Source organism: Simochromis diagramma, unplaced genomic scaffold (assembly GCF_900408965.1).
Source record: "Simochromis diagramma unplaced genomic scaffold, fSimDia1.1 OVJJ01000344.1, whole genome shotgun sequence".
Classification (NCBI taxonomy): domain Eukaryota; kingdom Metazoa; phylum Chordata; class Actinopteri; order Cichliformes; family Cichlidae; genus Simochromis; species Simochromis diagramma.
In genome coordinates this window covers 5,879,535-6,023,713 of record NW_024387375.1, presented here as the reverse complement: position 1 = coordinate 6,023,713, position 144,179 = coordinate 5,879,535, and the positions used below count along the sequence as shown (strand labels likewise).

Below are 144,179 nucleotides of genomic sequence, written 5' to 3'. Positions count from 1 at the left end.
GACGACTATTTACTTTACTTTACAAAAAGAGAACTTATGGCTGCTATTTAAGCTTAGGTCACAAACAATGGGAAGAAAACCTGTGGCGGTTTTATGTTAAAGACAGATGAGATTTATAACGTGTCCCCTGACCTAACACACCCTACTTTCTGTTTCCGTAGAAAGTAAACACAGCGAAACTGGCAGCAAAAACACACTGCGTCTGTGCGCTGAATGAAAATGAAGCTGTTCTGCTGAAAACTTCCAAAAATAAACCAAGCATATAAACAATGAATTTCAACATACAATATCTAAATGCGCAGACAATGACTAATTGTGTGATATTTAATGATTAATCAACAAAATGCACCAAATAAATAATCTTTGATTTTTTGGATAATAGTCACCTTCTGCTACTGATCATAATTGTTAAAGCAAAATTATAACATAATGTGTATGTGTTAGTCCCCATAGGGAAATAGTTCCTCTGCATTTAACCCATTCACCCAGTGAAGCAGTGGGCAGCCACCAATGCAGCGCCCGGGGAGCAGTGTGTAGGGACGGTACCTTGCTCAGGGGTACCTCAGGGTAGCCGTTCAGTGGAGTCGAACCCCCGACCTTCCGATCATGGGGCCACCACTCTACCTACTGAGCTATCCCTGCTTAGTCTTGTTCTAAGTAATTAAGAGGTAGTTTCTTCATGACATTCAAGTAGCAACTGTTAAAGTGGAAGTCCTACAATTGAGCACATAAACAACAGTTTACTGGTGTTTATTAGACCAAAATGACACCATTAGGTTGCATTTTTCCCCTTCCCTATACAGCAGCGCATAAAAGGCATAAAAGGGTGTTTGAAGATAACTGCCACAGAGTAGATAATATTCCAAATCTATCAGACAATAATTCTTTGAGGGCATGTGGCCATTAAGGAGCCATTTCTCCTTTTTGTTGAATATGCTCCTCCATATTTCATTGAGATGCATATCTGCCTCTCACACTGTCTGCCTGCATCGCTATTCTCTATTCAACAGTGACCCATTGCTCCCTGCCATACAATCCTTCACCTTTCTGGGCTTAAAAGTAATTACCACTTTAATTTGCTGTCCGCTTTTGTGCATGCCTGAGTGTATCTGTAACTGACTGGAGTGCCTGCTGTGTGTATTAATGTGTGCGTGAGGGGGGTACATGTATGCATACAAGAGATAATAAAGGGCGCGTATTCACATAAATGTGAGTAGAGGTGAAAGAATTAGTCAATAATTGATTAAACGAACTGACAACACTCGATAATTAATTGTTTGTTTCTCAACCATAAATAAAGCCACTGTCTTCCATTTTTGCATCTTAATTGTGATGATTTGCTGCTTCGGTATTTCACAAACAAGCGTAAGACATTGCGACTGATTCAAACAATTAAATGAAGCCCCCAAAAGGTGTGCACATCTTTATGTTTTCTGAGTAAAAGCATTAATGTTTTGCATGCATACGTGTATAAGTGGTTTGCACAGATCCGTGATTGGTGAGTACCTCTGCAGCTATTATTTGCCTTGACAAAATCAAAATATGTATTCACATGCATGACTGTGAATAGCTGTGATTTTCTTAAATATAGAAATGTAACAAAGTGCTATTGATGTGTGTGTGTGTGTGTGTTTTTTTAAATATATGAGTGCTGGTGCGTGTGCGTGTTTATGGTTAGCCTCCCATTGGCCCAATTACTCCACAAGCAAAACCCCAAAGCTTCCAATCTCTCCTCTAAAATCCCTCACCCCTCTCACCTCACGGTCCCAGTGGTAGAGCCTCCAAACACCCCAACCTTCCAACCCCGCCCCACAGCCCCGCACGGCCAGATTGTCCATCACAATACACCCAACCCTTTGCAGGACCTCCACCACCTCCACTGTACTTTCTGCTTCCCTTCCCTCCTAAGTCACATGCAGTCATCACCGCTGCTTCACCTTTCTCCTCTTCGACAATCATCTTGTATTTCTCCTCCTTGATTTACCCCGTAAACTCCTCTTTTTGCCCCCTCTTCCCATCTGCCCCTTCCTCACGCCTCCATTCTTCCTCCTCTGCCCTCCCCAGTCCCAGGTGAGCTGACGACACAAGGAGAGCAGAAACACTCTGCGAATATTAATGGTTTGATCTGAATATTAATAAAGCTTGCATCTTAATGATCTATAGAAAAAAAAAACAAAGAGCCACAGTCAGGGCTATACTGCCTGTATTCACGCACACACACACACACACACACACACACACACACACACACACACACACACACACACACACACACACACACACACACATATTCATAGGCTTGCGCATACATGCAGACACACTGGGCTGAACTATCTGTCCTGCACTGTGTAGATTAGTTAAAACAGGGCCTTATCCTCCAACCTGCTGTTTAAATGCTGAGCATCACGTTCAAGACAAATGTGTTGTCTTTTTTTCTCCTCTCAGTAAATGAAGACACCTCTTCTTTCCCACGTCCTTCTCCTCTATCTCCTCCTGTTGCTTTCTTCATTTTCTTTTTATCTGCTTCTACTCGTTTAGTTCAGGCAGCCCCCACTCCTCCCTCTACCTCTCACGGTTGCCCCATTTCACCCCTCCTCCCTTCCTCTTTACCAGCAGACCCCCCCCCCCCCCCAACTATCTCACCCTCTCACGCTCTATCACTTTCTCACTAGATTACCCCATCTCTCCCTCTCTCCCACTCCCAGCCTCACCTACTCGATATTCCAGCCTTGTTCTCCTGCAGTCTCCAGCACAACTTTCTGACCCACTTCCTCTCTCCTCCCTGGCCCCCTGATCAAAGCCTGCAGGACGGCATCGCCTTGGGCAGAGGAGAGGGAGTGAGCGAGATGGGGGGATGAAGGGATCCGAGCTGGGGGAAGAGAGAAAGAGACAGATAGAGAAAGGATAGAGCGGCACGAGAGAGAAGGAACAGAGAGATCACAAGGACAGGAAGAGGAGCCAGGTGCCCTCTCAGCCCAAGGACAAAAGCTCTTCCTGGCTGATCACACACACACGCGCACACACACACACACACACAGCAAGCCTGTCAGCGCCGTCACATCTGGTCGTGTACGTTATGTCTGACGATGGCATTGACATTAATGTGGTGTGATAAAAAAATACTGTGGTTTTTTTTGTGGGCCATTTTTGTGTGTTTTTTGGGGGGGGTTTTGCGGTTCGAATCCCCAAAACAAGTCAACTTTACAAGTGATGGCCATTAAAATTCAACAGGATGTTTAATAAATTACACTTTCAGATTACATGTTGTCCAATCTTGTTATTCTGTTTTGCATTCAGGTGCGGCACAGGTGAGTGCACTGACAATGTGTATCTGTATCTCAGCAGGTGTCAGTCACCCTGCAAACTCTCCCTCCTATTAAGTCATTTTTATCTCAGAACAATTGAAAAAAGTCCTGCACAGATAAGAATTTCAAATATGTTGCACAATCAAGTCATATTTTTCTTGATTGCGGTGCAGCAGCCAGCCCTCTCTCCTTTGTTGATTTTAAGAAACGTGCACTCACTTCTTAAAAGTGAGTACAAAAATTTAGTGCAAACTGAATTTCACTGACATGTTCTAACACATTTTTAAAGCCCAATTTTAAAATAGCCCTTTTTTTTTTCCCTGCAGCGCACAGCTTCCTCCTCTGTGGAGTCGTTATAATTTTAAGAACCTGTGTCTGGCTTTGAGATGTAAGATCTGTCCATCCCAGTGGCCGTGTCGGTGGGGCAGCTGGGGCGGGCAGAAAGGATGGAGGAACATCAGCCCATTTGTATCCAGAGCGAGGTGGCGTGTACTTTAACATTCCCGGCGCATCCCGACAAAGAGCACTAATTATAAATAAATTAGGGACACGACACGGTGTGCCACAGGGGGACCAGCAAGAGCAGTCACAGAATAGAGAGACTGATAGAGAGAGAAGAGGCTGCGTAAAAGAAATGGAGAGAGTTAGGAAAGAGGGAGAGGAGAAGACAGAGAAGAGCAGACAGGAGAGATTTGGCAATGACATAGAGGAGCAAGTAGGAGAAGAAAGTAGATAAGAAAATAGAGGAATGGAGCACGGGGAGGCCTGGGGATAGAGAGGAGCGCAGAGAAGAGGAGTGAATGCAGGAGGGTATACAAGGCCTGAATCCTCAAAATATAGCTTGAACATACATCTGCTGCCAAAAAACTGACAAGATTCTCTCTAGATGACGGAGGCAGTGCAATATGTTTGAACTGAGATAGAAAAAGGTGGCAGGGAAATTAACAACCAAAATGAAACCGAGGGGGAAAAAAGAAATAAACCCAATACCACATGAACTGAACAGTAAGCGCGAGATGAGGAAAAAAAAATACTATCCTCCATATCTGTTAAGAAATGAGTTCCTGTTATTTTAGAAGTAAATAATATAAATCTGATGAAATAAATACTACACAATAATCATAAGCTTGTGATATCGAGCAGAGTGTTCTACACACACTGGTAGTCAACACTCCCTACCTGCCACTCAAGCTTATCTGAGATGACTTGTCAACCAAGCAAGTGCATGTCAAGAGACTGCTGCATATAGTGTGTGTGTGTGTGTGTGTGTGTGAGTGTGTGTGTGAGTGTGTGTGGGTATATGGAGCAGGGAGATCTGTTTCTGTTTCTTTGTGCCCATGTGCACGTCGTTTTGTGTGTTTGGAAGCGCACGCATGCTCTGTGTCTGGGTGTCTTGCGTGTGTTTAGCTAAGTGTGTGCATGTGCACAGGGAGAGAACCTCGCTGCTATCTAAATGGATCACACTTCAGAGCGTGCCACCATTTCTCAGAACCTGCCATCTCCACGCAGACAGACAAACACAGACCGCGAGTGTGGTTTTTCGTGTCGGGGCGTAGAGTAAGGGGTGGGGGGTGGGGTGCATGCTCAACCCACTTGCTCCACTCAAGGTTATGTCCTGCCTGAAAGTTGAGAACTGATGACCGTCGCCGCAGCAGGGAAATGCGCTGGAGTTCCGGAGGACAAATAGCCGCTGTCTTTTACTTGCGGCCATTTCTCTGTGTAATGTGAACGTCTTAAATGATGGAAGAACAAAGTGGCTGGAAGATAATGCCAGGAGACATTTATCGTCGCGAGAAAAAAAACCTGCTTTGTGTCTCTCCGGCTGGACCGAGTCTTAGAGCTGGGGGTCAAAGGTCAGCTAGCAGTGACACAGACAGAGAGAGGTTGACAGACTGACCTGCGACTGCCCCACCGATATGCTGACCTCCCACCCACCTACCCCCCCCCCCCACACACACACACAAAAGTGACACCACAGTAGCCATAGTTACTGAGCTGCAGACAAACATGATGTCAGTGTATGACACAGGGGTGGCGAGAAGACGACGAGAGATGAAAAAAACAACTCATCTTAGATTCTCCTCAACACGCTCACGTTCACGTACGACTAACTAGCCCCCAAAAATTAATCTTTCCAGAGAGAATAGGAATCGGCGTGGTTGTTCAAATCAGGCGCGACATAAAGTGCAAATAATATGAAATGGTCAGGGTCTCCATTATCAAAGTCTATGCTTTTGTCTTATAGGCTCTAAACTTTCTGCACAGAGGAGAGTTAAAGAAGAAGAAAGGTAAAGAAGGGCGGGAAGACAAGAGAGCAGCAGCTTGTTGCATTAGCATTCCACCAGCAGAGAGGCTGTCTGTTTGCCTCTGGCAGCAGCCGAGAGAGGGGGACACTCTCTGCATCCTCACGCAGCTCGTCTATCTCTCCCTCTGTCTGTCTCTGCCTGTCTCCCTCTCCCTCGCTCACCCTGAGTCTGTCTGTTACATTTCTCCCACCACTCTGCCACTGCCTGTCACTGTTTTTCTCCACTCTGGATGATTTTCTCTGCAGTCTTCTTGTATATTCCTATCACTCTATCTCAAACTGTCATCTTACTGTTTATCTTTCTCTCTACTAATTTCTATTTTGTCATCTTTTCTCTTTAGCTTTTCTCAGGACCTCGTGGCCCCAATCTCGCACAGAAATGATGCTGTTCACAAACTAGAGAGCCCTACAGATCAAGCCACGAGGGATGATAGTGAGTATTGAAACAACGTGCTGTATCGCGATCTGGGTGGGTTCAACAAGTTCCTATAATGAGTTAAAGTACTCAGATTGTGTTTTTGTTGTAACGACTAAGGTGACGTGTTCATTTTGCTACTCAAGTAATCAAAACACGCCTGTTGAAGAGGAGAGGAGTCACAGCTTAGGAGCAAGACTGCAGAGAATTCACAGGCTTGTTGCTTTTTAAGCGGTGGCAGAAATATCAACTTGCTATGCAATGAGGCAAAAGCAAAACACTCACAAAATAAATGGACTACAAATCCTCTGGATGTATACCCAACAATCATCCATTTTCTTTCACTTATCCAATTCAGGGTTACGACAGGGCTGAAGCCACTCCCAGTTGTCATAGGGCGAGAGGCGGGGAACACCCTGGATAGACTGCCAATCTGTCACAGGGCTAACGTGGGGAGACAGACATCCATTCATGCTCACATTCATACCTACAGCCAGACTGACAATCAGTCTAACACGCAAGTCTTTGGACTGTGGAGGAAAGCCGGAGCATCCATTGAGAGCACGCACTCCGCACAGAAAGGATGCTGCCCAGATTCAGACCACCTCACCATTGTTCCACCCAAACTAAACTCAAGGGGATGTAATTTTTTTGTATGTCATAGAGATTAGGAAATGCTTTAACAGGTTTCTTTTTAATGGCACTAATGTAAAAATTGTACCATATGATGATGCATGTGGACTTGAATTTACTTACAGTGATGGCCAAAAGAACCTCTTATTTCGAAGTTTTTACATTTCAGGATATTTTTTTTTAAATCATCTGGTCTTTAGCAGATCTTATCAATAACACATAACACATTACTCTGAGTTATTATTTATCTGCCCAAAAACTGAAGCCAGAAGCAGTGTTTAAATGTAGCATACTCTTCTGTATATCCTCTTCTGAAGTAAGACTGTACAGTAGCAGGGTTGTTTTGCAGCCAGATCACCTGGGTCCCTTGCAGTCATTGAGTCAACCATGAACTCCTCTGTATACCAGAGTATATGTGGCCATCTGTGTGACAGCTAAAGCTTGGCCCAAAATGATGTCATGCAACAGGACCGTGATCGCAAGCACAGCAGCAAATTCACAGTAGAAAGGCTGAAAAAGAAAAGAATCGAGGTGTTGCATTGGCCTAGTCAAAGTCCAGACCTCAACCTTACTGAAATGCTGAGTAGAAACCTTAAGAGAGCTGTGCATGGGTGCTGGTTTAGCACACAGGCTGAGCAGGCAACTATTTGCTGTAAGGCTAAATGAAACAGACTGGTTAAATTCTGACCTCAGGCCCTTTTGGTGCTCGTCCTCTCCTCACTTTCCAGTCCTGTCGCCGTGTTATCTAATGAAAAAGTTGTGTGTAAACCTGCAAACCTCAAGAAGAGTGGTCCAAAATGACTTCACAAAGTCACACAGATCAATTACTGCAAGCTAGTACTGCTAAAGGTGGTTCAGCAAGCTACTGGATCGTAGGGTGAAGCTAATGTTTAACACAGCTTCTGCATTTTGGTTTAGTTTTTGTTAAATAAATAATGATGTAACATGGCATGTGTTGTTGTTCGTGTGAGGTTTTATTTTTTTTTAAAAGCCCTTAAAAGCACTGGATGACTTTCTATTACACCCTGATATGTAAAACTTTAGCACTGACAGAGTGAACTTTCTTTTTACCATAACTCTATGTGTGAAATTACTTGTTAGACTTTCTGAAATGACAGTTCGTTTTATCTACCAGTAAAATAGAAAATGTATAAAACACAGCAAATAAATGGATTTTTATTCACACACGAGTTTCAGTCTCTTTGCTGTTATCAACGTCTGAAACATGTCTGCGCGTACACATCGTGCACATTCATTCCAATAATCATTAGATTATTGCATTAAAATGGTAATTTATTTATAGAACTATCGTGAGGGTTAATAAAAGCTTTCTACAACACTGAGTCGCGAATGTGTAAACTTTGTCATACAAGTCAGTGTCGCAGTCAAGTGCAAAGCTAAGCTGAGTCCCTTTTTGCTGCCATGGTGATTGTAACAATTCTTGGCCACTCCAAGCATGCAGATAAATAAAAAGCAATCCACTAAATAGTATCATATTCATTTTCAATAATTCATTGAATGTATTAAAGCCAGAATTTTGCATTAATTATTAAATGTCATTCGTCCTGTAAATGAATACAGGACAGAAAATGGAGAGCACAGCCCAATCAAAACATCCTATTTAATCTTATTTTATATTGTGCAGTGCTCTGGAGGGAAAAAGTGTTCATTTATTACCTTATCTTTACTGGATGGTGGCAGCAATTGGACAAATGTACTGTGCAGTCTGTAAGTCTGCAACGATCACATTGTTTAAGTTCTGTAGTTAAAATTAGAATTTTAATGCGATTTGAGTTCTGGCCTTCAGCTATTGTGGCATTATTTTATGTCTTTAGTATGTAACCAAACAGAATGGTTTTGCAGTAAAATCAAGATTTGAGATCAAAGCTGTAGTCGCTCTACTGTAAAATGTTTTATTGCAAGTAAAATAAATGGAATCAAATGTTTATCTAAAGCTTTAAACTGATGTATACCTGGATTGATTTTGTACAGTATCTGTGAAGGTGTAAAGACCGGGAAAGACATATTTCTTTTTTATCTCTCGAGCCCTTGCCAAGTTGTCACTGGCCAACAGAGGCCCATCTTACTTCTGCCAGCCTAAAAGATTCTGCTCAACAGCAAACAAAAGCTGTGAATTTGCAAACATAACACTTTATACATGTTTGTGTTTGCAATCTTACTTGCAAAAAGGACTTTTATTGGAAAGAATAACACAAATAACCACTCGTTAAAATCAAGGGATACAGAAGAGCATCTCTGAATGCACAGCATGTCAAACCTGGAAGAAGAGGAGCCCACCCCGTAACACTCCTGTCAGGCAAGAACAGGAAACTGAGGCTATGATTTGCACAGGGTTACCATAACTGGGCAACTGATGATTGGATAAAAATTGCCTGGTCTAATGAGCTTTGATTTCTGTTGTGCCATTTGGATGGTATGAGGGATATTTTCTTGGCTGTGGGTCCCTTAGTTCTGACTCAGCATTGTTTAAATGCCACAGCCTACCTGAGCATTTTTGCTGACTGTGTCCATCTCTTTATGACCACAGTCTACCCATCTTATGATGGCTGCTTCACACAAAGATAATGTGCCGTGTCACAAAGCTTAAATAATCTCAAAGTGGTTTAGCTGACAAATCTGCAGCAACTTGTCTGATGCTATCAGATAAACATGGAAACCAGGACCTGGTAATTTTAAGTAAAATAATTCTGAATTCAGCGACTGTATCTATATCTGATTTTAACTGATGAACAAAAAATACTATTAAATTATTAATGACTATTAAATGGAAGCATTCTGACTTCTACATCGATTACATGGTTCTGCAGAGATCTTCACTGTGCACACGTCACACATAGAACATCATTTTGAGACATGTTGAGAAGTCAGTTTTGGTCCCAAACACAAAACCTTCAGTGCACAAGTGCAGAGATGCATTACTACAAGTTCTGAATGTTTTAGTGAGTGACGAGTAATTCCAGTTCATTCAAATGTTGTTGAAAAATGAGTCTTAAATGGGTATTTAACTTGCTATTTTGCACTTCCCCAAAAGTCCCCAAATTATGCAATGGTTACATTTTTCATTAATTATAAACATAGCAATTAAGTCAAAGCTGAAAGTAGGGAGAATCAGAGCAGTTGTTTCATTTAAATTCAATTTGTTATATTAAGCAAGTTTAATACAAGACTTTTCTAGTCCAGCCATCACAGCATACTTTTTATAAAAATATGGGGGGGAAACAAACCCCCATATTTAACATAAAAAACACAATTTCAAACAAAAGTAGTAGACATAAATCACTGTCTTCCTAACTACAGACTATTCCGTTTTCCACATGTACACACATTTGAAGTGAGCTGTCAAGAGGGGAAAAGGGGCCTTTGACTCAGCCCATCTTCTCTGCCATGAAAGAAGTCAAACATTTTGAGGATCCAACTTTTGTCAGCAATTTCTACCAGCCTGCGCATGAACTGACGCCTTGTGAAAATCCATCACAGTTTACCATCACGGTCTTTGTGAAAACAACAAACATTTGCTTTTCTATAACCCACACGGGCTTCTGCAACAAAGTGTATGCAGTCTGAAACATATTCCAACAGCAATGCAAAAAAAAAAAAAAAACCCTTAATAAATATATTTAATAACAATAGAACTAAATCACCTTATCAGTATGATGAGTACTCACCATAATATTCTAATGATTGCTCAGCTTTATCAAATTTAATTAGATTATAAAGGCTTAGCCTCCAAATAGCTCTGGGTAAGTAAATCACGTGCCGCTCAAGAGCTGAGCTTAAGCCAAGACAACTCTGTACTGTAGCCACAGAGACAAAATGCATTCAAACAAATTAATAGTCCATTAAATAAAAGCAAACCTCTGCCAGCTAATAGTACCTTAAAAGCATATTAGCATTAGAACAGGATACACCCATTTATCTCGTAGGAAAGTGTTTCAGCAGCGAGAAAGTCGGAGTTAAGTGAGCATGAAGCCTCGTGCTTCTTCCTTTACATACATGTGACTTCTGGTGGTGGAGGTCTTTATCCCCCACGGCGCTGTGAGTGATGGTCGACCTAGCCCGCACATGATCAATCCCCCCCCCCTTTTTTTTTTCTTTACTTTTATTTTTTTTACATTGTCACTGAAACTCATCCTTCTCATTTAAAAGGTACTGTATCTCCCGTGTCTCGATTAATCTCACTCTCTCTCTCTGTTTGCCCTTCCGCTTTTCCTCTCCCTGCATCCCCGCATCCATCTTGTTCCGGCCCTCCCCCTTCCCTCAGGCCCAGCCACCACTCTGGTATTCCCAAAGTCATCTGCAATCAGACATCTTCAATGGATTAATTACACTGTCCTCACACAACTTGATTGAGCATCTAACATCTACACCCACCTCCTCAGACCCCAATGCTCCCTTCTCACCCCCACCCACTTACAGACGTTGAATCCTTTCTTCTCACCATCTTTTAAGCGCTCTTTCATGCTGCCCCCATTCCCTCCTTTTTCCACCTTCTCCTCTGAACCTCTGCCTTCACCCTAACCCTGTCTTTTCTAAAACTGCTTGAGCGGTCATCCCCCGTCTTCTCTGAGAGCCTGGCTAATTGGACATTGATTGGAAGAGCCCCTCTCCATGATCTCTCCGGAATATTGGGATCGCACTAATTGAAGAATTAACTTGGGTGAGACTTGGACCTGGAAAAAGAAGCAGGAGAAAGGAAAAGACAGACAAGATGCTTCAGCTTAAAGAAATAAAACATCTTTTTTTGTTTGTTTGTTTTTCTTTTTTTTTCTTCCCCCCTTTCTCAACATCTCTTCTTTGCTCTATTTTTCTTTCTCTCCCTCTCTTTCTTTCATTCTTTCTTTCTCCCTGTCCTATCCCCCAGTCATGTCTGTCCCGTCTGTAACAACCGAAAATAAAATTAAAATAAATACATAATTAAAATAAATGTCAATCCAATGGACCAGTATGGCAAGGCCATGATGATGCACTTGGTAAAGTAAATCTGCCAGGCATCTTTCTTAGCCTCAGACAACAATTCTGATGGCTAAAGATCCAAACGGGACAGGCATAAAAAAAAAAAGAAAGAAATACAACAGCGGACAGACGCATGCACAGGAAAAGGCACGCGATGAACTGCGTTTAACAATGAGTAGGTATAGACAATTTGCCACATTGTGAGAGTCGTTATCATTTGATTTTGAGTGACTTCAATCCATCAGCTTCTTTAACAAAATAAAACAAACAAAAAGAGAAGAAATTAAACTTCTCCAGAAGAAGTCTTTAACTACAGAGCAATCTTAACTTATTTCAGCAAATAAATACACACAGTCTCTTTTTCACTCCTCTCTCCAACACACAACAAACACACACATTTCACATCAATCACTGATCCCAGACCATAACCCCAAAAAGCCGAGTGCAGCTTTGAGTCATTCTAAAATCATGATGGATGACAACTTCCCAAAGCAATCCCTCTGCGTGCCACCATCATTTAACTAAAGGCATCAACCTGCCCCAGCTCCTCTGTTTCCTCGGCCCGGGCGCTCCGGACACCTCCTTTCAAACCCCTGACATGATTCTGAAAAAATATAGTCCTGAGCAGACATATGAAGGCTGCCACTGAAGAATGGGCTTCACCCAAGTTTCTGATCCTGAATCCCCCTCCCCTATCCCCTTCGCAAACTGTAAAGGCAGCGGGAGACGGGACTGTGAGGAGGTTAAACTGACCTCGGGCTCATGCTTTGGAGCAGCTTACCCTGGAGTGTGAGATGACAAAACATTTAGCCCGATCTCACTTGCAGCTCACTGACAGGCTGAAACAAAAGAACAGCCTCGGAGGAATTTCAAATCATTGAATGAATGTCAATTAATTTCACAGGACAGAGTTGAATTGATTAGAATATAAAACAATCTTTCTTGAAAGCAAAAGGGAATTGATGTCCAAGGCCTTCAAACAGCGAAAGGGAGGAAGACAGAGAAACGACAAAATGAAAGGAAAAGACGGATGATTTTGTGCGTATCGGTGTGCGCGCTTAATTGTGTATGTACTCAGGTGCGTGTGCCAGTGCGTTTGTGTGTACATGTCCGTGTGTGTGTGAGCTCAGCACTTGTGTTGCACGCTTGGCTGGCAGGGTGTGTGTAAAGTAATTAACATGATAGCCTCCATCTCAGCCTGATAGCCTGTTCCCTGCAGCGAGGTCGTTCAACAGACACCAACAGACACCTGAGCTGCATCTCAGACACAACCCTGCAACGCATCTCAAATGCAAACACACACACACAGACACACACAAACATGTTTAACCCACATACGCCTGCTACCAACAAACACCGAGAGCATACGGTTATCGGCGCAAATGACAGGATGCATCTATGCCTGTCAGCAGCACATGGCATGATAGCTGACAAACAGTTTCTTCAAAATAAGCATTTGTTAATTCACCCTGAATATATCTGAGATATATGTATATATATATATATTTTTTTTTTTTTTTTTTGCAGAGCGAAAGAGAGTGCAGAAACCAAGCAGCAACCTTCTTGGGTCAATGCAGAGGAGCCACAAACTGCAGAACCCCAAATGCTCACACAGACTATTACCACAAATGTTCAAATACCTCTGAGCAGAAATAAGCAGGTTAACAGCAAATTACAAAAAACATGTTTTCATTCCCATGGCTACACTTATAAAGGAGGGTAATTTATTTTATGTTTTAAATTTGACAAATAATTATTTGCCCCTTTAAGTGGCAGGTGGATGCCAAAACAGGCTAGCTGCCTTCTTTTTTCACTGAACTTAAAAGTGGATCAAGTTTATAGTTTATATGTCTTGTGAATTATTTTAAATGGAATTACCTCAATAAATAATATGGCTTGCTGTGCCACTCGTGTGTGAGTGTGTGCAGTGGCCACATATAGTTTGCAAAATGCATTTTGCTGTGCAAACTGTGACAGTGCTAGTGAATTAAAGTTGAGGCTGCAACGTGCACCCACAAACCAACAGGTGACAGGCGATGTCAAGATGAAAAATGTGAAGTTGTTTTTAACAGATCCAATCTCCACTGAATATAATTTAACAAAAACTAATTAATGCCAAACTTATGGTCTATGAGTTATGGGAAGTTAGCTGAGATATGCCAGAGATGCGTTTGCATTACGGTGAAGAGTTAATTTTTTTAATTAATTTTGGCCTAAACATGATCACATTTTCATGATGCATACTAGCAGCAGTTCACACAAGCATGATTACAAGAACAATATGGCAGTCAATGACATGAAATAATGTAATAATACTGTAATAATAAGGAATGATGCTTTTTTTAGTGTACAAAATGTTCTAGTCAAGCAAAAATAGGGTTAAGCTCATATGGAAATATATGAATCGTGCTAGGAATGTTGACTATAAGTGAACAGGTGAAAGTTGTTGAAAAGTGGCCCCATATTGGAGCTCTCTATACCAGAAAAAAGAGTATTCTTAATGATGCTGTAACTTTTTAAAAATTTGACTGAAAGGAATTAAGCACATTTTGATTCTGCTAACTGACACATAAACAAAAATGAGGGAGTCAGAAACACAGCTTTGTTGTGTGAGATATAAAAACGTTAGTGACGGGCACAGTGCTGATAATATCCTTCCTCCTCCTCCAATACAATCTATTGTTTCCCTCTACTTCTATCCTAATAACCCCCAAGACCTTCACTCTGCTCCTCTAATCCTAAAACAGTGTCCTGATGCAGACCCTCAAACCCCCTCTTTAGCCCTAAACAGTCCTCATTTGCTAAAGGATTAGAGTAAGGGCAACAAGGTCAAAGGTAGGCCACCACCAGAGACCCAAAAAAGAAGAAATATACACAGCGAAGTGAACAGAGAGCCACACAAACACACACTCATTAGCATTGTGTCAACTCTAAATGCGTGATGCTGCTTTAGAGCACACAATCTGAGGAGCAGAATTGCATTATGTATTCACTTACTGTAGGTGTGTAGGCAGGACCCTAACCCCAAGACATGTACTGAAACAGAGACACAAATTTGCATGAGCATGTACAGAACTAAATAAAATTGACCTTAACTCTCTGAGTCGAAAAATACGAACACCCATTTGGGTGAATTAAAAACAGCCTTTACAATAATATCGCCACTAAGGTATCGCTGAGTGAAGAAGTCTGGGAGAAAGACGAGTGGAAGAGTTGGGGTGAGAAAAGTGATTGTCAGGGAGAGAAGAAACATCACTCTGAAAACTTCTAAAGAAGGCCCTGCTCTGGGTTTTAAATGCTCTCCTCCCTCCATCACTCCCTCTCTCTTCCCACTTTCCTCTCATCCCTTTCATGAATTAAAAGCACGGCCGGTCTGTGGGGAGAAGCATAGTTAATTCCGATCAGATCTCCTCCTCCCCCCTTCTCCTTCTCCCACAACCCTCCTCCTCTCCTCCCTGGGCGACGGTTGCCGTGCAGTCTGACAGACGGAGATGGGATCTGACAGTAAACAGGCGTGTGGATGCCCGGCGCGTGATTGACACGTAGGCAGGTCGGTGGGGGCCCGCCCCCCTCCTAATCCTGCCCTGTCAGCTCTAATTGGGGAGGTGGGGCTCTATGTCACCAAGGTGACTGATTGACAGGACCCCAGCTTTGCATAGATATGAGGGAAAGGTGGGGAGGTTCACGCATGGCAGAACACTGTTAACACTACTATACTGCTAATAGAGATATGTGTGTGTGTGTGTCCGTGTTTTGGGTGTGTGCGTGTGTTTGTGATAGCTGTACACTCATGCACATTCACAGGAGCCCAGATGCAGGTGAACACACTCAAGAACATGGCTGAGCACACAAATAAACCCACAACAATAACAATGAACAACACTGACATGCATACAAGATGTCTGAACACAGAGTGCTTCTACAAACACACATACGCACAGCCTCCTGACATGGTGTGATGAAGAGCAGGGGTTGTAAATGCTTCGGAGTGCTCAGATATGGAATTTCGTGGAGCAGCAGTCCAAAGGTCTTCACAATGTCAAGGCCAATGAACAGCAGGGCGAGGATTAGGCACTTTAACAGGGGTGTAACACGTCAACCTGTGGAGGCAAAGATGTATGAGCTGTGTTAAGTGAAAGATCATGAGAGTATCTTTGCATGATCAAAAACCACAAAGTGAATAAAATTAATAATCTTAATATAACACAATATTCTCCTGGGATGACTTGGGTATTCATGGCATTCATGAATGTTACTTTGACATGAACTAAACACTTAAACACAGATGCACACCACATGTAAATCCCCAATAGCAACACCACCGCCACAAAATAGCATCCCATTGCAGGACAACACAACCTGTATGACTGCCCAGGTTTTCGCAGTGATGCATGGTCTTTGTCATGGCATTGGGTCAGCGCCTTGGCAAAGACCTAAAGGTAGTGATCCAGCCCATAAATTCTCTTGAGCCAGAGCAGCCCCATTCCATGAATGCCCCGCCTAAAAAGCCCACAGAATCCCAGTGCCAGACAAACAAAACCCAAAGAAAGAAACAAAAAAGCAACATTTTACAACTTCAACCTAAAGCGCTCTATCTATGCAAGATAGCATGGGTGCTGTAGGAGTAAAGTCAGTTTCAGTCCACTTCCCACAACACACCCAAAGAGATTCCTTGTTCATTACCTAACAGCCACACCTATTTTTCTGCCACATAAAGAACTTTATATTTACATTTATATCTGCATCTATACATATTTATATTTAAATGTATATCTTTAAGATATATTTGAATGTCATTCAATGAATTTGATTGGAATAAAGACGTTTTACCAAAAACCTCCTTGAAATTGGGTTGGTTGCTAGCAGATTGCAGTGGTCACCTGTACATGCATGGAAGATGCCAACTTGTCTGTAAACATTCATTTACTCTCTAAGCTATAGTGACATTTTAAATTAAGGTTAATTAATTAACAAATTCGCATTAAAAGCAAAAGTTGTGCCTTGCTGCTACAGCTGATAAATTTCAAAAGTCACAACATGCGGGTGAATAATTGGACTCTGTTTCTGGTTTGGGTTGTAATTTTTAAAATTTGAATACAGCTAAAAGAGCAGTTTGCAGACTTCTTCCATATAAACCAAAGGCATTTGAAGTGACCAGTCAGCAACTAAAGCAATCGCAATGAGGTTTTCCGTGTAGTACTGTTTACATCTTTGCAATCAGCTTCACACCAGGGCACCCAAACAACATCCCACAACCACCAAACCGGCTAGCAAACAGTGGTTACCATGAGGTTGCTGACCAGTTTCTAAGCCTGCATAACTGAGGCTGAAGCAAGTCATTTCATAGTAACTGCCAGCAGTCTCCAGCAACCCCTCACAATCAGCAAGGAAATACACATTTCACTCTAGTGAGCGGTGGTTCCCAGATGTGTTGCCAGTGTGTAGGCCTGAGTGGCTAGGTTCAGCATTTTTGCGCTACATTAGCATGTTAGCAGGCTAACATTCAGTTGCTATTTTTTTTTCTCAAACTTTATTGAAATTACAAAGTGAACAGCCAGTCATTCCAGTTCAGCCTGAACAGTAGACATTCAAGGCAAATAAAAGTAACAATATACAGTACAATGAAATAAGAAGGATAAATAAAGGGAAAAAAAAGAAGAAAAAAAAGAAAAGAAAAGAAAGGGGGGGGGGGGTGTGACAGACTTCATAATTTAGTACTTGAAAGTCGTGACAGCTCATTTGTTAAACATTTCAGAATGAATTTCAATCAATGATAAACCTTTTTTATTGGAAGTTAATTTAAGAGAGTTTAAATAATATTCAATTTCAATCAAAAACAAATTAAATGATGGGGTTGAGTTTTGAAATTTACATTTATGTGTATGGAATTTCCCTAATAAGATATAAAGATTGACAATGGCACATATTTTTTTTTCTTTAGTTTCAAAATAAGTGATAATGTTCTTCCCTTCAATTTTGATTTCGTATGTTGTCTTGCACAGTATATAATTTTCAAGCTCTCTCCAAAATGTAGCACTATATGAACAGCCATAAAACAAATGAGTAACACTTTCAAGTTTAGTTTTACAAAAGGTACATTTTCTATCAATGTCACAAACATTCAGTTGCTAGCATTAAGCACAAGGTACACCTAAGACAAAGGTGAAATACTGAACCAGTGAAATTCGGAAAATTAAAAAAGTGGATACATGTTATTCTCCGAGAAACATGAATATCTGAGACAACAGACCAGATCATGTATTATTTTTCCTTCTGTGCAGAAACAGCTGACATGTAGCTGGTGTTTCATTTCAGCAAACATAGATAAAAGTTTGAAGAATAGTGAGAATTTCAGTGAGAAATCTTCTGATCTTTCGGAGTCCAAAGGTTTGGCTAGTTTGTGGAGTGGTTTGAGTACATCCCACTTTTCACTAATAAGTTTTGCGAGTGATATTCTATGTTTTAAAGGCCTGAAACATATTAAAATTTAAGTCTGAGACCACAAACAAATCACCTGAAAAAAAGATACTGTTTCATAAGAATGTGTCAAAGACCACTGCTGTAAAATTACCTTCTAATGGTATCTGATTTTGGAGGGGTAATTATAAATTGTTAACTGTCATACAACATAGCTGTTATCTTTATGTGTGAATTTATTTTAGTGGTAGTGCGTGTGAGTGCTTGTGTGCACGTGAATGGGTGCACGCATGCGTGCATTTTGATTGACAGCTGCCACTGACCTGTGCCAGTCAGAGTGCCATGCTGCAGGGCGGTGGGGTCGATCGCTGCGGAGATGACCTTCGCCCTCATCTGCATCCTGCCTTCATTAGCAGAGCCAGGCAAGGAGAATAACAACCCAATAAATTAATAAAGAGAAAGAGGGAGAGTGGAGAGAAGGCAGGGTGGGAGGGAGCGGACAAGAGGAGAGCAAGAAGAGCAAGGGTAAAATGGGAAGAGAGTACAGGAGGGAAGGAAGCAGATGCCAGGAAAGGGCAGGAAAGGAACCATATGAGAGGAAAGAGCGGAGCGCTAAAGTATAGACGGGTGTAAAGAGATAGAGAGAAATACTAGCAAAATAGGGTGTGTGAACATGAGTGTGAAGGCTAAGGGTCTTCGGTTCAGTTCAGGCAGAAAAACAGGCTAGTGAATAAGAAAAAAAAGCAGGAGAAGACAACGAGCAGAGAGGGTAAAGGTAACTGTTAAATACTTTATAACCCTATCAATAAAATCCAAATGCAGATTAAAGATGACTCTGCAGTATATTGTGAGAATGTACCAAACCCCAACTGAACAGAAATTATTTACCCAAGAAGGGCTGCAAACTGATATTGCCAGATATATTTCTCGGGCTGATTCACCAATGTGGCTCTGAGCCCCGTTAAAAAGAGTATTGATACATTACCATCTGTACTTGGTGTTAAATGCCAGTATAGAAAGTGATTCTCTAACTGGCCCAGGGAGTCAAATTTTGACGAGGGCCAAATGTTCCAGATTTTCCCTCTCATTCATGATCGGGATGAAGTTAGCATGCCAACCACACAGCAAATGTGTTAATAAAGCATGAGGTCTAATCATCTACTATTTCACTGGATACATAGCCTTGCCGGTCTTGTTCACAAGAGCACAGAAATACAGGAAAATACCTCTCGAAAACCTCCACACTTGCAGTAAAAAGACACACAGCAGAGTCCAGGGGAAGCTTTCCGCGTAAATAAATTATGAACAAGTATGTTACGCAGGATAGACTGTTGGTTGGGAGCTTTCCCAGGAGGCCTCTAGCAATGATACTTTCTCATCTTCCAGCAGAGTTGTATAGCATGCACCACCTTCCATTACTCCATCTTTGCGCATGAAAATACGGTCTATCCTTATGCCAGGAGATCTATGTTTTAAATTCCTCAAAGTGTAGCTGTTTCCAGCAATGAACTGCACCGTTCAAACTTATCTGGTGTTGCTAACACAGTGCTCCCCAACATTCAAGTCAGATCTAACCCCACTGCCCTTACAGATGACAGCAGTGACACCACAGTTGATTATGTATAAGTTTTCTACTCATATAGTCTACAGTGTTTTTGTTCAGTGGTCTGTCAAACCTGTACACATCATTAGGCAAGCTAATTTATAGTCTTTCCAACTGCCTCCATTAAAATGCAGTTTCATTTGCAAATAGTGGGAGTCTTGAACATATTTGGACAGATTTGACCCACGCCTAAAAATGACATGCAAGTACACTAGTGGTCAGAAGTCACTTTTTGAAGGTATTTTTCCCACCAGTCTCTGGCACTGATTTTTTTTAACCACTCCTTAATACAAATCCATTTAGTTGCGAGATATCTAAAGGGTTTCTTGCCTATACTTCCTTTTTACCAGTCCCTGAGGCAGTGAAGCAACCCTAAAGCACAGCATTTCCACTACCATGATTCATAGCTGTTATTGGGTTCTTCTCCTGAAATGCTGTTCTTTGATCTGTACCAAACATGTTTACTGCTACTATGACTGAACAACTCTATCTTTGATTCATCTCTCTAGCACGCATTCCTCCAAGTATTCTGGTTTGCCTACATGGTCAACGGACAAACACTAGTTCAGGTGCAATGCTCCTACTTGAACAAAGGATTCTTTTCTTGGTACACAGCCTTTCCAGTTGAATTGTGCATAATCTCATTCATGTAGCTACATGCTGATCCTGAGATGAAATTTAGGGGTTCTTTTTGTGTTAAGAAGCCTGTTCTTGGAATGAATTTCTTTGGAGAAAGCAAATTTCGATAAATTAGACAGGTCACTTAGAGATAGATGATACATGTAGATTTCCAACATTGAACTTATAATCTTTTTTTTTTTATCTAAAGATCTTAAAGGTCTGTTTAGCTGTTAATGTGATGATACCACAAACCCCAGTATCAAAAAGAACAGCACCGAGACCTCAGTTTTAAGGAGGGCCCCTGAAACTCTCTGAGTTTCAAATCTTTGTCATCTAAATGTTGAGGTATACTTTATCTCTCATTGTGACTGATCTTTATTATTTGTCTATTGTTATTCATCTTTATCATTTGCTGAAATTACGAAAATACTGCACAACGAAAAAAGTTATGCCTCATTTGTGTTTACTACATTTATCAGTAGACAGTGGATCTATGAGGATGTGGCTCCACAGTGGATCTATGAGGATGTGGCTCCACAGTGTAGTGGTTTACACATTTGCCTAACCAATGAAAGAGCCTCGGTTCGTGGCTGGGAGGAGACACAAATTTCTTTAGAGTTGCCTCAGGAAGTGCATCCAGCATAAAAATCTGTCAAATTAATATGCAGAGCTACCTGTCTTGGCAACCCTTTGTGAATAAGGAACCATAATATGTGTTTGTCCAAACAAATGAAATTGGATGTCTTTTACTTTCATGCTACACTTCCTCCGGGTGTATTTGTAGTTGGAAATCCCTTCTGACTCACTTTTGAATCATTTCTGACTGGAACACAACTTGCAGTCAGAAAACAGTATAGATGTTTCAGTTTGAGATACTGAGAGTTCATCAAGCCAGTCACAGACAAGTCTAACTGAATTTGGAGAGGCAGCAGCATCAGTTCTCCCAGGAGCAAAGCACAGCCTGCCATAACCGCCTAATAACACACATAACATCAACAAGACCCATCTGCTGAGAAGACAAAGGCAGTGCGCCTTTTCCATGTGTCTACCCATAAAGTGCTGCCTGTTCAGGGTCGAGGAGTGTGAGTGCCGGTGAGCGGGCCCTGCTGTGCTGGGGAGGAAATTCTCAGGACGATCGATGCAGAGGATTAGGACCGGCTTTGGGGCTCAGAGGCCTGGATCTGAGCAGTATTCTCAGTGGGGCCCCTGGGAGAGCTGGAGAGGAAAGCTGGAGGGAAGAGAAGAGGAGGGGCAAGGAAGAGAGGAAAAAGGGCTAACCTGGAACTGTCAAGAGGCTGAAAGAAGGTTGGCCGGGCTGGGAATAGAAGAGCATTCGGCTCACCAGGTGACATTATGAATGGCACTGAAACCCCACCACCCACTCTAATAAACACATACTGGTCAGCCTGATTGGATAAGCTGGGAAGTACAGAGGGAGGAGGAGTTGAATTAATGTAACAAAATAGAGAAAACAGATCGACGAACTTGGATGAAGTCGGCTATTTGGTCTCCTTACACTCCATCTTTTAATTTTCTTCCGGCCAAATCCGTAGTTGTCTTCTAACTCAATGAGCGCGGCGCACAACAAAAGGCTCCGTGCGTCTGTGTGTCTGCCTCTGATGCTCATGATTGGTCAGCCCGTTCGCCAGCTCGCCGCTCTCCCCCGGGTACAGACGGTTGGATCCATGATTCATTTTGCAATGAAGAAAAAAGGAGAGAGCGCATGTGAGAGAAGAAACAGCCAAGACCACTGGGAAATTATACGGTGGAGCAGCGTGGTGGATCTGGAATTAAACGGCATAATTAATCAAGTAAAAAAACAAGCACGTTGCTCATACATTTATTATTTGCATTTTTTCCACTTCAGGAGATGTAATCAGCAGATATACATTGGGGCCCCTGATCCTTGTCACAAGGACCTGAAGGCTGAGCGCCTGTTTCGACCACTGACCCTCAAAGTATAAAGTAGGATCAGTTCTGCCCAATGCTTTTTTTTAAATTCCTCACTGACTATCATCTTCACACAATGCCCTCTGCCTCCAAAGTAATCTCTACAACAAGCAGAACAAGCCTCACAGAATCACGTTGTTGTCTCCCTATGCTTTAAATTAGGGCGTCTGCAAAATTGGGTTCACAACTCCGGGCCCTCGGCGGAGTTGTTCTGTATTATGAGGTGCGCGCTCTTGGCACGATGGAGAAAAAAAACAAAAAAATAGCCACTTTTGGAAAAACATGGTGGAATCGCAGGAATATGATCACACAGCTGCAAGGGCAAAGCCGTGTAAACATGGGGCGAAGGAAATTCAGAATGGCAAAATGTGGCAACAAAACTCGCACCGGGCTTCATGACATTTTGTAGCACTGTAACCGCGTGACAGCTGTTGCTTCTTCTTTCAGTGTTCCCTGGTTTCCCTCTAAGTGATCCCCGCCTCTCTTAAAGATGCACTTACAAATTGGGCACAGATGATTTAGCTTATTTGAAGCTCGGTTAGCTGTCTCATCTAGCTGTAATAAGCCATTTATCAAATTACTGATTGGCACGTGTTTTTCTCACCGCCTTCTTCTTTTGTAGCAGACAAATGCTGCTGATTGGAGTTAAACCTAACTTAAGCCAACATTTGGAGTTATAAAAATTTAATGTCACCCCTTATAAGCCGTGTTTTTTTTTTTTTTTTTTTTTTTTGAAGGGCCCCTTTGTGTGACCCTGGCCTCCCTGGCCTGTGGTCACTTTGACTGTGATATGATATGCAAAAAGTTGTTAAGTGCATGAATGCATATTAAATCCCTCTCAGGAAGCCCAGAGTTGTCTTAGCAGACATTTACATTATGTAGATCCTCATCTCATAAAAAGCTAATTAAATGTATGCTAGCATGCACACAGAACTTTGACTTACTTTCAGACATTTGAATGTTTTTTAATCAACATATCCCATGTATCCTAATATGTTTTCCTCATTGTTCTGTGATCAGTGAAAAAGTAAGGCGTATTTATAGGATCTGATCTCTTAGCTCATCTCATACACACTACATTTTACTCACTTATCAATCCTTTATAAGTACTGGCAGTAACAGGCTGTTTTTTATTGTGGGAATATTGATTTCCCCCCTCCATGCGCCACACATACACACAGGATAATCAGCATGAATGGGTCATATATACACATTTGCACATCATGGATATCCTCCGCTTCCACCCACGTTATACCCATTACACATAAATACCTCCGCCAAACAGTTTGAAACGTATCACTCTTCAGCTGGTCAATATGGCTTGTTCCTGAAGCGCCATCATCAATCGAGATATCAATATGGAAATACCACTGTGACCCAGACATTAATCAATTGGGCTCCTCGGGGAGGAGAGGCAGGGCAGGGGCACCTAAAATCATCAATGAGACGGATCGGGCCGCAGTCAGGCTCGGACAGTCTGTATTGATAAGAGCATTTCCACCTGTAGCGGCCCGAGCGGAGAGACAGGTCGCATCTGAATTCAATACCCGCCGCCGCAGCTGCGCGCTCCGAGCCCAGAAAGACACGGTTGAGCGGAGATACGTGCCTCGACTTATCATAAGACCAGTCTCTTTTCTCCATATATGTCGCCTTCCTCCTCCTCCTCATCCCCATCCACAATCTTTTCCTTCTGCCTCAGAACTTTTAGGCCAATGCGCCGCGCGGAAAAAACATCACGTCTCTAACGCAGACTAACAATGACTTTAAATTAAGTTCTTTTGTCTTTATTCCGAGGCTTACTTTGCTGAGCACCCCCCTCCCGCCACCGCCTCCCTCTCCTCTCACAATCTCTGGAGTTTAGTCAAACCTGTTTCCTCCCCCAACTTCAGACTGTGAGAGAGGAAGTCAGTGAGAAAAGTCTTCAGATGCTCGTTTCTCGCATCCATCTCGCTGCGAGCGCGGGATTAAAGTGCCTTCTCACCGCTGACACCCAAATCTTGACACAATCAATTAGATCCGCGCTCACTGCTTTTGCTTCGTTTACCCAGATACAGTAAGCAGAGAGGTGGATGGTTGGTAGCGTGAGACAAGTCAGCCTCCTAGTGGTGCGCTTGCGTATGCGCAAGGAAGAGGAGGAGGATCGCTTTACTAAAACAAAGTGGAACATTAGATCAGTGCAGCCGAGTAAAGAAAAGGCAAAGGTTGGGTTCGAAACCGTGCAAATCTCCGTGAACGCAACATTGGCTTGTCAAGCAATGTTGACAGTCCCCATATTTGACTTCCAATCACATCCCAGAGCACTCTCTCCCTCATGGTGCTTCTTAAAGGTTAGAGTTCATGGGTCGTGTGTCCTGTGTGCACACAGGCCTGCCCTTTTCATTCCTAATCAGCTGCTCTTTTTTTTTCTTACTGTGCCAGAATGGAGCGATGCACCACAAAGGTCATGGACATGGATTTCCTTTGGTTTGACTCAATGAAAAGGTCAGATGAGGGCACCATGAAATGGCAGTGAGGCCTTCACATCGGCCACACAGGGACCAGAGTTCTTACATCACCCTGAAATGGCACAGACTGAGCCTCTCTTGGGCCACTCTCACAGGATCCAGGAAGGTCCTGTGGGCTGCTGTGACCTTGTCCCCGTCCCCCTGTGACTTAAGTGTCCCTCAGCAGTGTGCAGAAAGAGCAGCGCATCAAACTGTGGTACAGAGATTTGTGTGAAACTAAACTTTTTTTTTTTTTTTAGCCCATGGTATAAGTATACTTCTGCTAAACTGCATTATAATATACCAAAAAGCTGTCTTCTATAAAAGACTCTGTACTTTTCTCCATCCTGACATTTCTTGTATAAACATTTGCTGGTGTTTTTATATGTTTATAACAGCACTGTCTTTATAAAGGTGCACTAGATTCATATTTAGCTTCAGTTCACGAGACCACTTTTCTGTGGTGATCATAGCTCTCTTTGGCATCAAATCACAACGCTTGCAGACATAGACAGGTAAACTACCAGCTCACTTAATATCCACTGGTTTAGTCGTCAGCTTCCTTCCTTCCTCCTTTAACTACAGCTTTGTTCAAATACCCCATTTAAATAAAGCAGCATTTTTGTTGAGCCCCACCATAATTATCCAACAGCCTACAAAAATAGATGAAACGTGAGCATTACCTCTGTTTCAAACTGAATGACATTATTTTTAGATTGGGATAAATCATAAGAATTCCTATGGTGTTATGTGAATAAACTAATAGTCAGTTTTACCACTTTAAGGCTTTAAAATGTTGACAGAAATAACCCAAACACCATCTGGACACAAGTACACCCATAACTGCATTTGACCAATCACACACCTTCTTGGTCACTGAGAGACCACAGTCTGTAGTTAATAGAATTAATTTCTATGACACAGTTTTTATTTTTTTCCATTTCTTACGACAAAGCTTTATTAAGAGAGGATTCACCAGTTGAAATATCTGGGCTGTTATGGTAGCTTGGGGTTTCCTAACACATGACGTAACTAAACCGATAAAGAGACACAGGAGACGAGAGTTTTACAAGATTTGATTTATTAACTATGATACAGATCACATAAGGCCTTGCTGTATACACCATTCCCATTGAGACAAATTACCATACTCAGTAAATAATGAGTTTTTTTTGTTTGATGTTATCATTTCAGTTTACAGTACTTCATTTATTTATTTTTGTATCATTTCCACCCCACCCCCCATCATTTCTTAATATTTTTTTTTATTATCTCTTAAATAGTGAGAGTGGTGGAGCCCACTTCCTTGGTCCGGAAGAAATCATGCACTATACTGGGCTGGTCTCTCAATCGTTCATCAAGAAATTGTTAAAAATGCTTCTTTTTTTTTTAATTAATAAAATAAACCATAAAAAGAAACTTTCTCTATCACCACTGACTAAAGGGAAAAGTGTTAGACCCCCTAACATACCAATAAACAACCATTTGAATATAGCTTTGCTTGTTTCTGAATTTAACTTAACAGACATCTGTCACCATTGTTGCAAAAAAGAAAAAGAAAAACTAAGAAAAAGGAAAGCAATGCAGCCACAAATTATCGCTCAACCAAAGTCACATTTTCAATTTTTTTTAATTATCCAATGTTCTCCTAAACTGTCACTTTTGCTTCCCATCTCTCACTCAACCCTTTTTTTCCCCTCCAGTCTTTGGCTGCCTCACAGTCAGTTCAGTATTAACACATTGATATACACAGGGAACGCCACTGGCCGGCGTTCACACACAAGTACCAGTGGTCACCCCTCCTTCTTCCCTCCATCTCCCAAATAAAGATCCCATTCACCAGTTTGCTGTCTGTCTTCCCTCCCTCTCGCTCCCCCCTCCCCATTCTCTCTCACATTTTCACTGAGGATCAGTGTGTGTAATCTGGACGAGCTAACAGGGTTACACAGTGGGGTAATGACCGCGAGAGGAGCTGCATTCCTCTCCTTCACGTTTGGTGGGATCACACTGGTGTCTGGCCATTTGCCAAGCAACGCTTGCTAGCATGTTAGCTCCGACCTGCTCAAACACACACTCTTACACACAAACTGTACATACACTCACACACACGCAGTAAATAGGTAGTGTGGACTGATAAAAGCTCCTTTAAGAGTTCAGTGACTGGCTGAATGTTTTTTTCTTATATCTTTGGGCAGAGAGAGAGAGACGCGCAAAGATGCAATTTAGTGTCAAACAGAGCAGGTGACCTCAGTGAGCATCTGCTTAACATTAACACGCATAACTTCACATTCTTACTCAAACTCAAAGCACGTGCATGAATGCACACGCACTGCAAAACCTGCTTCGATCGGGGCTCAGCAATTCTCCTCGAGCCCCATCTTGCTGGTTTCTACGGTAACAGCAGGCTGTGAGCAGAGGAATTCATTCGAGTCATGCAGACGGATGAATGGACTGTCTGTTCTGTCTGCTGTCTCTCCCGGACCCAACTGTCTCTCTTGGACAGCGAATGACGAGGGGAAGCGGCGGCGTAACAGTCACGATGGAGGGAGTTTGGCGTAGCGGTTGCACTCTTGCAAATTACATTTTGCGTCCACCAAGAGCAGGTTTTAATCTTTGTTTTAGAGACATGTCTCTAAACACTGTCTCATGAGAGGACAACACGCTGGGGCCTAGAGCAACGGTTACCAATAATTTCCAAGGATAAAAAGCCTCCCACCTCTCAAGGCTTGAGCCTTACTTCCAGCTCTTATTTTTTGCCTGTAATGCTACATTGTGCCTCAGTCTCTAAGGCTTCATATTCTTTCTCTAAAATAACTTCTGGGTAGTGGAATGAACTCCTTTACAAAGGGCTGAATGTTGAGTCGGTGCCCACAGGGGACTAACAACTAAAGACACAAAGGCAATTTCATTCACTGCATGCTTAACCAACTGCAATGTGGCCACATGCTTTGCGGTTCCACTGTCAGGATCTATGTAATCTCAACTGATTTTTACCAGATTTAAAACTGCCACAGTTGCTTAATTTATAATTTTACACTTAAGTTTAACCTACTTGACAGATTATTCTTGACAATTGCACCTAAGAGAGAATCTGAAGCAACACAAACCACAGTAGGAGAAGGATGCTACGCCCATGCAGCAGTGGAAGCAACTGCAATACCCATTTCTTCCTCTAGATGTCAGTGGTGTGCTCTCAGAAAGAGACAGTAGGGTGGACTGACAATAAAGTGAACAGTGGCTGTCATGTCATGGCAGCTCCAATTTAAAATGTGCCTTAAAAGTGCTCAGAAAAGTGCTTTATGAACAAGGTCCTTGGTATGAAAACTGCAGCACCAGCTCGCTCGTGAATCCACCACAGCGTGAAAGAAGAAACATGACAGGCGGGGATCCAAACCTGGAATTATTTCCACTCTCTGTCTAATGCAGGGAATTTCAACAAAACGTCAGGGATACAGGTGTGCTCAGGGAAGCAGCCAGCCAGCCAGCCACATATTACACTAGTTGCCAGTTCGGCTGGGATTTTTCATAAATGAACAAGATAATAAAAACAAATGGGGACAGTGGTAATGGGAACGTTGACTGAAGGCTTTCACCAAATAAAATAAAATAATCACATTTTAAGCTGTTTGCTTATGTGTTTACAAGAACAGAGCAAGAGGATGAAGTTCAAAGTGACAGAGAGTGGGAGGAGCCTTCCCAAAAATGCATAGACAGCACAGTGCCCACAATCCTTTGCTCTAATTTGCTGCCCAGTAGATCCAGTCGGGTGAGATTTTTTTTTTTTTTTTTTTTTTTTTTTTAAATGTGCTTGGCGTACGGCCTCAACTAAAACTGATTTTGTCTGTGTGTGTGTGTGTGTGTGTGTGTGTGTGTGTGTGTGTGTGTGTGTGTGCGCGGCCGAGTAAAGGGTTGACAGATAGGAATTTGTGATCGAGGAGAACATCCTGTTGGGTGAGCAGCAACTCGTGTCTCTTGCTCAAGTCCTCTGTACAGTGGTGAAAGAAACAAATGTGTGTTCAGGCTCTCTTATCCACTTTGTCTCAGATGCAGCCTCCAATTACATACAGCAGGTGGATTGATTTGCAGAAAAAATAAAATAAAATGAAAAAACAAACGTGTGCAGGCCACCAAATTTCCCAGCACAATCAGAAGCTAAGGGACTGAGGAGAATGGCTGTTGGAGGCACACTGGCCACTGGGTGTTTGCATTAAGTGCATGGTTGTGTGTACGCTGAAGCAATCCCAACATAAAGGACTACACATTCACCCTTGTAATTTACTTCTTAGTCCCTCCCTGAGTCCCTTTAACAATTACTGATACATCTGACTCTTCATTCGCCTGTTTGTCTGTAGATTTGCTATAAGGCAAGGAGGGCAGATCTAGATGAAGTGAGACTGAGAGACAGAAAGGGATAAAGTGGCAGGGAGGGAGAAAGATCATACTGTCAGTTCAAAGGCTCCTCAGTGTTTCTCCTTCCTGGCTTCTGTGTGTCCGTTTTTCTGAAAGCACTGAAGGCTGAAATAAATGCCCCCCTTCTTCTCCCTGTACATACTGCATCTCACTCGCTCTCTCCCAACTTCCTACTTCAATTCATCTCCTTCACATCGTTCCCAAAACTTCAAAATCTCTCATTCTGAAACCTTTAAACTGAATCTTGTTATCCTTCTGCTTTTTTCCCCCTCCGCTTTCCCTTGATCCCTGATTCACAGTGTGTGTTGCTCTGTCGGGGGGTGATGCGGGTGCAGGGAGGGCGGCAGCAGGGCCGGGAGCGGCGACTGGGGAGTAGGAGGCGGGGAATGGGATGGGGACTGATGCTGATGGGAATGATGGTGGATAGGAGGCCCATAGTGAGGAATAACAGGTGGAGTGGCAGGGAGGACGTAGGGAGTTGGGGACGGAGCTGGTGAGGATGAGTAGCCTCCAGCCATGCAGGAGTAGGCAGAGGTTCCTCCTCCGGAGAGCGTAGCTGTGGGGGAGCCAGGGAGGCCGTCAGCCAGTGGCTGATTGTAGAAGAAGTATGCACACTGTTGGATGAAGCTCTCGATGATTGTCTGGTAGGTGCGGGTAGCAGTCAGAGCATCCATGGTGGTGAAGTCTGGTCTCATGAGCGTGGGCCAGAAACAGATGGACAAGTTCTCACTGGTCATCAAGTTCATCTTGTTGTTCTGGCTCACCCTGGAAAACAGAAAGAAAGAAGTGAAATTATATGATCATTGCCGGCAGGCTATTCCCCCCCCCCAAAATATCTGTAGGAAACATTTTTGATAAAACTCAAAGTTTCTAGAAAAAAACTCTCATTATTTTGAAAACAAACATAAATCATACATAAAAACAAACCAACACAGTTCCAGTGAACAGATTGCACACATTATTATTTGTTTATGTAAAGGAATGACATTGCTTCACTTTGCTAGGTTGCATCGACAACATCACACCACTGTCAACAGGAACATGGTGACATTGGTTATGCACATGCACCTAATCAAAATCAGTGTTTTATTTTATGTCTTAAATCTTGAATTGGCCCAGGGTCTGATAAGGTCCTTCAGAGCATGAGCGTGTTTCACAAATTTTGAGTTTAGAATCTCACAGAATATAATTACATTTTTTTCTTATGATTTATGATTTTTCTCTCAATTTACAACCTTGTAGAGGTGAAACTGTCTCTTGATAAGATAAAGAAAGCCCAAACTGTAAAATAACCTTATTTTTTTTAATAACTGATATGCCCCTTCTTTTTTATTTAATCATCCTGTCACCTTTAGAGGGGGTTAGGCCCTCAGGTCAATGGCCACTATTTTATATACACTTTTGAATTCAGGTTTCAGTTTTCCTGACACATGCTGATAACAGAATTATTCATTTATTACATAAATTAAAATGTAACATCCACTACCATCCATTTCAAAATAGAGATAACGTGACCACGGCATTAATGACGATCATTTCTCAGACTGAGTAAGACCTCTGTTCATCAGTAAGCTCATCACACTGACATCACCCTTGGGTCACTTGACTGTCTGACCAGTGGTGTAGTCAGCACAGTCGCCAGAAGCCATCTCTGACCCCCACCGTTCACTCACTTGTTCAAGTGGCTGATGACATATTTGAAGACCTCATAATTCTCCTTAGGGAAGCGGCGCAGAACATCCTTCATCGTCTGGAAGCGCTGCTCCCTGTCGTTGATCTCTGAATGGTGGCAAAGAGAGACGGGAGGTTAGCAGAAGGGAGAAAAGTGGCTGAAAGACAAGATTAGAAGAATCTGAGGAGAAGATGTCAGGGGAGAGCGAGTGGAGAGTAAAGAAAGATTAGGAAGGGATGGGGAGAGCACAACTGAATAGCAGAGAGCTTGAAGAGCATAGGGGAGGCAATTTCAGCTCTAAAAGCAGAGGTCTGTGCAGGACACATTGATTTAATCCTAATATAAAATTTTCTGCCTGACAAAATCAAAAATATTTGAACGGACTCCAGACTAGATTCATAAAAATAATATAAAAAAATAAAAACATTGGACAAGGACCGCACACACTGCAGCAGAAATACACCATGCATACACCCATTACAGTGTCCTGCAGCTTACAGCAACACACACACCCTCGCACACTGACACACACTCAGGGTGTGTTAAGCCTGATGGCAGTGAGGAGTGAGTCAGACAAACTGACGTCACCGGCTAACACAGTCCATTGAGAGTGCGGGAGTTTGTGTGTGTGTGTGTGTGTGTGTGTGTGTGTGTGTGTGTGTGTGTGTGTGTGTGTGTGAGTGAGTGAGGCAGAGAGCAGCAGCGAGAAACAGCAGATGTTCTCCTGCACATCACAAACATGATTTACAGTCGCACAATCCGAGTTTGTATTCCCACAATGAGGTCAGTGTGGATCAAAAACAGATCTGGGACCGAACGACTTTACACAGTCACAGTTTCTTCCCGCTCTACATCCATCACGAGCGATCAAAACTTAACTCAAGTTCCTTACAGCTTATTTAAAGTAATGTCACCATGACAATATCCACCAAAAATCCACCCACCAGCTTTTCTCTCCGTCGCCTTTTTCTCCACCTCTCTGCTAACCCCAATTTGCTATTTTCCACAAATGACGCCTTTCTCATCTCCAACTCTACCATAATTTTTCTTCTTCTTTCACCCTCACTTCTTTTCCTCTATTGTGGTACAGACTGCAGGAGCTTTATCAGGTCTCTGTCACGGCTGAAAGGTCACGCTGGGGGCGTTAGAAAACAAACACACACACACTCAAAGACATGGGATGCAGAGCTCGGTGAGTGACAGCAGCCTCACGGCCCAGGGTTAAATCTCTCTGGCGTGATGCAAGACTAAGCTATGCTTTAAATCGCCATTCTGACAGATTACAGGACACAAAGAGAAAAAGCGAGGCTGTGGAGAGGGCAGGGGCACTCTCGTTTATCTAACATATTCTCTCATGACTTCATCCAGACCCTAGTGCTCCTGCATCCCTCATCACGCTGCGCAATCAGCCCCGCATCCTCCTTCTCAAAGCCTTAAATATTCTCCCCTCCATCCATTTCTCCTCCTCCCGTTTCCAGCCCTTTACCAAGTGACAAATCCAATTCTCCCCATGGGTGGATTTGGATTGCAGGAGTATTGCTTGTTAGGTTAAAGAAAAGTTACAATGAAGGGGAAAGGATTTCAGGCAAAATCCAATCCATCCTCGGGTTTTAGTGCAGAATTCCCCACACATGCCTCAACCTCACCGTCCCCACAGCCCCAGGACTTACTGAAGGCCTCCACCAGCTCTGTCTGCATGCTGTAGGGCACCAGAGGGTCAGGTAGCTCAGAGAAGAAGGCCTTCATGGCACCTGCCACTGTGTTGATGGTGAAGTCTTTCTCCACCAGATCGAGGCTGTGGTCTAAGGGGAAAAAAAATGAAAGGGAAATTCGACATTTTAAATGCAAGACAGATGTATGCCAAATATATACATCCCAACTGTGCATGCATAGAATGTATAAGAAAAAATAACTCTTCTAATTTCATCTAGTCATCACGCCGGTATCATGAGATCAATGCTTTATCCCTGGACCACACAAGTAAAAGAAGACAATTTAATACATTTGAGGACAGTGAACAAAATGGTACCACGTAGGGATGCATACATATTTATCGTTTTCCTTATTATTTAGTCCCCCTCTGCTGCAGGGAAAGAGAGTAATCTCTATTATGAAAAATAGCTGAACTGTCTTTCGGCTCTTTGTGCCGTCTTTGAAGATATAGCCTAGCCAGTGCAAAATTCATTCACCGAACTGATGCCACTGTTGTGTGATTATCAGTGTTATCCTTTTGGCCAATCAGTCAATACGTTTGATCAATACTTCTTTGCATCCATGGAACCGATTAACTTTTCATTCTGTGCAACTATTTTTTTTTTTTCTTTGCTCATTGTACTCACCTTTGAATAGAAAACTACACAAATTCAATACAGCAGCATTTGACATAATGCAATCTTGAATGGCAGCTTATTCTTTTTTTTTTTTGGCTGCTCCTTTTAGGGGTCCATCTTCGTCTCACCCATTCGCTAGCATCCCCTTCTGTCACACCAATCCTCTTCATATCACGATATCACTACATTCATAAACCTTCTCTGTGGTATTTCCATTTTCTTCCTGCCTGGCAGCTCCATCTTTAACATCCTTTGTCCAATATATTCACCATCCCTCCTCTGCACTTGTCTAAACCAGGTCATTCTTGCTGAGATGATTCTCTGATGTACTCATTACTAATCTTGTTCTTCCTGGTCACTCCCAGTGAAAATCTTAGCCTGTTTAACCGAGCCACCTGCAGTTCCACCTCCTGTCCAAACCATAGATCATAGCAGGTTTCAGTATCATCTTGTAAACCTTACCCATTATTTCAAACTTTCCGAGATCTATTCCCATTAACAGCAGTGCCTTGTAGAAATAATGGGAGATGATATAAATAATTTTTGTTTAATATGATGATGCACTTCAATTTGCTAGGTCTTCATAATGCCAATTTTCCTAGATGCTTCCAGTGTGCACACATCTTAGAGACAAGGCTGGCCAAACAGACTTCTCACTTCATAGTTTACTTGATATAAATATCAAAGTAAACTATATCAAATAGCATCTCTGTTGATGTACCACAAATCATTTTAGTTAATAAACGTAGTTAAATAGAACAATCAACGACAGATAATTTGTTAATTTGAGCAAAGAAAAAGCCCAGAGAGCAGAACCAATAGAGCACCACTCTCCCAGAGAGTGTGTGTGTGGGAGACTTAATTAAAAAAGCCATTTTCTGATAACTTGTTACTTTACAAAGGTAGTATGTGCAGAAAAAAAGAGGCAAAACAGACAAGTCTCACAGCTTCAGTTTAACAAGTTCTTGAAAGTCTGATTTGAGCTCCCACTTTTAGAGTTTCCAAGCATAGAGCTTCTGATGCTGCTTCACCTGTAATGAGTTATCTGAATCTTCGTGGAAGTGACGAAGTGTCATCTTCAGCACTGCTATGAGACACCTGCGCTGTAGCTTCACCTGTAATTGTCTTGTCCCATCAGCCTGAGGCTCAGAATGATTCAACACTGGGTTTCAACTCTGATTACCAGAGTAGGATTTAACCTCAACCAGCCGTGGATGCATGAATACACACACACACACGAGCCATCTTTCTGCGCCATCTATCTCGGCAGCTGCAAGCTTCATTAACCAAACCAATCTGCAGGCAATTAACTGCCCACACCAGACAGCCACATGCATGGAGACACACATCGAGGGCTCTTGTACCAAGTGAAGCTGCAAGCGCGCAGAGAAGCAGGTAGACGATGGAGGAGGCAGTAATCTAAGAGGAAGTGAAGGCCAATTCCCTCAGAAGAATTAATGCTCCAAGGTTAATTAAGGTGATACAAGATTGTAACAGATAGAAGCAGACATACACACCTGTAGGTGTGCATCTGAGGCATATGTGCACATGTACGTGTGAGTACAGTAGGCACAAAGTAACACACCTTGCTCAAATTGCCGCTGCATGCTCTCCATATCTGCCTTGTTCCCACAGACCCTGTAGATGCCCTCTGTGTTCAGGCCTGGTGGAAAGAGAAAGAAAGAGAGAAATGGTATTAGCTCACAGTTATTTTCATATGTTTAATTTGCAACAAGTGTCAACTATACGTGGGAGCTGCTGAAATAACATAGAATTGTGGAGAGCATAAATGCACTCAGAAGTGAGAAAAAGTACAGCTACTGAAGGCTGTGCTTATTGTCTATGTCCCCTTCAATCTAAACACACTATTAGCACAATTTATTAACCCCATAAAGCACTCCTGCAGGTCTGCTAATAGCCCATTGGTCCATTGTGAGAAATTCAGGCCATCTTAGTGCCACAATGCTATAAAATAACATGAGAAAGTGTAATTTGTTTTTCACAAGCTTTTTCTCTCTAAGTTAAAGTCAATTTGCAGCCTAAACTCAACCACAATAATATGTACTTTATAAGAAAAGCAATGAAATCAAGCTAAAATTCCAAGTCATGATTTGACATTCTGAACAGACCGATAAAGAATTGTAGCAAATATGAATCCCTCAAACATGAGATCTCAAACCACGAACACAAGACAAAAGAGTAGCAATGAGTGCTACTTTTCCTACAAGCCTTACTGCTCCTATTGCTTACTGTTTAAATTTGTGTTTTTCCAGACTTTTAATGGCTCACAGCAGGTGCGCACTAATGCAACATGATTGAGGTAGCCAATTAAATGCTTATTATGTCAGGCTGTTGGATTTTATAATCTGTTTACTGCAATAATCTATTTTAATATAACCTACTATAATTTTTGACAAATGCACTGATTTTTCATACCAACTATGGCAAACACTTTCTTTACATATTAGAAAGTTTGCTAGTAGTCCAGAACACACACACCTAATGAACAAATTAGAAAAACTGCAAACAAGCCAAAGTGGGACAGAAAGCCACATGGAGTGCCAGCATAAATGAAAGTGCACTTCATTTTGGTTAATTAATATATTTTCCCCCCCCAAATCTACATCCTTAAAATCCTGTATTCGCTGACACATTGGTGGCAATCTAAGAAGACAAAGAGCAATCCAGAGGGAGTAAAGGAGATGGGGAGTGGCAGAAAAAAAATGGGGCCTGAAAGGAACAGGCAGGGAGGAAATGAGAGAGCTCTCAGTCAAGGCATACAACATTGATCTCCTCCCCTCCTACCAATCAATTACCCACAAAAGCTTTTCGAGCCAGACACTAGGAAAACAGGGATGGGAGGACAGATACGGAGAGGGAGCAGTGTAGTAGTGGTGTGGTGAGGGAGAGATAGGTGCAAAATAGAAAAAGCACCCGAGGATGGGATGGCCACTGGGGGAGTGTGAGGATGCATAGTCAAGACTGATGAAAGAGAGAATGAGAAAAAATAAAGGGATTAAGATAAGGAGGGCTAACCAGAGGGATGGAAAACTCCAAAACACACTACTGAGGGAGGTTAGGGGACAATGAGAAGAAGCTAGTGGCTATAGAAGGTGGAAAAAAAAAATTCCTTGTCCTCCTGATAAAATCACTTCCGGGGGGGCGGCAAAAATAAAAATCTCCCTATGACAAACACGTTTTTTTTCTGCCCCCTCAGACATTTTCTTATATAGTAATAACCTTTTTAAGGCTTTTCCAATTCATAAAACAGTGTATATTCAACAAATGAATTATTGTCAGCTTTGGTGCATATACCTTTAAGCACTGCACACACATTTTAAACCAGAACAAAAACCTAAACTACACTAATCTGTGGTGACTTGTTAGCTTCCAGGAGCAATCAAATGGTCAAAAATGCCTCTGGGCCTGCAATCACACAAACCAAGAGTGCGATAAATGTTCCCGCCGCGTTAGAGGCTGCGATTCTGCAGAGTGTTACTATCTGACACCACTCCAGCTGATCCCACATCAGCCCAGATCCCAGTCTCTCTCAGGGTTCAGCAGCCCAGAGGCTGATTTCATAGTTCACCATGGAGACGAGCGGTCGCTGGGTGCTGCCCTTTTCGTCGCTATGGAGGCTTGTACGGCCGGCAGATATGCCTGCACACGTTAAGACACATTCATCACCTCAGTACCCATGAGCAGAGCACACTGCGACTACCACGCTGAGAAAGCCGGAGCTGAGAAGAGATAACAGCAGTCGCTGTGGATTGATTTTATATAGCTGCTTTTCTACAAGCTCAGAATGCATGAAAATAACACAAAATACCACATCCACTCCTATTATTCTCAAGGACAAAGAGAGTGAGCAATGAAGCACGAATAAAAGAAGCAACAGAAGACTTTAGGATTGAAACTACAAGAAGAGAAAAAAAGTGTTTTATTCACAACCAGAAAAAAATATGATTATGAACATTTGTGGGGCTTTTTATGTATATATTAAGGACTGGAGGATTACCTTTCATATTTACACAGCTGCATATAAGCAGGGACAGGGTTTGAAGCGAGACTATAAAACAAAATATTGATCATCTCTTTCACTGAAGTTCTAGTTTTTGAGATATTGACTGTAGAAATATTTGGCTTATGTTGGAATATAATGGCACGAGAAGGGTGAAATAAGCCATCCAACCATCCCTCTACCTGAGCTGAAAGCTAACTGCAAGCGTAATTTGGCTGGTGGATATAGTTTGGTATAAAGTAGTTTAAGTAACTGGGTCATGACGTCAGGAAAGAGACACTTTCACAGAGTTTCTCAGATGTATTTTTCTTTTTAAGCAGTGCAAGATGAGCTAAGGCAATTTCCATCATATTCAAGAGAAGGCATACATCTCTGCATCCAGTATCTCCAAACCTGGGTAACTCACACCAAATCGAATTTGATGGACAAATTGGTGGAAAAACATGTTTATTTGATTTCGGGCTGAACTCTTCCTTCAAGTTAGCGCTAAGTGTTTTTGTTCGAGGTAAAAGGAAAAGGGAAGGATGTAGGTTAAAGCAGCAGGTCCAAGGTCAGCTTGACAACGTCACTCATTACCAGCTCGCACTGTAGTGACAAACATAGTGTCAGTGCTGTAAAGTAATTTCCTGAGAGTGTGATTATACCCAGAGATTACGGACGCAGATAGGAGGATAAGTAAAGTCTGACTTTACAGCAGCTGCAATCAAAACTAAATAGCACATTGTAGCTCATTTCCCCTTCCAGTCCCAGAATTGTGCCCCATATATATATATATATATATATATATATATATATATATATATATATATATATATATATATATATATATATATATATATATATATATATATATATATATATATATATATATATATATATATATATATATACACACACACACGCTGTTGGTTAATAAGATGTGTGAAGTTATACTGCTTACACATGCCTATACTCATAGGTAAAACCCGAACAAGCCAAACACACAAAAGAAACTTCATAACCATGGTGTAACTAAAACACACCCAACCGCATGCAAACAAAAGGTGTGGGGGAAGGACCGAAAGCAATGAAAGAGGAAACACAGGATTTGAGAACAGTAGGGAAAAAATATGATGACTAGACAAGGGTGACAACAGGACAGGGAAAGAAAAAGAAATGTGTGCTAGGAAGAAGATGAAGGAAATCAAATGTGACAAGTGTAGGTACTCGGAGAGATGGAGGGAGGAGGAGGAGCGGATCAGGAGAAAGAAGTTGAGAAACAAGGACACAGAAAGAGACGAGGGGAAAGGAAACGGCGCATTAGGACAAATACTACAAAGCAGCGAGTGAGGATAATAGGTGGAAAATACCTCCCGAGGAGCTTGGAATTCACTCTTGTGCGTACTTGAATGCATATGCAACCAGTTTTTCTACTTTAACCAGGTGCAACTGCTGTAGCCACTTCCAGTGAACATCTGAACAGGGCGAGGTGAAACCTATCATGACGCTTTGTTATCGAGAGCTTTGCCCCTACGCTCCTGCACAGAGGAAGGCGGATGTTTTGTAAGGCCGCAGTAATCCACAAATACTGAGTCTTTAATCAGGACAGAGATTACAGTGGAATGCACTGGCATGTCAGTAAGCTTGGCCAAATGCAACTCCCATTGTGAAGTTAATGTGTGCACATTTTTTTTATTAACTGACGCCTTGAGTAGCTAAAATCCTTTTTATGGATCCAGCCGAGAAGAGGGAGAGGCGTGCGATGTCTTCACATGCGCACTGACCCCGCAAGACTTTGCTTCTGGTTTAATGTAACAGCTGGTAACAGAGTGAGAAGCAAGCTGGCAATCCTAGGGCAGTGGGGCAGCTGAGGAGCATGGCAACAGGGTAGCAAGGTTAGAGGAAGCTATCGGAGCGCGTGTGTCTGCGCTTGCAGAGAGGAGACAAGAGGCCAGGCAACAGACTAAAGACCTGTCAGCGAAACACAGCTGCAAAATTCACATAACACAGAGCAGATGAGAATATTTCAGTCATACTAATATTCTAACATACTTCATATAAAAGAAAAATTATGCTGCTTAAAATCAATGATTCTGTCTCTAAGGCAACACAAAATACTGTCACTATAACCACGGCCAAGTTTTCTTTGATGCTTTTGCATGAACCACTTGCAACATGCCACATGAACCCTTTAATATTTATGTGAATGATTTTAAATTCAATTCATTTTCTTTTCCTTATTAAAAAGTGGGTTGTAGATGTTCTCCTGTATAGCCCACCTATAGGCTTAGGCACAATCATCAAATAAACCTGAGCAAAGAACAACAGAGACAAAGAAAATGCGTGAATGTAAATGTGAACAGACCAAGAAGAGAGGACGGATAAGGAAATATCCACCAGAAAAGAAACGATTCACACTAATGGAAGCAGCTGTAGTACATGCAGGGCCACAACAGCTCACACAAAGTCATTTTATAAGAGTTATTAGCTAAACGACTGAAACACAAGAACCTGCGATGCATTGCACTGGATGCCATTAAGCGTCCGTACAGATCCTTACCCGTTGTTTCAATGAAATGGATGCACTTCTCGATGAAGACTGGGATTGGTCTCTCAGGAGTGACCACAGCGGATAGTGGCATGCCAAAGTAGCCAGGTTTTGAGATGGAATGCCTGGGTTTGGAACGTAGTTTCTAGGAAAAATAAAAGGAGAAAAAAAAAAAAGATAAATCAGAATGTTGGTAGCAAACAAAAGAAGAACATCAACATTTCCTGGTGGCACTGGTCTTGAAATGGCCATGACCTTATTTAAATGTGACTGTGTTGTTATGTTAGCAACTGTGAGACGAGACGTGTATGCACCTATCCCGCACATTCCTTAAAAGGTTAAACTTATATGGCTGCCTTAAGCCCTGATCTGTGCATATATCTGAGAGATATGCATCACTTATTTCATCACTTTATCTCTTCGTTCTTTTGTATGGCATTCTGTTTCTGTTTCTCTCTCTGCTACCGCACGCGCACTGCTGTTAACAGATAATCAAACTCCCCTATTCATTGTTTAAATACTTTCTTACTACTGTTATGGGAGTTGTGATACACTCTTGCAACATTTTTGCCTGCTACTCCGTATGGCTGAGGCGTCAGCAGTAATTGTGCTGTGCCTTAATGGTGTTCAGCAGGGATATTTGAAGGCCTCTGAGCCCTGGATCTCTAGTATGTCTGTCAGCCCCCTGAGGCTCTGGCCTGGCAGGCTGGGTGTCGAGCCAGAGATGCATGGTTGGCTGGACACACAGGCTGCTGGTGCAGTGCAGGCCTGACAGACACAAGAAAAGGAGCAGAGGAGTGCTCATTAGAGGGAAGAAGCACGGCGTGCCCTCTACTCCAGATACTGGCCTCGCTGCACTCTGCCAAACATTTTCGATTGCACATATATTCACACTCACTCTCAGTGGTACTCGAGGGAACAAGTGGTGATAGATTCATTAAGACCGGGCAGATTAACAAAGGCTCACCTGGAGTTTTTTGCCATCGCCATGGCAAGATATTTTTCATTAGCCTTCTATGAATAAGGCCATTATTAGCACATAACTGTAGGCTAGAGTTATGTCTGTATGCGTCTTACCTTTAACTGTAGTTTCATTTTATCACATTCTTTTAAGAGCTTCAATTTTACATAGGCCAATGAGTTTCACTCTTCAAAAGTCATTAGCGCACTCACTGTGATTTTCCCTTCTTAAATCTTATTAACTGCTAAAATATTAGGCGATGCTTAGTTAGCAAACAAATACATAAGAATACATTTTGCATCCAAGTATTTGCATTGGCCTCAAGACGCTCCTCTATGACAGCCTTTACAAAAAAGAACATTGTCAGCGCTTCGGTTGACAAAAAAAGTTCAAGTGAAAAAAATCCCTAAATGTCAAAAGATAAGAGTATAACAATGTATTCCAAGAAGAGTCTGCACCTCCTTCAAGAATCCCGTTAAGGTCTGGACTTGCAATAAGTGATACATGTTAAATACCTGCAGATTCTCAGCCAGTCAGTTACAGCTTCCCAGTTATCGTTCCATCATAACCCCACATGAGCAGATTCCTAAGTCAAATTCCTTCACTTATCACTCCCCAGCTACCTCCTCCACTGCCTCTCTGTCACTCCCTGGGACGTCCATGGGACCAGGGGTAGATTTGAACCCTGTAGTTCATGCGTTCACAAAACACTAACGTAAAGCTTCAATTGAATTTTAGGAACAGCAGAGAACTATTGTTGTTATAACTCGCTGCCAGTTTGGTTTCGAGCTCCATGTTGCAGCTCATAATTTATTTGTGTCCTGTCATACTGAGCGTGTTGTATATCTGTGCCCTATCTCAGTTTAGCAGACTGTCTCTATACGCCCACCCCCTCCTCCTGCATCCACTCTCCTCTCTTACTGTCTTCTCTCCCTGCAGTTTTGCCTTCTGGCCACTCCTTTCAGTTGCTGACTGAGACAGGATATGCTGCCAGCGCTGAGGAGACAAAACAGACCTCTACCACAAAATCAAAACACAACAGATCCTCAACAATAACACGCAGACACCACAGTGAGCATTTACACACACTGTAGGACGCTGAAACACAAAGCCACTCAAAAGTTTTATCATAACTCTTATTCCTCTCATCTCCATTTTCTTTCCATGGCTGTTTCTGAGCCTTTTGTTTGACTGTCTCCCTGCCTTTTATTTCCTGCATGAAGTCAGTAGACAAACTGGGTGACTGAGGAATTTCAAACACTTTTCTTTCTGGCTGAGTAAGTTAGGGGGGGAAAAAAAAAGGTGCAGACGAAAGAGAGAGGAAACGTTTCCGGCCTCTCGCTGAGGGAGGGTGATCAGGACAAACACAGTTGGTCAGCGCCTGAGGTAAAGAGGGCTTTAAAATGGGCTAAGAGTGTAGCTTCCATTATTTGTTCCTAGACGTCATGATTCAGATTGGTAGACAGCGCCCTAAGGCTCTCTCCAAGAAAATGTTTACACTGCATAACGCCAAACGGTCACGTAAAAGACAACTGAAAAACAGGCTGAGTTAACCCCGACCAGCCAACAACAGGAATGGCTGGTTGTTTGCCAATGGAGAGGCACTGCCACAATATATCTCCCTGAAATGACCAAATAACTCAATAAAATGTCTTCCTGAAGGGATTTCAGGCTGCAGCAGACTGAAAATGGACACTTATCTTTCAGACAGCTGCTTAGAAAATAGGTGATGGAACTTGATCACTTTGTTACAACCACAATTAAGCCATAATGGCTTGTAATGTGGATATCCAGATCCCAAGACATGCCGTAGGGCACAAATCATGGGCACTGATATAACTAATGATGCTGACACTGGCCTACCTTCTGTTGGCTTTTTTTTTTTCTTTGGAAATGTGTGGGTTTAAAATGTGTCATGTAGTACTGGGCGGTATGACTGGAAATTTAAATCACAGGGTTTTTATGGATCCACTTTTGCTCTGCCCCTTTGCATAGAGAGGGTCAAAGCATATGGTTGTGTAAAAATCACAGCTATTACATCTTGTGTACTTGCTAACATACAGTCACCGGCCACCTTGTTGGGTACATGCTCAACTGCTTTTTAATGCAAGCCAATCACGTGGGAATTTAATGCATTTAGGCATGTATACATCGTTAATATGATCTGCAGAAGTTTTAAGTGAAAATTTAAGTGACTCTGAATGTGGCATGGCTGCTGTCAGCATCAACGTTTAGAATTTGGGATGAACATGAAAGCATGCATCCATCCTGCCTTGTTCAGGTTTCTGGCGATGGAATAACATTGTGGAGGACATTTTCTTGGCACACTTTGGGGCTCTTTAAAGGCCACAGTTTACCTGAATACTGTTGCTGACCATGCGACCACAGCGTACCCATCTTCTGATGGCTGCTTCCAGCAGAATAACAGCATGCCACAAAGCTCACGGCATCTCAAACTGACTTCTTGAACATAAGAGCGAGCTCGCTGTACTCAAACAGCCTCCACAGTCACCTGATCTTGATCCAATAAAGCACTTTTGGGATTTGGTGGAACAGGAGATTCACATTATTGCTGTGCAGGTGACAACTGTGCAGCGACTGTGTGATGCTGTCATGTTAATATAGCCCCAAAGCTCTGAGGAACATTTGCAGCACCCTGTTGAATCCATGCCACAAAGAATTAAGACCGTTCTGAAGGCAAAAGGATCTAACTCAATACTAGCAAGTACATAATAAAGTGGCCACTGAGTGTACTACTTGAACTAGTCTGCTCACAAATCCTGCTACCTTGTGTTTTAAAGGTTCTCACTTTTTTCCCCCCAGTGGGATGAATGGCAACAAGTGCTACAGAATGCGATCTTAGCAGTTGAATTATCCGGGAGGACAGCTTCTATTCAGGTACTTGGACATCAAATCTGAGTGTGTGAAAACATTAATCATCCCCCTCCTGTTCCTCTCTGCTGACAGCCATGGTAATTATCACAGACACAGAAGCACAACATACACAGATGTAACTGCTGTTCAGTTGGCACTTCTATACTGCACCATGTGTGTGAATGAACAGCATACCAGGCTGATAAGCCGAACACTGTAAGGTCACTGCATGTGGGTGAGAGACAAGCACAGGAAGGAAAAGAAATGGGGAGACAGAAATCAAGTAAAGTAGGAGATACGTGTGTCCAAAAGACAAGAATATAATGGGGGGAGAGGAAAAAGTGACAGGAATGTGAGAAGCAGTATGAATCAGCAAGAACAGGAGACCAAACTGAGAATATGAGAAAAGTAACGGAAGGAAGCAAATTAAGATAATCAGTCCAGTCTTAGTCAAAACTTCACTGCAGTACGACAGTAAAAGCAACAAAAACACGGCCCTAAGTTACACATTACACTACATATAGTGACTCTGCTGTTACATACAGACTTCACATACCGTAGTTAAATCTAAAAAGGAAGGTTTTAATTTGAAACAAAGATTACTTTCCTTATATTCTTATTCTGTTTTTTTGCTTGTTAGTGCTATTAGCAGGGATGTTCGCACCTAGTTTTCTAAAAGTCTGCAGTGATTTAGTATCTGTTTTAATCTGTTTTAAGTGCCAGTATAGAAAGACGTTTAAGAACCTTGCAAAAGATCAATGTCTAACATTATTCCTCTAGGGAAACCTGAAGATACCAGATAGAGATGGACACAGACAGATGAAATAGCACAGTCTATACCACGGCTCTGTCCCTATTCATTAAGAGTTTCTGCTTTCTGGTATAGAGGTTTACTGACCAGAGTTTGCCTCCATTATCTCTGATGATCTGGGTAGTTTAGAGGGATCCCACAGAGCGGTCAGTGAAAAAATATTGCAGACATCCTTTTATACAAACCCCCTACAGTATATGTCATGTTATCAGTGGGCTAAGCTTCAGAGAAGACAGATCTTTCTCAACTCATTAGAAATTCCTTGAGTTTAGTTAGAAACACATTTAATCGCAACAGCAAACAGCTGTTCAATCTCAAACAAGAACCATTCATATTGGAGATTATGGACATTTTGTGTGTCTATTTTCTACATGTATACAGATGGATTTATATAAACTATATATAAACACACTTGTCCCTTTGAGGTATTTTTCATACAGATTTTCTATACATTATAATTATATGTGAGGCAAATATATTAAAAAAGTAAACCTGGCATGTTTTGAATATTTAAAATTAACCATTACAAATGTTTTCTTCTTTTGCTTAAAAAATAATTTTACCTTACTTTAGCATTAGACACTTTAATCTGCCAAAACAATTAAAGGACGTGAGGAGGTTATTAAGAAAATTTTACAGTTTAAAATGCACTTGAGTAGGCGATTGGTTCAATAATAAATACTGAACATTTGGCAATAAAGCTTGGTAACTGTTGTGTTGGAAACTGCTAAACTAAGAAAAAGAAAGTGCTCTGAATTTATGAGTTAATTTATAGAATTTTTTAAACCAAAATGGCACTCATATTAAACTTAAGCAGATAGTTGCATGAACACTAACCTTAGTTCTGCGCAGGCTTTTGAGAATATTTCTTTTTTTAGGATCCTCACTATCCTCAGTGGAGTTGTCTTTCTTAAGTCCGTCGTCATCCTGGCTCGCCTTGAATGAACTCCCCAGCTCATCATCGCTGCCGATAGAAAAGCTCGTCCTAAAATTGCTGAACTTCCCAAGCCGTTTGGATCTGTCTCTGTAAAGCTTAGGCTTTATGCCAATCGCAGACAATTTTCTTCTGCGCTCCAGTGAACTGCTATCAGCTTCACTGTCTGACCCATTCCCCCCAGCACTCCCATTTGAATGACCCTTGTTGGCATTGCGGATGGTGATAATCTTGCCCTGTGTGCTGTCATGTGGGACAGAGTAAATATTTTCTTCTTCTGTGTGTCTAGGTTTGCTCACAGCATCCATTGGCTCAGCATAGTCTGAGGGGTCATAGCCACCATCACTACCTCGGGCCCAGGTGACAGCTTGGGGCAAAGAGCGGCGGTTGGTGCCTCCCTGTTGGTCCATGTAAGGGCCAAGATTAACCTTAAGGACTGGCTTGGGCTTCACTTGTGGAGGAACTTTGTTGTTCACCTTGCTCTCAAAAGTGCTAAGCTCGGAAATGAAAGAGAAGGGATCATCTGAATCCATTTCTGACAGCTTGAAGCTTCCCAGTTGGGAGCTGAGAGTATCCTCCCTCAGGGTAGGGTAAGGAGGTGATGGATCAATATCATCTTCTGAGTCCAAAAGTGTAACCGGGCTGGGAGAGCCACCACGAGGGCTGACGCTCTCATTGGTGCATGCCTCTGCTACATTGTCATACATGTGTGTGGCCTCAACAATGGTGCGCTTCTCCATCGCCTCTTTTAAGAAAGGCTGGAAGAGATCTATCTTATGAAGACCACCTACTACACCACCATGTCCACATATTACCGTGTTAAATCTTGCCTCTATTTCATGAGCCAATTCTTCCCCCTGAATAACTTGTTCCTTAGCAGAGTCTGAATCTGACAGCTCCATCTGGCTCTCCCCTACTGCTAATAACTGGATTGGGATGATGTCTTGTACCTCACACAGAAAAGCACATAATGTCTCCAAAGAGGCCTTGCGGCGAGTAGAGTAAACAGCAATGTAGCCATGGACGAGCCCAGCCTTGCGAAGGGCTAATGAGGAATGGAAGGAGAGCAATGACAGCTCGATATTCTGCTTCTGACCTCCTATACTAAGATCCAGCAGAACAGAGGTGCCACCACCGAGGCTCGAGGAAGGACGACAATGCTGGGGCAAAAGGAAGGGAGCAAGGAGTTGGTCTAGGTCGTAGGTGTCTCCGCACATCAGGCACATGACTATCCTCAGGTCTGCCTCGAGCATTGACTGGGACTGAGAGTCTCTGGAGGATGGAGGAGGTAGTGGAGGGGAGCTGCTCCCTATGTTTCTACGTATTTCTAAGAGTCCTTTCAACATCTGAGTGATCTGCTTCTCGCTGACATTGCGGCCATAACCCATGCCTGGAGAGGCAGGGTCTAGGTAAGAACTCTGTAGCTTTGCAGCTACCTGCTGCCCTTGTTGTATGAGAGTTTGAGCTGTCTCCCCTCCAATATCCCCTATGGACCCCACCCCCCTCTTGGTGACCAGAAGGAGGGACAGTGGCAGTTGAGATAAGCTGTTTTCCCTTTCCCTTCTGCTAATAGTCGACTCTCTAAGCTTCTCTATACTCTCAACAACATAGGAGAGAGATTCCTTTGAATTGTACAAACATAGGCAGCCATGCGGTGTAAAGGTTGGTGTGTAGAAGGAATTAACTGGGAGACGTACATTGCCCTCTATGGGACGGAGGGTCAGCTCATACAGTTTTCCATCTAACACGTACCGGTCGTCACTGGTGCACAAGGCTCTTATCTCATTGGCCATCTCTCTGGCTAGCCCATCTTTTCCTAGAATGACAAGATTTATCCGTTCAGCTCTCCCCCCTTCCAGTCTCGCACAGTCTGATGAAGGGTACCGAGTTGGGAATCTGGAGGCCAGTATCTGCTCTATCTTAGTATCCACACAGTGCGGATTGTTGGGACAGGATTCCTTTGTGGGGTGATAGATAAAGTGGATATGTTTCAGTACAAGAGCATCCCTTTCTGCCTGCAGCTTCTGAAGGGCCTTAAATCTTTGCTCCTCCCCCAGCACTTCTCGAATGGCTCCCATTTTCTCTGTACTCGGTTTTGCATCCAACTCTAACTCATAAAAGAGCTCAGAATATTCAAGGAGCAATTCTTGAAAGTCTTCTTTGGCCCGGTCGATGATTTCTTTCTGGTGTTTATTGTAGATATCCAGATATTCAGCTTCATCCAGCCACTGGTAGAACTCTTCATTCATGATGAAGCTTCTGGCCTCCTCCCATGGCTTCCCTGGTGTGATAAAAGGAGAGACACTTAACTTCTCCTTGAACTCCCATCTCATTTCAGCCCGTTTCCGCTCATTCCTTAGCTGCTCCAGATGGGACTCATAAATGGCTTCCGCTGCTGGTGTCTCCAGTAGGTCTTGTGGGATGCGATCATCTTCCATGTTATCAATGTGTGTTGTGGTCTCCCAAGGTGTATCATCGAGCACAACAAACCACTGACAGAAATCTCTTTTAGTCTCCAGGACTTTCTGAACTCCAGACCAGCTCAAGTGGTCTATCTCATCCAACTGTGGTAAGAGTGTAGACAGTGCCTGTGGCAGAGTACTTAGATAGAGCTTCCTAAGTTTCTCTATGTGTTCTTGTTTAAGTCTATGCACATGCTGCTGGAAGAGCTTCTTAGCTTTAGCAGTGCCCTCAAGAAAAACATAGTCCTTGTACTCTGGGGCAGTCTGCATGCGCCGACTGACAACAGGCCATGTCTCATTGTAGTTCTTTACAATTCGGTTGACCAGCCACTCATAGCGGTCTTTAGCTGAGGCAATCTGTTGACTCTGCTGTTTCAGTGCCTCAAAGTAGGGGATAATCTTGGGCTTTCCCCTACTCTTGTCTATTAATTGAATCAGTGTAAAAAAGGCTAGGTCAACATTGACATTGGAACGTGCTGAGGTTTCTACCACCTGTAGATTCTTCTTAGTTAGGGCAAAAGTGTGTGAGTCTTTAATATACCGCTCAACACCTTCATCACATTTGGTAAGGACCAGAACCACAGGCTTTTTTGTTTTTGCTAGCTGGTTATATAGGTTGGTAACAAACTTCATCTGATCCTCAAAGCTACGGTTCATACCCCTGCTAACATCTACAGAGAGTAAGAAGCCATCCACCATAAGCTTGCCTTCCGGCATCTGTTTCTGCTCAAAGTCTTGCTCCAGCCCCAGCTGATCTGTGCAAAAGTACATCAGCTTTTCAGCTGAAGCCAGCTTGGTGGAAGCTGCCCTCTTGATGTAAGGCTGCAGTGCCGTGCTTCGGTGTGGCTGAAATGTCTGATCATCAATGAACTCAGTCTGCTCCACCACATTTATACGGCATTCTGACCCCTCCTCCATTGTCCTTACAGCCTCTCCCCAGTATAGGAAGTGGTCATTGTTCACTACACGCCCTCCAAAGTCACTGGTACTGAGAACAGAGGTGTGATCTAGGTAGAAGTCATCTGCACTTGGCCGGACAAAGCGGTTACACAGGCAGGACTTGCCCACACCGCATTGCCCTTTCTCCTTCTCTGTGCCGGACAGCCCAAGCACAACCAGGTTGTAGGTGGGTGGCCGCGGATCTTGCTTTTTGGCCATCATCGTTGCTGGCAGAGGCTCATCCTGCCATGCTGGCCGTGAGCTCTAGAGAGAGGAGCAGGCTGCCAAGGAAGCAGGGTTTCCATGCAAGAGAAGCTCACTGGTCTGAGGCTTGGTCCTGCATGATAGAAAGAGAGAGACAAAAGTGAGATTTAATCTAGAGATATACAAAAAAAATTTCCACTATTCTAATGACAACCTTTAGCTACTGTGCCTCGCATCTAAATTCCTACTATGTGCATGTGTTCTGTTAACAATTGTTAATCTCTGATCCTATTCCTCCACTGAATATTTCCTGAAAAGATTGAGGTCAGTGGTAAAGCTGTTGGAATGCTGCACATTACTTAACCCAGCTGTAACTCAGTTAAAGGCAATTTTTTCCCAGTTTAACTCATTTAATTTTAATGCTGCCAGGACTGCAGTGCTAACAGTGGTGCCTTCCACATTTCATTCTCATGTTCATTGCAACGCAATGTGTGTTTTGGCTTATTATCTGGCTTCTAACAGTCTGGTTGGTTTGCCTCACTCGCAGCAACATTGGAGGAAAGTAATGTAGCTCTTTCACTACTGCAGCAAACAGACAAACGACTGTGCACGCAAACATATGCACACAAGTAGCACGACACTCTTGTAGAAAAAGGCACACCAAGCTCTCGGCACCCTAAATGAAAGACACACACAGGAAGATGAAAGAAGATAAGTGTTCCAGAGCTAAAGTTACTAATTGGCCAACTAGGGAAAGCCATCTGCATTTTAAAAGGCTGCATTGCCTGTTGGCTGACTTGTTTCCATCAAAAACATGTTTTCCTATGTTTATAACCAAACAGATAAGAGTTGGCTCCTGTACCATCATTAATGTCATGCATATTTACCTAATTCAGAAGCAAGAAATGGCTACATTGCAAGTAAGAAAAAGGCAAAAACACATAAGACCATATAGAGATGCTTAGTTGCTCATCTCAGTATTATTTATTCGACTGGTAGATTAGGTCTAAAAATAAGTTAAGAAAAGGGAAAGGATGAGGCATGAAAGGGTGTTACAACACAATTTGTATGGAATGAAAATCTTGTTAAGCTCTTAGACAGATAGCATGCACTGCATTTCAAAATGATGGAGACCACCCCCTCCATGTCATAACTGAGTCATTTATGTAGTAAAAACAGACATTAAAACCACTATTAATCACGAACAGCTCTTTTGACAGAGAACACAAAAGCAGCCAAAGCCTTCATTATTTTTGAATCGAGTTTGTCAGGCAACACAGATCTGCGGATTCCCTAAAATGAACCTCACTGTCCAACTCTGATTCACCAGAGATACGAACAATGACAAGAAAAAAATGGTAAGAAACTTGTGTGTGTTAGAAAATAGTGTAGACTTTATAAAAAAGCTACACCCAACCTGCTATGTAATGACTACTACATCTTTTTTAAACTGCATTTCTGAGTTTCATTTGAAAGGGAGTGCCACTAATCAAAGTTCCCAGCTGAAGCCTAGTGTTTTGCTAAAAGTAAATTCCACTCAGGCTGTGGATTAAAATTACAGAGACAAGAGTGCCCCTGTGCTTAACCAGGTGTATAACCCAGCACCAGCAGGAAAAGGAATCCATATCAAATAGAATACCTCGTGTTTTGATATTTATAGAGGAAACATGCATGAAAAATGCATCAAAGCTCACAGAGGTGGACCAAATCCCTATAATAACAACATGCACTGTACACTGTGTACAGCCTGACTTGATGGTCGATAGGATCAAATACGAATATGACCTAGGAATTGTGATTAATTCATCTCCTTCTCTCGCTGGGCATGTGTATGTCTACTTGATAGTATATGAATGTACACACACCACTTTAACTGGATGGGAAGGACTGCACTGTGGTATTTATCGAGGTATCTGTGGGTTAATAACAAACCTGTTCACTGACCTAATTATGTTCGCATTACACAGATGACCTCAGCAGATCCCTCAACTGCATTCACCAGAAAGAAAAGAGACCTGCTGCCCCTGGACATGGTCCACTGACTTAATTGAACATCTATTCAGCATAATAATAATATTCATTTCTTAATATACAGTGTCTACATGATCCTTTGCTGTGTTGTATACAGACATTCTTCACAGACATGAAATTAAAAAGCTGCATGGTACTCAAGACCATCAATAAATACAATACATACTACAATACATATTTGTAGCTGCCATATTATTAGTGGATCCCTCATACGTGGTAACCTTTAATTTTACAGCTACTGCTAGTCTGTACAGCAATGTCACTTATTATAAATTGCATATACTGCATTTCTTTTTATTCCCCCAGAGTAAACCAAAAGGGATTTCTGGTAGGTCTGCGGGCTCTATTTTTGCATTGCTAGCTTGTAAAACTTATCTCTGTAGCGTAAACTGTTGTGACATGCTTGAAGTAGCTGTCTACTGCATGAGCTGAGAGGGGGTATTACCTTTACAGATAAGTAAGGAAACCCTAGTGCAGAACCACATTAGCATGAATGTTTCATCTGAGCTTGCACATGCGTGCACATAAAGATGACCCAGAATGTATCCTATGTAATCAAGATCCTGGTGATGATCACTTCATGTGTGAAATAGGTCATGTTTGCGACCAGCAGTGAGGGTCTGGATTAAGTGCAGTCAAGCACTCCAAAATTCTATATGGACTTGGCGGCTGGCCAGGCTGAGCACTCTTACAGATGCCCTGCTAGCATCTGCTCTGCTGACCCTACCTATCTTTTTCTAATTATGTTCCCGTGTGTGCAAGGTGTACATGGACCTCCAAGTTCATATAGATTTTGTGACAGTCAGCCCACATATTCACTAGAGCAGAGTGCAAGTTAATGTGTGTGCATGCGCGCGCACGGGTGTGTATGACAAGGAGATAGGCTTAAAAAGAAAAAAAGTAGTAACAAAAAAAAAAAAGTGTTGATGTTATTTTTGCTGGTCTGTTGTGAGGATGCAATAGTTTCCAACACAGCGAATAATATAGAAAAATGAAATGTCTCGCTGAGTGACGGCTGCACCAAAGTCACTGACAGAAACAGAATTTATATTAAACTGCAACTGCACAATTCAGCTTGTTTCTACAGCACGTCTGCTGGCAGCCTAAGTGCAGCATTTCACACAATAGATCTAGTCATTAGGGGAATACATTTCCTCTTTCCCATAAAGACACCACTGCTTGTGCTTAGCTAGTCTCAGTGCAGCAGTCCAGGTGCAGAATAGTCAGGCAGACAGTTTCCTAGTTCAACCCGAGGCCTGGTGTCTGCTGCGCATGTCCAGCCGCATACCACCATCTCGAGGCCCTGGGCTGGTTTAAGGCCTGCGTTGTATCTGCCTTGGACCCTGAAACGTGACAGTAGGCAGAATGACAGGAGATGGAAAGGAGGGCAAGGCACTGTAGGGAGGCAAAGGAGGGTGTGAAGTTTGTACCCCCATCCTCTCCATGTGCACTAACGAGAATGGGTACAAGAGGAAGGAGAGAGAGGTCAGCAACCTGGGTCATGTGAGTTGCAGATTGGAATTCCCTGAGGGAGGGCGTGGTGAGGCGCAGAGGATACAAGGGTCAAAGTCTGACCCATCCCATCACTCACCCCCCTGTGTAATCGCAAATAGCATTATAAGCATGGTCTACCCAAATACCACATCTCCATTTGCCTGATTATTTCATTCCCTCCTTTTAAACTGTTTAAAAGCAGGAAAAGATACAGCAATCTTGCCTTGACTGAACCAGCCCTTTAGGACACCCGCTCTCCCTCAAGGACAAAGTAGAGGCAGATATGATTTGTCTCTAAGGTACTGGAGTTCAGCCTTAAGGTAATGCTGGGGCGTCAGGGCATGAAGTTCAGAATAACACGTGCTACAAAGGGCAGCAAGGGAGAGTCCCTTTGTAGCTGCATGGCCCGTGAGGCCATCCAGCTTTCAAGAGTTGGCTGCATTCCTTTCATTACAGAGTTACAACAGTTAGCAAGGGAGGATGACAGCCAGGCCTGGTTTGATACACACAGAAATCCTTACAGACTGGAAATGGTGGACAAGAGAGAGTCCATATGGATTGAATGGGATGACCATGACTGAAAGCTATATCTACGGAGAAAGAATTTTAAAGTCAGAGTCAGAAAAATAGTTGTGATGGAAATAAATGTTGAGTTGAAGTGCAACACTGTTAGTAAAGGTCAAGTATTTTATAGATTATAGAGTGAAAGAAAAGTATAGTAGAAATAATATTTCTGATAAAAGGAGTACTTTATCACTTTTCTTAAGTTGCTGCCAAAAGCATCAGATATGCCTCAGAGAATCTCACACAGTACAGTGTGAACAGTGCTAAGCAAGGACAAACTAGGAAGCCGAGTTTCCCAGAAAACCTTCTGGTTGTAGAGTAATACACACTCAGGAAAGGCTGGGAGTTGACAGAAACAAAGGTCATGAAATAGTCATGAAGTGTGCAGTGTGGTGATGAGGATTATGATGATGACAGAGAGGCAGCAGGGGAAAAAAAAATCTCTCTCCTGTATTCTCGAAGATTCAAGAGTGAATGACCCTTCCTTTGTCTTCGTCCACAGCGTGCCCCCCCCCCTACCCCCACTTGGATGAATTAGGTCTGCAGCTAGTTGTACTTCTCTAGTCTCACCCAGAACATTACCATCATCATATAGATTTCCGATTCCCATCTGTCAAGAATCCCTTCTCCATCGCCCGCTCCCATTTTGCCCCTCCTCTGGAGACTTGCTGTCCATTAGTAAGATACTAGGGTTGTGGCCAACGCATTGGGGCTGTGTGTGGGTGTCGACAGTCCTTCCACTGATGCTGCTTCCTGTTCAGGGTGGGTCGGCTCGCAGTGGAAAGGAATTAATTGATATGAATGCTGAGTTAGAAACAACTCATTTTAAACATCACTTAACCAGCGATGCGCACAGACGTGGGTCTTACAGTGACTCAAATATATAATGTATATGCATCTATATGTAAATGCCTCCGCACTTCACATTCACTGCCCTTTACACGAAGTGCTCTGTGGCGCAGTGCATTCAGCGTAACCACTTAAACAGAAGGCATTTGCCTTTTCCACATATGCAGCATATCCATCAATCACACACCAAACAGGAAATACAAATACCCTCACTCTTTCCATCCATTGTGTGCATGCATCAACAGAAGACAAACACTGCAATCATACCACTGCTAACATATTTCACATGTGGCCAGGCAAACAAACCGCACAAGCACACCCAACTGCAATAAATGATTCCTACAAAAATACTTTTGCACAGGCTGAATCAATCGACCTATAGCTCTCATATTTCATAGTAAGCTAAAAAAAAGTAATTCCTATAAACTCATTAAAAACATATTTTGATATGACAAAGAGAAATATTAACGCAGCAACCAAACCATCACATAGCCAGATCCCGATTCAGAAGCGCTGGTTAGCGCTGACTCGGATTACGGTCACTCTATGGAAAAGCTTCAGCTAGTCACATCTTTCCATTTGCAGGATCACATGTGGTACACTTTGTGCATTAGCATGATCTGATGGAACAGTGATATAACCACATAAACAAAAAAAAAAAAAAAAAAAAAAAGGCAAATATCATACCCCCCACAGCCTCTCTGCCTCAGTACATATTTGCATTCCACAACATGTGCACTGAAACACTAATGGGAATATAATACCTTTAAAAATGATTAATACCTCCATACATTGTAAAACACCATCATTTTAATTACAATACACCTTAACATTAATTGCAGCTATATTTTCAGAAGACTCCTGAGCATTATTAGTAAGTCACTCCAATGCAGCTATTCCCTCTGATGGACCCCCGAGGAGACAATGCTCCTGGACAAACAGGAGGAGGCAATAAACAAAAACTACTGAGAATAAAATAGCCAGAGCAAAGACTGCATTCACAGTCCAATCTGAATTTCAAGACTATGTCTAAAGATTTGGAGGAGCTAAAAAAAACCCAGGAAAGAGCAAGGTTCAAGTGGCATGACAAAAGGAAGAGTTTATGGACAAATCATTGCATTTAAAATATCTTTGTGTATCGGACTGTTATTGAAGCAGAAAAAAGTAACGCTCACTTCAGGGTTAACAGCGAGACTATTTGCCTGTTTAACAGATTAATCTACAGGATAAATGAAAATATGAAATTCAAATGATCGATTGGCTTCAGTCCAGATGTGTGATGGAGCCAACTGAAAGCACTGCCTTTTTAAGACACACTCTTTTACATTTGCCCGAGAAATTCCCTGTTCAACAGGCTGTACAACAACAACAACAACAACAAAAACAACAACAGCAACAACTGGTGCTTTGCATGCAAGGTCAGAAGGACAGATGGCCTGTGTTTTCCTTTGGCACAAAAGTTTATCTGTGGACCTTCGCTCTCCCTGCTTCTTAATTCCCTCAGCCTGACATGAACTGGCGTACTTATTTCTTTTAATGCCCTCGACCCTTATGTAATTTTACCTTCGTCCTTTTCTTTCTATCCCCCTCTCTTCATTTCTTATCATGTCTCCCTCTCTGTCTCTCAGTTTTCTTTCTCCTGCAGCAGTGCCTAACCTTGCAGCCGGGCCTCTGTCAGACTAGCAGACTGTCTGCTGGTGATATTAGCATACATCTGATCCCTGCTCCCCTACTAGAAGGCTTGTCAGCATCAGCACAACTGTATAGACACATTCAGACATCCAATACAGCCGCCCTGTCCTCCTAGCCAAACGTGATGCAACAGCACAAACAAAAACCGACAAACACGAATATAGAACATACGCAAATATATCCAATGCACAAGGCAGGACGGAGAGCATTAAATGCAGACACGGGGGCAGGCTTTCAGAAAGTAAACAAAAACATGGACGTACGTGGCGGTTTTATGCCTAAATCTGACAGCATTTTGCAGAGAGCGGTTAGCAGGTGGGTTTTTAAACTCAGCTGGCAATCTTCCACCTGAATGAGCTTCCAGTTCTAATTACTAGTGTAATTGGTTTGATGGTGTGTGTGTGTACGCCTCATTTTAGCACTAGGGATGACCTCCATCTCTCAGCACTGACAGGTGGATATCATGTGCCTGCATTTGTCTTTGCTAATAAACACGTCCATGTGCCACTGCATTATGATAAACTATGAATGTAATAAAATAACACCACACCAAATAGAGTTCCTCAATTAAAAAAAAAAAAAAAGTGTATAAACTAGGAAAGAAGTCATATGCATCTGATGCGTCTGAAAGAACGGCAGAGCCAAGCAGAACTTTCTATCCTTTACATCCTAAATATTAGAACATAGCCGACTCTGCGCTCTGGCCTCTGGGTGGAAAGTCTTCATGTAGTAAGAGAATGTCTTGATAAAACAAAATAATGCAATTTTGTAGATTTTCAATAGCTCGGCTCAGTGACTCACACTTATTCAAAACTGCAATTCCACTCCTAGGCACAGAAAGCTATTCACATAAAATAATATGATTTGTGAGTGGCAGATCAACTGCTGACATTACCTTCAATTTAATTGTCATTATTAACCCATTTTCAGCGGAGCGCTCGTCCTTAGCTGGAGTAAGTGCTTAATAGATGTGCTGGGTGTGTTTTCCAGATGGTGCACAAGACAGGAAAGCTGTGTGCACTCACGGAGCGATGCCGCTGCCACCAGAGCTTAATTTTTATTACTTTATCAGCCGCTGCAAAGATTTTGACAGCCAGAATAAACTCAGGGGCAAAGGCTTGATTGCAACATTTTTTTGTTTTTTTGACGTTACTGGTACAGCTTCCATTGTTTTGTCCTAATACGAAGGAAAGTTTCAATTGTGCAGCATATAAGCAGTGCACACAGAGGAGACCAAACAAGTCTGGTGGCCGATTTGACGTCAGAAACCTAAAGCCAAATTATACAAAGTATATCTATCTTTCATTTAGATTTCCTTGAGATGTGATAGGAGCTTGAAAGGTTCTTTAATTGACTTTCTAAACACAACCCTGAAAAGAAAACAATATATACATTTTACAGTTAGCCTCTATGCAGGATATCATCAAAGAGAGAGACGTTAATAACCTGCTGATACATTAAAGACACACCATTCAGAAAATTGCAGCTGCCAAGGCTTTTACATGTGATCATTTTTCACTTTGACATTAAAGAAATACAATAATTTCTCTTCAAATCACAGAGAGTATAAGCGCAATGCTGCTAAACTCTTTCCATCTGTACTTGTGACCTGCAGGCTTTGTATATAATTATGCTCTATGATCCCTACAGGGAGCTCTTACATCAGCCAGAGATCACCCAAACCGTTACTAGGTGACAGATGGTCTTCACGCACACAAAAAAAGCCACTTACACCTACAACATATGCTCCAACATAGATACGGCACGTTCACATCTAACAATATACACAAGCCCTCTAACTCACATGCTCACAACTTTCTGCTTACACACTGAACGTTTAAATAAACTTTTTCCCCCCCACACTCCTCTTTGCCACAGAAGTGTTCATGCACTGCTGAATCTTGAGACCAATTAAAAAGGAAAATGACAGAAACGAAAAAAAGGGGGACTGAGGGGGAAGTGGAAGATGATTTAAAGCTATTTCTACAGAAGGCTGCTGAAGCAAAGTGGTGGCTGTGAAAGCGGCGCAGCAAGCCTGCGAATGCCACATTGCATGTGGTGGTCTGTTCTTGTCATGTTGTCATGTGTGGAGTCTAGGTGCTAATGGGCTAGCCTGGACAGCGGCATCCTTGTAGCATCATTGCACCCTGCCAGAAGCAAGAGAAGACAAACTAGTCAATAGTTGCCACCTTCATTCGCATCTCCAGTCAATTCTTTCTGTCCTCTCCTGCTCTGTGGAAGGCTAATAAAGCAGACAGTAGTAATAAAAAAGGTACGCCTGGACAAAGCACCGCCAACTGCTTTTGACAGGCTCCCTAGAATTAAAGGCACAACCCAGATTCAAACAATAGTTGGAGACAGAACACCCCAACGCAGGCTTTGTTTGTGTAATTATTTTTTTGTTGAATTGGATGCTTTTTTTTTGTACTCTTATACTGATCGGCTGAGCTAGGGATGGTGAGAAACGGCTCATTGTACAAAATGGAAAAATTGATTTGAAAAGTACAAATGGTTTGTGAAAGCTTATATTGACGCCAGAGTTAAATTGTGTTTTTCATTTCGAGTGTTTCAAAGAAAAAGATAAATTATTTTCCATTGGTAAATACAACCTTCCAAGAACTTGGGTGTACCACATTATAAAAGAAAAAGAAATGAGCCAAAGAAAAGAATCAAAGTTTTTTCGAAGTGAATGTATTGTGAGGCGTAGGTGTGCGCAAAATCACAAATGAAGTATTAAGAAATATTAGGGAGGAACAAGAAGAGTTTCCAACTAAACAAACAGAAGAGAAAGAGGGACTTTGTGCTGCGGCAGGGAGTTAACACAAGGAGCTTCTGGTAAGTGCTTAGAACTTGCGGTTGGCTAATGGTCTACAGACAGGACGACTTCATCGCTCATCTGTACCTCTTACCGCTGCCCTAACAAGCCTCAACATAAAAATCACAGACAACCACCTTCAATGCTCTTGTGTCCTCAGCCTTACCAACCACCGTCTCCTGTCTCTACTGCCATTCACTTTTAATCTTCATGACATTTTTTATCTTTAAATTGCTCTCCGGTCACTTTTGACATCTGCTCAATCATCAACTCAGAGACTTTTCACGACTTCAAGCAACTACAGGAGAAATAACTGCTGGTGACAGGAAGTAGGCAAAAGATAAACTTTTCTAAATTTCCAGGCAAGCAACTGAAGCAATGACCAATGAGAGGGAAGAATACCGATGATTGGCATATGAGCTAGTAATATATACATTAGTGGGTCACCTAGGCAACCAGAGCCTGGAATGTTGTTCAGCTTCAAAGCGATGTGCGAGGAGTGAATCGCTTCCAGTGTGGATGCAGCTTTAAACCACCTAAACAGCCAGAAGCATCAAGCCTGAGGAACAGAAGAAAACGGCTTGATGGTCTCTCTATAAAACGCACACACACACAGAAAAACTAGGGGATAGGTGGGGTCACTGCAGAAATAAAAAAAAAAAAAGAAGATACAATTGAAAACACCTGAACATGCCTCCATGTCAATTAAAGATAATGACTTTTTACTGGTTGCTACAGTAACCAACTGTTGGCACAAAGGCAGATGGTTACAGAGGTTTTTTCCCCCTCTTTTCAGTGTTCTTTCACTCCCTCTCTGTCTTTATCACTTTCATTTTTTCCACCAGATTCACTCTCTTTTTCTGCCCTCCTGCCTGGCTCACCAAAGTGCAAATCATGCACGGATAATAGAAAGCCAAAGAGATCGGGGCCCGGCTCATACTGATTTTGGGGATTGACACTAATGCAGGTTTGATATTATATACACAGTATATATAACATGTTATATCAAAAAAGGGAAATGTCATGGTTCTTGTTTATTAACTCTGCAACAGTGCATCTCACAAACAGCTTGACTGTTACACAAACTTCAGGCAACGCTGTACATAAAAGTGACCTTGAGCTGCTATAATGGACAAACTAGGTGAGCACACCAATATCGAAAACACCCTCCTTCTGCACTCTGTTGTGGAATGTGTTCAGTGCATATCGCACCAATAGACCAATATCATCTGATAACACTGGTTCACTGGTAATTCTGTCAAATTAAACTTTATCTGTGCTTTTTCTCCTTTATGGCAAGAACTAGAAGTTGTTGAGTATAATATAAAAGCAGTGAATACAACAAACTACAATATATAGAACACAGTGTTTAGCCATATGTAGCCTGTAAGCTTTAGCAGCACATGAATATGTTAATCTATCACCTTTTGGAACTCTTCTAGCTGTGCTTATGTGCCCGTATGTGGGAGTACCACCCCTGAGTTCCTTCCCTAGTCTGAATGGAGGAAGCTGGCAGGCTCTGGGGCAGCAAGTCCAGAGGTTACGGGGGTTGTGCTTGGTCATCCATTTTAAAGCAGTCTACAGACAGACACTGGTGCGCCATTACAGCTCAAGACTTTGCTACTCTGCACTGAGCTGTCTGCAGCTGCAGCAGTATTAAGGCCCAAGGCCAAGCTTTGCCTGACGAGGCTCGCTAAGAAGCCTCCACTAACTAATTGGTGGTGTCTACATTACAGTCAAATGGATGCAGTTTTTCAGGCTAAGAGTCAACGTTTTAAAATTACAGTTTAACATTTTTGTAGGAGTAGGATCATTTAGTATTTTACACATGCAACCACAAAAAGAAAATTGTGATTAATTCACTGCCTTCCTTTCTGATATTCTCAATAGGTCTATGGCAATCCTATTGAAAGTGGAATAGTGTGAGTATAAAATCAAAAGCAACAGTAATCACACTGCCAATGGATGTATGCAATAGGTGGTGATGCTGTAATAGGGAATGTCCTTGAGCGCACAATTAATATTTCCTTTCACTGCGCATCTACTTCGCCTACATGTTAGCTTGTTCCTTTTTTTGTTAAACTTAATAATAATAATATCAGTTTTGAATGAGAACGATGCACAAGACAAACTAGTGTAGCACTCCAGCAAGTCTCACCTATGCACAGCATTTGTTAAGTGGTTAGTGGGGTGCAAAAATCACATATACTATAGACAGATTGATTTTAAACAGTAAAACTGCACCATACACAGTTTTATAGGACCAAGATAAAAATAGCTAAAAGTCACATGAGCATATTTTGTGGTCATCTAAGTCAATATTTGTTACTTCCTTGGCAAGAGATGATCTGATTGGTTCTAGGTTTACTTCCCCGTGTTTACAGCAAACCTAGAGGTCAAAGTCTGGATCTTTTAAAACAACCTTGGAGGCCTCAAGGCTGTGAGACCAGGAGTAAAGGGTGAAGTTTAACTCTGCGATGCTGCACAATTGTTAAAGCTCGCCAAACACAATGGCAGTCCGTAAACACGGCTGCAGCCAGAAATAATCAATCGTGACCCCTGTTGACCTCATCCTCCTCTTCATTTGTAGAAGTTACACTTCTACTACAGAATTCAATCTTCTTCAAACTAGTTTCTGTATATTGTCTGCTGTTCTCTCTCCAGGCCTGGAGGAAGAAAAAGTCAGGAAAAGGCAGCGGTGAGAATTAGACCATCCTCTCTGGCGAAACAGGAAAAGAACCAGGTTGGATTTTACAACAGTTCTCCTGGACCCAATCCAAGTGTTCACCCCTCCCATCTCTTCCATTCTTATGAAAACTAACACACACCTACACACAGGCACACACACACCATTAAATTCCCGTTCTAAGCAATGATGCCAAGACTCCCTTTTCACTTTTCCCCTCCTCTCTCCACCCATTCCATCTCTTCCCTCTGATTGGCACTGTTGCTTCACACTACCTCATGTCCCAGGGTTCTCATATGAACCCACTGGCCAATCACAGTGGCTGATAAGGGTCCAAATTCTCTCTGGATTCCTGCCATAGGGTAAAAAGAAAAAAGAAAAAAAAGAAAGAAAAAAAAAATGCAGTTCTTCAAGCTGTGTTTTCTTCACATCACTTCTCTTATTAAAAACATACAGGTTAAACTTGAACATTCTGGTAACACTTTAACAAAATAATTACAAAAAAAAGAAAAACTCATATGGTTTATGACTCACCACAGCAAGCTATGATGCAGTAGAAGTTATGAGAAGGGATCACCTGAATATTATTATTGTCTGAATTGAATTGCTTGCTATGAGGGAACTTATGTCTGGAAATAGCGGTAAAAAAATATCTTTTAACAATGTTCTTAAAGCATGGAATGATGTCACCAGATGTTTAGTTTTGTCCAGTTGGCAGTCAAAGTCAAAAGAACCACAGACGATTAATCTTCGTATGTTTTTTTAGGATTACAAGAACAACTATACAAACAGATTGTATAGATCACATTGGTTACATGTAAAAATGAGCATACTCCATACACCGACGAAAGCCACAGGAGGTTGCAGACAGCCCGGAAGAAATGCAGAGAACTTTAAGATTGTTATCGTAATGAGTTGCTATTGTTTACAGAAGGTCGCACTGGCCCGACACAAGACCATTATGACACACAGAAATGAACCAAAGGAACATGCTCCCGTCTCTTAAACTGCCCATTCATAACAGCAGCGGGCCAGTATTCCTGCAGCCTCTGTACCTGACTGTGTTTCAAATGCAACACCACTCTCTATTAGTGCTGACGTCATTTGAGATAACGCTCACCTCACAAAAGATGCACAAATGCGCACATCCGCCAAGGCGTAACATCTTTAAGCCATTCTAATCCTTGATGTGCGAGTACTCCCCCCCCCCCTCTCAAACAAAGAAGGGGGCCACTTACACACACTCACCCTCTCACACACTCCATCTGTCTCTCCCTGAAGATGCTGGTCTGTCTACTGATGAGCGCAGGCAAGGTCATTAGTGTGACTGTTGTGTGAAGGTAAGGAGGGATTATTTTGCCACCGGCCACTCAACACACATCAGGGGACTTAAAGTTCTCTTTTTTCTTCCTCTTTATCTCTCTGTTTCTCTAGCAATCTCTCCAGCGTACTTTCTTTATTCCTTCCCTTCTTGTCTCCATGGGGATTTGCACAAAGAGAGCCGGGGAAGGGGAGGGAGGAAGTAGGTGAGAAGGCGTGAGCCACTCAACAACTTTTTCTTCCCCCCCCCCCTTCATACCGAGAGATAAGAGAAATGTGTGAGCTGCGTGTGCAGAGCTTCGTCACGCAAAGTGATCAAATGACCTTCAGTGAGCTCATTCATAAAGTCAAGCTACAATAGCAGTGGGGTATGGCTAAACATCTAATAGTGATAAAATCTAGTGTGAAGGAGGGTGAAAAAAGGCCGGAAAGAAAGGAATAAACGAATTAAGCCCGCTAAAGACTTGTTTCTATTGCACTCTAGAGAGTTGCTGCCATGGTAGAAGAAAAGGTACAAAGGGAGAGAAAGCCCGATTTAGACTTCTATGGGAAATTTACACCGTAACTAGAAACCACGCTTACCCCTACGCTGTAACCTTCCCTGCCGTTCAGTTGTTGTGGGTTTTGTTGACCTGACGTCAGGTTGCAGCACAGGGTTACGGGGAGTTTCCGGTTAAGTTATGACGTAGATTTCCCGCTGAAGCATAATTTAGACATAAGCAAGTCAGTGAAAGTGAAAGAATGCGAAAATGAAGAGCTGAGCCACAACCTGAAGCGTTTTACAGCCAGAATCTTCCTCCTTCAATTTATAGACTACATTACTATTATAAGCTCCTATTGTACAATAATCTTTAAAATCCTTGTCGCACGCCAATGGCAACAAACTGCTCCTGGCCCCAGTCCCACAGTCCACTTCGATGTTTAGTTTTTCCAAGTGTGGCTCTTCCCTCAGTAGAAACAACCTACGATGGGAGCTAAATCAAGGGCTTGACACAATCAGGGGAAAATGATAATGAATGAAACAAACTAAATAAGTAGAATTTAAACACAAGCGATGTGGTGAGATACCGCGAGGTCAATTTAAAGTCAATCAGACATTGTCCAGACTGGTAAATATTGTCCCGTTTAAATAAATCCACCACACTGCTTATTAAACCCTATCCCTTCATCTCCCCATTAACTGGTCTGTCTGTCTGTTCTACACAATGACATGTTTACCTCCAGTCAGATTCCCATTTAGATCTCCAAAGAAGCACAGGGAGGTGAGAGAGAGTGTGTGTGTGCGCATCTAACAATAACAGAGAGGCTTGTTGTAATTTTGTCATTATCACCTGTACCACTAAATGCTTTTCATAATAAACAGCAAGGTGAGTTAGTTTAGCCTGATGCCTGTTTTTTTAAGAGTATTATCACTTGAAATATAATGAACAAAATTGTCTGGATGATAAAAACAGTAGCTGTTTAATGGAATAATATGACAAGTATCCTGTACTCTAATATAGTAGGGCTGGCGCATACATATAGGTGTCAGATTATCCCACTACACATGTATCAAAGCTAGTTTTAGACCCGCAAAAATATTAAATGTGATTTTACCTAAGCAGAAAGATCTGCATCACAAGGAGGAAGGCGTGACTCTTTATCAGAGCTCAGAAGCTCTGCATCCTCATTTGCAAACATCCTCACTTTCCAAGATTACACTAGTAACATTTCCATCACAGCAGGATGGAAAGCAGAACAAATAATAACTGGAAAATGCTGTAAGCCAACCTTGATAGGGCATGAATCTCCAGTGATAAGTAATCTTGCTGAACCTCATGAACAGCCAGTCTACAGTGAAACAACATACCACCACTGCACCCAGAGCGATGCCTGCCAGATGGGGAACGCAGCAATTTATGCACAGTCATGCTAGATTCGTTGACTCACCCAGAAATCAGACCACACAACCGGAGCACAGGTTCCTACATTGACTGTCTGCACATGAATCAGCATCCATGGAAATTACTGGTGAGGTTTATCAGTATAACAGCTCTGACTGCCTTATCATAAAGCATGTAAACTTTTTTTTTTTTTTGCATCCCACAACAACCTGTGTGCCACCCACTGAACACAAACCACAACTTGATTCATCTATACGCAGCAGAGAAGCTGGGGTTTATTATCTATAACCCTCCACGTAAGTGTACACAATGATCATACTCTGACCACTGCACTGAGATATGAGTTATCTTTATACACACAAACCATGTGAACCATACAGCTAGTCTTCTGGAAGGCAAATTTATGGACGCACACGTCACTGTATCATGAATGTGTCTGTAGGCAAATTATCCAGCTTCTGCTTTGACAGCATTTTCGCAGAGCTCACTTCTCACACAGTGAGGACAAAAAAAGAAAATCTACATGCCGGCAGCGGAGACACCCTTTCATACGGATTCCAAACCAACTACACAGACGCTCACGTAATTATCCAGGCAAATGAAGAGAGAGAAGCCGTTTTTTCTGGTGTGTGTGTGTAGTCAGATGTACACATGGGTGAATGTCTAGATGTTCTACGCACAGCTTTAAGACATTAATCGAAAGTGTTAACGCATATTCTCACACATACAGCACGTAAACATCTTAACGCCCGTCTCGGATTGTTTCATTCAATCCACATTAACAACAACGCTCGCCCACACTGTCTCTCTGTGCACCAAACATGCAGCGCTTGCGGTATAATAGGAGAACACGCAGCATAAAGACAGCACAAAGGCAGCTGGACCTGACTAGTGACAACACTCCCATTCATCACCAGGCCCCTAGAGACTCCACATCCCTTCACAGTGCCAGCAGTCATCCAAGTACACACACAGGCACAGCGTACAACGGCCCATGTCAGCATCACACCCAATCGAATAGGGTTACGTGTGTGTGTGTGTGTGTGTGTGTGTGTGTGTGTGTGTGTGTGTGTGTGTGTGTGTGTGTGTGTGTGTGTGTACCCACATATATTATTCATCTGCATGCGAGCACATGAAAGTGTCTCTGCTAGCAAAGATAAGGGGCTTCTTTATTTCAGCCTTTCGCCTGTGTGTGAATGCATGCAAGCATGCATGTTCTTCCAATTGTCTATTAAACAGACCATTTACAAAAGGGAGAAGTGGAAACATATAGAGATAACAAGAAAGGAGAGCAAAATGGGTTCTGGGACAAGGAACAACAAGATGAGGCAATAATAGAAAAATCACTTAATAGACAGAGGAATAAGAGAATATAGGAACAGGAAGGAAATGAAAGAGAAAGCGAGGCTTGGAGATGGCAAAGAGGGAGCTCAAGGGGGCTTATCGTTGTCGTATTTTCATTTTATTGTATACATCCTTGAATTTTTGCAGAGATTTGCAGGAATCAGTCAAGTACAGCCGAAGAAAACACAGTATATTTTGCCATCCTATCCTAGCCTACGCTACTAAGCATTCATCCACCCCATCAGCACTAACAAGCCAATCCTGTCGGCACTCACAGTGAGCTTTATTTCATCTACAGCGCAGTCAGCTTCCACAAAACCAAACATGCATGCTGGCACAGGCACAATGAATTATACCCATACAAAAAACAAAAACAGGAAGAAAGACATGAAAGCAAAAAAAAAATCATCCTTTTTCATACTGAAATGAAAAAATAACCCAAAATTTCTGGGCTCTCTTATCATCCACCATCTGTCTGCACCAGGATGAACAGCGTTGTCGTCAAACGGGCGGCAGGTGGAGAAGTGGGATGAGGTGCGGTAAGGGAACAGGTGTGGATTTGAAAGCACTGCTGGAGCTGCTCCACCTTCATATTCACAGGTGTATTTGTATCCGTAAAATAGCTGGTAGGAATAAGCAAGGATCACTAAGGAAAATATGGTGGGGCTAAAATTGTGAACCTTGGATAATTAAGCGTTTAACCCCGCCCCCAACTATTCATTCAAGCGGTTACAAAAACAACTATTGGCAATTGTAGGTACTACTTAATGTTAAAAATTCACCTGCAATAGGAAGTCATTTCATACAATTTATTACATTTCTGGGCAAATTATAGCCGGCTGCCAAACAGAATGTCTTTGTTAAACTTTCAAATAGATATCTCTTTCTAAACTTTATCACGGTAAGCACGCTGCAGAAGCGCAGCACTATTTTGTACAAGTACTGCAACCACATTATTCGCCGGGGAATCTGGATCTTATATTTTTCATTTTTAAAAATGATTTAAATCATTCAGCTGATACAGCCTGGTCGCTCCTCTGTTGTGGTGCCATTTCACAGACCACGCCTATGACCAGTGCAACGATCAGAGCGTTCAACCCCAACTTATAAAGGATGCACAGCTGCAGGTCCCACGGGTTCGTACAGATTTGTGCAGTCATTAAAGGTGAAACATATGGAAAGAGACCCCTTTCCATATTTTACATGAAAAGCTATTAAAGGGACGCATGTATTAAAGTGGTGCAGTGCAGGGATTCGGGGATTTGTCATATTTGAGAACAAAATCTCAGTCTGCTTATGGGTGGAAACAAAAATGGCACGGCAACTGTATGAATAATAACGTGTATTCAAAGATACACACACTTCCACGGGCAGAAAGACACTCATAAGCGCACAAATACCCACAATAGAAAGTCGGTCAGTGAATGGGAGGAGGCAGGCAGACTAGCAGGTGCTGTGTTGGTGGAAGATATGGCTTCTGTCCACCTCAGCATTTCTAAACACTCAGTTATCTTCCCTCTCACAGGAGAAGTGGTCATTTCTTTATTCTTTTCTCCTCTGCATCACACTCCTTTCCTCATTTCTGCTTTTCCCCTTTGCTCCAGCCTTCTCTCCTGACTCATTTATCTACTCCCCACCTCTCTTTTTACATCCTTCCCTCATAGCCTTTATCTTTTTTCAGCATTTTCCTGCTTTTCCTTTTCCACTCCACCCTTCTCCTCTCCATCCCCTCCTTCCTCTGCTCCTTGTCGTCTGCTGCGCTCTCAGTGGAACAGTCCATTCAGCAACAAAACAAAGCTGCCTACAGCATCACACACAGGCTAATCAAGCAAAACAGAATGCAGCAGCCCTGAGATCCACTCAACAATACCATGATACCGGCCGGCAAAGAGACCAATTCAGGGGGAGGTAGAAGATAGGTTTACCTCATCAGGAGATGATGAAGGAGGATGCACAGGGACAATAACGTTAATGTCGTCTGTTACATTTTTACAGCTTATAAGAGCTGAAAGTAAATTCCATCCTAGAGGATTTGGCAGTGTTTGCCTTTGCTTCATCTAAATGAATGCAAATATACTCCAGCACCCGTAAGAGAGAGTGAAGAGAATGAGTTTGACAGTGCAAATGACCATGAGCATTATAGGTTAAGATGAGGTAAGATGAGGTGGGGAGGAGGGCTAAAGGAGGATATGGAGGAGAGGCAGAAAGATAATGGGGTGAAGAAAATTCTCTGACAGGTCATCGACAGTGAAGCAGAGCATTCATGACGATGATGAAACCCAACAATGGTCAGCTGCAATCTCCTCCTGGACAGAGGATGAGCGTTTACAAGCTAGCACGGCAGCCACTCCTCTGTGGGAGGGTGTGTGGTGGTGGAGGGAACAACTGCTGTTCAGCTTCAGTAAAAATAAAGAAGCTGGTATTGCAAGATATGAAGATAGGAGAAATATGTAAACTTGCCAAAGCAGCGACTAGAGGCTGCATCAAAAGCTGATGTATTAACGAAGCCTATTTAAAGCTATGTGGATGGGTGGATGAGGGATCACTCACATAGCTACAGATAAATGTTCACATTTATTGAAGAGCAGACTCTTTTGCCACGGTGGGATTACGGAAGAGAAGTGCTGTCATTAACATGAAAACATCCTCTTTTTACTGGAGGGGGACAGAAAAACAAGGGCAGGCTGTTTGAAAGTGCTGCACGGGTCGAAAATGAAAAGAAGCCACACCTGCCAAGCTCGCTCACTTTTCTATTTTTAGACAAAGCAACAATTACTGCCTCATTACATTTTCTGGTTTATGCACCTTGTCCTTTATGAACTTTATCACACATCTGTCAATTTAGATAAGAAGCTCGTTTGCATGGATAGGAATATAGAGTTCTTAGGCCCTGAATTGTATTTAATATTCAGTATTTCTCAAAGCAGAGGATACTATATTCACCATTTGTGTTTTATTACCATTCACAGTAGAATCTCACCAGCCTTGTAGCTGCTGTAAACTGTCACATTATCCCTCTCTCATCTTGACTTACTGCTACTAGGAAACCTATCCTCCAAAAGTACACCCAAAGGCTACTATACAGCTGATAGCTGCTACATGGAGAGAAATCAGCAAATACTATAGAGTATGTAGCACATGTCAAAAACACATGTATGCATTTGCCAAACTTCCCTTCCAAGATGTAGACAGGACTAGCACAAGCTTGATAAACCACAAATAAGCCAGATGAAAACGCCTGACACTCTTCTAAAAACACCCTGCTGGGAGCGTTTGAGAGCACTCTGGAAGCTGTGATGCCTTAATTGCTACGATACAAAAATGTCTAAAGAAGAAATATGTTGCAAGTACCCGTTTCTACCTGAATGCTGCTTAACTGGTAGACCAACGGAACAAAATGAACAACGTGTTCCTCCAAGCATTATTTTTCATTGCGGCAGTTTGGGGATGTCATTTGGTACAGACAGACCAGCAGCAGTAACTTCTCCTCGAATGCTGTTAAGTGCTTAGAAGTAGGGCCTAATAGTTGGTTGTGTACACTTTGTCCCACCCCTCCTGTACTGTGAGGCCAGGTAAAAAGTGATTGTAACAAGTTGTGCGTTCTACCCAGAGTTTAACTTTCTTTTAGCCCCGTGGAGGTGTTGACCTGTCAATGTTCAGCCATCCATTTGGATAGGAGAGACATGCAGTGCTCACCACGGAAAAGACACTCAGTGCTTCGTCACACTTCTGATGTTTTAGCATCTTGTAAAAATGCAGGATGGCGGCCTTAAACAGAAAAAACAATGCTTTGGTGTATAGGCTTTTTAAAGTGCCAGGAACAGGAACGTTCCTTTGATGCGTTTTGAAGTCACAGCTGGAGTCAACAAATTAGTTGGAAATTTTTGTGATTATCTATCCTAACAGTAGTCTAGGTGTAGATGGAAAGAAGAGCCACAAGACCGAGCTCAAAAAAAGAGCAGGCATCAGTGAAAACACATATGACAGGGTAAAGCTGCTAAAGCGGCTAAAGCAGCTTAAACAGTGTGCCGTACATGAGATTTGCCAATTGGATGTATAGAAAAAGTATCCGCTCAAACAACTCCAATGGATGGTTTGCGATATTGAAATATAAGCATATAAATGAATTTATGGGGGGTTAATATCCATTTATAATATTTCTTTCTGAGGTTCACCGTGTGACCTTTTTATTTCTTCTGAGGATATCCTGCTGATGCTAGATGGGAACAATTCGGTGCTCCAAAGAAACTATGCTGATGATGGGCAAGTTATTTGTGTTCAAGGTTTAAGGTTGTCCCGTAGGCAGAATGTTTGGGTGGGATTGAAGTGTTAAAAGGAAACAGTGGGATGGTAGGGAGGAAGAGAGAGCAGAGTGTGCTGCGAGGAGGAGGAGGAAGGACGATGGTAGGCAGCAGATAGGACGGCGCAGCGATGAGACGGAGAAGCACGGGTGATGGTGTGGAGCAGTGGAGAGTGTGATGGCAGGATGGGATTTGAGTCTTTTAACTTCATTAGTTCCGCCTCAGTCTGGGGTCTGTAGATTATGTCTAATTAAGCAGCTTAACATGGCTTAAAAAGCACCACACAGAAAGCACAAGAGCCTTATCTGTCAACCTGCTCAAACGATTCTCCGCTTCTCCTTTCATTCCCGTGGCAGGCTAACATAAATTCTCTTTGCATGGCCTTTATGCTAGAGAGATTAGAGGCTCCAACATCGGTGTGAGCTGGATAGCTAACAGCTGCAGCGATAGCAGTGTGGGCTGTGGAAACAGGGAGAGAGCTTGTGTGGTGAGGAGCGGGGAGACAGAGGGGCAGGCAGATGCTTCCTTTCAGACTGTTGGGAGAGACAGTCGATAAAAAGGGTGGGGTTCAGCGAACAGGAGTCATCCTGAGTCCTGTCATTCTAATCTGCGTTAGTACTCCAGTAAGAATTAAGCCAGTCTGCACACTATTAGGTGTAATAAGACATAACTATTACCCTGCAAGTGTAGTCCAGGCGACACCCTAATATTACAGGTGACTTGTTGCCTTACTGCAGTAAGGCAACAAGAGCAACATTGCCTACAAAATGCACACTTATTACTTCTCTTTTGCTTTGAGAGCATAGATATGTTGGCTGCAACAGCCTTGTATAAAATAATATTCTATTTGTGGTAGCAGCTGTGAGCTGTAGGGTGGGTAGTTCAACTCTGGCTTCTTGACTGGCATAAAAGTTTAAATTAACAAAAAAAGTCAAAGCATAAAGCATAAAAATGTATATGATACACATTTCATCAACACCCTTGTAAACTAACTTGAAAATATAACATTTAGATGGACATACATATTTATAATATGGAGTTAATCTAATCTGGTTGCTCCCTAGCAGCGGCATATTGCCTGGTGTACTGCTCTTCTCCTCTCATTAGCTATAGCTTTTTCTTCCTGAGCCTGTCTTTGCATCTCCTCGGGACGAGCCCTTCAAGTCTTTCAAAATACTTTGCAAAATTAATCTGGACTGAAGGATCAAACATTCTGTGTTAAGGTCAAAGAATTAACGTTACTGTTATCCACTTTCACAAGCAGCAATACCGACTAGAAGCTATGGGCATAAACAATCCAGGTGTAGCTTAACATTAATATACACAATGCTCTGCAAAGGTCTTCTGCCACCTCTCATTTTATTTTATATTTTGCTTCCAAGGAATCAGACCTTCTTGCAATTTTTAAAAATGGCCTTGAACAACAGTTCTTTGGTCTTTTGGAAAGTCTTTTTCACTTATTTTCAGTCCAGTCTTTGTACCTTACCATTTTCAGAGAACCGTTTCACCAAATGGAGGAATGTTTTGCCAAAGCCTTATCAGAAATCGTTTCAGTGGAAGTGTGGATGTCAAAAAAAGCCATTCTTCAGAAAAGAAAACAGGGTGAAAAGTCTAAAGTATGCCAAATTACACAAAAACTGGAAGGAAAATGAGTCCCAACAGGTTTTATAGAGTAATGAATTTAAATTGGAATTTTTTGGCTCAGATCATTGTCAATAAGTAGAGAGAAGTTCAGGAAAGAGTTACAACAGCTAGTCTGTAAAACACAGCAGAGGGTCTGTCATCATTTGAGGTTGGACTTCTGATTTTGATCCACCATGCAATACCATCTAGAAAGCATCAGATTGGCAACAGATTAATTTGCCAGATTCATAGAAATTTTCCCAAACACACTGGCAATGCAGTAAAAGCATACCTGGACAGAAGAAAATGTAACAGAAGAAATACTCCTGAAGACTACTTAAAGAAATCACAAGACAGCTGCCTAAGAAAGTTCAGGCTGTGTTGAAGAATAAATGTGATCATACTAAATATCGACTTACACACTCCCTTGAACTGTGAAAACTCTTTTTGCCTTATATTCTGAATTTGTGGGTGTTATTTCAATAATTCTGCACCTGTTTTCCATTTTGAACACCTGGATAACTATTGCTCAATACCGCTCCTGGAAGCAAAATATTTAAAAAAAAAAATAAAAAAAAATGATACATATACAAATATATATATATGTATGACAGGCAACTCAACACGTTTGCCCAGTACTGTACATATACTTTTATCATTACTGTTTCTTATATCCTTCCAGTCAGAGTAATATTGACTTGAATGCATTAGTTAAATCTGTAGACAGCTTCGGAATACTGTAACAACACTTAGTGTCTTGCGTTTTTCCATTTAGGAATTTAGCAGCCTTCTTCTTGATCATTGCCACCAAATTTATGCAAACTTTGGCCGAGTCAGGAGAAGTTCCAGGAGAAAATTGAGTAAATGATAAGAATTATTTATTGCAGCCATAATGCATCTGCAATGTTAACTGTGCTCTTGCCCTTATCTTGGACTCAACTGGTGACGGAGTACAATTGTTTGTGCAACAGCAATGTCCACACGTCAAGAAATGTGTGTTTACCCCAACACAAAGGCACCAAAGACAAATTCCTTCAGATGATTAGAGTTTTGGCGTTCCTTGTAAAGCGGTTATCTTGCCAATGATCAAAGCCAGTGTATGATTCAAAACTTCTACTTTAACCGCAAACACTCATAAAACAGTTACAAAACAGTGGGTTGGGTTATTGTGAATCATGTTTAGTGAAACACGTCATGCTAACAGTATAGCCAAAAAATAAAAAAATAAATCATCTCATCATAAAAGAGTTTTAAACATTCCAAAATTAAAACGTGCAGGTATGGCATTCTGTTCAAGAAATATTTGTAATGTATTTCTACTAATGGCAAAACATTGTATTATGTAAGGCTAAAAACCAGCACTAGCTGGTTAGGTAGTACTTTGTACCAAGATGGTATGAGTCACTGCAGCACACAGTTTCCCTTCCGTCTGACATAAGAGGAAAAAAAGAAGTATAAACAGTAAACAAAACAATGGCAGAAGCTCTTGGCAAGCGACAATTAGAAAGCAGGATGGCCATTTGTTTTTAGCCACAGCACAGACCATTATTCTTTCTAGCTGCACTTATGCTTCCTCGCTTATGACGTCACAGCCACCGGCATTAAGAGACACTGAGGCCTGGTCCCCAAAGCAAGCTGAGATCATGTAGCTTATCCTGCAGTGCATTTTGGATCATTTCTATGCTATGACAGTGTCTCTCAGTGTCTTTGACAGTGATTTAAGGACTCTCTGAGTGAGTATTAAAACACAAATAATGCACGTATAATGCTAAAGTGGCTTCAGTAGCTCAGAGATATTCAACAGAAACAACAGTGATCTCTCCCACGGCAGCATTTTCTACAAATCTCCCTTTTAAATTGAAATGTGCTCGCGTGTGGCGTCTCCACCTTTCACCATACCCCACCTGCAAATTGTCAAGACAGAGAATCATCACAGAAACTATGGTACTTTGTGACATCAGACATGCCTGGCTACCATATGTCACTGCAGAGCAGAAGAATGCTGGCAGTTTCACACAACTGAGGAGGAGTTAGACTGAGCTGTAACAAAACACAGGAGGTCACTTGGAGTTTGGCTTCGCTCAGCTTTTCATGCCAAGCAACATTCCCCACCTCAGGCAAGAGTGCACCCACACAGCAGGCTACAGGTAGACAAAAACACTCCCTTGTTTTTTTCAATATCCTTCCCCCTCCCTAATCTTCTTTATTCCTGTGATATCTTTTGTGGCACAGGTATGCAAACCTAAATCCATATGCATAAAACAGTTCCCCTCTAATCCGCAAACACCCTTCTTCAGGATGTACTGTATTATCTTGTGCAATTTCACACACACTGAGAGGCAAGATGGCTGCTCTCAAAACTGGTCCATCTTGTTAACACGCATGAACACACCAGGGAATAGGGGAAACTGTTCACAGGGACTGTAATGTGCCGATGTCAATGAGTAGCCTCGGAGCAAAACTCACAGTGCGTCTCTTTCTGACACCAGCTCATCTAATTCACTCCAGGTGTGAGGCCCATCGGCACAGAAAATCAGGCGTAATGTGCAGACGCACAAACAGGTGTGCATCGTGAGGTGTTCAAGTTTGGAAAAGTGAGAGGGAAAACAAAAGACGAGAAGGGAAGAGAAGAGAAGAAAAAACACAAAGTAGTGGACAACTGTGAAGGGAACAGGAGAGTTAGATGGTGATAAAAAGATAAAGTCAGAGCCTGACTGACGTACTGAAGAGAAAGAGTGTGGGACTTGGAATAGAGGGAGAGATGAAGAGAGAGCTGCTATCTGATAGAAGGGATTTGCCCTTCCCTGGAACAGTAATTTACTAAAGCCATTCTACAGAGACCCATCAGTGGCGATCTGCTGGCAGATTAGACAACAAAACCTCATCCCTCGCTTTCCCTCCAGCCAATCAGCGCCAGGCACCGAGCAGAGGGTAGAGGATGAAGGGAGGACAGTGAAGAGGAGGGGCAAAATTTCCTGTCACTGTTGAAATCGGGGAGGCCACAAACACAATGGTACTCACAACACATGCACGCAGAATACATACAGGAGATTGAATTGGGCTCAGAGCTGTTGTGATTGCATTTTACCATCCTCGGGATAGAGCAGGTAACACTGTTTGGTTGCAAGAGCTGGGGATTTGTCATTTATAATCAGTTTTATGCTCTTGTTTCCCCTGGACTCACTTTTCCTTTTTTGCAGTTCGTATCATGCCCCAATGGCCCTCGAAGCATTCCGCTGCTGTATCAGTCCAGTCACTCGCCCGCCGTCCAGCGCTAACCTAGCGCTCTCCGACTGCCTCCTCCCCATCCCACTTCACATGCACTGCAGAGGTTGTCAAGTGTGCCCCAGCTGTGCAAGCAGTGGGAACTGTTTACAATGGTACATCATCAGTGAGACCCAGGAGCCCCAAACGCTAGCAGAGCTCTCACAACCACCGCTCAAGTGTTTAGCACATGATGTTAAATATTATACACCTACTGAACAAGTCAGTGACCCAGCATTAACGAATGCAAACTCTGGAGTTTTCCCAGCTTTTCATGCAAACTTCTTTTACACCCTTGTAGCAAAAAACAAAGAAATTCTGAAAAAAAAATGAATGCAAAAGGCAGCAAAACTGCGATTTAAACTTAAATCTGGAAAACTGGTGGTGTGCCAAGTATTTCCAACAGCTCCAACATACGTCTATGCACAAATGCTCCTCTTGGCAATAGACATCCTGTGTCTCCCTCTTTAGCACTGACGTGATCAAAACAAAACAAAAGGGAGCTGTTCCTTCCCCTCTCTACCATCACCGTTTCCCGTCTGGAGCTGCTGCCCAACCTCACAGGACCCCTAAAGACCCCTGAATTCCCTGAGGAAAGGGCTGACATCACCCACCCATGTCTCCTCTCAACTATAACCTCTGAAGGCACGACTGAAAGGAAGAGAGGAAAAGGCAAGGCCTTAAATGGAAGCTCAGCTTTGCAGTCTAAAAGCTGCATGTGAACAGTCAGAGTAGCAAAATTTCCTACAGCCTAAATCACGATGTTCAAACACCGGGAGACCTCAGACTGAGAGAAGGTGTATTTACAGAGTTGTGAAGCGAAAACTGAAAAGTTGTGGATGGGACTCTTACTGAAATAGGGTTGCTTAAGGTCTAACACTTGCTCATGTGGAACACCTCGAATCATTGTTTAAGGGCAGGTTAAACTAGTCTTGGGCCTAAACAAGAACTGCAATCAAAACATGAAAGAATCTGACATGTTACGTCAACTCCTAAGCTAATGGATATAATACACTTTGGATCTTCTCCTTGTACAATCATTCTCTTGTTATTTCAGGTTCCAAATCACTTCTTTGTGACTCTAGGTCACTCTAAAGCACATGCATATTTTCACACACACACACAAAGAGCAGGTGATAGAGCTGCTCGAGGAACTTTTTTGAATAATTTTTTACTGTTTTTTGTGGTGACAAAACTTCTTCTCAACATGACCCGAAACCTTTCTGGCTCTGTTTAAAATTATTAACTGTTACACTGCACCTTTGCGTAAATCAGGATTACACTGCTCGCTGTTTCTTTCTGTCACAAAAAGTGTTGTAACCCAAATGAGGAATGAGGCGTGACTTCAGTGAATATGGATTCAAGGAAATATAAGCTCAAGTCATGCTGAAACTACGCAGTTAGAGCTGGACCGTAATGGCGGGTGAAATAATAATAATTTAAAAAATAAACATTAAAATATTGTGCTCTAAAGAAAAAGTCTTACTTAGAGTCATGTGGTATGTGCACAAAACTGTAGCACATGGTGTAAAACGCTATTGCGTAATGTAACAGATGCTGTTTCTATTCTGTTGTAGTCTTAAAGTCTCAACATGAACATACCACTAATGTTACCTTCTGGTTAACCTAAAGCCTGTTGGCATGCCCACAAAGTACTTGCATAGATAGAGCATTTGTGAGCTGAAAATTGTAACTGTAAAAGTGCCCATCAGCGTTTGTAATGCTTAAAGTGTCACAGGTGTGTTTTATGGAGGAAACAGAACTGAATCCACAATCGCTGGCGGATGAGCACGCCATTAGTCATTCAGAGTCGTTAGTGATTAACTGCTCGTGGTGTGGCTGCAGGACTTAAAGCATAAGAGCCTGCATGAATAAACATGAATAAACTGTTTTGGGTTTTTTGTGCAGGGGTAACGGTAGCTACACATAAGCTTGAGAAGCAACTTCACTCTTTGTTGGGATCGTCGTAAAATTGAGTTATAAGCCACAGAAAATTCACAAATACTGAAATACGATATTAATATGCTATAATATGATCCTTCATTTCTGCACTACATTGGAAACCTCAATTCAATTACACATTCACACAAACAGTGTTCTTAAAACACCTTTTTAAACATTTAGTAAGTGTTAATCTTTAATTCATTGCTAAGGGCACATGTAAATGTCCTTTTACTAGTTGCGGTCTACACAGTGCATGGAAAAACAGTCGTGTGTGGCTCTGGCAAGGATTAGCCAATTCAGGGAAAATGACTCAGTTAGGCTTGAACACTTGAAATGCAGGATCCACACCGACTAAACTACAAATGCAAAAGCCAGTTTCACTGTTGCACAAGATCTTAGAAATCTGAAACCCTTGAAATAGAAGCTAAATACCTGGTGTTTTTCTTTAATGGATGCGATCGTTTGTAAATGCCGAATTTCAATTGCATTTGATTTGAAAGGTCACATACACCTGTGCAAATGACGACAATTAAGACATTCAGCCCAATCTAAATGCTGCATGTCTTCTTTTCAGTACACATGCATTATTCTCTCCTTTTCCCACTCAAATTCCAATGTCTTATATTCATCTTTTCCACCAAAAATATGTTTTGGGTTTTTTGGGGGGGGAAATTACATGGATTTAAGCTACAGGAAACCAACCCATCAACAATTCACAGCAACATTTTCCCACAAAGGTCTGCAGTGTCTTCTCCTTGGTGGATGTAAGCTGCGCTTTGGTGAGGCAATATTTCTCTCCGAATAACCTTCGAACCAAAAACAGCAACTTCGAATAAACGAAATGTTTACATTCTGCACCCATGTTTTCTTTACCTTTATCATCACAACAGCCATGCAAGTCAGTAAAGCAACAAAGAAGATGCACGAGTTAAGTTTTCGGTTTGTAATGATTCACAAAAGTGAAAGGAGACGTTTTCCTTTTAAAACCACTGCACTCCCTCGCTTCCATGATTCATACAGTTAACGTCAGCAGGTTAATCTTAAACTAGATGCATGATTTCACACTGCTGTTTCAAGCATAGTTTCACTTCAACTACACTTCGTTTATTCACTGTAAACTGACTTCAACATGGTTTGAAATTTTTGGGTAATTTGTGGGAAATTCCCCGCAACTCCCTCAGCTGATTCTAAAAAAAAAAAAAACAACAACCCACAATTTCAAATAACTGATGGGGAAGTGACACGGATTACTCCAGTTCTTGTCAGGAATGTTAGAAAATGGTGGATCAGGAGCTGCTGGAGCACTCCAACAGGAAATGAACTCTGACATAAGAGCTATGGACCTTGGGGCCTCGACTGCATCCTGGGAAATTATGGCACTGAGACAAGAAATGACCCATGTCACCACCAGGAAACCCCAACTCAGAAAAATCCATGTGCAATCCTCTAAAATGGCACAGTAGCTATATTAATGACTGTTAAGTGAGGGTGCTTTCAGAAGCACAAAGAGGAGTAAACACAAAAATAAACAACACCAAATCAGTATTGAGTTTGACTACTCTTTACTTTTAAACAGTGCTGTTTCTCCTTGGTATACATGTATGTAGCGTTTAAAGTTTGCCGGGTCAATTTTTCCAAGTATCTTGGGAAACGTCAAGTTCTTCTGTGGTTAATCCTGTCTCAGTAGCTTTAGCCTCATCTTGTAATCCTAAAGTAACTCCATGGTGTTGAGCTCCAGATACTGTGAGGCCTCCAACATAAGTGTCAATACTGAAAATCTGTAATTCTGTATGGTTGGGATTACTGTTTCACCCTTCTGATTAAATTTGGCACAGATAAATCAACTTCCTTTGCTGGGACTGCCTGACGGATGCATCTAAAATGTCTAGAAGTTTTAAAGAGTACTGCGTGTCAGGGTAGCCCTTCCGGAAATCCTCTAGATTAAAGAATTTCACGTGATTCATCACAGGGGTTTTTATTAAGCACACGCGTATGTGCGTTTGCCTAACAACAGTAACAATCAGAGTAGGACAGTCACAACCAGGTCAGCACAAAGTGTTGCAGACTGGTGGAAATCATGATCTGTCTTTAATGCAGACCAACCAACCAGCGTCACAACAAAGACAGCCAACAACAGAAAGAAAGGGAGTGGGCAGAAAGAAAGCACAGCCTGTGACGAGGACAGCATAACAGAGTGTCGGCCAGCCTAGGTTCCTTTTAAAAAAAGTGGTATGGCTGTGGGTTGAACCTAGAGAGAGCCTATTCACAGCTTTGTCTATATGCTGTAGCTGTGGGAACAAAACTCTCCACCGGAGCCACTGTCTGTGCTTCTCTTGTTGCTTTTTTTGATCTTTGGTATCATTTCTAACTTCTCCCCTTCGCAGTTCCCTTCTTTCCTGCTTAAACTCACTATTCAAACAAACAATCTCAAGTGACCTACGCACTGTATCATCCACATCGGACTACGCGCTCTTAGTTTTATTGGCGGCCTGTGCACACTGACATCAGTGTAGGCTGAAATCCCCAAATCCTTCCACTCTGTGAAGTCAAATACCTGAACAGACGGACACAAGCACACTACAGTGGATCCCGCTTTAGGTGTGTCTCCTCTATTATTAAAATAAATATTCACTGACGCCGCCATCAGCCGTCACTTTCTGTTTAATGGCAGTTTTCCAAAGCGTGAGACAATAGCATGGGCATCATTAGATAAGTGGTGGCTGGATGACAGGCGGTGCCGCTGCGATCGATAACGGCAGGCACAGCCATCCGCGGGCTGAGCGGTGCTTACTCATCAGCCTTGGGCACGCATGAGCCCACGCTTGGGCCAAAAACTGGGACAAAGCCAGATAAGGGATGTGGAGGTGTCAGGGGCCTACTGCCTGTGATAACAAATGGCTATGAAAAGCCACCTTATCTTCTCACCTTAAAGAGGATATGATGTCCGTTGTCACATAGCTGCCGAATGGCCAGAACCATGCTGACAGTTATGTTATGAGCGTGAGGAAAGGTCAGCTGCTGTTGCTCTCATTGCGTGTACATAAAGTAGTGTATATGTTTCCGTTCCCCACACAGTTTCATTGCCCTTATTACTCAAAACAACCAATTCTGAAACATTTTGAGTCGAGCTAGATCAAACACGAATACTAACCACTAACAGCCAGGTAATGATTTGCACATGTTAAAATGCCTTTGGCAAGATACAACTTCAGAATACCTAATCACAACATTGTAAAACATGTCCCCTCTCCAGATACAAGGTTTTTTTGTGCAGCCATGTATATGCAGGAGAGAGACAGCGTCAGCACGTATTCACGGTGGAGATGCCAAAGGCCGCCACAGTGCTGGCCAGATCCCCCTGAAGTGGTATCTGAAGCAAATGTCTAGTGACAAGGTGGTGCCCTTCACCGCGGCTCAGACGACCACTGCGCTGCTCTCCAAGGGCAAGAAAATCCAGTGATGGAGGGCGCCATGGGGACAGAAATAAACAAAAACATTTTGTGAAAACTAAAAAATAAATAAATAAATAAATACAGGAGAGAAAAGAGGAAGCAAAGGAGCAGCGTAAGCAATCTACACAACTCATAAATGAAAAACTTCCAGTGGACCTCTTTTTGAGGCCTCTGGTTGTCTGGGTCTGCAAGCCCTTTCCCCCCCCCTCGCTCTCCTCTCAACTCCTGTCCCTCTCCTTTTTCTCCAATGCTTATCAGTCTGTGATAAAAGCTGCCAACCTTAATTAGAATATTTCCGAAACAGAACACTTCTCAGCCTCCCACTCTCCACCTCTCCTCTGTCTGAGCATCGCAGGTGTATGCCGACACCTCCAATAAAGTTGTCAGACCTCCAGGCAGAAGCAGCTTGTAAGAGACGTCACAATAAACAGACATCAAGTCGGGATAATGCAAAGTAAACATCATTGTCTAAGAGAACTAACAAACCTAAAGCAGGTGTTTTTGGGGGGGGGTTTGACCACACACAAATCTAAACCCAATTACAGCTTCACCATCTCATTTCCTACCTCTGCACACAGTCTCCTGTTTGTACACTGCCAAACACTAAAATAATTTCTGCACCACATTCAACTAACCACCCAATCTAATTATTGCTAATAATGAGTTAAAATGAAATGAAAAGCAAACAGCTGAGGTGTGGATTCTAGTTATTGCTTTGTGTTTTGAGTTGCAATATTATGGCTGACAGAAAGAGCTTCCAGCCAGTCTTCACAGATAACAGCCCAACCTCAAAGTTTCTTTGAAATACACAAGTTGCTGTTACACAAACCTCTTTTTCCCCCTCCTTTCCCAGTGAATTTAATCCAATTGGTGATGCTCCGAGGGCTCCACCGCTAAACAATAAGACTGCAGAGAGAAACATGCCGTTAAAATGAAATGTTCGAAAAATCCAGCCCTCTAACGCTCTCTACTTTCACAAAAGATGGACATACAACAAGTTGTATCAGAATACACAAAACTATTGCTTCACTTAAAAACACATATAACACCCACAGCACATGCCACGACTTAGGACAGCAAGTACAAGCAGAAAGTTTTAAAACTCTTAAGCAAAAAAGATAACGCCTCTTGATGATATACTTAATAGTGAAAGTACAGTTTAGATCTTGTGATTATAGTTTAAGTAGCTTCCTTTAGCTGCTCCTTTATTTGCGAGGAGTCACCACAGCGGATGGATTGACATGTTTGCTTTGGCTGGATGCCCTTCCTGAAGCATCCCTCCCAGGGATTTGTGTCTCCTCCCAGCACTGAACCGGGGACCTTTCACATGTTAGGAGAATGTGTTAACCACCGCACTATACACCCACTTATACAGATTTTTCATAATTCCCTTTCATCAAATGAGGTTACCACAACCTAAAAAAAAAAAAAAGTTTAACTAATTTACTTCTCAAGAACGTTTCAGACACTCCCTCTTGGGACTGTCCAGTGTAGACTAAACCTGACAAGCAGGTGCTGGCTGGTCGTCGCTTCTCATGATCATATTTGGTACAATCTGCAGTTGCTCTCGTCCAGCCTGCTTTAACACGACCACTAACATGATGACATCAGACTCACATTGAAACAATAAGAACAACTGGAGTGAGCCAAGTCTGCAAAACAGCTCCAATTAATCAAAATGACTTTGTTTAACTTAAAAAAGACAGACAATCTTTCACTAAAACTATTTTATACTGAATATATGGATTAAATATTTAAGTTGGTAGATTTTTTTTTATAATACATGTACACATGCTACTGTCTTTGTGCTTGGAACACTGACGTTTTAAGTACTACTGAATGAGGCTCAATTCTAATTTGGCTTTTCGGTAATACTAGTTCAAAAGGAGGGTCTGTGTTAAGACTTGTCTATATCTCTCCAGAATAGTCATGACAGCTGATTGGTCAGGATTTGATCTTTTTTTCTACTACCATACTGGATTTTTTCTAACAAACAGCCAATCTTTCTTCCCATTTTGCCACCATTCTTCCTTAAAGGAAGAACGAAACTGGCTCCATTGTTGCCACTTTCTAACTCCTAGCCTCACCTTTGACCCTCAGCTCTCCTCTTCTCCACCCTATCCACTCCTTTTGGCCTTCCATCCCCATCCCCCTTGCATAAACACATGACCAGGCATCGTGAGTGGACTTCCTTCAGGAAATTCAGGACCACCACCGGGGGGAGAAGCTCCAGAAGAGAAAAAAAAAGTCAAACAATGACAAACACAGACTTCTCCTGCTCACTCCAGCCCAATTTTGGTTATAAGGCATTAGGACTTGCGAATGAGATGAGGGCTAGGTCAGCACGACAGGTTAAGACAAAAATGAAAACCGAGTGTTGCTTTAGTGTGGGAAATGAGTGTGAGCGTGTGAGCGTGTATGCATCCACAGATTGCAAACATGCTCAGAGTTATCCTTTAATACTTATGTAGGTGGATTTCAGAGCAGTCTTTTTGTTGCTTTTTTTTTTTTTTTTTTTTTTTTTTGAGTGAGAGAGGTTTCAAATGTCTACAGGCTTTCAACAGACCGTATAAACACTGACTCATCCAAAAACCATCAGAGGCCATTATACCCTTAACATGATAATCCAATGGAGCGTGTATTTATGCATGACAAATCTCTCATTTTAAGCTAGCGCCCTGCACAGTCCGCAAACCTCAGAGAACTTTAAGGATAAGAACCATGTTGGCAGTGTGTGTAGGTGGTGCAAACTTTGTGCGTGCAATCATAGAAGCAGAAGTCCAACCTATTGAACTCCGGGCAGTGGCCTCGTTTTATTGGCAGAGCCTCAATCATAACATCTTATCTACGGCCATGCTGAGTCATGGAATTCAGCTGTGTCCAATAGCCAAGCAGCAGGGTTACTTATGGCTGCCATTGATTGGTTGATCCCTGAGCACAAAGCTGAAAGGGCACATACCAGGAACACAGCCTGAAGCAGAAACTGGCAGCAGTTTGTTCACACTTTGCTTTACTCAAACATCCTTGTAGCGGCCCCCCAACAAAAAACTGAAAACCCACTTTGTGGCATCACACTCTCACTTTCCCTCGTTCCTAAAGATCTCCCTTCATGTTCAGGCTCCACAGCTCTTGTCCTTCTGTTGTTTAATTGCATTTGCAAAAGAGAAAACACGGCCGTTCGTGTCCAGAGGTCACCATTCCTCTGTGGTCCTTGATGGTCTCAGTAATTTCAAACATTGTCAGCACTGTATTAATATTTTTTAAATATTAAAGTACCTCAATAGAACCGTACAGCCACCATTCAAACCACTGTTCACATCCATAGCCCTTATTTTTATCTAGAAATGTCCAACAATGATGGATTTAACCCTAACCCTCCCTGCAGCTGTCAGACTGTACAATCAGAACTGCTGCCAACAAACATAGATGTTTACATCTGTGCTGTAACTGCAATAAGTTAATCAACCGATTCGCACTACAACCTGGTTTGCCTCTTATCTGTAGTTATTTTTATTTAATTTAATAACTGTACAGTACTCTGTTTATAGTAACTATTGTCCTTAATGTAAATATGTAATAAAAATTGTGTATGTTTCTGTTCTGTGTCCTGTATACTGTTTGTTTGTATATGTGTCTTTCTGGCTGCTGTTAGAACCAAATTTCCCCTTGTGGGACAATTAAAGGATTATTCTATTCTATTCTATTCTATTCTATTTGTGTTGAACTTAAAATTCTCAGATCACTAATTTGTTGAAAAGGGCCAGTGAATAGAAATATTAGTAATACTTTCTAATCTTTTTGTTCCCTCAAAACAGGGTCATCTCCCTCGTACATAAATTGGTCAATCAGGGTACAGAGCTAAACTGGCTCTGGAACAGAACAGGGCCACAGTACAGAGGCCTTTATATCAGCCTGTGCCCATCTGCAAATCTGTAATGAGCAAGAGAGCCGAAACAGAGGGGAGAGAAGAGAACCTCAGTTCAACTGAGGCAGGCACACTTTCTAATGGAAATTCAGATACAATCATCCCAGAATGCACTTCTCTCTGCCTAATAATCAGCCACTAGAACAAGGCAGTCATTGAGAGGAGAGTGACTGTAATCTGGTCTACCAAACTCCAAAGCTGCCCGCTATAATTAGCTCCTTTCTCCATCAAACACAGACTTACAGTGACTCGCAAGCAACCCTCTCTTGTAATACAAGAGGAAAGAGATTTAGCGAATGACGCGTTTTCTGATGAGTAGGAAAAAATTTTCCATGCTTGGCAGGTGGAGTAACTTCACTCTGACAGGTATGCAAGCAGTAAAACTGGAGCAGGTGCAAGTCCACCATTTAATTCAGCCAGCACAGTAGAAATCTAAGAGTCTGGGTCGACACTGCAAAGCGGCCCGTGCTGTGCTACAAGCCCGAGACACTTTCGCCCTATTGAAATAAACTAATCACTACTTAGCTTAGTGAATTAAGTAATGTTTCACACTACAGGGCTCAGGTAATTTCTAATTACCTTTCCTCGTTTTTTTCCCCCCCGGTCCACTGTTGAGAAAACAAGTGAGCTGACATCTTAGATTTGCTGTAAGGAGTAAGTGTTCCTATGCTGCTTCTATTACAAAGCATGAAAAACCCTGGATTTATCTGTTCACATAATATGGGACAGAACAGTGTCCTCATCAAAGGATGCATTCTCATCTCTGGCCTACATGCTGACAAACAAAGCCTGTTCTCCTCTAATCTCGGGAACATGTTCAAGCCCAGGACTCACAACATGATCCCAGAGACAGACTGACAGGGGTGAGTGGGTATGCTGGTAGCTAGCCTGCTGCCTGGGCAAATGGCACGGCTATTAGGGGAAGAAGATGCTTCCTGGAGAGGTGTGACTGCACTGCAAAGGGCCCAATCAAGCACAGAACAGAAGTGCTGACAGCTGCTAATGCATTTACCTGAGCGCAAAGAGACCGTCTTACCAAGAAAACTTTGCATACGAGTCTGTGTGCGTTTCCTCCTTAGTATGGTCTTCCTGACAAGGCTGATTAAGATCAAAGGGAGGAAAACTCATCAAAAAGCACATATTCAAGCACAGCCAGTAAATGTGTGCTTCAACCTACTTGCTTGAAAAGGATGCACGATACCAAAGGCACATACCCATTATCAAGGTTCCTGTTTTAAAATGTCTCCTTTAACTGGCAATGACACAGCAGCACAGACCAAACCAATGGATACTCTGTTTTAAGGCAACGTCATAAAGCTATACAGAGATCTCATGCTTTAAAATCAGCCATTGTCAGTCTTTAATGTAGAAGGATCACTCTTTGAATTAAAAGCACTAAAGTCCAGTGGAAGGACTCACAACCCCCCCAAAACAAAAAAAAAACAGAAAGAAAGAAAGAAAGAAAGAAAGAAAGAAAGAAAGAAAGAAAGAAAGAAAAGGGGGTGGCTTCCAGGGCAGTGACCACTTTGCTGCAGGATTAGGCTGTGGCACACTGGTGACTAGTCCTGGCATAAAAATAGATTAGTAGTGTTAATTGTCTCCATTAGGTCACCCTAACCAGCCCAGAACTTAAAGGACAAAGGAGTGGACATTCCACATTCAGTGAGCCAACATAAATATCCTCACCTGAGATTGGTGAGAAATAACTTGAAAGGTTTTAAATATTTTCTAGGAAGAACACAGCCTTTTGTGTTACAGGTTGAGTAAAGGAAATGAGGAAGTTAGTACAGGTACCCTCAGGCATTAGCCAACTGTATCAAATAGCCAGCCCTGTGCAGCTTTGGCATTTACAAAGTTAATGATACATTCAATAAAGGTTAAAATATATTTTCATGAAGAAAACGTAGTATATTAAGACCCTAAACACGACTTAAATGTACGAAATTACAATAAACAAAGCTTTTTAAAACATTAAAAGTCTATTTTTTTTAAAGCAGAGCATAGTAAGAAATAAACTGAACATGCAAACATGCTGTGACACAACTGTTTAACAATCTTCAGCCTCTCCCAAACATCCTATCTGCTCTAACCCGATTTCAAGTCCTGTTTGTCCCTTACGTTCAGACATAGCCTGGAGTTTCTCCAGGTCTGACAGACCAATGCATTCCAGGTGTTGTTGTCCAAACAATTGTAAGGTTTGGACAGGATCCATTTTTAAGACCCCCACCCCCCTCAGTCCCTTTCTCCTATATAAACGTCCCATTTAAACAAACACACGTTAACCCCTAACCTGCATAAGAACGCATTTTATTTTAATACACACTCTTATCATCACGCAGTCATTATGATTACTATTAACGGGCTTCAAATCAAGCCAGCCCCCGTGGAGGGGAGGGGGACTGGGGTTAACTCCCAGTTTCTTGTTACTCGCAGCACTTCACTGCAACCCAAGCTGCAATGTTAGGAGAAGTAAAATCAGGTGAACGCCTTAAAATGCCCTTTGCCAATACTAGTTAGGTCTAAAAACTGCTTATTCACACTGACTCACACACACAATCGTGGCCGAAAAGCTACAGTCTACCTACCATATCATTCCCGTTTGTGTCCTGCTCTTGTCCGCTCCTTTCTTCCTCTCCGTGCTCCTCTGCGACCCGCAGCCGGGGAAATACTTTAAAAACCAGACAAAAACACTCCCTACAAGCTCTCACATCGATTATTTTCCGCCTTTTCAGTAAACAGGCTGTCTGTCCATTGCTTCCCACATAGGGTGTTCACTTACATCAGTCTGAAGTTTTCAGACACGAGATACATAGATGGTTTGTCTTTTCTCCCAGTCTGGAAAAAAAAAATACAAGTAAATTCTAGTAAGGAAAAGGGCAGGAAAAAAAAATCCTGCTCAACTTCAGTTTTTTTTCACCACGGCTGGAAACGTCTTGCGAGGAGGAGAAAAGGGGGGCCGGCGTTGGAAAGCGCTGTTTCGGTGTGTTTTCCCTTCTTGGTTCACCACCACGTTGTTTTGACCAATTATTATTTCCTTTGTTGTGTCAAAAATTTACAAAAAAAAAGAGTCCACAGGAAACGCGACCGCAAGGATCAGCCTTCATTTACAGAAAAAGCGCCGCTGTTGGAAGAGTACAACAGTTCGTACGAAAGCCTTGTGTGTGTGTGTGTGTTTTTTCCCTTTCTGATGTTAAGCCCCTTGCAGGATAAATGTGTGACGTTGTGTTTAAGTCTATTTTTTTCCCCAGCTTCCCAGTAATGGCGGCATGCTCTTCACAGAGAGACACTCTCGCCCAGCGGTAAATATACACAATTACAACAAACGCAGACTCTTTATGATACGCTGCTCACCGCCACACTATTAAGGCGTAGCTAATGGTGACTAGAAAGCCGAGACCAACAGTGAATTTATTTGAAATGAACCATCATAATACTCTTCCATACGTGTGTATATTTAAACTATAAAAAATAGTTGACGTATAACATGCTGAATACATTAAAGAGATATTCGAAAATATTCGAAACAACAAAAAACACACGCACACAAAGGGTGACTATGCTTTAGCTAGCAACCAGCTACTTCTAGTTACTTTAACTATTTCTGTTACTTTCTAGTTTCATTTCTTTATAGCCCTTTCTTTTATTTTTAATTGAAGAACAGCAAACTAGCTCCGTTGTCCAACATGGACTTATTTGTGAGTTGTATCAAAGTGGGGTTAATGTCTTTAATGTCTCATTTTGGATTACTGTTAAACATGAAACGGTTATTTATTTTTTTCTACGCATAAAAAGGAAATGTGTTTATATTATCATGACTGTGATTAATTTATTTTATTTTGGCCCATCTGCGTTCATGGCCCCACAGCTCCCATACCACTTCCTTGCAAAACTGACCACCATTTCCCTGGACAGATTCAAGCATTAGTTATACAACACTGTGCAAAGGTCATGAATAACCCATTCGTTTCTTTATATTTTGCCAGGAAAATGGAAATAGGTTCAGCGATTTATTGAAACATCTGTAAGGATATGTGGAAATACAGTATATAAGTATATATAAGTACAGTATATAAGGCAAAAACAAAGTTTGTACTATTCTAATGAGTGACGTCAGTAGAGTTCCCATATGTGTTTTTTAAATTTAGGTATCCTTTGACTGCGCTGGAAGTGTGTTTGAGGTTTGACTCTATATTTTTGTATTCAGGATTTCATCAGTTCCCATCAGATCCCTCACACCACTGCTGCTGAACTGCAGACCCAAACCATGACAAACACTCTACCATGTTTTGCTGATACTCTAGACACTTCCTGTTTTACCCCTGCCCTGATCTCCTCTACACACACTGATGATGATTTCAACTGAGAAAAACTTCAAATGTGGATTCGTCACTCCTGTTGCCACTGATCTTTTCTTCTTGTTCCCTTTCCTTAGGAATGGCTTCTTGACAGCCACCTTAAGAAGAGAGGAACTAATTACAAAATGATTTGATTGTGACAGACTGCTAGTAACAAAAGTGTCTAAAGAAACAAATTTAATTAGTCTCTAATTTTTCTGATATCTGTTATGTGTAGAAAACCAGGTGTGGTTCATCTTTTGAGTTAGGTTCCTTTTTTATGGTTGAATCATTCATAGGTCAATACTAGGTGGTTCACTTAGCATTGATCATTGGCTGAGGACTTTTGCACAGAACTGTTGCTTAATAGATTTAAATAGTTAATGGCTGAATCATTTGTGAAAGATTTGTTGTGCATTCACCCAAGGACTCCCACCTAAACTGTTATTGAACAGCAGAGAGAGGAAATGTTTAATGCCTTTCCTGAGAAAAAATAATCATCTTAAAGGTTAGTCCTAATTATAAGTGTTGTTCGCTGAGTTATGTGCTTGTCAAGAGTTATTGTGAAGTGTTTTCTACTTTGATTAAAGCCATTTTAAAAATTAAGGCAGAGAGTTGAGATACATTGGAGAAATATCTGCAGTGTTGTACAAGACAACAGCCTGTACTAAGAGCTCAAACAGATGTTTAGTGTCTAGCAGTGAGACCCTCTCTTGAAATTCTTTCTCTCTCTCTCTCTCTCTCTCATTCACTCGCTTCCTCTCTCTCCCTGTTAGTCCTTCCTTGAACTCTCAAGAACATGCAATTCCGATCTGGTAATCTAAACTGTGTGTGATATGAAAACAAATAGTTTGTGTGGCCGTAGAACTCAATTTATTGTTTTGAACTGGAATTTGGCATTTTAGGGGATATTTAAGACTAAACCTTTGTAAAGAATAGAGGCATCGTGTTTAAAGGTTATTACTGTAGTCAACCTCCTGGAGTGTTGGATAGCAGAATCAAAACATAGCAGAAAATCATTTGTAATAAAAAAAATAGGAAAGAAATTATGTTGTTCTTACATAAGTTATTAAATTGAAGTACATAATGTGCACTATGTGTGTCCTGACAAGCTTGAATTGTGACCCATCATTAAATACACAGTCAAACAGGGTTCAAGGTGCACTGTCCTGTGTTTGAGTAAGTCCACACGCTTCTGTCCAATTGCATTACTCACTAGGTTCTCAGCAATATTTGCATGACCCCAATCACACGGACCAAGATTAGCTGGGGTCAAAGTGTGTGTTGAATAATGTGCCTCTGTTTTACATCCCTTTCGCCTACCTCCACTTGTTTTTAAAACAGGCCAAGGTCTTGCGACTATCACAAAACATTGCTATGCAGTGCTGCTTATGCATATAATTCTTATATAACCACCATGGCAAATTTTATTTTTATTTTACTCTAAAATAATACGCGACAGAATCAAAACACAGCTGCAAGCATTATACAGAAGAAAAACACTGCACTTTTTGTTTAATCACTGGTTGGTTTCCTCTTTCATTTTATTATTATTTTTTTCCATCCCACTTTCAGTCCTCGTTGTATCTGCAGCTAAAATATGTCTCAGTCCCAAGGGCAGCGCATTCCTCCACTCACAGTTGTGCAATCCCTGACAATCACAGTCCCCCATCCCCCCCACCTCTGACTCCCTAAACACCCAGAACAGAGGCAAGCTGTCCAAGCTGTCTGGGCAATGTTCTGCGGTGAATTGGCTGCCCAGGCAGACCAGTAAACAAACTCTGACTCTGCAGAAAACAACCTCCAAAAATAATGTAACCTCAAGAGGGTGCAAATAAGTTATATAGGCTATTGCTACTTTTCAGCCTGTAATGAGTTTGGGTATAAATCTTTTGTATTCTACAAATCTTCCTTTTTGTTCGTATGTCTTTATGCTAATTATACGCAATAATCTAATATAATTAAGTGGATATAAATAAAACAGTTTGATTAACTGTGTATGTGAAAAATACACTATCATGTTTGGGGACTTTTTTACATTTAGTAAGTCTGTATGTGAGCAATTTTCACCATGTGTATAAACAAATAGAGCAGACAAAAGTCTCTTTGGGCTATGATGATGTGATCTGTAGTGAGATCAGGCAGCACGTGGAGGAGAGCCTGGAGAAGTGGAGGTATCCTCGGTAGAGAAGAGGAATGAAAGTCAATAGAAGCCAGACAGAATAGACATGTGTGAATGAGACGGAGACCGATTTAACAGTGAAGGTGACAGACAGTGCACAATAGAGAAGAAGAATAGAGTGCAGGCAGGGTGGAGTGGGTGAAGACGAGTGTCAGGGGTGATTTGTCACAGATGGATAGCGGCAAGAGTGAAAGGGAAGATATAGATGTATGGTTTAGAGATGGTGGCCCTTACAAAAAGACAGGAGTCAGAGTTGAACATCCTCAGATTTTCATTGGGAGTGGGACCAGGAGGGATAGGATAGGAAATCAGTATATCAGAGGGACAGCTCGGGTGAAGTGCTTTTGAAATAAAGTTAGAGAGCCAAGGGTGTGATGTTTTGGACATGTGAGGCGGAGGGATAGGTGATATATTCGAGAAAGGATATTAAATATGAAGCTGCCAGGTAGGCAGACAACAGGAAGATCTTCGAGAAGGTTAATGGATGTAGTGATGGAGGACATACAGAGGACTGGTGTGACAGAGGAGTATGCTAGGCAAGGGGAGATAGGAGATGAAGGTAAACGATTCACTATGGCGACCCTTAAAGGGAGCAGCCAAAAGAAGAAGTGTTAACCAGTCTAAGAACTGACAGGAAATTGCCCAAGAGAACAGTGACATATTTTTAAAAATCAATTTTATAGTATTAGGATACTATAAAAATAGATAACAAGTTAAATGCAATACTTATGAAATTATTCCACAGGAAGTGCTTCCGGTAGTTCTTTCAGAAAAGAATAAAACCTGAAACAAACATGAAAAACTACAAAAATATTTAGAGAGATGGGCTCTTTGCTTCTCATGTGATCCACTGCACGACTCAATACGAGACGCCACACAGTGATGTTGGTTGTTGTAGTTCTATATTAAAATCCATTGCTTCTAAATGTGACAGGAAAAACTACAATCCCATCATGCAACGTGACGCAGCCATAGTTTTGCCACTTCCTATTAGCTTGGAGAAGATAGCGGACGAGCGGTCATAAAATATCGATGTATTAATGTGAAAATTATTGCACACTTACTTGGGAACCTGCTGCTTTGGAGTCTCTAAGGTCCATATTTGGGAGGCGAAAATGGTAAATATGTCTCAAACGAACTATGTTGTATTTTCTTCTCATGTCAGTAGCATTTGTCGTTTGGTTGCTAGCATCTGAGAGTTCGCCAGATCGGCTATTCCATTCAGTGAGTAGAAAACGATAAGCTAACTGGGACGCCAACAATTTTAAATCAAGATGTTTTACCAAACAACTATCAGTTTACTGAAATAGATCGATTTTACTTTGCCGAGTTCTCCGAAAACGATGCTGTCAAAATGAATGGGTGTGGTTTAGCTAACACTATGTTTAACTGTCGATAAGCTGTAGATAAGCTGTAGATAAGCTAAGAGTAGCTACAGTTACTTGTAATATATCTTACATATTAAAATAGTTGGATGCCTAAATGGTAAGTATCTCCAAAGTTATATTATGTACGACAGCTACTAATAGGCAAAGTAAGATTATATTGTGTGTTGCTAATGAGTCATTTCTGGGAGTTTCATAATAATGTCAGTGTCAAACTGCTTAATATTGGATGTTAAGGACAAGTAAAGAAAGATAAATTTATTTATTTATTTGTCTTGTTTCTTACAGATCCGCTTTATCCTCATCCAGAACCGAGCGGGAAAGACACGACTGGCCAAATGGTACATGCAGTTTGATGATGATGAGAAACAGAAGTTGATTGAAGAAGTGCATGCTGTCGTTACTGTCAGAGATGCCAAGCACACCAACTTTGTGGAGGTATGGGATTAGGCAGTGCCGCATGTACCCACATTTTCTTTTTTCAAACGATTCTTTGACGTGCTAGAACAACAACCTCTTTTCTCTAATCCTGTATAATGACACAGCTGGCCCAGCTCCTTCACTATATAGATATTGCAGGCATTATCTCTTAACATGTTTTTTTTCTCTATGTTATATGATAACTGAATGAAATTCTAGTGGAATACAACATCACATGAAAAAAGAACCCCTTTAATGGATCAGGTTTTTAATGCTGTTAAAAAAAAATCAGTATGAATGTATGCATACTGGGTGTGTTTTACCGTACCGTGGGAGCTTCAGCCCTGGTAAATCTGCTGCTGTTGTCATAATATGCAAGATTAAGCTCTTAAGAGGATTTTTCTGTTGTTCTCACAGTTCAGGAACTTCAAGATCATTTACAGACGGTATGCTGGTCTGTACTTCTGTATTTGTGTGGACGTGACTGATAATAACTTGGCGTACCTCGAGGGAATCCACAACTTTGTAGAGGTACATGAAACACACAATATATAGACCTAGTAAGTGAGCTATGATAATTTAGTTGTCATGGTCTGATGGTTTTCAAGAATGTCTCTCAATGATTTTGTTCAGAGGCTATCATCCTTCACTGGCTTGGAGCTCCTTTAGAACTTCTCTGGGTTGTAAGGATTGCAGTAAAATTATATGTAGTAAAAGTCTTTAGTAGTTAAAGTTTAAGTATATACAGTGGAAGTGAAAAAGTAAAAAAAATATAAACTGGATTACAAAGAAGCGGAGGAAAAGAAAATAAAGAATATAAATTAGTTAAGCATTATTATGTACAGCTAAACAGAATCCATGTATTATTTACCAGCCTATATACATTTATAGCTAAATGCACATATATTTCAATATTATTTTTTAATCTTTACATAACAGAGCGAACAGGAAGAAAAACAAAATCCCCTCTTGCTTCTTTCATTAGTCTCCACTGGTATTCTCAGTTTTCACTCTGGCTCAAAGCATCCCATATTCAGCAATTAAATTCTGCCATTTATTTTCAAAAATATCTTTATTTTGATATATTTCCTCTGCCCACATAATGATGCTGTTATTCAAGTATTTACCTTCCACATAATAGAGGACAATTGTAAAAACTGAATTGGTAGCAGAGATCCACTATGCTGTGATCTGACTTCCTGCTGATAAAATCTGCATAAAACTATAGAACTACAACATTATACTATAGAATGCCCTATTTTTGAAGCATATTCCCAGTAGGCAAGTATCTATAAAATAATTCAACCTGTGAAATTCAAATTTAAATATCAAATGTAGTTATGCAGATATAAACCCTTTCTTCCATGGCATACATAAGTCCAATTTTAAAAGATGATATGTTTTCTTTTTTATCTGTTGCTTCTGAAGAGCACATCATTTAGTTTTTACATTATTATAATATTGTTTCCCAAATGTGAAAGCCATTCTGGATTTCAAATAACTCAGGTATAAAGGATGCTTTAAAGTCAGAATAAAGTGCTACCTGAATTTCTGCATTTTTAAAAGTTTAACTTATTCATAGTTTTTAGTGAAGTCAGATTGTTTTCTATAAATCTGACTTAGCCGAAACTCATACCACAGCTTGTATCTATAGTTTAAACTTTTAGCATGACGCTGTATTTCAGTACAAATTCCAGAACCTATTAAAGCTATGTTTACGTCACATTCATTTTACAGTCTTGGGTGTATCATTTTTGACTAGTGTTAGTGTTATACCATGCTGGAAAAAAATGTTATCGTTAAAATATTGATAGATTTGATAACGCCTTGCCACATAGATACACTGCAGTGCCAAAAGGCAGTATTGCACTATTTTATGACCTGGCTCAAAAGTCACAGCATGAAGGCTGATCCCAGAGTTTCTAAAAACACTGATTTTATTTTAAAGTACTTAAAATTTCAGCAAAAAATGAAAGGCCAGAGAGCATAAACACAAGAAGTGCCATCCTCCTAAGCCAACCTCAGGCATGGCTTTATCCAATCTCTGTCACTGCAAGACAAGTAGAGGTTTCAGATGGGTGTACCACCTCCCCTACTCAAAAAGGTTCCTCCAAGATCCCCAAATAAAGAAAAGACCCCACTGGAGTCTTCTGGTTCTTGATATCCTAGATCTGAAATACAAATAGGGAAAGCAGGACAATATGTGTGCCTTGCAACGGTGGCATACTTATTCCAATCAAGCTAAATCAACCCTGGAAAGAAGATTAAGCCAGCAAAAATCTCCCAGAACACTCAAAGCGCTGTATAGATGCCTCATTCACCCATTCACACAAGCACTTTCTTCTGTGCGTAAATCCTTTCTATCTATCAATCACACACATTTGGCATTTGGCATGCATACTGGAGGAGCCAGGGATCAAACCAGTCACCAACCTTCCGATCAGTAGAGGACTTGCTCTACCTCCTGAGCTGCAGCCACTCCCATATTAAGAAAACTACTGTCTGACCACTACACAGAAAAACTTAGTCCTTTTAAAATAATTTAAATGGATTTAATCATTATGAAGATCACACAAATTGCTACACTGCATACACGATAGTAACATACGATCAACCCAAATTGGAGTATAACACCCGCAAACCAAAATGATTACTCAGAAATGTTTGCAACTGAAACCAATAGTAGTAACTAATAATCTCAAACAGAAGTGATCTGTTGTCCCCACAACATAAATAGTCACATACCAAGTGGTTCTATACCACAGAAGGTTACTATAGCCACAAAATTCAGTATCACTCCCCACGTTGATCACAGCAACAATTGTTGCTTAACACCACAGTTACCATTATTACCTGGCCAGCAACAATTGCAAGTGATCCAAATGAAACTGACCAACTTCTCCAAAACACTAAAGGTCACAGCACAAAACATTCACCTTATCGTTAGGCTTAAAAAAGGCATGTTCACACAAAGACATAACTAAATACCACATGCCATCTCAAGAGAAGACCTACCTGCTATAAACACAAGGGCATAACTTTAGACTTTTCCTGCTCATAAATGCTTGGAACGATCTTGTCACTGAAGTGGACGCGCAACTGGATATCATAGCGTGGCTCAAGCACGTTCATCATAGTTTAAACCCCTTGTTTTGCACAACGGAATACGGCCTCACATCTGCAGCTAAACACCCCAATAGCTTTTGTAATAGCTTTAGCCCGGACGGATTGAGCAGCAAATGGCTGCTTAAACGCCGCAAACTCCTCTGCTCCTCCACTTGGACCGCTAGCGCTGGCCATAACTACGGCTCGACAGACTGACCACGCGCACCACACACATACGTTTTTTTTCTTCTTTTTCGAACCTTCGGATCATGTGCGTGCCGAACCGTGGAGTGGGGATCGGTTCGGATTACGGATCAATAGTGATCCGTTGCACCACTAGCCATAACTAATGAATGCCCTCAAACTGCTGTCAGAATTCCCTCCAAAATTCAATGTCGCTGGTTTAATTTTGAGCAACTCTGAACCTAAAACACCTAAACAGATACAGAACTAACTTTACCCATCTAGTCTTCAGTGGTGCATCAGGTTCGAGACAAGTTATGCTGCCTTCATGGACTTTAATCAACAGTTGATATGAGATAGTTATTTTTAAAATGGTTGAACCCCTTTGTTATCAAGCATTTAGTTTAATCAGTGATTTAGAGAGCATAGGTAGATCACGGTGATTGTCTGGACACATCAGTCAGCTTGAGTGTGCTTTCCTCTAAAGCTTAGTTTAACATCTCTTTATTTTTCTAATCATTTAGTCTTTAAATGATGTGGTAGCAATTGAAATTGTGAGCTTAAAGTACAATCTAGTGTTTGCCACTAGCTAAGACAAACAGTAGACCATTTTTTTGTCCAGAGCACCCGGGAGTGAAGGTCATTTGATGTAATGTTTGACTGTGAAGGAATGCACATTACGGTATTCTCAAAATGAGCTGTCTTACTTTCTAGCTGGCAAGCTTGTTATTACATAAAGCCCCATCTAAACTCCAATGAAGGGTTTTTTAAAAAATTATTATTATTTTAGTCAGTGAAAATATTCTCATAAAAGATACCATGCCACACTTTCCATTAGCTCACAGCAGGATTTGCTCACAGGCTGGTTTTAACATTCATTGTAGCAAATACAAGGGGTCAGTAATTCTGGCTTTGTAAATGAAACCGTATCACTGCTCGAAATGATCTCCTGTGGAAACGAGATGAGGCCAGACTCACATTAATTTTAAATGGCCACATTTTAGATGTAGTAGATATAAGTGTATTACATGGTTTTCAAGTGGATTCTGCTGCTGCTACAGCATCACATAATTTCTGCACTAGTGTATCACATTAAGATATGTGTGTGTGTGTGTGTGTGTGTGTCTTACTAAAGTAGTCTGTTTGGATTCTTATCTGATTGAATTGAAAGTCTGTATTTTCAATTGCTCCTTTGCTTCTTGGAAGGTGCTGAATGAGTATTTCCACAATGTGTGTGAGCTGGACCTTGTGTTCAACTTCTACAAGGTAAGCATATTGAGAAGTGAATTCTTCCCTTTTGTTTTTAAGAGTCTTGATATCCAATTAAAAAGACCTTGAACAGAGGAGGACAAAAGAGAGCTCTGAAAGTGCTTTTTTTTAGTATAGTGCCATGGTAACTGATATAATAATCACAGATAGGTTTGTTTTTTTTTTTCTTCTTTTTGATCTTAATTACTTTAGTGGGGGTGGATTTTTTTTTTCTTTTCATAAATGCTTAAACTCCCTTGCCCCACCTGCCGTTAGTGTTAATTGCTAATTACCTAAAAAGCATGTGAACATCCGCCCACATGCTTTACTCTAACACCGCTCATGTATGACATGGCCAGAAACCAACAAATAAGGTAAATCAGCTGTTGACAACTACAACCTCTTTCACAAACTACAACACACCTGAGAAAAGCAGGTGATGGAAAGAAGAGTGACTCATCTTGTCAGGTTAATTTCTTTGTCACTCTGGTTATTTTTACACAATGATGACAAATAGCAGGCTGGATGACTACTTTGTGATATTTGTACTCTGTTTTGAATCATCTTAATATCCTCAGTTTCATCACAGTGTTGGGCTCTGTCCTCTGAATTGTGTTTTAAGGTGTACACGGTGGTGGATGAGATGTTCCTGGCGGGGGAGATCAGGGAGACCAGTCAGACAAAGGTCCTCAAGCAGCTCCTCATGCTCCAATCACTCGAGTAAAAAAGAAGAAGAAGAAAAAAAAGTCGATAACCATCTATCTTACCTGGATACTAATCTGCTGCCCTGGCACCCAAAACATCTTGCTCATTTTTTTTGTATCAGTCTGAAATGGACATTTGTCATGTTCCTGTCTCTGCACAGCCAACATTTACCGGGACTTCAAGGGAAAAGGGGGGGGTGTTTAGTAAAGAAGATTAATATTGTTTACATATGGATATGAGTCCAATTAATCTTTTGTCACAAGTCTATATGTTGCAATATTCTGCACCCGTCTTACTGGTGAGGATGTTTTGAAGGCTATACAGCACATTTCAACAAGTTAAAATTACATATACTGCCTTAGTTACACTCAGCTGTATTCTGTTTTTCTTCTTCCACAAGCCAGTGGCCACAGAAATGAATTATTCCTGTAGTAACCACAAAGTAATTGCATCTATCTCTGTGCAGTGTGGAAACAAGTGTCACACTGCTCTCTTCTGCCCTCCTCTCATTAACCTAAACATGTATTTAATGGCACTACTGTGACTAACAAGCACCATAGAGACTGCCTATAATGACCCCTGTGCATTGAGAAGTTATAATAGCCTCGCAGCCTTTTCTATAAGTAATGTTAAGCAGGTCTTGGAAGTTTTAGGATATCCATCACGGCTGCTGCGCAATTTATATCTGGATTGGAGTACAGGCAAACTACGGAAACCTCTTCAGACCAGTTGACCCAGCACAGCTAGTTCAATTGAATGGAGTGTGCTTAGAACGAGTGTCGTTCTGACAGTTTGTTATGGCAACCTGTGCTGTCCAGACGTCCTCATGGTTGATGGTGGTCAATAGTATAGGTCATGTTACATCCAATGGTTGCACAGTGGTATGTTGTGATGATTTCTGTTGCTTTTGAAATAATCTTTGTCATTTAATGCAGCTCGTTACATCAAATGGTGCTGGTTGGTTACTTTTAAGAACACTTAAAACTATCCCTAGATACAGAAGGTATATTTTACATAAATCAGTAATGTGAAAATTGCTTTGTATGGTGTGTACATACAGTGTAGCCTGTGTTGAATATTGTGAACACAAATAGTTCCTGCTCACAGTATTTCCATACATTCCTTTGGCATTGCATAAAATGAGTTGAATTTTAAATTCCTCTTAGAAAAAAAAAAGCTTTTACTCACATCCTTTGACATGGTCATACTCTAATTTTAACCATATCTATTCACAGGTCTCAAAGGTGGTTTCATATATTCAAGTTTTGTATTTTTTTTTTTTTTTAAATTAGTGAAATATGTACTGCTTCCCTTCTTGTCCACCTGTGAGTTTGTTGATGAAAGTGATGCGTGTAGTACTGTCTCCTGTTCACTTATACCAGTATCTCCCTCTTTGTGTAAATAATAAACAGATGAAGTAATGCAAAGGTTTCAGTATCTGACCTAATATTCTGGGAAGAGGGGATTTTATTAGTTGTAGATCTTGACTTTTTTCTGATGTCTTAAAACATGTAGTCATGCTACACTGCTAAAACTGTTGGGCTGATTTCATATAAAACAACACTTAAAGCTACTGACGAAACATGTAAAAACAAGTCTTTAAAATTCAGATTTAAACCTGTCTAGTGCATCAGCGCCATCTAGCGGTAAACCAATCCTTTCCCTCGGTGAATTTGCAATGTGGTTATGAAGTCATCTTGATAGCCTGTCTAAAAATCAATAAATCATTCAATATATCCACTTGAGCTACATTAAACCGCTCTGGCCATTACTCCATCGACCCAAGAGCATAAATCCAGACAATTGTGACAGAGGGCATTTACTCTTCATCATATGAGTCCTCTGATATCCTAACCTCAGCCTGACTGCCTTTGAGAGAAATGACTTGACAGAAGAAAAGCAGGCAGAGGTAAATGAATCATGTACCTAGTAGGACCCATTGTTAAATTTCAAGGTCTGTTAAGTCAGCTGGCTATAAATCTGATTTGTAAATGCTGCTTGCGTTGTTGTGCACGAGGGCTGGGGGTCACCAACGTTCAGGATCCAATGCACTTCAACGCCCTTGAGCAATAACCGAGTGAATACAGTGGCTTAATGCCAAAGTAAAAAAAAAAAAAAAAAAAATCCCTGATAGCATTAACATTCAGGAAACCAGTGAAAAGAGTTACATGAAAAACAAGCAGTTTACTGGGAATTGCATAATCATTACAATCAATGAGCAACACTCACCCTTAATAGACAAATCTTATTTACAGGATAGGTTACTTGAGATGTACAGTAGTATTTAGGTTAGATTATATAACATTACTAAGCAACAACTGAGTTGGACTGCGTTCATCACATTATTGAGTCTATACTGGAACAAATGAGAAAATAATGTTCATATAGCTACTCTGATTATCTTTATGAACTGTACAGCGAATACAGATGAATGCAGGCTAACAATTCAACAGTTGACTCAATAACTGCGCATAGATGACAGCCTGTGAACGAGTGATCAGAATTGCTGCTGATGGCCACCTACAGCTCACAAAGTCAACACCCTTCCATCATTACCTCCACGTCAGCAGGGAGCAATAAACCAATCAAATCTCACACAGCATGAGATCACACTATTACACCATTTTTTGTTGCTGCCTGACAGCATCAGAAAAAATGAAACCATATGAAGAATCTCAGTTGTCATTTAGTAAAAAGATAACATCTAAAATTAATATATTTATTACATTATACAGTTCAAGTAAAATAAAATGTACAATTCTATAGTTACAGCATATAAACAAAACAAACACAGATTCAAAAGTAAAAGTGCACTTGCAGAAGGAGACAAACTATCATGCTATGCAAATATTTTATGAAAGCAATGTGTTTTGACCATCTGTCTCTTGATGTCCTATAAGATCTCATGTTTGCCCTTTCAGTGTGCTGGCTCAGTTGAGCTTAAACACATATGGTTTGTCTGGGAGAACGTATGCCAACACAGAGGCTTGAGAAATACGTTTGCGCACACTTTGTTTTTGAGCTCCTCTTGGCTTGGTTTGTATGACCTGCTCTCAGACAGTGATTCAGACAGAAGCGGTGCCTTTGATTAAACAGCAGAGCGGGGGCTTTGGATTTTCTAAGCCATTAACTTGCAACCTCATTTTCCTCCAGCAGCACCACAAACCATGTTGTCAGTGTTACAAGCAGAGAGGAAACTGTGTTTCTGTGGAAATTCCCCTGTTTCTCTCTAGAGTAATACAAGGTCTGTTCTCAAGAGAAAACATCTGGGTCAGTTCAGTGGTGCAACAAAACTGACATTTTGCAGCAGAGCTGCAGAGGGAGATATTAAAGGGAAAAACTTGGAATTTGACCCATACACTGAGGAGATGTGGTGTCTCAGTTATACTGAGAGGGCCACTTTGCTGGCATGGATCTGTTCTACTTTTCTGTTTAGAGGGTCAGGGTCACCGATAGTCACAAAAACAAACAAACAAACAAACAAACAAAAAAAAAAAAAACCCCAACTTCATCTGATGGGGGTGGTGTCTTCTAGGGTGAGAATGGCCCTATCAATAGAGCATGAGGGATTATTGTTCCGACTATAAAAAATAAAATATTACAAATCATACACTACAGCTCAAACGAGCACATATGGAGGATCTTGATTAGCATTTTAAGATGTCAAATGAGGAAATATTTATCCCTCCAGTATAGCTCCACTTGTACAATCAACGTCAATGAACAATGAAGATGATTTGAGAGTACATTGTCTAATAATAATTTTGTGTTGTCTTTTATCCCCCCCTCTGATATCCAGAGGTTAAAGAGAAGTGATTACTTGGAAGTTTAAAAACAGAATCCTGTCAAATTGAACGTACAACGTGGCATGATTTAAAAAAAACAAAAAAAAAAACAAAACAAAAAAACCACACAAACAAAACAAAGGTCAAACCTTTGGCTGGTTGGGCGGCACAAAAGTTTCCCAAACAAAACAAACAAAAGCCAACTGTGGTTTCCTGTGACGTCTTATACAGTACGTGCATGTATGAATCTACGAGATGTCATGGAGAAAAGCCCAGCAGGAGTCAAATACATTATAATGCCAATTTATCACTATAACTGGACATGTGAATTTAAACATGGTGTGAATCTGATAAAGCTCAATTTACAGACTTGTGGACTTTTGGTTTAAATAAAGAGCAAAAGTTATTTTTTGTGCTTTCAACCTGACCCACAGCCTTGCCTGTTTGGGTGTAGAATGGAGTGATGGGATCATCCCCCCATGAGAGTTTATACATATCAGTGTTGGGATTTATATGCTATGAATCCATCTGGTCTACTATGAAAAAATTAAAATGACAGGACAAAGTAGAAAGGATTTGCATCACACCTGGTGTAAATCGTACCCAAAAAATATGTGATGTTTATCATTTATTTTCCATTAAAAAAATAAAAAAATTCTCATAAATGATGGAAAATAATATTTCCCATCATTTATGAGAAATATATAGTTAATGATGCATGATTTAAAAAAAAACCAAAAAAAACCCAAAAAAAAAACAAACAACCAATGACCCACACTAGGACAGGTTGAATGCACAAAAGAGTTTAACAATAATAATTTACAAGCAATGATATGTAAATGCTCAAAGTATTTTGGGGATTGCTAAAACCAGAATGAAAAAGCAGAGAGCAAGAGAGAAAAAAAAAAAAATAACACACACACAACAGTAGGTCAGCCCAAACACACAACCCTTGACTTTGTCCTTGTCTGATAAGTAACAGAGACCATGGTGGAGGATGTCTCTTTACATTTCCACTTTGCTCACACCGAGGGGTTATGCTGTCCAAACGCAAGAGCAAACCGACCCCCTCAGGTAAGCCGTAGAGACTCTTACCAGAGGTCAAGGGTCATAGGTTGCAGTGATCTCCACGACCCAAGGTGATCCAAGGTGTGTGGAACTGAAGGAGAGGGGGAAGGACGATCACACACCAAAAAAAAACCTGGAGCAGAGATGTTTAAGAACAGGAAACAAAGTGAGCACCAACACGCCCTCATCAACGCTAACACAGATAAAACCTGTTAGTTTACAAGTCCCACTGGTCACATGAGTTAACAATAGGGATGGGTATCGAAAACTGGTTCTTGTTGAGTTTCCCCATTTTTGCAAACTATTCCCTTATCGATTCCAGTCGCCCCGAATGACGTCACCACGTTGCGGAGCGTCATTTACCTGGCAGGAAACATGGCGGCTCAAATGCTAAAAAGTTTGGTCATACTTTACGAGAACTGATGACAACAGGGCAACTTGCAATACTTGCAAAGTAGAGATTTCATTTAAGGGAGGAAACACTACGAATATGCAAAAGCATTTGCTCACAAAACACGCGATGACCTTAAATGAATGTCGTGATTTTATTTCCGCTCCAGACTCGTGAATCTCAACCCAGCAGCAGCGGTAACGTTTGCACATCCTCTCCCGTTAATGCGGCACTGTTAAATAATCAACTAACCTGCCGCATTATGTTAGCGCGATCTGCCTTATTACAAAACCTGCCATTACTGTGCATTTAGGTGACCATGATGAGAGAGACAGACAGAGTCTGGCTGGCTCAGATGCTGGCAGTTCTCGCTGCAGTCTACCGGTAGCGTCTCCTTTCAGGCCAGGATAGACGAATGTCACCGAGCAGTGACTAAGTTTGTGGTAAAAGCCTTGCACCCATTTGCCACAGCAGATGCCCTCAAATTTTCGGTAAGTGAACGTGTTTAATTGTAGGCAGGGACATTACTGGATATTCTTGTGTAATTGCTACAGAATAATTTATGTTATACTTTGTTATTGCTACAGAAGAATATTTATTTTACATTTACAATTTTTTTTCCCCCGGGGACCCTGTGACACCCCATTGAAGAGTCCATAGGCTGAATCTCTTAAAATCTCACTGTTGGGTTTGTAAGGCCATGTTACTCCTAAATTTCTATCTTGTTCAAAGAGAAGATATAAAACAAAGTTCTAAGCTAATCGACCTTAGTGTTCTCCTTTTAAAAAAAAAAAAAAAAAAAAAAAAAGAATCGATAAAGAATCGAATCGTTAAACAGAATCAATAATGGAATTGGAATCGTGAAAATCTTATCAATACCCATCCCTAGTTAACAAGTTACTGACCTGTAGGGGGAGTTCTGTCTGTGTGGACCTGTGGGCTGGGGTGAGGGTGGGTCCCGACCCCTAGCAATTACACTGCTGCTTATTCTGTGTTGTGGTGCCTCTGGGCTGTCGCAGCTGCCTCAACGAAGCATCTCCATACTGAATACCTGAACCCATCCTCTCTGGGTCCAACTCGCCTTTGAGAGAAGCACAATGAGAAACATCAGTGACACAGACATGTATGCTCTAAAAATGTCAGATCCACATCACTTCATGCGCTCAAGCTCTGAAAGCATTAAAAACAAAACATGGAAATGTCACTAAATTCTAACAAAAAACATCCACCTCAGATACACTTCTATAACAAAGAAAACAATGTGTACCTGAATCTATCTTGTTGAGAATGGTGCGAGCGCACTTCAAGAAACCCTCCTCGACATTTTCACCTGTTAGCGCGCTAGTCTCTAGAAACATCAGCTCTGTGTGTGGGAGAACAAAAATACTTCTAAGAGTGGGGAAAAAAAGCATTTGAAATGCATCAATGTACAGATAAGTTACCATTCTCCTGAGCGAAGCGTGAAGCTTCAAGGAAGGTCACCTCTCTGTCTGCATCCAAGTCTTTCTTGTTGCCACACAGGATAATAACAATGTTGGGACTCGCCAGTGTCCGTGCATCTGTCAGCCAGTTAGTCAGGGCATTGTATGTCTCTCGACTGTAAGACATTTTATTCATGTTATTTACCCAATTTTCTGTTTCAGTTTGTTTTCAGCATGAGGCTGTAGCTCTAGTTTCATTGTATACACTTGTCTGTTTCCCTGTGCGAGAGTGTGTCAGGTGACACCATCTGCGATGGACTTCTGCTTTCCTCTACAGACGCTACCTGACAGAGGATGCCTCTATATTACAGCTCTTGACAGTCCGCACTCCACCTCCCCTCAACAAAAGCCCATAGTTTGTTAAAAGCAAACTACTGCATTCAATCCATCTTGAGTTTACGACCCAGAGTTTATGAAATACAGTAATGTGAGTGGTCTGTCATTAAACAGCACGATTTCTGGGGGCTGTACAGGCACAATGTGACTCCTTTTGTTAGTTGATATATGGACTCGAAACAGTATGAACACTCAAAAATAAACTAAGCTTCCAGTTAAGTCTGTAAAATGTCATTTTAATTGTAGTCACATTGAAAATTTTCAATTAATCACAGATGCCAATGCCCACACCAAATACAACCTTACATTTTGTTGCTTCTGGGAGTCTTAGTAAACATGTAGTTTTTATTCTGGGAAAATTAAGGTACAACTGTAGTATCTACATCCCATTATCATGACAAACAGCTCACTTTGTTAGAGAAACTTGTGAAAAGGAAGTGGGAGCACGAGGGCAGTGGTTGTTTTACCTGGTAATATCGTAGACAAGAAGTGCTCCAGCTGCTCCTCTGTAGTAGCTGCGTGTAACAGATCTGCGGAGAAAATGGAGGAGAGAAAAAAAAAAAAGAAAAAAAAAAAAGGCTCCTTTAAAAGATCAGATGGTGAGATTTGACAGGAGAAACTGTCCAATCATTTTAACAGTTATCATCAGTCAGACACTTCATTATCCCAGTGGAACTGGGACTTGTGACTTTAGGTAAATTTTGAAGGTAGATACCGAAATCGCTCCTGGCCAGCAGTATCCCAGATCTGCAGTTTGACTGTCTTTCCTCCAACGTTGACCACTCTAGACCCAAACTCCACACCGATGGTGTGGTTGGAGTCCTGTTTAACTGCAGTAGGAACAAACAGAAGACAGTGTAAAAAAGGCACAACGTGAAATATACATAAAGGAGCAGGAAAACAAACGAAAAAAACTACATGTGTAATATTTGGTGTTTGGCTTGTTTAAAAGACCTCTGCTGCTGTTTTCAAATACCTCATATCCACATTATAAGCTACAGGGAGTTGCAAATTAGATTAACAGTGCCAAGTTGCCCAGCCTCTCTTTCTCTATCCACAGGGACCCCTGAGATATCTTAATCAAATTAAATGTAATCATGAGCACGACTCTGTACATGAAGGAGTGTTGACATGGTTTGTTTTTTTTAAACCACCCCTTTGAAACTGAATTGAAGTTTCAATTTGTATTTTAAACGAATTAATGTTTCATATGGAGAATTTTAACAATATAATGAGAGCATCAAGCTCGGTGTAAACTCAGCCATTGTTAGCTAGAGAAAGTCTACAGGAAGTATAATGTTTTCCCTCCATTTAACCACACAGAAAATTTTCCCTTTCTGAAGGACAGTGTGAGGCAAAGAACTGTGGTGATTGGTTTTATTCTGGGTCGACAAATGCCCACATCATCCTGTCATTGTACTCTGACTCATACCAGTCAATGAAGAATTTTCTCCAGATCATCCGCAGACTAATGGTTTAGTCAATATGCAACTCGTGAAACTGACTACAATAATTTCGTGAACGTGTCCATTTATGTGTTTGCACAGTATTAAACTTTAGAAATGCAGCGTTTTAGAACTTACACTTGTTCTCAATGAACTGGTGGAGGAGACAGGATTTCCCCGTCCCAGCACTGCCAATCACCAGGAACTTAAACAGGAAGTCTGCAAGCACAAAAAAAGGAGGTAGAGATCAATGCAATGCCAACATCAATAGAGAACCTGCTGCTCTTTGCACTTCCATCCTCAGGGACAATCCTTCCTCTTAATCCCATTGAGCTACTACTTTCATAGTATCCTGCCAAACCCAAATTAGCCTACTAATCACAAAGCGCCTAGCATGTAATCAGTTTAACTTGCCACTTACGAATCTAATTTAATACACTTGTTTGTCTGAGGTTGAAAATGAGTGTGTCTGAAGCCTTAGAAAAGCACCAACACTTAATAACACATGTCATTAGAGCAAGGTTTGAGCTTTAGCATTATTAACCACAGCTTAGGGCAACAGACTTGCACACGGGTTGAATAATAACCAAAGGCAGGCTTTTGCACAGATGTTGTGGAAAGTGGGTCTTTTCTTTGAAGGGCTCAATCCAGCCAACACAAATGATCCATAATGACTTGATCCCTTGACATGCAAACCCATTTAGAGTACAGATAGCCATTGTGTGCTGTGGCCAAAGATAACACAAGGGGGTATTTGCATACTGGATGTACGCTGAACGGCAGTTCTGACCAGTATACTGGGAGATCTGATAAGGAGAGTTAGGTATGAAAAGTGGCTGCATGTGTGTGAATTTACGCTGATCAGTTATGAAAACCAAGTTGCAAGAAAAAGAAAAAAAAAAAAAAAAAAAAAAAGGCTTTGGAATTACCAGGATTTCAGAATTTCTTAACCACCCAAGCAGTAGCAGTAAACACCTGACCATGTGTTTCACGTACAGCTCGTGGGACTAACACAACACAATAATTGGGAGGAATTCTGCATCATTCCTTCCAAGAGAGCCGTTTCAGTTCATATATATTTGTTTGCTCCCTTTCTAGGTCATGCTACATAATTTCAACTAGGTCAGGACTGCGGTTTGTCCATCACTCCCCAAAAATTCTTCTTTTTGAACCACTCTGTTGTTTTACTTTAGTCACTGTCTGGCTGCGTTACCCAACTTCTTGAAGCTCCGGGTCATGAACTGCTCCTCTGTTCTTACACTGAGAACATTTTTTGATATAAATTTTAAATGAAATGTTCTGTTAATGGCTACAGGCCATCCAGATCCCAAAGACAGCCCAAAACCATGATGCTACCTCTACCATGCTATCATTTTTAAAGGCATGATACGGCACGCTCTGAGACAAACTGCTAACAGAAAAGTTCTCTTCCTCAGGGGGAGGAAACAAGACATGAAAGGTTAGTGCTTAAGTGAATCATAGTCTTTGTATGTTAGATTAGTCAAGTCTCATCTGGCTATACTTGTGATTTACATAAAGACCAGCCTGTATGAGAAATCAGTCAGTAATCCAGGTAATTCCTAAGGCTTCACAAGCTTTATCTTGCAACTTTCAATCTCTCTTAGCTCTGGTTAAGTAAGAGATAATAAATAATTAGAGAGGTAGTAAATGAAATGCAAGACATGCAGAAGTGATAGTGTGCTCCTAAATATGTGAAAGCATGATGGCAAACTACAGCTTCCCTACTGAGAACTTGTTCAGGTTGAATTTTAAGTAAATTTTCAATTTCACTTTGAGCTCAAACAAAGGTTCTGAAAGCACAAAGCCTGGCAAGTGATTACTGGCTGCTGTTGATATCACCAGCTTCACACAAAGTCAACAGAAACAGTAAATCAAAGTATGAGATTAATCTTTACTTTCTGGGTGACATTTAAACCAATTATGTCATTGCTCCATGAGCCACCTTCATTTGCTGACACACACCTCTGCCAGCTCAGTTCATGGTGCACCTTTGTTGAAGCGGGTGTTTTCTTAAGCAACACAAGCCAGAGGTCAAAGTCTCGGTAACAGAGTAACTGCAACAAAGCGAAGGCGTCGAAACCCATTTATTTTTCTGTGTAACAGCAGTCAGCGTAACATCTCAACCACACTTCAGTGGCTGTGACAGTGCTGACAAAAATCAGAGACAGACCGCTCAGTTTTAAAAGCTAGCCCAAGCCTTTCTGCATTTTCTCAGACATCGTATACTTCTGTGTGAGATCTGGACACAACAATCAAACCATCAATAATGTCAAAAGCAGGGAGAATGGACTGCAGCACTACCCTCTCAGGCTACTTTATTCCTCACTCATCAATATTAAGTACCCCCCCCCCCCCCCACCAGGGAGGAGAACAACAATTATTATCTGCAATGGGTGAGCCCTCCCATCTCTCTCTCTCTCTCTCTCTCTCTCTTTCTTTCTTTTTTTGTGGGGGGGGGAGAGATCCGACAATATAAAAAGTAATGATGAATAAAAACTAACAGCAACAAAAAGTTCAATAAAAGGAGTACTACTACAATATTTCCTTCTCCCCCTGCTACATGTGCCAAATTCTGTAACATCAACATAAACTCATGAATGATTCTCATGTTGATAGACATTACTGAAATTAACAAGTGAAAACTATGCATTTTAAAACACTTAACAGGCCCTTATTGAATTCATAATGCCTTTTTGTCGACTTTTGATCGTCCAGATGAGACAGTTGAGGAGACAGAGAGAGAGAGAGAGAGAAGGAAAAAAAAAAAATCAATAAAAGTCTTTTACAGGTCCCATTAGTGCTGGCACTCTCCCATAAATGTTGCCCACTTGGATAAAGTTTCATACGAGGAAAGAGAGAGACAGGGTACAAGTATAAACAGAGGGAGAGAGTGTATCTGGGAGTGCAACAGGAGAGGATGATGGTGTGCCATTTCATAACAAATGGCTCTGCAGTGTCAGGCTTACTGACTATCAGACAGAGTACTGTTTAATGAATTTATGAGACCACGAATACATCTCTGTATCTGCTCATTATGTGAATGATCATAGATAAGTGCAGGCAGCATTCATTCTGTCAGGATTCATTTATAACGTATCTGTGTCAAGTGCAAGAGCGGAGTTACTTTAAATAAGCATGGAAGCAGATGCATTACACCAGTGAGACACCAAGCAGCGTCTGCCCTGCAGGTAACCGATGCATGATCAACCATCGCTATCAAACTTCCTCTTACAGGCCTTGTGGCTAGCAGTTAAAAGTAAAAAAATATACATCAAATCGCAGCAGCCTTTCCTGTCGCAAGGTCACAGAACTTGCCTGAATCTCCCCAAGTTCACGTTAACTCAACGTCTCTACACATGCTATTAATTGCTTTTGCTTAAAGTTTGGCCAACTTTTACCCGTTGATGTCTCACCATCATCTGCTCTCCTTGTTGCCCGTGAAGCACTACACGCTACCATCAAACGACAGAGGTGTCAGTTAATACACACGAAAAAATCCAACCAGAGCACTTTAACTGACCTACGTGTCAGCACTGAATGTTAATTATTACTGTTAAAATCCACAGACACGGTGAGGTGGCAAGTTAGCCTGTGGCTAAGCTAAGCTAATCTTACAGTTTGCTGATAGCAACGCTGCCAGTCTGTCACATTAGACCACGAAGCAGTCATACATAACAGCTAGCAAGCATTAAATGACCGCCTACTCCACACAAACATACCGTATGTCTCAGACATGTTGACCCTCGCTGTATGGAGAACTCAGTCGGACTCTTTTACTGTTCTTTTAGTACTGTGACAGCCGTGTGCCCGCTGGCTTCACACCTCTTTACGGTGTTTATCTACGATGCTAGAGGTTTCCTTTATCCTTTCCCAGCTTCCTCTGCTCCGACCACAACCAGCACAGCTACGCGCTACGTCATTAGTTATCTAGTGGTGTTGCGTTCATGTGTTATTGGCTACGTTGGAATTTTAAGAGAAGAGACGAACACACTGAAAGGACACTGGCATCGCACAGAAACTGAGTGAATTTTACGAATAGACAGTTCTCATTAAACTAATGAACGAACGACTAGTACAGAAAATGATGCTCAGTTAGAGAAGCGTGAAGTCTAGCCAACTTTAACTAAGCTAAAAAGCAAAGCGCGTTGTATTAAGACAGATCAAGACCAGATTTTCCCTGTATAGTTTTTACAGATAGTTTATTTATGAATCGCAGTGTTCCAGCAACACATTGTCATCGATTACAAACATACCACAAAATAGACACGAGGTAGATGAAACTAAATAAATAAATAATACGAGAAAAGTCGAATATAAATGCAATAAGACATGACATCGAAATATTGCTACAATATTGTACAGTATAGTGTGGAAATAAGAAGTAGATTGAGCTTGTGCATTGCCTCTCACAGAATTAATGTAATCTTCCTGAGCAGAGGGAAGCCATCGTATACTCTTTCATATAGTATGTTGTACAGGATATAGGCTATATTACGGTACGTGCAACATGAAGCCACAAGATGGCAGACAAAGATAGAGGAACTTGAGAACTGAGTTTTTAAGAGGCAGCAGAATGTAGCAAAACCCAAATAGATCCCTCTAACAACACTAAAGTTTGAGTTTAACCTCACGTGATGTGACTATTTTGATGTATTTTATAATTACTTTTGCATACTTTTTCTCATTTAAATGCTACTATAAATTAATTTTGCACTTTTTCTTCATATGTGCACTATGGAAACTGATATATTGCTCCATTAATCCCATTATCTTGACCAAAACAAACAAACCAATCAATAAAAAAAGAAACAGCACACAAATACGCTATGTCAAAATATGTCTGTGATATGGGAGTTTGGCATAAGTGTGGAGTGGCTGGCAAGCAGAGAACTCCTTCCTTGTGAAGAAAATTACTTGAAGCAATCTGAGGTTTTGAAAGAATCCAGAATATCTGTTTTGTTCTTGTTCTTTGCTTATTTATTCATCACCTTACCATACCTGGATATACATACATACACACATGAGCTCACAGCAAGCCCAGGGCCCAGGGAGTACAGGGCCGCCCAAGGGCAACAGGTGATAGATTACAGAGCCTTCCATTCTACTACTATCTCTCCAAGTCCCTCCCTGCCTTTGTTCTTCTTTGGCAGATCCACTCATCCTCCCTGGCCTTGTTAAAAGCTCTTTTCACTAAGATTAAAGACAGAAGGAAACACAAGGCTCAACATCGTGTGGGGGCACGGATGTTTTCTTAAGGTGGGCTACAAGAATGGCTGGCCTCAAAGGTGTGCAGCAGGCTGAAAGAAAAAGGGGGAGGTGGGCAGGTGGGTGTGCTTCCGTTAGGCGCTTTTCCTTTATGGGTGTCCCAATGCTCATTGTATCTTTGTCTCTCTTGTCCTTTTCCTTGTCCTTTTGTTCACTGCAGTATCATCACTAGAGTTGATATTTGCTGGGCTGCAGGACAAACAAGGTGTTTGCAATATCTGCGTGTGGGATGTTTGGGAGTTTTGACCTTGGGCTGTGCTGACGCAGTTCAGACAAATAGAAAAGTTGCCTGCTGGATTCACATGCCGTTAAGAATGCAGAAATACAAAGGGAGGGAAAAGGTGCAGAAATGAGACTTCTTCGTGCCCCAATCCAGACAGTCTCAATCCCAGATCAAAAAAAATGCGTTCATTAGGGAATCCCCACATAAACCATACAACATTTACAATGTTTACAGCAAACAATGAGTCATGTTCCAGGGCATAGTTGGAGACAGGTGAGCTCTGTATTTGGCTGGCATCACTGTAAATATAAAGGTGTCTGTCACACCATGAGTCATAGCCCACACAGTAAAACAGATGGATTCTTGCTGTTTTAGAAAGAAAACAAAGACATTAAGTTTATGAAGTAAGGGCTATTAAAACACAAGGTGTTGTAAATTGATGAAAGGTGTGAATGCATTAATGAGTGAAACACATGCAAGCATTTGTGATGACATACTTCACCTATGCAGAACTTGAAGTCTGAAAAAATCTAAAACCCAGCTGTTAAAAACATAAGAGGCAGACTGTCGTGTGTGCTAGTTTGGAGAATGACTAGTACAGCTCTGCTTCCCACTAAGGGGGTGTATTTATGTGCATACCTGCTCTGCACAGTAGTCCTTGTGCAACTGTTTGTTTGCACACCGGGGCATTCACTTCAGCTTCTACTTCACGTTGCTCTGTTTAAGTCAGCAAATCTACACAAGAGGATGAGAGCAGAAGCCCCAGGCTATCTGAATCACAGTAAGTAAAGGGAACGGGAGTGACACATTTACAGAAGAGGGCTGCAGTGTTTGAAACGAGTGAGAAGAAAAAGAGATCATCTTTTAAAGTCAAACTGAGGTCTACACAAAAAGGAGAGCAGTCTCTCATATCATAAATATCAGCTTCCTTTTAGCTAGTCATACTTCATGTTCCTTTCATCTTCCCATCATCAAAAGAGATGTCACGCTGTGGGTCCCCTACATTCAGCTAAAAATACATAACAGCCTACAGCACTGCATTTTGGAAATGAAAATAAAACCACAATGACTAGCTTCTGTCATGCACCCTTTGTATTTGGGTTTTGCTAAGATATTTAAAAAGGCTCGATAATGCTGACTGACTCAGTGCAGTTACAAAAACAAGTGTGGATACATTGGAGATTACTAAGCACCTTTAATCTAGTTGAATTTACTTCTGTTTTTTAAAAGGTATGCATGCCTACAATGTACCTAATGTACCAGCTAAGTAGGAACAGAGAAACCTAAAACAATTTTGTGTTGCTGAATTCCTTCTATTGATATTGTTTGTGGAAAGAAACCTTACAAATGATATTTCAATAAAAGTTATTTTTGGGTGGATCTGCATATTTGAGTTTCCCAGATTGTTTTTCCGAATGCCCGTCCATTTTTCTGTGATTAGGGCCGGCACTAGCAGTACACGGAGACTGTGTTGGAGCAGGTCTTAAACAGGTGATCGGTAACAGATGATAAATTGTATCTTTTAATGCAAGAATGTTCAACTCATCTTACATTGTGGGCCCATAAAGCCCACTTTGATCTTAAGTGGGCCATACCAATCAAATTCCCCCTTCTGTTGGTGTAAAGGCGTTTTTGTCATTTAATCCCTCAGATATTTTAATATGAGAAAAGGAAGTGCAATTCTAACAGCATGTCTCTTTTTCTATATATCAAAGACTATTTGGGCTCATGAAATAAATGTGGAAAATTGCAGAAAAAGTTCATTGCCCAGACTGTCCTGTAAAATTTATTTTCTATGGTAGATAAAAAACTGGAACCTTTCTGTCAATCTGCTTCTCAATTACTTTGATCTATTATCATGGTCATGGAGGAGGTCATTAGGAAAAGCTAATGCAAACAAAACTTATGGAAATACAGTCAGACTTTTTTGTTTTGCGATCGTTAGTGACGTTACAGCTTATTGGCCTTTTGAAATAAACCCGTTGTAAGGCTCTTTCCATTAATAGGCTACTGTAAGTTTGGACAAAAATAACCAAGACCTTTGAAGATTTACAGTTTGTGGCACTTGTTAGCTTAATATAAAGTTAAAGATACATTTTACTTGAAATAAGGACTGAGAATTTTGCAATTACCTATACTAAAGTCCCAGTATGATTATTATATAGACTTCATTGTAGACAGCAGCTGCTGGTGGCTAATGTAATGGACATGTAAGTATGTCTGTACTATTTTTAAACTAGACTGTCTAATTTCACTCTGCAGGTGGCCATGTACATGCACTGAGGTAAGGAATGAGTGTCAAAAGAAACCAAGAATGCTTTGGAGTTCAGGGTCAAGCAAACCCAAAACAGCAACAAGCCTGGATTCTTTCAGTGACCGGTGAACTAGTTGATCATGTTACTTCAGGGCAGCTTTTGGTATAAGGGGTGGCTGTAGCTCAGGTGGCAGAGCAGGTCAGTCACTAATCACAAGGTCGGTGGTTCGATCCCAGGCTGCCTCCTGGCTGCATGCCAAATATCCTTGGGCAAGATACTAACCCCGTGTTTGCCTACTGGTGGTGGTCAGAGGGCCCGGTGGCGCCAGTGTCCGGCAGCCTTGCCTCTGTCAGTGTGCCCCAGGGCAGCTGTGGCTACAATGTAGCTTGCCATCGCCGGTGTGTGAATGGGTGAATGACTGAATGTAGTGTGAAGCGCTTTGGGGTCCTTATAGGGACTAGAAAAGCGCTATACAAATGCAGGCCATTTACCATATAAGCTTGTTTGTACCCTTCATATAAGGTGTTTGCCACTTGTAACTGAAAGCCAACATTTTCTTGTGTTGGAGGTGACTCTCCTCTTACTTTCCAAAGGTTAGTATCACTGATCCTTGCAAAAAGCCCAGATTTTGTTACTTGGACTTGCATGACTATTGTGACTCGGTCTCTGGATTTGGACCTTTTTCTAATCATTTGTTCTCATGAGCTTGTTTTTGTATTTCTGGGAAAATGACGAGTCTGGAGCCGAGATGCCAAATATTAACTCTGCACGCATTCAGTATTTGCATAGTACCCTAAATCCATTCCACATGAGTTGGCTGACTATGCTGAGGATTTACGATCCCTTTAATTCTGAGTAAATGAATGATGCAGAAAATAAAAACATAAAGAAGATTTTAAAGAGTTCCCAACGACTAAACTAAAAGTTCTTTGAGTGTCAGAAACATAAATGTGTTTCTGAAATACACCCTGTTGTCAGTTTAAGGGGTATATAATTAAAACCAATCTGCTGTTACGAGGTTCATTTCAGTTTACATAAAATCTGTTTTAAAGAGCTGTCAGTTGGAAAGAGCGTAAGGTCATGTTGTCAAGGGTTAAGAGCACAGGCAGGATTTGCTATGTTATGGCTCTCTCAAACAGCAGCAGCTTTCGCATAAATCTTCCTCTCTCAGTGCAGATATTCACCTCTCTTGACCTCCACACCACCCATTTTGCTCTCCTTCCACTTTTCACACTGTCACACCCCAACCTGGAGGAACAGGAGAGGAGCAAATGGTTGTTTGTGGTCAGGTGTTTTGGGAAAGCAAAAAAAGATTCATGCTGTTTCTATTTCAGTCACAACATTATTTTTTTTTTCATTTAAAGAAAGATATTCAAAGCTAACAACAGCTCATATTTCTCCATCTGGCTGTAGGCATAAAACACGCAATGTAAAAAAAAAAGTTAGACCCCCCCCCCCCAACAACAAAAACAACAACAACAACAAAAAGACTATTTCCGCTCTCAAACACTTTATTAATTTTTTTTTTTTTAAAGTAGTCAAACTTTTCCTTGCATAATGCAGAAATAACATTTGAAAGTAAAAGAAGGTGCTCAGTATTCCTTGGCGTGATGAGACGTTTTTTGTTGGGGAGGAAAGAGGAATAGTGAGTGAATGTAGCATGAAAGACAACAATAAGACCCTGTTTTCCTCACCATGTTTCCTGTATCTCAAAACATGCTTTCTTTTTTGGAGGTTTACTCAGAGTTTAAAATTAACATCTTATTTTTCACATGTTGCACAAATAAGCCACTGGCCAAAAGTCATTGCTGAAATCACATAAAGAGGGTGGGGGGGGGGGGGAAAGCCCATTAACACATGATATTTTAATTAGCAACATGCCCTGATTTGTTCCTTGTCTTCTTCTTGGCTTCATTAAAATAAACAGTCACAGTCACAGCGTGAGTGCCTGCTGGATGAAACTTGTTGAGGAATCTTTGCATGATGTCATTCACGATGTGTGGAATTCATACTGATCTGCTGTAAAGATCATCTTTCAAGTCTTCCAGGTAAAAGGTAAAAGAGTTGCTAGAGGTGGCGTGCCTGCTCACCTCTGAACGAGACTCCCAGTGTTTCCTTTCTTTCTATCCTGCACTGCAGACAACAAGAACCAACATCTCTTCGTATAGGAATGTTCTGTGATCGTTACTGAAAGGTCCATAAACTGCGAAACGTTCCGTGAACATGCCAGACTGCACGTAACCTGCACTCGGGCTCAATTTCGCTCTATATCCTGCACCCCCCCCAGTCCCCCACTAGATGAAGTCACCTTTGCTGCTACTGTAGTGTGTTAAATAAAGCGTCGTCATTAATAATTCGTCATTTTTAGGCACACATCAGATGGATGCGTAGATTATGTTCGTCAATAACTGCAAACTAATTTTATTACACACTTTGCTAATGACCCCTCCCCAACAAACAAACAAACAAACAACAGAAAGTCACGAGTGCCTGCGGACGTGCACAAGATTGAGATCTGGGTTAGTGTGAAGCGTTCGTGGGATGCCTGAATGAGTGAAAACTACTTTTTGGGATCGGTTTATGATAAAGTGAATTAGCACGTTATGTAGCGGATCGTCCAGGCAAACGCGCAAAGGGGGTGAAAGTGCGCAGAACAATGATGCTTGCTGAGAGTGAACGATAGGAGAGCTCTGTCTGTAAAGAGGAGGAAATCCCCGCTACACACAAAGCCTGTGTCTATAATCTGACACTCCAAAGTGCACATGTATTATTTTCGTAGAACAAAAGCAACTTCGATAAGGTTACATACTAATTAATTACCTAATCTCTTTTTTGCCACTAGCTCACCCATCTCAGGGGTTATCTCTCACGTTCTCAGCAGGCCCAGCAGTCTCATATCCCTGCCTCAGGCGCACACACATCAGCCTGCTCTCTGCACCACCCACTTCCTCTCACATGTGTCAAAAAGCATGGGAATTTATCTCCTCCACACAGATATAATCCCTTAATTATTTGATTATGGCACTTTGTTCTGTGAAGAAAACTTGCGTTTCCTGCTCTAGCCGAGGGTTGTGTATTACCTGAAATGAATACATGTGTCAGACAAATCCCTGCCTTGAAGGTTAATTATGTAGTGAATTGTTAAATCGTTAGACATCTACACATGAGGTATAAATGAAAGGAAAGACAGACATAAAGTGTCTTAGTAAATCACTGCTCTTGAGCTGATGGCTCAACAGTAGTTTCAGTAATTCTGCCGAAGTTACTGATTCATTCAAAGGACAATCCCTTATTCACAGTTTAATTACAGTGGTTGAGGATGATGGCTAACAGATGAGTCCAAAATCTCCACACAGGTATTCAGGGATGAGATCTGGTGCCTGTAAAAGAAATATGCATTAAACTATTCACTGAGACCTGTTTCCTATGGATTATCATCCCCCAAGAGACAATTCCCATCAAAGTAAATCGCTGGACAAAAGGGATCACCAACTTTCTGTTGATTTTCAGTGACCCCCCCCCCTCAAGTTAAACAGAGCCAGCTCACTGTAGGGGTCAGTGGTTCAGGTTTTTCTTTAATTTATGACAAGAGTCTGTTGCTAAAACAAATCTAAAAAAAAACAAAAAACACACACCCCAAAATATCCCAGGAGAACAGGTACAATGTAGGTCAATGAGTAATGAAATCCAAAAGTGTGGATGTGAAGAAGACACTCCGTCCAAGTCATGGTGTTCATTTGTATGTTCTTGCAAGTTCGTGCACGCCCTTGGCCTGTCCCGTAGCAATGTGTCAGTGAGAGGAAACACTCGCCCCAAAAGGATGATGTAAGGGGCTATGATGGATGACATCATTGACCATAACACCCATATATCCACAAAGCAGATATATGCCTGTGCACATCTTTTTTGTTTCTCAAGAGGATAGAATAATTTCACTAGTGACTCTTTGCAAAAAATATTCAGGTTTGGCTATTTTTAATTAATTAATTAATTAAAATATGGATAACACTGACATACAGTGTTTGAATTGGCTGAAATTAACAAAACAAAGTGAGGTTTGATCCATTTCTTATGCAATTAGTGCAGAATGAAATGGAAAACCTCAGTCTTTTATAAGTCTGATAATTTGCTGCTTTCAGCATGAAATATGAGTATTACTGAATATTTAATATTATGAGCAAGTAAAAATAATAAATGAATGATTAGAAACTATTTTGTTTAAACTGATCATTAGTTGCTCTACACAGTATGTATAAAATTAAAGGAACTGGACTACACTCCATCACATAAGCCTGCTAATATGTCCTAATTCCACCTCACAAAATCTTTCCTATTAGTAACAGGAGAGAGGGTCATTGACCTCACTAGTTGGGTTAATCTATGGCTTGTGGGGAAACCCAAAAGGCCAGGTGTGCAACACCTGTGCTTTGGTTTGGACGCCTGTGCAGGTGAGTGTGTGTTTCACCCTTATTCCCTCGCTGGCTTTCCCCCCTGCTGTCCTCCTTTAAGCTCCTCTAATTGTGTTCTCAGCCCACATCCTCTCAAAAAGCCCCAAACACAACCTCTGCTCCTCCTCATGTTGCCGTTCTCTTTATTCCACTCTTTCCTTTTTTTGCAGAGGAATCTTTAATGTGTCAGTGTGTAGCTCGTGTATAAGACTGAATGATGTTTAATTACTTACCAAATGATGGTTCATGAAAGTTAAAGTTATATAAAAAGTGGATTTTTTAAATTCTTCACACATATAACATTATTTTGCATTCATATGCTTTACTCCAAATAAGCAGCCTAACAAGATTAAGAACCTTGCTGAGACACAGGAATTCATATTTGGGATTATTTTAACAAAACAATGAATTTCATGATTCATACCTTTTTGAAATCCAATTACTGTGGTTTTGCAGAAATGAGGAGATTTATAGAGCACTCCTATGTGTCTAAATGCTTCTTTATGTTTACAGGCTAGTCACTAACTGCCCCTGTCATCAGAGCAGTTAACTCTGGGCAATAAAACAGCACACAAAATGTGGCAGAGAAAGCAAACCAGTGAGCAAAAAGTCACAATGAACAAGTAAAATCAACCATCACACAGACTGTTAATATTTAAATATGGATTTTTACTTTAAACTGAAATGTAAATACTACAAAATACTAAAACTTTAGATACAATATCTATATTTGACCTTTGTTTATTTTATTTAGATTGTGCTTTGGTGTGTTTTTGCAACTGCTTTGACTGAGATTCACGTGCAGGACAGTCTAAACAAAATCGAAAGCATAATAACACAGGCCATCTTTCCGAGGTCAGCTAAGGATAAAAAAAATCCCCCAAACCAAAAACAAAACACCTTATTGTGGTGAGGTGGCGATGATAAGTTTATCTTTTGAGTTTGAAGGAGTCCAGCTGCAGCTCTGTCCTTACTTCCTCTCACTTGTCATTGCTACTTACCTCAAATCACAGGGTATGCACAAACAAAACTGACTCTCATTTCCAGAAGAAGCGTGGCTCTCCGTGTGTTTGCTTTAACTTTTCATCATCTAATCTCAGTCTTGTGTGCCCACTTCAAGCATTAGCCGCAGACTTGTCACCTTGGTTTAATTAAAAGAGTAAACGTGGCCAAACGTGGCCACCCCCCTGCCCCCTCCCTTTGCCTTTATCCTCTCTGTCACCATTTTGCAGGATGAATTTATAAAGGCTCATTTCCTTGAAGGGTGACTTAAATTCTTCAAAGGGCTCTCAATTAATAAAGTTAAATCGTTTTCCAACAGTAGGCTGTTAGAAGGCTGAGATTAGATTAGCTGGCCACACTGCACTGAGTGGCAAGCCTCCAGGGCCCTGACTGGTGGGAGAACAGGACACAATGGTGCAAAAGGATTAGCTTTTGTGGATGTGACACATTTTGAGGGGGCTCAGAAGTTCTTTTGAGCTCACCTGGGAAAGTGGCAATTTAGTCGATCCCTTCTTTAGTCACTATGACAACAACGTCCCTCTTACACACACAAGTGTAAACACGCATCAGGGTTTAATCCACTCAATCCTGCTATGATTTTTACCACTTTGAACTACTTTCAGACACTTTTCTTAGTTTCACACGGTTAGTTTCTGATTAACCTTCTCATCTCCTAATTCAAAAGCACATCCTTTAGGCTATGAGAGCTTCTTTACAGGACACCGCCCCTCCCCTCCGCTCACCCAGAGCACCTACACTCATGCCCCTTGGGGCAGAAACAAATAACCTCTTGTGGGATCTCCCCAGCAGGAAGCTTCAGCAGTGCAGAGCTGCTGATCACTTTCCCGTGTCCAGCAGCTGAAGGGATGAGAACCTTTTGGTGCTTTTCTGCTTAAGGTGCGACTTTACCTTACAGTAAACAATACGAGAGCATATGGGCAACATGTGGCCTGTACCTCCCAAGATGCTTGCCTCTTCATCCCTTGTGCAAAAGTTTTCAATAAAAAGCACAATTGTTCTCTCCTGTAAATGTGGCATTGATTAGAAGCCAAGCAAAATTCTGCTCTGATGTTGTGATTGCAGTGGAAAGTGTGTAAGATCTTCTCTTTGATCACCACACATGTAACCAGCAACAGGAGTACACAGCACATGGGGCCAATAAATCATCAAACAACGGGGGGAAAAAAAAGTCGCTCAGGTGGAAAATGTCAGATGTGGGTGGTGTTCTCAGGTGAATTTTAACTGTCAAGCATGAGGAATGAAATTAAAGTATTAGGAAAGTTTCACGATGTGCTGATGAGTGGATGTCGGAGGAGGCTTATTTGGAGTTTGTTTGCCTGTAGCCATGCTAAATCAGCTCTGTTTAGCATGGCTACAGGCAACCACTGTGAGCTAACTTTCTTTACTTTCTAGACACACACACACACACGCGCGCGCGCACGGGTAATTTATAGACATACATCCACACTAAAGATTGGGTTCGTTATTGCATGTGTATGTAAGTCTGCATATGTGTGTGATTGAAGCCCTTTCATTTCCTCACTAATCTCTTAATCATAGAGCCCACCTGGGGGCTGCAGCCTCTGTTTGCACAGCAGTCACTTTCCATGATGTCACTTCCCCTCTCAGAAACCCCCCACCACACATGCACACAAATACCTAGTTCATACATACAAAACTATAAAACTGTCCACTTGTCTACTGATATTGATTGTGGTTTTGAGATCAGAGCTAGCATTTTAAAGGTAAAGATCACAGCCAGCTGGTAATTAAAACACACATAAATTCAAACTACAGAAGACAACACCATCATCACCACATGTGCGGGAAGAGAGCAGTGCGAGTGAGGAGGACCTCACATGTCTTTCTATTTTTAGATGTTTATTGTTGGATGCTTAAATAGAAACAAAGAACATAGTAGGAGAAACTCAGGAAGTTTACTTTGAGCTTCCACTCATTGTATTCTTCTCCAGGGTTTTATTGTGATGTAGCTCGACAGGACAATCCGCCACAAGAAATAAGAGACAGTGGAAGGCCTGCAGAGCCTTTTAAAGTTTAGAAACCACTTCATTCACCGATGTGTAACTAAACAAAAAAGAGCAGCCAAGACAGCCATGTTTCTTAAATAAAAGGTCTGGATCTTATATGGCACTTTTCTTTTTGAGCATTTCGAAATCCTTTATACAAAATTTCTTTTAATCCCATTAACACAAGCACTTTTTTCTATGTCTAAGTTATTTCTGACATTCATTACACATAGACGGTCGGATGAATGCATCGAGAGCAATTTAGGGTTCAGCATCTTGCTCAAGGATGCTTTAGCATAAGGACTGGAGCAGCCAGGGATCCAGCTGCCACACTTCAGATTAGCGGATGACCTGCTCTACCTCATGAGCCACAGCCACACATACAGAGCAGACCTGAACTTTTCTGGAGATCAACAGAGCTGAAAATGAGAACATAAATGTCCAAATTGGCCATTAGGGGACTTTTAACAGATTTTAAACAGCCACACCACCAGCACAACTCGGTGTCCAACATCCAATTACTCCCATGTGCGAATAGGGCAGGTAATTTCTGGTAAATTCACAGCGAGAGAGTTTCCTTCGTACATCCTGCCACTGTACATCTACAGTTGGCGCCATCCTTCTCCAAAACCAGACCAAATATTTCTAATAGCGAAATTTGATCTGACATCAACTATCTTCTGCTACACAGTGGAATATCTGGGAGAATGTCTGTATCTTCCCAACACTTTCCTTTGACTAGAGTTTATTTTGAAGGCTCCTTATAGGGGTTGGATTACTTTCACTATGCTATGTTAAACTGAAGCATTTATAAACTCCAATAAAGCTGGCAGAACACGGGCAAGATGAATTACAGGTGTACTAAGTGCATAGTAGAGTGTCATTAAAACAAGAGGTAATATCAGAAACGTGTAAACATGCTCTTAATCCAAGTTCTTTGAAATGCCTTTTTGGCATCAAAGTTCATTTAAGCGTTTATTTAAAATGTTTCAAAATGATCTGCATCAGCATCTGATATGTTGTCTTTGAACCACTTTCATTTTTGTAATAATTTACATTTTACACAACATAACTTTAGTTATGTTTACTTGGTATATCTGCAATCACATAAGTGAAGGCTTATACAATATAATATCTGTAGCAAAGGTTGTTTTTGTCTGGCTATAAAACCATTTCCATACTAAACCTTTGAATTAAATGGTCCCTGTTGTCTGTGCTTGATGTACAGTATATGTGCATATTAGGAGGCCTTTTCTGGACTAGTGCTAGATTGCAAAACCATTCAGTACTTGAAAGTCACATTGTAAATATTTCCATGTTTGTGAGTCTTATATTCCAACAAGGGTGAATTCTGCAAGCTGTTCTGCTGGTGGTGTTTTATCTATACATGTTTTATTGCAGCAGTCCCCAACCCCCGGGCCTCGGACCGGTACCGGTCCGTCAGTCGTTTGGTACCGGGCCGCGAGAGTTGAGGCTCAGGTGTGAAATGTATGGTTTTCAGGGTTTTTATCGGTTTTCAGCGTTATTTTGTTATCGTTTTTATCGTTAACTCAGTGTTCCTGGGTCTTTTCACGTGTGTTATGAATAAATCTTATTTTTTTCGGTACCGGTACTAGTTTTATTTTGTTGTATTTATCCGCGACACCTTAAAGGCCAGTCCGTGAAAATATTGTCGGGCATAAACCGGTCCGTGGCGCAAAAAAGGTTGGGGACCGCTGCTTTAATGTGTTTCATGATTTCAAATCCAAAACTTTCTGTCAACGTCCACAGAATGAACCTTTTGTCAATATTTAAACAGCACAATAAAACACTGTGCAGTATGTCCTCCAGAACATTAATTATAGCACAGCCAGGTATTGCCTGCCAGTCGGGCTTGTTATCCTTTGCTGGACAGAATCAAGGCCATCATTTCCCAAAATACACAACAATTTGCCAGTAAAATAACCAGCTTCTATAGCCTTACAAATAAATCACTTTAAGCTCCTTAGACACTGCACTGGCTAGACAGTCTCTAATAAATACTTCAAGTTAACACACACTCAGCAACGGATCTCGGTTGCCACACACATATACAGACAGTAGACACATTTCTGCACTTAACCACATGAACAGAGACAAGTACACACACAATCTCCCCCATCATCCTCTACGGCGTCTCTCTTGATCCCCTCATCCTGTCTCCTCTGTCTCCCTTTCAACACAAACAAGCTCACGTTTGGAGAAGAAATTGTTCCAATAAATCAAAACTGTAACCAACACCAACACAACTCCTGTGTTTCTCTGTCCCACTGACCCCAGAGCCCCATTAAGCAGTTGTAGCAGGGCCCAGAGAGGAAATAAGGCAGCCTGAACTCCTTCCTCTCTTTCTAGGCTGGCCCAGCGAGCACATGGCAGAGCACGTTTCCCACACGCTGTTGGGGTTCACCTCTGACTTCTGACCCTAAAGAGAGGGGGTTGGATTGGACTGGGGTGGGGGACCACCCAGTCAGACTCTTCGGGGGCCTCCTGGGGATGGGATGGCTGAGGGGTGTGGGGCTAAGGCTTAAGGGGACGGCATTATGGCAGGTTAGGAAAAGGGGAAGAAGATCAGAGAGACATATTAGTTGGTGGTGGAGGAGTTTGAACCCAGCGGAGGATGGGGGGGGCAGTGAAAGGGGGAGGGGGTGACGGCGGCTTTAAACTTTGTGAATGGGTGTTGCAGTCACTAAGTGCTTCATTATATGACTAGAGGACAGACAAAGAAGGACTAAACACTGTCATGACATTCGGGGTGAAGGGGGAAGAAAGCTTGTTCTGAAGCTTTTATTTCTCTTAGCACACCTGAGGGCGGAGTCTTGATTTGTGTGATTTTGTAACTCTGTATCCAAGAGATTAAAAGGCGCATTGATTGAAGTCAACTGTTGCTAGAGGATTTAGTGATAATGTCAGTGTAGGAGTGAGCATGACCGATGAAGTGAAGATAGACTGACTCTGTGCCTGCGCTGTAAATCTCTCTTTATCGCCTACTAAATAATGAGCGTAGGGCGTTGCTTATACGGGGAAGTGCATTAATAAAGCTCCAGGAGTGTGGTAGCACATCATCAGGCTTTAAAACCTCACGTTTTGCTATTGATGCACTCTGATGTATTTTCTTGGCATCTGAGAATTCAAATATAGTGAATGAAAGACAGCAAATATTTCATGCAAGAAACTTCACATTTGTTCCTTTGTCTCTTTGTCTTACAAATGTGATTTTCTTGAAAATTCAACACTGTACTTTTTAGCAAAAAGCTATTCAAGCATGAGGACAAGGTGGATTTTGGGGAGCACTATTGTAAGTGTAAATATAGATTAATACACATTTTTTTAATTTAATGAGATTTCACAGCAGCAGTTGCATGTGGGACTGAGTCAAAATAAATTACAATGATTGTTTATAGTAATAAAAGAATATGTCACTCGGTGTCACATGTATGCACATGACACAAGTTAGCTCCAGCTGTAGGAAAAATGTATAAGCTGTGTTTGGTGTTTTTATTAGATATCTTCAACACTTTTTCATTTAATAGTCTTTAAAGATGCTTTTTGTCCCGGTCTTCATTTTTATTTGTTGGAGTGCGGCATGTAAGACACAAGACAAACAAAGGGAACACCGGCGAAGAGAGGAAACAGGCAAATAAGGTAATAAAGAAAGAGTGACAGTGGAAGCAGAAGAACAAAGAGAGTGAACACAAAAGGGTTTGACAGGACCCGGGGAGGAATTTGCCGGCAGGTAGCACTGGGGCCCAGGAAGTAAGGAGATGTGGGAAAACATGGAGGGGGGAACAATAGCAGTGGTGTGTGTGTGTCTGAGCGTGCACGTGTGTGTCTGTGTGGTAGAATGAGGAGGTGGGGTGCAGCAGAGCCCGGGGGTAGATCAGTTTACCCACCACCACTTACCTGCTCAGCACAACACTGATGCTGGAAGCAGGCCTCAAAGGGAGACTTATCAATGGATCCCATTCATATCAGCACAGGAATGTGTGTATGTGTGTGTGTGAGCATGTCTGCAAAAGACACGAGCCGTTGATTAATTGATGCAAAGATAAGCAAAAGAGGAAATCTTTGAGACTATGGTCAGTTGCACTCTAAACTGAGTATCGGTGTTTACACTTCCTGTGTGTTTTTCAAACTTCAGCTAAAACAATCCTTTTATATTATTGTGTCTTAAATGAGCCGCTCTTTCGTCACATGTGAAAAGGTCGTGTGAGGATGAGCAGCTCATTATCACCTACAAAAAAACTGTAGGTATACATGCTGATGCTTATGTGCAGGACTATATATAATATCGTTTGCCTTCACGTGCAAAAAAACTTTTTTTGTACGTGGTTTAGCGAATTAAAGAGAGCAGAGGGAATGTTTTTTTGGGAAACCAGCGCAATGTGGAATTTCTTGAAGAAACAAAGAGGGTTTTGGTGAACAGTCTGACACCAGAGATATTGTGTTTGCAATATTTTCACTGTTGTTTTAGATTTCCTTATATAAAGACAGCAGGCACAATGCAAATATACCAAGTCTTTAAATCCCTCTGAACAAATGTTTTATCCCCTAGTGACTGCTTTAATAAACTCTCTGCCCCACACAAAGTAAAATGGAGAGCTACAATTTCATCCTAACAACCACAAAAAAGAAAAATACATGATTTAAGATATGAGACATTTGTACATATCCCCTTTTGCTGTTTTACACTTCTATTGCATTTCATATGGTTATCTCTGCTACACAATGTTTAGCTTTAGTAACTCTGCAAATGATGATATTTACATTCTAAACATGTGATGATCTTATCACTATGGTAGATCTCTGAAGATCTGAGGTGTCAAACATCTGGTCTGGGGGCCATAAGCTTCCTGCCAAAAGGTCCAGTTTGGCCAACTGGATGGTTTTAAAATGTGTGTAAACTGCAGTGAAGTCGTTAATATATTCAGCTGTTCAACAACATGTGCTGATATTACCGGTGCAGCAGTGCGACTGTGCAATATGTTAAAAGCACATCTAGATGTTGACATTCAAAGCCCTGCAGTTGTGTAGTTTGAAAAGCTCAGATTTTTTGCCTGTAAAGATCCAGTGTGATGTGTTATTTTAACTGAGCTTGTTGACTGAGGCATATTACTGAAAGTGGAGTTATTTTTCTAAAAACTGTTTTCAGACTGTTTATCATCATCTTTTTGTTCTTTTTCTTTTTGTTTTTTTTTTTGTTCATTAACCTCCTAGGACCTGGCATCCACATATGTGGACATCACATTTTGGGTTATTTAGACCAAAATACTAAATCTTGCTCTACAAGGGCCTGATATCCACTTACAAGGACATTATACTGCCACTGTTCTATCGAAATTTTAAATGATCCTCATATTCTCATATGTGGCTCTCATTTTTATTACAAACAAAAATCAGGTAAAACAAAAATCTGGAATCTGGTGATTCTTTGTTTTTACATTCATCAAGTCCCAATATGCCCAAATATCAAAGAGAAATTAAAAATGCATGCCATGGAAGAGTTCGGGTCTTAGGAGGTTAAAGGGTTTTCAAATGTTTTTACCTTAAGGTGTTTTTTAATCATTCCATTGGTTTTACTAGTCTGGCTCATTTAAGGTCAAACTGGTCTGTGACCAATAACCGAGAATGAGTTTGACCCCTGCTGTAGATGAAATGCTACAGTAGTATATATTAAATGCTTAAAACACACAGTCTCTACTAGATTTGACCACTTTCTTCCACATATCCAATTCAGGATATATCCTTAAACACATAAAGCAGGAATAGGAAGCATCATGCAAAAAACTTGACATAACATTTGTATATGGAAAATTTGACACTTGTATTCTGTGTAATAAATGCCTCAACTATGGAAATATATACATATGGCACAAATGATAAGGCCATAACGATGTCGAGACTGATGCAAATGTACATGACGGTACTTCAGAGTGCAAAGCGAAGGCCCAAATGCAACAGTTTTGCTGGTTTTGTGTGGAAGAGCCATCTCCTTAGCGTCATCCAATACCTGAGCAGCCATGCTGAGTGCTCTTATGTCAATATAATCTGCAACATGGTTGTTAAGTCCAAAACAAAACTTTCTCAGAAAGGCAGAATAATAACTATCATAATGGTTTAGAATGACATGCTTAATAATTATGAAGATGCATTTTCTTTTAAAAATTCCCCCAGTCCGTCTTTACTTTTGCTTTGGTAAATTATGACTATTCCTGGATTTAATACACAACATATACTCTAAAGGTGGCACATGTGGTTTTACAGATGAGAAGCTCTGAAAATCCCATTCCTATCAATGGAAAGTTGATTGAGGCAAACTGAGACTATTTGCTCGTTTGTGTGCGACAAAGACAATAATGGAAACATGTGAGTCAAGAGTGACAGATGTTTGAGAGTAACCTGAGACAAGCTTTGGTTTTCACTCAAGCGACAGAAGACATGGGCCACATTGACAAAAACAAGTGACCCACAGCAGCTGTGGGACATAGCATGTGTGTGTTTTGTCATATATGTGTATATGTTATGCGTGCTGCGTATATGTGTGACACATGATAGTGTACAGGGCAGATCCCTAACACAGATAACCATTTGTCAGGGGATTCCCACACTAAATGTGAGGAGGAGGAAAGATTGATCATCCTTTACTTTGAGCCTTCCTGCAGTGAATCTGTTGCAACTAGCTTGGAAAAGAATAGTCAGGGCACTTGTCTCTTCATGTGCGAAATGTCAGAAATCTGAACCAGATGAAGGCTTCGTGATAATAACAGCGAGGAGAAAATTGAAAAGATGGAGAGTTAGGAACACTTTGGATAACGGTGACAGTAGGTGATCTTTAGTCGCAGCCACAACAATGCTGATTCACTGTGCACTGATCGTGCTGGTTGACTATCAAAACGACACACAGGCATTTGTTTCTTTCCGTCTTTTCCTGTTTGTGTGCGTCTGTAGCGGTCAGCACGTGTGTGCGTTTGATTGAAATGCAAAGCCTCTGCGTCTTGCATGAGGAGGTCACGTTGCAAACAGGAAGGTGCTGACGAAATCTTTATTTTCCAAACACGCTGCTGTGGCAGAGCAAATAATTTGCCTGCTGAGATTATTTGCTTTGAAGGGATAATGGAGACAGTGTGGCAGACGGTGGAAGAGCTGAAACAAAATGCGGTCCTAAATACTGTAACGATTTCAAACTCGAAAACGCTGCGCTTTAGTTTCTCCTATTTGCACTGAATGAACTCAAACCATATTTGAAGAAAGAGGTTGCTTTGGATCACATCTAGCATGTGCCAGTGTTTATGCCAAACAGACTGAAAGCTATGTGGGGCATAGGGAATATTAGAGAGCTGCTATTTAATCAACAAAAAACAGGAACACGTTTGTCTTAACGTATGAACATTTCCAAATTACCAGAGGATATTGATGTGACTTCATTTAGTAGCCACTGGGAAGATATTTCAGTTTCATAAAGAGAGACATTAAAAATGTGCTCAGTATTATGCATACCACATCGTTAAATCTGAAATTCAGCATTATGACTTACATGTGGTTTAAAGCCCTGAGCTTTAGGATAAACCCCTGAGATTGGGCTTAAAGAGGCTCTCCTCTCAGCGGAGTGACATGTCCCTTTATTTGTCCCAGCAGGGGATCGTAATCTCGCTGCATGCTCTAGCTATCATTGACTCCAGTGTCCTCCTCTCAAGGGAGCTGCTCATGAAATGCACAGGAGTAATGCTCATGAAGTCAATTATATATAAAATGTGGTTGAAATTAAGATACTTTTTTCTCTCCCCTGTTTAAACACAAGTCTGTGTGTGAGCTAATCTGCAATCTCACTGACTAGCACGACTAAAGAAATCTCATAGGTGCTGTCACTGGAAAAAAATGTTGGAAAAAAGAGAAGCTTTTGCTGTTTGAACAACAACCAACACAATCATCAGTCACCACTGTTTACATGAGGAATCTCCTCTTTCCTGGTCGGGTGTCTCATTTCTGTTTAACTTTGAGTCATCATTAAATAGTGACATCACCACCAATCCCTGAGCACATCTTCACTCAGTATTAATGAGCTTAAATAAAGTTTGTATTGTGTGCCCGATCAGTTGCCTGACAACAAGATTTTTTAGATTCTGCTATTTGCCTTCCAAAGTCAGCAAATGGTATGTTTGCCAATTCAACAGAGACTTTATGAAAACATTATTTTCATGCTTGAACCACACTGTCAGGTGGCATAAAGGGTTAATACGCCTTAAACCGTGGAATAATATCAAGTTATCTGATGTCTGCCAGTATGCAGTGGGGGAAATAACAATTTGATCCTCCGCTGAATTTCTAAGTTTGATGACTTATGAAGAAATGTTTGGAGGAAGTCACATTAAAGTCATGGCATGACCTTGCTAGTGTCCAGATCTCAATCCAATAGAAAATCTTTGAAGGGAGCTGAAGCTTTGAGTTATCAAGCTGTAGCCACGAACCCTAAGGGATTTAAAAAGCTTGTGTAAAGAGGAGCGGGCCAAAATCCCTCCTGAGATGTATGCAAACGTCTCACTGCTGTGCTTGACAACAAGGGTTTCTCCCCCAAGAACTAAGTTCTGTTTTGTTTGGGAATCAAGTACTTATTTCACACATGCAAATCCATTTGTAATTTTTGCATAATGTGTTTTTTTCTGGATTTTGGTTGATATTCTGTTTCTCTAAAATTTCTGGTTAAGTGCGTAAACTTACAAATTCAGCAGGGGATCAAATAATTATTTCCCCCACTGTACCAACACTGTGAAACCCTTGGCACTTTGCTACATAACGAAAAATACTTGGAAAAAGTCTGTGAAACCTCAAAGCATGGAGATCAAACAGAGAGTCCATCCATCCATTCATTTTCTTAAACACTTATCTAGTTCAGGGTTGTGGGGGTTACGTCTAACTATACTTGTGTTCCCTGCAGTGCGTCAGTTCCAGTATGCCGGTGTCCGCACACAGAGACCTTTAACTCTATCTAGGGTCAGTGGGAATGTCGTTCTTGCTTATTGATTTATTTGACCTAAGACAAACTAAATGTCAGCAAAAAATTCTTATAAGATTGCTCTGTGGTGCCGTGTGTGTATGAGAGCGACATTAAAGAAATAAATGAACATCTGAAACTGTTGCAGACCTGTTTTTAATACATGGTCACATGATCACACTGACACATAGGCCTTTCACATAGGCTCTTATCTATATTGCTTGAAAAGACTCGCTCTATTCCATGGCAGAGCAAAGTTCACTAGTTTCACCATAGCAATCTTTCAAAGAGACAGCGAGAGTGTGTGTGTGTATGCCTAACTTCCAGTAAATGTCCCTTTCGCGGCAGCGTTTATGGCAAGCAGGTGATCTTTTTCAAAGCTGCTCTTTATCCTTAGCTGTTCTCCCTCTGAATGAATGACTGACGTCAACGCTGCAGAAAGACTGATAAAGCAGAGGTGTAAATTTCACAGCAATTAATCCTGGAAACAGACTTTATAGCCGGCCTCTAGCAGAAGATTTACAATAACATCTCTCCACCACTCCTTTTATTCTTTTGAACACTTTTCCACACGCCTTTCTGTTTCACCTCCCTTCTCCTTATCTCTTTCCTCTGGCCCTTCTTGTGTGCTCCCTCCCCCTGTATCCTCCCATGTCTCCTTTCTATACAACCTTTTCCTCCTCCTCAAAACTTTGATATCTTGCCAAGAGTTGCACTATTGCGTCCATCGCTATCTTTACTACACCCCACCCCCACCCCACCACCACACACAGTTATGTCATCGCCTGTCTGCAGCCTCAGGCCTTCTGTCAATCACCAGGCCATAAAACAGAAGCCTTTCCATCCTGCCCACTTTCCATCAGCTCACGGACACACAAAATGTCACAATGCTGTTCTCACTGCTCTTTCGTGCTACTTTTTCTTAGCTATGCTTGCATGTCTAATTTCAGGTGAAGGAATGAGATTACATTTACATTAGACACAGTGTCTTAAATAGGCCACCGACTCAGCAGGTGACTCAGCAGCCTCATTTAGCAGCTTGTCAAGTCTGTTTATCTTACTATATTTATGTGACTGGATGTTTCTAGGGTCTGATTCACTCTGCTGTCAGTGGGGTCCGTAGCAGCTGTGAGTCCTGTTATTGGATAAATGTCTGAGTACAGTATGTACATCGCTTTGGCTTTTGTCTACATAAGTTTGTGGGTTGTGTGCCAGAGTTGCTGTCAATCAGCTCAGTGTTTGCCACAGTGTGCGTGAGTGTGATGAACAGAACATTACATTGAAGCTTTTGGGCGGGTTATGCAACTGGGGAGTGAGGACAGAATAATGCATAGGGGCGGACATACAGTACACTGTCTACCAAGCTGTGACATGTCAGAATAAGAGAATGGCGCCTGTTGTTTATCTGCAACTACGCTTCACAACACATCACTAAGGCCTCTTTGAGAGACAGATACACCGTGGGTCATCTGTTAACCTGCTTATCATTCCCACTATCTGACCTCTAGACCCATGTACACTCCTATTTGTGCTCCACCTATACTGATCAGACTAATTCAAAAACCCACACTAGCTGAATATATTTTTATCAACACCATCCTACCCGAGTTTTTGAGTGCTGTTTTGCTTTGCTTTGTTTTTTGGGAGGCTTGCCTGAGGATAGGTTTAGATTTACCTTAGTGATAATGAGCTATTTTGAAGGCACATAGTTATTCATGTAGATCCAGGTGGAAAAGCATACACAGTGATGACAACAATGTTTAAACAGATGTTAGGCATCACTTGGACTCAAGTTTTCCATGGATTAAAGAAGCTGCAGGTCAACTTTAACTTGCCAAGTAGCAATGTGATACTTATTAAAGAGAAGATGAAAACATAAAACTTGCTTTCTGCGTTGATTAACTGCAGAAATTGGAGACTGGGAAATAAAATGTTAGAGCTCCATGTTGTTGATTTTCTTTTTAATTATATCTTTTTAATTATATCTTTTTAATTATATCTGTCTATATATTTGCTGTGTAAGTACTGCAGTTCAGCGGTGTGTAGTTAGATGCTAATTCCAGTATGGAGTATGGACTGACAGTCTGGAGTGAGTCTATCTATAGGCCCTCTGAGACATCTGCAGCAGCTGGGAGTGCAGTTACTAGGCAAACGTTCATTTTCTATAACAGAAGGGTGCAAAGAATAGCAGGATGTCATAATGAGAGAGAAGAAATGTTCAGAATAAGGGTGTTCTTCTCAGGGAATCACAGTAGTAGTATTACATTTGTGAAGAAGTGAACTCCATTGTTAAGGTCTGGACTGGTATAGTACTTATTGTTAAGGTTCAATAGCTCTTTCCCAGTCAAGCTGAGTGTCTGTAGTGAGATACAGAGCAAGATGGAGACCAGATAATTCTTACAATTAAGTAAACAAAAGTGTGTCTACAATGAAAGGAAATAGTTAATCTGTTAAAACACGCAGGAATATTTAATATATTCAAATTAAAGAGAAATGAAGTAGCACAGTAGGGAGAGATGGTACAGTGCTGAAACCACACCATGTTTACAGCAACAGATCTCCCTTTGAACGGATTTTCTTCTGAATTACCATATTAAGGTTATTTGCTCTCTGAAAACAAACATTCAGAGCAATCTGATGCCTGGAGTCTTTGGCTCATGGGAAGTACATAAAAGATATCATTATTTGAAAGTTTGCCCATGCTTACTATGAACTCTTTTGATCCATAGTTAAGTGGGTCAGTAGTGTCTGTGAAGGTTCTCAGTCATCCAGGTCACTGTAGTCTAGTCTAGACGTCTGGACTTCTTTAAGTTTCTTGAATACGTTTCACCTCTCATCCGAGAAGCTTCTTCAGGTCTAAGAGCAATTGGTGGAGAGTCCCAGATTTTAAGCCCTGTGGGAGTGTCTCTAAGGCTACGTCCACACTAATGTGTTTTCCTTTGAAAACGCATCGTTTTCTCTCCGTTTTGGCCTCCCGTCCATGCTGAGACGGCGTTTTCCTCAAGGAAAAAGGCAGCGTTTTGAAAACGCTCTCGAAAACGCATACATTTCAAAACAGAGCTGCCCCGTCGCAGTGTGGACCCTCGAAAACGCAGACTTTCTAAAATGATGACGCATTTTAGTCATGTGATGCAGTCATGTGGCCAATTAAACAAAGATAGCGGAGTGCATTATACAGCAGTTGTTTTGATTGCTCTCAATTTTGACAGCCCTAAAAAAGATTAATATCAGTTTGTACATGCTCCAGATAGCTTTTCTTCAAATTCTTTAATTCTCACTCGCTTTTGCGCATTCGCAGGACTGGAACGTAAGCGTTTTTGGCCATTTCAATGTGGACGCACAACTCTGTTAAAAACGATTGAAAACGCTAGTGTGGACGCGGTGCATTTTTAGACGAAAACGCTGTTTTCAAATCTATCCGGGCTAGTGTGAACATAGCCTAAGAGGATCGTGGACCCCATATTGATGCTCTGCCTAATCACACGAGCAAGGTGTGAAAACGGGTGTGGATCACAATCAGCCATTGTGAGTCTTAGTCCCACCCTATCATGTGATTTACTGGGGTCAAATGGTCCAGGATGTGAGTGGGCATTAAGGTGTCTGGGAAGGGATCTATAAACTGGATTATAGAAGGTCATTCACAGTGGACAGAGATGGCTTCTTTCACTCCTCTTTAAAATCATCTTCCCTTAAAATTCGTCTTCTCTTTCCAAATTGTGAACACCGGCATCCTCTAAAGAGTGACTTTTGTCCTTTAGATGCAGATTGGTTACATTGGTTTCTCCAATGTAGAGGTCTGAGCATTCCTAGCTGCACAGTACAGCATACACTATAGAAACATAAAGAAGTCCAGACGGTTTTCTTTCTGAGCTCCTTAGATTACAATGACCTGGATGACTGAGAACCTTCACAGACTAAGCAAAGACCATAACATCACCATATTACCAGCCAACAAGGCTGTTGTTCTAAACACATGGATTATCACACAAAAATTATGACACACCTCAGTGACAACAATACCCATGAAGCCTTAAAACCAGACTCCACAAGCAACTACAAAAAGAAAGTTATCAGGTGCCTTCAAGAACCTGAAAGGCCCTACATATCATCGGACTTCCAAAGACAAAGTCAGACCCATTGTTAGGAGTTAATTCAGAACTTTCTGTTCATGTTTGTAAAAGTTTGTAAAAATTGTAACTTTAATAAATATACTACATTTTTATCAGTATTTGAAGATATACGGGTCTAGTTATACAGTAGCTGAATCACCACTAGTTCCCACACATGCAGGCATTTATTCTGATATATACATGAAAACACAGGAGTGCCTCTGAGCATGCACATATTATCCCATACATGCCTGCAGAGTGGCACACACAGAGCCCTTAGTTTTAAGATGCAATAGGTCTATATTTCAAAGGCCAAGGTCAGAACGGCCTGCACTCACCAGGAAGTTACACAGTAATGAGACCAATTAGGAGGCTGCCCAAAGGAGGTATTCAATCTCTCTTTTTCTCTGCCCCCCTCCCTTTTTGTCTCCATTCCTCTCTCAAATCCCACCAGGAATAAAGCCTCACATTGTCCTTGAAAATGATCCCCATTTTTATAAAAACCTAAAAACAATAAATGCAGATTTTTCTTTCCCTTGAATTTGACTGTTGGGTGCAGCTGTCATATGACTCTTTTCCCACAGCCAGGCAAAATGTGACTGCTTTACCCTTTCATTTTACTCACATCACACTCCCTCACAGTATACTCTGCTCTCTGGATCTGCCTCCCCTCTGTTTTTCCCAGACCTCGTGTAGCTCATTCAGTCCTTCTCTCCCTTCTTGTCTCTGTGTGGTTCACTCCCCCACACACGTACACACAGACACACACAGACACACACACACACACACACACACACAAACACACACACCACACACACACGCAATATGATTTCCATGGTGGTTGGTCAGCATATGTTCACTGACAACAATGCGAGATGTTCAACCTTGACTTGCAGTGAACATCTGCTTACTCACTTTATAAACCAGTGCAGGCAGAGGTGACATGGTAAGTGAAGTGTTTTTTAAAAAAAACCCCACTGGATTGGTAAGGAATAATTCATCTTCAAGAAATAGGAGTTCAAAAAGTAAAAAAAAAAAACCCTCATTAGTAAATTTATTATTGTACACATTGCACTTTTTATTGCTAACACTGATGTGTTAAAGGAGTTGAATGAGTCACTTGGGGTATACACAAAAACACACGTGAGGAATCAGCTACACTGACACGGCCAAAAAACTATCAAAATCTGCCTACTAGCACCTATAATGTTTGGTGGTGAACATGTTTTATCATGTTTGTTCAACCTGCATACAAACAGAAGTACAAATGGAACAGTTTGTAATTTGACAAAGGGACACATGCAGGTTCTTAGTTCTTAATCAACTGTTCACTTTAACCTCGTAAAAATACCAACATATTATTAGGTGACATTTGAATATTCAGTAAATATCACTTAATTTTAACTGTTTATAACACCGTAGTTACATATTTTCATTATTGGCACAGTGCACATATAGCATAGTCTGCATAGTATCAATCCAGTTGAGAGAAAATGCTTGCGTCAACACTATGCTTCAATAGCAGCAACTGGCAGAAGAACACTGTCATGGGCAATCTATGCTTTTTGAAAGAGTGACACTGATTGGGCACAGAACATCACAGCCTGGAACATAATACCACTAGTTCATCTTCAATGGAGCAAAACATATGGTGAAATTAAGTGGACTGAAAATGCAGAACCTGCCAGTCGGAAGGTTGCTGGTTCAATCCCTGGCTCCTCAACTCTATGTGCCAAAGTCTAGCTTGGGGAAGACATTGAACCCTCAAAACCCTCAAACTGTGAGTGTGTCTGGGATGGCTAAACTTTATGCACTATTACAGCTTGGTAATAATGTGGTATTATTGGGGTAATAAGGTGGACACGAGCAAGATATTAGAAATACAAAGTATAGTAAGAATAGTAATAATGGGCCAGAAACAGGAGGTCCTAATATTGAAACAAATGTATACCCATGAGGCAAAACCAATTAATAATAGTATAGTGATGATAACAATATAATAGTATGTTAGCAATATAATGGTAATATCTTTGCGTTAGTCTTTTTATAGTGAGACTTGTGGTAATAACACCATAATAACCAGGTAATACTGGATGATAATATAATATTAGCACACTGTTAACATATTATAATGCTCGAATTACTCTTAGTTTATGTCCGTAACATTTTTCTTTGCTCTAAGCTAATGATAAAAACGTTGTCTTTAATGTTGTGACTTATAACCAGAAAACGGTAGCTTCTGTTTAACAACCAGAAATTGGTTGCAAAATATAAAAGTGTCTGTTTCCATCTAATTCCATGTTAATAACCTGTTAAAGATTACCTGGACACATGGGATAGTTTATGTGTAATAATCAGGAACCAGTCCTGCAAACTGCAAAACTGCTTGTTTCTATTAATTGCATTAATATAATAACAATTAATAAAGATTTTTATTTCATATTTGTAACTAAACATTAAATTTGATCATTTACCTTTTGCTGAAATGACTATAAGTTTGTGTTAAAATGATGAAGAAGAAAAATATGAGAAGGCACTGATAGAAAATTACCAGGAAAGCTTCAGCTTCCTAAAATATAAAATGTGAATGAAGCCAGGGCACTGCAGAACACACATACTAAGAGCCAGTTAGAATGAAACTAACCTACTAAGCTGGTAATTTTTCATTTGCAAGAACAACACGTCACATTACTGAACTGTAAGAATTTAATCCCACTAAAACCCAGTTTCAGGTTTCTTACTCTCATTCTTCTAGAGGTGAAGGCAGCTTTACTGCTGACACAAACCAGACGTCATGACCCTGTTCCCAACGTGTCCAAACTCCCTCCCTGTACTTAACATCTCAGCTCTTCCTGATGTTTTTGTTGGCTGACGCTCTGTAGACCAACAAAGAAATGAATCAGCAGGTCAAAGTGAAAAGGAATCGGACAATAACGCCCCAATCAAAAGCATCAAAGCCATTTTCTGAACTGAATAGAGAAGCTTGGATGGTGATTTGACTACCTTTCAGTGGTGCACTCTGAGAAAAGCCCTGGAAAAACAGAGAAACAAAAGCAAATGGATGATGTGGATTCACGTTGCTCTGTGGCATCACAAAAGCGAGTTTGTTCTTATAAACTTTACTGGCAGTGACTGGATACATTCATAATGTCAAGTGGAGGATGGGAATGGGTGAAGAAAGGCCAGAAGGGAGGGATTCACAGAAAAGAAAACGATGGTGTGATGTTCAGTTTAAAAGTTTTAACTCAATAAATTGTATGGGAAGGAAAACGCAGGATTGGGTTAAATGCTGCATCAAGACAGATTTACTAATCAACTTAAACTTTCATACTCATTTTAGACAACTGGATAAAAAGTGAATAGTTTACATAACAGAAATCAGAAATCATACTTATTCTATCTTTTTTCAATCCACAGTGGTGTTTAGATGTTTGGATGCATTTTTTGAGGTCAGCTGTCAATACTGGGCAACATCATGTTTGTCTGGTGTGAAAGATATGTTATCATTGCTCTGTAGTACTGTGAAAAGTTTCACATGAGTCAAAACAGTGAAAGGGCTTTGAAGATCCCCACAACGTCTCACGTTTTCAAGATGTTCCAGCATCTCTTTCTGTATAATCTTTGAGCCACAGGGATGCTGTACTGATGTATCAGTGAAATGGTGGTAATGACTGACACAGTAGTCCACCACTCAAGCCAGTTTACAAAAACTGAGATGCATGACAATCCAAAACCAAACATGATGGACACCAGCAGTTGTGACATCACTTTTGCTACATAGTGCATTTTTGCAAAGACAAAAAGTGAACAAGAACTTGGTGTAAGTCAGTAGACAAGATGATGGGTTACAAGACAAGTCAGCAGAGGACTTGAAATTTTTGGTTGATTAGCACTTCATAAAATATAAACATAGTGCTAAAAACAGCAGTATAACTTTTTAACTTAAAAAAAAAAACATTTCAGCTTTTAACTTAGTTAACAGCCTATGTGTGATTCAAGTTTCACCTTCATTTTTTTGAGCAGCATAGTTCAAATTGGCTATATTTCTTTTTTCATCTTCTACAGGATACAGGAAATATGGCGATTATTCTATTACCACTTATCTAAACTGCTTACATCTTGTTGTCAGGTGCTGCCTTCAGTCTCAGATCATTTGGGTCCAGACACTAAGTCTGGACAGCGTCTGGAGTAAAGGCCCTCCTACGGAGCTCCTCTTATAGGTCACATCCTGTCCAAAGGGGGAGAAAGAGAGGGCTCCTCTTGCCGTGGGAGGTGGTAGGCTGGAGGTCAAAGATCACGGCTGCTTTCTCAGGTTTCAAAGCATGCTGGGGGCTGAGGTTGCAGGGTCACAGCGATAGTTTAGCTCTAGTTAGGGCTGCTGTGTATTTGTGGGTAACAATAATGGCTTCCACAATTAAACACTAAAAACTGAAGCACTTATATCCTCTGCTGAAAGATGGTGATTGTCAGGGTAACTTTTGGTTTTGGGAGATCATGTGGTCTGTCTATGGGGGCTCCTTACCTCCTGTGTAGTGCACCACATGCTCAAACAGTGGTTTTAGTGTATGTTGTGTTGTTACTGTGAGATTACTAAGCAATCAATCATTGAGGGCAGCTCTATGTTTGACTTCAGTGGACAAACACGGTCCCAGTGTGAGCTCACTGTTGGGAATAAAAAGGCTATTAGGTCTGGAAGATTCGGAAGTGTGTGCATGTATGGTTGTTTGTGTATGTAGGGGATTATGGTAGAAAGTGGGCTGATAAATCACATTTTGTGGTTTGAAGAAGAAGAAGTGTAAAACAACAGAACGCCAGGATAAAAAATGAGAAAAATTACATATATAAATAAATAAATCAGTGTGTTATGAAATTTGGGGGTGGAGACTTGGCGAAGAAGAAATAAAAAAAAAAGCCAGTGGGAGGTCAGAGAGAGAAGAAAAGGTAAAGGTCATTCTGGTGGTCAGCAACTGAAGAATAAGGCATTGTATTTTTTTGTATTCAATGGAGAAATGAATGCATATATTCAGAAGTGGGATAAAGGGCGATTCTAGAAAGAGAGAAGAATAGGGGGTGAAAAAGGGAGTTAGTGTGGGTGCAGAAGAACAAAATAAAAGGAAGACAAGCGCAAGTCTGCCAAGACTGATGAGATTAAAGACGGGGAGAAAAGCACAAATCAAAAAAGCTGCAAGAAAATAAAAGGGCGAAGAAGAAAAAGTACGTCAAATGTACAAGCTGAATCCTGTTGTCATCCAGTGAACTGGAAATATGCTCCACTGTACAGGCACAGAGAAGTGGAGCACTTCTGCAGGTGTTATCTCAGTTACTGATAAAGAGCTTTAGGCGCAGCATGCCGTGAGGTAGGGAGACTGGCCGCATAGGGAGAGAGGGACGTGCTTACATAACTGGCCCCGTAACTTCCAACAGCTGGCTTGGCCCGGGCTTGCAGCACTGAACTCTGAGTGGCTCGAGATTCAGATTTCATATGTCTATCGGTGAGTACATTAGAGCAGAGTGGGGAACAAAGTGTCCCTGGCCATGAGAGATTCTGTTTCCTGTCAGTATGCATCTCCTTAGGCTGAGCGGGAGAGCATATGTGTTGATGAAGCGCCAAGAACTGAGGAAAAAGCCACGTTAATTTGCTGATCCACTTATTTATTTCAAATAGTTTGGAGCAAATGATGACACAAGGTAACACTTCCAAGCTCAGCACTCTTATCAATCTTTAAGAAGTTTCAACATGAAGTAAACTGTGTATCTTTGATGAACCATGAAAGATGTGTATCAGTAGCCAAGATGAAGAAATGAGAAATGAAAACTGGGGCAAAGAAAGTGATTTCATTAAACCTGCAACAGTGTTTCCACAAGATTCATTTTAAACTACAAAGACTGAAGAAACAATCAGAGCTGTTTTTATTAAAAAAAAACATGCCTCATTGCCTTTCATCCTGTGACAGTCGAGTTTGACTCCAAACCCTGAATTGGATTAGAAAATGGATGGCTGGAACTTGCCTTATTACCTTGTTAGGGTGAAGGGATCTCAGCTGTCATATTTAAAACAATACCATATTTTCTCTACTAACACTACCCATGCTCCAGTGTTGGTTGATCTTTTTGTGCTGCTTGCAAGCTGATATACTTAATCATGTTAGGAAGAGTAAAACAAATGTAGAAAAAAACACTATAGTCAATTCTAGCTGGTTGGCAGGCATGTATAATTCAGCTTTTGTGTTTATAATTGAGATGCTTTTGAAATTAAAATACTTTCATAAGGAGTTATAGGTGCATGAATGCTAAAAACAGGTCATTTTAACCCAGCTGTGGCCCCCAGCTTTGTGGAGTCTTTCATAAACTGTTCATGTTGAGTCTGACACTGCAGAAGGTCCCAGTGCTGTGGAAGACATCATGCCAGTGGCCCCCAGGATTACAGGCCTGTGGCACTGACCTCCCACGTCATTAAGACCCTGGAAAGACTCATCCTGGATCAGTTCCGACCCATAGTCAGACCACATCTGGATCCCCTTCAGTTTGCTTACCAGTCCCGTCTCGGAACAGAGACGCCATCATCTATCTGCTCAATCGTTTCTACACCCATCTGGACCAGCCGGCGAGCACTGTGAGGGTCATGTTTTTTTACTTTTCCAGTGCTTTCAACACCATCAGGCTGACCCTCCTGGGTGATAAGCTAACAGCGATGCAGGTGGATGCTTCTCTGGTGTCCTGGATTGTTGATTACCTGACAGGAAGACCACAATATGTGCGTCTTCCACATTGTGTGTCTGACAAGGTAATCAGCAACACAGGGGCACCACAAGGGACCATCCTCTCCCCCTTCCTCTTCACCCTCTACACCACAGACTTCAGCCACTGCACAGAGACCTGCCATCTTCAGAAGTTTTCTGATGACTCCGCGGTGGTTGGATGCATCAGCAGGGATGATGAGACAGAGTACCGGGCTGTGGTCGGCTCCTTTGTCACGTGGTGTGAGCAGAATCATCTGCAGCTCAACGTGGCAAAGACCAAGGAACTGACTGTGGACTTTGGGAAGACCAGGAAAACCTTGACCCTTGTTTCAATCAAGGGGGTCAACGTGGACATTGTGGAGGACTATAAATAGACAATAAACTGGACTGGGTTAAAAACACCATTGCACTTTACAGGAAAGGTCAGAGTTGTCTCAATATTCTAAGGCGGCTGAGGTCCTTCAACATCTGTTGGACAATGCTCAGGATTTTCTATGAGTCTGTTGTGACCAGTGCTATCCTCTGTGCTGTTGCATGCTGGGGGAGCAGGCTGAGGGTCGCAGACACCAACAGACTTAATAATGCCAGTAATATTGTGGGGATGAAGCTGGATTCCCTTAAGGTGGAGTCGGAGAGACAAATGTTGTCCAAGATAAAGACAATGTTGGATGATACCTCCCACCCACTCCGTGACATGGTGGCCAGTCACAGGAGCACGTTCAGTGCGAGACTGAGATTACCAAAAAGCACCACTGAACGACACAGGATATCATTCCTGTCTGTGGCCATCTCCCTGTACAACTCTTCCATCTAATACACTGTAAACACTGCAATAGTTACATGCTTTTTGCACACGCTCTTTTCTACTTTGTAATATTCCTGTCGAATATTACAGATGTTCTTGATATTTAGTAATAATCACCTCTGTTATTCCTTGATATGTTATTTATACTGGAGCAACTGGAACCCACATCATTTCCTTAGGGATTAATAAAGTATGCTGATTCTGATTCTGATTACTAGGTGGCTGGGTTGCTATAAAATTGAATTGAACTGATGTCATGCACAGATTGCTCAAGAGTTGTTTGCCATATTGGATGTAATAACAATGTGTATTCCCTAATTGGTTGGCAGTGGTTCTTGGAAGTTTGTAGCTGCTGCCTATTGCAAAGATGGTGCTGTACCAACAACCTCTCTGTGATTGCTTTGGTTGCTAGAAAGCCACAGTTGTCTCTAGTTTTTCCTATTTGTTGCAAATATTCACAACTACTAGCTGAGCGGTACTAAAACTTAAAAATATGTGCTGGAAACTGGAAATAGAGACTACCTCAGAAAGTTGTACCTCAGAGCTGCGGCCAACATCTTTACTTGAAAGAAGAAACTCCTCCAGTTCAGCTTGAGTCTCACATTTAACAATTTCAGCTAAGTCCATTCACACTATGACTGCAGCAATTTGCTAGACAACAAAGCAATCACAAGGAGGTTTCTGCCAACCAGTTGGGGAATATATGTTTTTCTCTAGCCACAGGTGGTTGCCAGCAGGTCACTGACCTGTAAGCTTGCATGACTGGGACTTTAGCAATAATTTTCCCAGCAACTGCCATCAACCAACTGCAGCTGGGAATATTCATTTTTTCTGGGTAGCCAGATGGTCACTGACAGGTCTTCAAGCCTGTGTGACTGGGGCCTTATTCTCTTGATCCTACATCATCACCATTATTGTCACAGGTCCAAAATGGTCAACAGGTTAATGTGTCTTGGTTAGTGGTCATGTGCCAAACAGTAGTGACATTACAATTTATCATTATGATAGGATCAAAAATATTAAACTCTAAAAACCATAATTGTCACCTTCATGGTAGAACTAGAGGAAAAGTGAGGTGATGATCACACTCATTAGCTTTTGTGTGGTTGATGTAAACTTTTGTCCCACGTGCCACACGCCCAGGGATCACCAAACAGGGTGGATTTTTCTCCCAATGACCTAGAATATCTTTTAAAATCCATCTGATATTCTAGTCTGTAAAAATACTTTTGGACTAACCAGCTAATGGGCCATTCATATGTGGAGCTAGACTGGCTAAAGAAACAAAGGTTTGGTTTAAATTGGAAAAATACAAAGCTAGCACAGGTTTCCACATATTGAATCATCTTTTGCTGGCCCGTTCCATCAACCCAACTTCCTCTCTCTGCTGCCTTTTAAAAACATGATTTCCTCTTTTGTCCAGATGGACATGAGATTCGTGGGTTTATCACTTATCACTTAACACATTTAGTGATACACATCTTCCATGTGTGGAAAAAAATTATCTTTCCTCTACACCAAAGTACACAATGGTCCTGCAGTGACGTTGAGCTGTCACAACGCTGGGTAAATAATTAGCTTTCATCCCAGACATTATCAGTGACCACTAAATCCGTGGACTAACTTGTTTGACATTTGTTTACTTTAGGAATAAATGTACTCTTTTGAAGATAATGTCAATCCCACATGGACGTTTAAGAATGGTCAGTAACTCATATGTTATCTGAGGTGACTTTGTTCTGTGTAAATCAGTCAAAGTGAAGGCTATTGGAGTACTAAACTATAATACAACACCAAGGCCAGGGGAAACAAGGCATAAATGAGTGTGTATGCATATAGACACACAAACACACACACGCCCTGCAGTCTTATCTGTCCCATATGAGAGATCAAAGCGCCACAGGCTGCGAGCAATCACACAGAGAACAGGGAACACCAGAAAAATAAACTGATAAGCAGGTGATAGAGGCAACAGAAAAAAAGAGGAAGCGCTGGATAATGTGAAATAAACAAGCCAAAGTATAGAGAGAGACAAGGAAGAACAGACGAGAAAAATATATTCACACATGTCACGGAGTAAATGAGGTCATTATACCCATGAGCAGTTTCTGCAGAGGGAACAATGCATGTCTCTGTAGGCCAATCACACAACAGAGGCAAAGTGGGCTGCAGCT

The 144,179-nt window shown here is 41.3% G+C and overlaps 3 protein-coding genes and 1 long non-coding RNA gene across 8 annotated transcripts; 1 reads left to right on the top strand and 3 right to left on the bottom strand.

Moving 5' to 3' along the window:
* Nucleotides 1–3,623: 3,623 nt before the first annotated feature.
* LOC120720001 lies at nt 3,624–10,297 on the bottom strand. The gene is made up of 2 exons (XR_005692770.1): nt 7,347–10,297; nt 3,624–7,168 (listed from the first exon to the last, which is right to left on the bottom strand). It is a non-coding gene; the product is annotated as an uncharacterized LOC120720001 (long non-coding RNA).
* A 15,347-nt stretch (nt 10,298–25,644) lies between these two features.
* arhgap35a (Rho GTPase activating protein 35a) lies at nt 25,645–87,355 on the bottom strand. 2 transcript variants are annotated; one of them, XM_040008986.1, is made up of 8 exons: nt 86,624–87,355; nt 80,943–81,019; nt 45,150–48,984; nt 39,679–39,811; nt 34,704–34,781; nt 32,459–32,590; nt 30,790–30,895; nt 25,645–29,881 (listed from the first exon to the last, which is right to left on the bottom strand). In XM_040008986.1, exons 3-8 carry the CDS (start codon nt 48,867–48,869, stop codon nt 29,410–29,412), a joined length of 4,641 nt encoding a protein of 1,546 aa, XP_039864920.1. In that variant the 5' UTR covers nt 48,870–48,984; nt 80,943–81,019; nt 86,624–87,355; the 3' UTR covers nt 25,645–29,409. The 2 variants fall into 2 exon arrangements, with proteins under 2 accessions (XP_039864920.1, XP_039864919.1); XM_040008985.1 differs by lacking the exon at nt 80,943–81,019.
* A 4,163-nt stretch (nt 87,356–91,518) lies between these two features.
* On the top strand, nt 91,519–101,498 carry ap2s1 (adaptor related protein complex 2 subunit sigma 1). Its single transcript, XM_040008991.1, has 5 exons — nt 91,519–91,672; nt 92,228–92,377; nt 92,777–92,890; nt 96,854–96,913; nt 97,518–101,498. Exons 1-5 carry the CDS (start codon nt 91,670–91,672, stop codon nt 97,617–97,619), a joined length of 429 nt encoding a protein of 142 aa, XP_039864925.1. The 5' UTR covers nt 91,519–91,669; the 3' UTR covers nt 97,620–101,498.
* An 858-nt stretch (nt 101,499–102,356) lies between these two features.
* rab4b (RAB4B, member RAS oncogene family) lies at nt 102,357–110,039 on the bottom strand. Of its 4 annotated transcripts, none has more exons than XM_040008989.1 (8): nt 109,847–110,039; nt 106,245–106,325; nt 105,377–105,491; nt 105,129–105,191; nt 104,287–104,441; nt 104,112–104,207; nt 103,739–103,925; nt 102,357–102,586 (listed from the first exon to the last, which is right to left on the bottom strand). In XM_040008989.1, exons 1-7 carry the CDS (start codon nt 109,860–109,862, stop codon nt 103,810–103,812), a joined length of 642 nt encoding a protein of 213 aa, XP_039864923.1. In that variant the 5' UTR covers nt 109,863–110,039; the 3' UTR covers nt 102,357–102,586; nt 103,739–103,809. The 4 variants fall into 4 exon arrangements, with proteins under 4 accessions (XP_039864923.1, XP_039864922.1, XP_039864921.1 ...); XM_040008988.1 differs by having other exon boundaries at nt 102,357–102,583; nt 103,748–103,925; XM_040008987.1 differs by having other exon boundaries at nt 103,750–103,925.
* Between the last annotated feature and the right edge of the window lie 34,140 nt (nt 110,040–144,179).

Excerpts from the sequence above, each read along its gene's own strand:
- arhgap35a (XM_040008986.1), bottom strand. The coding sequence starts at position 48,869 with ATGATGGCCAAAAAGCAAGATCCGCGGCCACCCACCTACAACCTGGTT. Across the intron at positions 32,591-34,703 it reads GCAGCGGCAATTTGAGCAAG|ACCACAGCCTCGATCTGGTG; the intron begins GTGTGTTACTTT and ends TTTTCCCCTTAG. Across the intron at positions 30,896-32,458 it reads AGAGCTGGTGGAGGCCTTCA|AGATCAACGACAGGGAGCAG; the intron begins GTAAGTCCTGGG and ends GCCACCATTCAG.
- ap2s1 (XM_040008991.1), top strand. Across the intron at positions 92,891-96,853 it reads GAATCCACAACTTTGTAGAG|GTGCTGAATGAGTATTTCCA; the intron begins GTACATGAAACA and ends GCTTCTTGGAAG. Across the intron at positions 96,914-97,517 it reads TTGTGTTCAACTTCTACAAG|GTGTACACGGTGGTGGATGA; the intron begins GTAAGCATATTG and ends TTGTGTTTTAAG.
- rab4b (XM_040008989.1), bottom strand. Across the intron at positions 104,442-105,128 it reads CTTGTCTACGATATTACCAG|TCGAGAGACATACAATGCCC; the intron begins GTAAAACAACCA and ends AATGTCTTACAG. Across the intron at positions 104,208-104,286 it reads ACGCTTCGCTCAGGAGAATG|AGCTGATGTTTCTAGAGACT; the intron begins GTAACTTATCTG and ends TCCCACACACAG.